Here is a 144,179-nt window from a genome sequence, read left to right on the forward strand (position 1 = left end):
GCTCCCGGGACTCCAAAGAAGAAATAGGTTGCGCTTAGTGCAAGGAGAGGGAAGCAGTGAGACAGTTGGAAGGCCTCACTGAGGAGGTGGCATTTGAGCTGGACTTTTGCGTAAGGAGTAAAGAGATTATGCATACAAGGAGGGGAATGCATTCTGATTAAGGAATAAGAAGATAACTTGGTGTGGGTGGAGATTTACTCAACAAATATTTATTTGGCAACTGCTAAGTGCTAGGCATTGTTCTAGGTGGTGGAATATGATCAACATAGGCATGGTTCTCATGGGTGAGACAAGTAAGTAAACACAGATAGTTGTAAATTGTGGTAAATGCTATCAAAGAATGAAATAGGTGGTTTTGATAGAGAATAGCGAAGAGATCTTCCCTTTGCATGAGATTGTCAGGGAAGGCATCTTTGAAGAGGTGATATTTGAGCTGAGGTCTCTAAGATAAGAAGCTCTGCATGAGAAGGGGAGCGAGAAGTCTGATCTAGGCAGAGGGAACAGCATGTGCAAGGGCCTAAAGGGTGGAAAGAAGCTTGTCCGACTTGAAGAACAGAAGGAAGATCAGGATGGTTGGAACCTAGTGAGACTGTGGAGAGCAATGGGATATGAGATTCAGAGGTCATTACAAGCGATCTGGGTTTCATTCCCAAGTGCAACCGGGAGCTGCACAAATCAGTTCTGTACAGATGATATGAGGCTAGAAAGGAAGATGCCTAGAATTAGGCCGGTACCCTGGTCTGACTGTGGGACATACCAGCATCTAGGGACTCTGGAAAGGATCCAGAAATGGATGACAAGAGAGCTGGGCCTGATCTTTCCATCAGGAGATGACCCAGCTGAATCGAGCTTGCCTGGAGAGCTATTCCAGGTTCAGTCACACAGGATGTGTGAGTCAGCCATTTCCCTGAAAAGTTCTGAGCAGACCCTTCTTGGCTCTGATCCTTAGCAACCCCACCCTGCTTCAGGAAATATGTGATGTCAGGGTCTGAAAGGAAAGGGCAGTTCCTCACTAGACAGCCTGTTAGAGGCTGGGTTTGGATTCCTTTTCAGGCAGGGTGGGGCAGATGTATGCGTGGGTCTCTTGGAAAGATTATTGTAGGATGGGAGTATGGAGTAATTTGAGAAAGCAAATACAAGCCTGGCTTGGGCCTTGTCTGAATGATATCCAAGTGCCCCAAACTTGAGGGTGTATTAAGCATGAGCTGGAACATGAACTTAAAAAAAATCCTGATGTGTGATTTCACTCATACGTGGAATATAAAAAAACAAAACAAATGAACAACAAAAAATAAAAACAAACTCAGAGAGATTAGATTAGTGGTTACCACCAGGGAAAGGGGGTGGGGGGTGAGTGAGTGAAATAGGTGAAGGGAGTCAACTGTGTGGTAACAGATGATGGTAACTAGGCTTATGGTTGTGATAACACTGTAGTGTACACAGATGTTGAATTATGATGCTTTACACCTGAAACTTAGATACATAATATTTAAAAAAATCCTGAGGCATCAAAACATTAAAGAGTTTCTATGTTGAATGTCCCAGGCCTACTGAAGAATTCCAGGCTCGTGGATTCAGTGGAGAAGGAAGGTTAGGTGAATAATATGTAAATTAACATGGGAATGTTTACTGATGTGTGAAGATGACAGAAGGCTTTTTCTTGCTGTGCGTGGTTTTTGTAATTGTTGCTCTTGACATTTGCCAGGAGAGGGCGCAGAAGGTCAGAGCACTGCAGGCCCAGCTTTCCAACACTTTGGCCACTGGGTGTCAGCCTCACAGTTTAGATTAAAACTCTTAATCACTAAGAGGCATATAGCTTCTAAGTAGACTTCTTAGCTAACGAAATATTTACATGAACAGGGCCTTGTTGAAAATGGTATTTACAGTGAATTGGGTAAATGAAGAATCATTTCCAGTAAGGAATGGAAAAGGGAGAGACTGAGGGTTAAGGGGGAAACGGCCCAAGAAGGGAATTGCTGCTCGAGAAGAAATTCAAATAGAAGGCAGAAATGGTAAATACCTGCCCCCACTAGGAGTGGATAGACAGAATTATTTTGTGCCATCTCAGCCCCGGATTCGAAGTGATGGTGGACCATAGCCCCCAGTATTGGACTGTCACCCTAAAGCTGCATCTGTATAGTGATATAGCATGAGGATTTGTTATTCATGTAGGTCTCAATGACCCTCCTAATTGGTCACCTTTGATAGTCGGCTAATAATACATACAATATATACACACAATTCTGCATTTGAGGTGTTTTTCTCAGCCTGGTGCTGTAAGTGATCTAAAAGTTAGACACAATTTGTCTTAAGGGAAAAATACTTGGGCTCAAATCTTTATTCTAACACACTGGCTGTGTGTCCTCTGGCATAGCTTCTCTGAGCTTCAATTTCCTTGTCTACAAAATGGGGAAAATAACTATCTCATAAGGCTCTTGCAGATTCAAGAGCTAATGCACGTAAAGCATCTAATACATTAGTAAGTGCTCAATAGATGATAGCTATTATTATGATCTTGAATTCACTTTAGGGCTGCTTGTCAGTTTGCACTGAGCAGGTTTGTGAGCGAGACTCAGGCTAGGAGGTAAGAAGCTAATGCTCTGCTCTTGTTCCCTCTTACTGATGCAGGCCCCTGGCACAAACAGACCCTGGACTTTCCTCTGAGACCAAACTCGGTAGCATACCAACTAGTCAGAGCCACTGTGGTTTACCGCCATCAACTTCACCTAGCTCACTCCCACCTCTCCTGCCATGTGGAGCCCTGGGTCCAGAAAAGCCCAACCGATCACTTTCCTTCTTCAGGAAGAGGCTCCTCAAAGCCTTCCCTGCTGCCCGAAGCTTGGACAGAGATGGATATCACGCAACATGTTGGGCAAAAACTCTGGAATCACAAGGGACGCAGGGTTCTACGACTCCGCTTCTTGTGTCAGCAGCCAAGAGGTAGTGAGGTTCTTGAGTTCCGGTGGCATGGCACTTCATCCTTGGACACTGCTTTCTTGTTACTCTATTTCAATGACACTCAGAGTGTTCAGAAGGCCAAACTTCTCCCAAGAGGCCTGGAAGAGTTTACGGAAAGAGATCCTTCTCTTCTCTTGCGAAGGGCTCGTCAAGCAGGCAGTATCGCATCTGAGGTTCCTGGCCTCTCCAGGGAGCGTGATGGGCCTGAAAGTAACCAGTGTTCCCTCCATCCTTTCCAAGTCAGCTTCCAGCAGCTGGGCTGGGATCACTGGATCATTGCTCCCCATCTCTATACTCCAAACTACTGTAAGGGAGTCTGCCCTCGGGTACTACATTATGGTCTCAATTCTCCCAATCATGCCATCATCCAGAACCTTGTCAATGAGCTGGTGGACCAGAGCGTCCCTCAGCCCTCCTGTGTCCCTTATAAGTATGTTCCCATTAGCATTCTTCTGATTGAAGCAAATGGGAGTATCCTGTACAAGGAATATGAGGATATGATTGCCCAGTCCTGCACGTGCAGGTGATAGCAAAAGTACAGCTAGCTCAGGTTTGCCTGAGAAATTAGAAAAGGGTTTAAAATAAAGTAATATTAATGTTAAAGCTGCAAGTGATGCTCTACCCAATCTATAGGTTCTATTCCTTGCCTTCAGTGTTGTTACTTAAGTCTCTTCCCCTACTTTACTGTATAAAAATAGTTCTGATATCAAACATCAGTATGTTTTGACCATTTGTCAGAGCCCTTAATGTTTAAGATCTTCCTTTGGAGAGGCCCTCTCTATTTTCTTGTCTCTTTTTTCTATTGTGACTTTGTCAAACGTCACCAGTCCATGATGGTAGAACTTTAGGAATTGTACCGCCAAGTCCTGGGAAAGGTGGAATCTTCCTAGAGTCCATCTTCTGAGGATCTAGAAGATTTGGGGTGAAGAAAGCAACTTGAGGTTTTATATTCCTCTTCCTTGCCTCCTGAACCCTAGAAACTAGTACCATATCGGAAAGACTGCCTGCTTCTGTGTTCGGGTTACCCTCTAAATTTAAAACCATTTCTCAGATGGACTAGAAAACTTTTAGGCAATAATCTCCATAAAACTCTTTTGAGGGGAACAGAAGGAAGGGAATCTTTTTCTAAGCCATCAGGGCTTTTCCTCTCAGGCTCTGAACCTGGTGGAAATACCTGGGTTTCCTTTATATACCCTAGGGTGAGGAGAGCAGTCTTTAATAAGGCCAGTAGGGAAATGTGTATGGAGCTGAGATGACAATCACTTCAAAATCGCCTGTATCTATAGCGAAGAGATGAAGAACTGTCATTGCTGATTAGGATTATGTATGGGGGAGTCATTTTAAACTTTCTATGGAGCAATAGATTTCACAGGGTATTTTCTCATTTTAGGTAACCCTTAACCCCCTGATAATGATCCCACAAAGAAAGCTCCCTGGTGGCTAGGAGGCTGGGACTTGGCCTGGTTGGAAGTGGAGGGGCTAGAAGGCTGCAGTTAGGAAGCTTAAAAGGGCTGTGGGGGAAGGGTGAAATGTGATGAGGCCTGGGGCCCACTTCATTCTGAGCTTGCCTGTTTGAGTGTTCAGCTGGGCTCCGGGCATGGGTCTCTGGGGGGAGATGGGCTTGCTCTATTGGGAGGCATGGAGCTCTGTCTTGGACTAAATGATACTTGCAGTGTGACTCTTTCCTACTCCTGTGCTGTATGGAAATGATGGGGACTGGGCTGTGTTGCAAATAAATCATTTTTTGTTGTTAAAGAAAATCTTGAATGTTTTGGGGATTGGGAGAGAGTGGGTGGAAGGGATTTATTTCATTTGTTCCCTTTAGCTATGGCCAGGAACTCAACCCTAATCCCCCAGGGTGGGGCTGGAGGCGCCAACGAAGTTCTCTCTTAAGGCAGCACTGCTAGCAATCAGCGCTCACCAAAGGGCCCCTCTGAGGAAGCCCAGTAAGGCATTTCCCCTGCCCAACTGTTCCTTGACTAGCCTTATGGTCCTTATCAGTGGAATGGTACTGATTTAGGGTGTCTTCATATATTTGCCAAATGTAAATCCCTATCTCTTTCTCCCCTATCCATTGTAGATTAACTCATTTTTACCACCTCCTTAAATTGGTTCCAGCTAGGCTAAACATCTTACATGTCTATAAATACACAAATTTTATTCTGCTGCCTGAGGAGCATCCTTTTATCCATCTATCTTCTTTACTGTATCTTTAGGAATGGGCTCAGGCATTTCTCTTCATCTCAACGCCCCCATAATACCCCAGACTCAGGTAGGATCTCCCTCTCTGTGCTCACAGCAGTATTTGCTTTCCTTTAACGCACTCTAGTGTAACTGTCTTTGTTGCCAAAAGATGGAGCTCCTTTTGAGAGTTTCAACTGTGTTTTATCCATTTCCATATTATTGGAGCCTGGCACATAGTAGGTCCTTGATGGATACAAACATAGGACAGTCACACTATTTTTTGGGGGAGGGACGCATCCTTCCTAACATGGACTATTTCAATGTTCACATCTCATTTTCCATTGGAATAAATGCAATACAAGATATACTTTGTATATAAAGTAAGGTGAATTCTTGTGCCCCATTATTTCAAAATCGTGGTTCAGATTACAATAGAATGTGACAGCTGTGTTCTTGAGTAAGGCAGTTCATGGAATTGTTATATATGTTGGGAGTTAAAATGGGAATGTAAATATGGGCTTCCAGGCCAGTCATTTCCCCAGCCTAGCTGGGGTAGGCACAAATACCTAACAGGCCTGAATACAGACCTTGGTCACCGGACCAGATTCTGAATTCAGCATCTCAGTGTTCTTTGGAATTTTCAGGAAAACATGGTCTCTTAGCCTTGAGTCCTGAATATGTCTGAAACTTAATCTGTTTATGGAGGGCTCAGGGTTAATTGGCCCCCTTATCCATTAAGCCCTGAGTTGTCAGAATACCCAAAGAAAACATTGGCAGGACAGAATCAGTTGTGGCTGATGTTACGGATTCTTTTCTTTTGAAATATTTCTTTCAGCTCAGCACTTTTTCTCAAGTCCAAAGTGAGAGATCTATACCTCAAACCTTTCTCTGGGAGGAAGGAGACATGCTTGCTAGTGAAGGAGTGTGTGTGTATGGGATTCTGCCCAGGTGGGTGGGGAGAAATAATTACTTGGTCCAGAAAGGGAAAGCAGAGTGCAAAGTCCACGTTGTCCCAGCTCCCCCAGTGAATAGGCCAGAACTCCATTCAATGTGTGGGTGCAAAAGGAGCAGGCGATTAAGCTTTCTTCTGACCCTGGAGCTCTGTTACATTTACCTAGGTAGTATATTTTGTCCAATTCTGGGCAAAGTTAGGAAGCAGGTGAAATTTATCTCCAGTTTCATCAAATATTTGGGTGCCTAATTTTGTAAGTTTTCAAATGTCTTCAGTTAATTCTCCCAACAGCACTATAAAGCAGGAGCTATTAGCCCCATTTAAAAAAAGAACGGTTTATTGAGATATAATTTGTATACTATAGAAGCCACCATTTTTATTTATTTATTTATTTATTTATTTTATTTTTAATTTTTTTTTGCAGTACACGGGCCTCTCACTGTTGTGGCCTCCCCCGTTGCGGAGCACAGGCTCCAGACACGCAGGCTCAGCGGCCATGGCTCACGGGCCCAGCCGCTCCACGGCATGTGGGATCTTCCCGGACCGGGGCACGAACCCGTGTCCCCTGCATCGGCAGGCGGACTCTCAACCACTGCGCCTCCAGGGAAGCCCTAGAAGCCACCATTTTTAAGTGTTCAATTCAGTGGTTTTTAGTATATTCAGAGTTGTGCAAAAAACACTACAACTGATTTCACCACAAAGAGAAACCCCATGCCCATTAGCAGCAGTTAATCTCCATTTCACTGACCCCAGCCCCTGGCAACTATTAATCCATTTTCTTTTTCTATAGATTATGGATATTCATACAAGTCAAATCATGCAATATTTGGCTTTTTGTGACTGTCTTCAAATTAGGATTATGCTTTCAAGGTTCATTTGTGTTGTTCATTCCTTTTTTTTCCTGAATAAAATTCCATTGTAGTATATACCACATTTTATTTATCCATTCATCAATTGATGGGCATTTGAGTTGTTTCTACTCCAGCTATTATGAATAATGCTGACAAGAATGTTCATGTGGAAGTTTCTGTGTGGACATATATTTTCAATCCTCTGGCATATATACTTAGGAGTGTTAAGGCTGAATCATATGGTATGTCCATGTTTAACATTTTGAGGGACTGTTAAACTGTTTTCCAAAGTGGCTGTACCATCTAACAATCCAGAAATGTCTGAGGGTTTCAATTTCTCTACATCCTCACCAACACTTCTTTTTTCTGCCTTTTTTTATTTTAGCCATACTAGTGGAGGTAAAGTGGTATTTTGTTGTGGTTTTGATTGCATTTCCCTGATGACTAAAGATGTTGAGCATCTTTTCATGTGCTTATTTGCAACTTGCATATCTTCTTAAGATAAATGACCATTCAAGTCATTTGCCCAGTTTTTAATTGGGTTTTCTCATATTGTTGAGTTGTAAAAGTTCTTTATATGTTCTGGATATTAGTCTCTTATCAGATGTATGATTTGCAAATATTTTCTCTGATTCTGTGGATTGTCTTTTAACTTTCTTGATGGTGTCCTCTGAAACACAGAAGTTTTTAATTTGGAAGAAATCCACTTTACCTGTTTTTATCTTTTGCTCTTACACTTGTGGTGTCATCTAAAAATCATTGAATAATTCAAGATCATGAGAATTTACACCTATGTCTTTTTCTAAGTGTTTTATAGTTTTTGCTGTAACGTTTAAATGTTTAATCCATTTTAGTTAATTTTTGCATATTATGTGAGGTAAAGATCTAACTTCATTAATTTGCATGTTGATGTCCAATAGTCACAGCATCATTTGTTGAAAAGACTAATTTTTTTCCCCATCGAATTATCTTGGCACTCTTGACGAAAATTGACCATCAGAGTTTATTTCTAGACTCTCAGTTGTGTTTCACTGATCCATATGTCTATTATGCCAAGACAGCACTGTCTTGATAACTGTAGCTTTGTGTAAGTTTTGAAATTGGGAAATGTGATTCCTCCAAATGTTTTCTTCTTTCCCAAGATTGTTTAGGCTATTCTGGGTCACTTGTATTTCCATATGAATTTTAGAATCAGCTTTTCAATTTCTAAAAAAATACTAGCTGAGTTTTTTTTTTTTTGATTATGGACTGAAATGAATCTATATATAAGTTTGGGGAGTATTGCCATCTTAATATTATTATCTTCTGGTCTGTAAAAATGAGATGTCTTTCCATTTATTTAGGACTTCTTTAATTTTTTCAACAGTTTTGTCATTTTTCAGTATATGTCTTACACTTTAAATCCATTCCTTAGTTTTTTTATTCTTTTTGATGTTATTATTAAAGGATTTTTTCTAAATTTTTCAGGCCATTAATTGCTAGTATATAGAAATACAATTTATTTTTGTATACTGAACTAGTACTCTGCAACCTTACTAAACTCATTTATTAGCTGTAATAGTTTGTATGGATTTCTTAGAATTTTCTATATACAAGATCATGTCATCTGTGAATATATATAGTTTTACTTCTTTCAATCTGGACTTCTTCTTTATTTCTTGCCTAATTACCCTATCTAGAACCTCCAATACAATGTTGAATAGAAGTAGTGAGAACAGACATTCTTTTTCCTGATCTTAGAGGGAAAACATTCAGTCTTTTACCAGTAAATTTGTTAACTGTGGTTTTTCATAGTTCCCCAACTTCAATACTTACTTTAAAGCTATACTGATCAACACAGTGTGCTATTTGTGAAAGAATAAACAAATAGATTAATGGAATGGAATAGAGAACCCCAAAATAGACCCACACAAATATAGTCAACTAATGTTTGACAAAGCTGCAAAGGCAATTAAATGGATAACAAATAATCTTTTCAACAAATGGTGCTAGAATAACTGGACAACCACATGCAAAACAATGAATCTGTACAAAGACATTATACCTGTTACAAAAATGAATTGGAAATGGAGCATAGACATAAATGTCAAACACAAACTATAAAACTTCTAGAAGATAATGTAGGTAAACTTTGCTTTGGTGATGACTTTTATTTCTTTCCTATATTTTACTTTTTGCTCTTTTAGGGCTTTTTATCATTTTATTTCATCTTGGCTTGAACAAGTATCATTTCACTTTACATTTGTGGAAACGAAGGTTTCTGGAGACTTGCCCAAAGTCATAAATCATAGCAAATGAGTGGGTAGTTGGATCCTAACCTGAATCTGTCTGATGCCCTGATGATAACTTTTTAGATGTAACAGCAAAAGTATGGTCTAAGAAGGAAAAAGCTGATAAGTTGGATTTCATTAAAGTTAAAAATTCTTCTCTGCAGAAGACACCGTTGAGAATGTAAAGATAAGCCACAGACTAGAAGGAAATATTTTCAAAACACATATTAGATAAAGGACTTGTATTCAAAACATGCAAAGAACTCTTAAAATTCAACAGTAAGAAAACAAACAACCAAATTATAAAATGGTCAAAATATATGAATAGAAACCTCATCAAAGAAGACATATACATGGCAAATAAGCATATGAAGACACGTTCCACATCATATGTCATTAAAACAACGAGATGCCACTGCACAACTATTAGAATGATTAAAACCCAAAACGCTGACAGCACCAATTGCTGGTAGGAATGCAAAATGGAACAGATGCTTTGGAAGACAGTCTGACAGTTCTTGCAAAGCTAAACATAGTCTCACCATACAATCCAGCAACTACACTCCTTGTTATTAAAATGAGTTGAAAAGTTATGTCCACACAAAAACCTGCACGTGAATGTTTACAGCAGCCTTATTCATAATTACCAAAACTTGGAAGCCACCAAGATGTCTTTTAATAGGTAAATGGGATAAACAAATTAGTCCATGTATACAATGCAATATTATTCAGCAATAAAAATAAATGAGCTATGATGCATATTGCTAAGTAAAGTCAGTCTGAAAAGGCTACATACTGTATGATTCCATTCATATGACATTCAGGAAAAGGCAAAACTATAGAGACAGTAAGAAAGATCAGTGATTGCCACTGGTTCAGAAGGAGGGAAATGGGGGATGAATACATGAAGGATAGGGGATCCTTAGGACAGTGAAATGCTTCTGTATGACACTGTAACAGTAGATACATGGCATACGTATTTGTCAAAATACCTATGCAATATACAACTGAAAGAGTGAACTTCCTGTAAACTATGGATTTTAGTTAATAATAATGTGTCAATATTGGTTCCTCAGCTGTAACAAGTGTACCACAATAATACAAGCTATTAATAATAGGGGAAAACTGTGGCAGGGGGAGAGGAAGGAAAGGTAGTATATGGAAACTCTCTGTACTTTCTTCTGTTTTTCTCTAAAACCAAAAATGCTCTTAAAAAAAGAAAGTCTATTAAAACAAAAAAAGGCTTTTTTGTGTGCAGTGAGCTCTGAGCCAGGGCAAATAATGATGAGTCATGTGAGTGGGTGTTTCCAAGAACTGCCAGACAGGTCAAATTGTGACAATTCTCTGGGAATGGGGCCTTTTGGGGACCTCAAACCCAGTCTGCCCCCTCCAGTGGCTTCTAGGCTACAGATTTTCACAACTACTGGTTGTTGTCAGGCTGTTATTTTTCAACGCTACTATGGAGTTGACGACATGGGGATTAGAATAGAACAAGTTAAAATGCCATACAGCTCAGTATTCTCATGGAGGTTCAGTCATATTCCTTGAATAATTGCTTTTTGGATTGTTGCAAGCCTTTGGTTAAATCCAGAATTCTGAAAAAGCTGATTTTTTTGGGGGGGGGGTATGAAGTGCCAAGGGATCTTAGTTCCCTGACCAGGGATGGAACTCGTGTGCCCTCGGCAGTGAAAGCACGGGGTCCTAACCACTGGACCACCAGGAAATTACCCCAAAGTTGATTTTTTAATATATATTTTTTGCCAATGTTCTTACTGATTTTATTGAGTGGATTTCTGGAGCTCCTTGCTGCACCATTGCTGAAGTGGTCTTCTATTAGCCCCATTTCACTGTGACTTTTGCCAGAGATCTATAGCTCCATGTCTTATCTACTCATTCATTTGTTCAACAGATACGAAATTCTCCAGATAATAGGCTATTTCATTTTTTAAAACATCTTTATTGGAGTATAATTGCTTTACAATGGTGTGTTAGTTTCTGCTTTATAACAAAGTGAATCAGCTATACATACACATATATCCCCATATCTCCTCCCGCTTGGGTCTCCCTCCCACCTTCCCTATCCCACCCCTCTAGGTGGACACAAAGCACTGAACTGATCTCCCTGTGCTATGCGGCTGCCTCGCACCTGCTATCTCTTTTACATTTGGTAGTGCACATAAGTCCATGGTACTCTCTCACTTCATCCCAGCTTACCCTTCCCCCTCCCTGTGTGTTCAAGTCCATTCGCTACATCGGCATCTTTATTCCTGTCCTGCCACTAGGTTCTTCAGAACTTTTTTAAAATATATATTCCATATATGTATGTTAGCAAACGGTATTGTTTTTCCCTTTCTGACTTACCTCACTCTGTATGACAGAATCTAGGTCCATCCACCTCACTACAAATAACTCAATTTCATTTTTTTCATGACTGATCAGTATTCCATTGTATATATGTGCCACATCTTCTTTATCCATTCATCTGTTGATGGACACTTAGGTTGCTTCCATGTCCTGGCTGTTGTAAATAGAGCTGCAATGAACATTGTGGTACATGACTCTTTCTGAATTATGGTTTTCTCAGGGTATGTGCCCAATAGTGGGGTTGCTGGGTAGTTTGGTAGTTCTTTTTTTAGCTTTTTAAGGAACCTCCATACTGTTCTCCATAGTGGCTGTATCAATTTACATTCCCACCAACAGTGCAAGAGGGTTCCCATTTCTCCACACTCTCTCCAGGATTTATTGTTTCTAGATTTTTTGATGATGGCCATTCTGACTGAAGTGAGGTGATAACTCATTGTAGTTTGATTTGCATTTCTCTAATGATTAGTGATGTTGAGCCTTCTTTCATGTGTTTATTGGCAATCTGCATGTCTTCTTTGGAGAAATGTCTATTTAGGTCTTCTGCCCATTTTTGGATTGGGTTGTTTGTTATTTTGATATTAAGCTGCCTGAGCTTCTTGTAAATTTTGGAGATTAATCCTTTGTCCGTTGCTTCATTTGCAAATAATTTCTCCCATTCTGAGGGTTGTCTTTTCATCTTGTTTATGGTTTCCTTTGTTGTGCAAAAGCTTTTAAGTTTCATTAGGTCCCATTTGTTTATTTTTGTTTTAATTTCCATTTCTCTAGGAGGTGGGTCAAAAAGGATCTTGCTGTGATTTATGTCATAGAGTGTTCTGCCTATGTTTTGCTCTAAGAGTCTTATAGTGTCCAGTCTTACATTTAGGTCTCTAATCCATTTTGAGTTTATTTTTGTGTATGGTGTTAGGGAGTGTTCTCATTTCATTCTTTTACATGTAGCTGTCCAGTTTTCCCAGCACCACTTATTGAAGAGACTGTGTTTTCTCCATTGTATAGCCTTGCCTCCTTTTTCATAGATTAGTTGACCATATGTGCATGGGCTTATGTCTGGGCTTTCTATCCTGTTCCATTGATCTATATTTCTGTTTTTGTGCCAGTACTATACGGTCTTGATTACTGTAGCTTTGTAGTATAGTCTGAAGCCAGGGAGTCTGATTCCTCCATCTCCATTTTTCTTTCCCAAGATTGCTTTGTCTGTTCGGGGTCTTTTTTCTCTCCATACAAATTTTAAGATTTTTTGTTCTAGTTCTGTAAAAACTGCCATTGCTAATCTGATAGGGATTGCACTGAACCTGTAGATTGCTTTGCATAGTATAGTCATTTTCACAATGTTGATTCTTCCAGTCCAAGAACATGGTATATCTCTCCATCTGTTTGTATCATCTTTAATTTCTTTCATCAGCTTCTTATAGTTTTCTGCATGCAGGTCTTTTGTCTTCTTATGTAGGTTTATCCCTAGGTGTTTTATTCTTTTTGTTGCAGTGGTAAATGGGAGTGTTTCCTTAATTTCTCTTTCAGGTTTTTCATCCTTAGTGTATAGGAATGCAAGAGATTTCTGTGCATTAATTTTGTATCCTGCTACTTTACCAAATTCATTGATTAGGTCTAGAAATTTTCTGGTAGAGTCTTTAGGATTCTCTATGTATAGTCTCATGTCATCTGCAAACAGTGACAGCTTTACTTCTTCTTTTCTGATTTGGATTCCTTTTATTTCTTTTTATTCTCTGATCACTGTGACAAAAACTTCCAAAACTATGTTGAATAACAGTGGTGAGAGTGTCCAACCTTGTCTTGTTCCTGATCTTAGTGGAAATGGTTTCAGTTTTTCACCATTGAGGACGATGTTGGCTGTGGCTTTCTCATATTTGGCCTTTATTATGTTGAGGTAAGTTCCCTCTAGGCTTACTTTCTGGAGGGTTCTTATCATAAATGGGTGTTGAATTTTGTTGAAAGCTTCTTCTGCATCTATTGAGATGATCATATGGTTTTTATTCTTCAGTTTGTTAATATGCTCTACCATATTGATTGATTTGCATATATTGAAGAATCCCTACATTCCTGGGATAAACCCCACTTGATCATGGTGTATGATCCTTTTAATGTGCTGTTGGATTCTGTTTGCTAGTATTTTGTTGAGGATTTTTGCATCTATATTTATCAGTGATATTGGCCTGTAGTTTTCTTTCTTTGTGACACCTTTGGTTTTGGTATCAGGGTTATGGTGGCCTTGTAGAATGAGTTTGGGAGTGTTCCTCCGTCTGCTATATTTTGGAAGAGTTTAAGAAGGATCGGTGTTAGCTCTCCTCTAAATGATTGAAAGAATTCACCTGTGAAGCCATCTGGTCCTGGGCTTTTGTTTGTTGGAAGATTTTTTTTTTTATAGTAGATGTTGGGGGTAGGAGTTTATTTATTTATTTATTTGTTTGTTTATTTATTTTTGCTGTGTTGGGTCTTCATTTCTGTGTGAGGGCTTTCTCTAGTTGTGGCATGCGGGGGGTCCCTCTTCATCATGGTGCATGGGCCTCTCACTATCACGGCCTCTGTTGTTGCGGAGTACAGGCTCCAGACGCACAGGCTCAGTAGTTTTGGTTCACGGGCCTAGTTGTTCCACGGCAAGTGGGGTCTTCCCAGACCGGGGCTCGAACCCATGTCCCCTGCCTTAGCAGGCAGATTCTCAACCACTGCGCCACCAGGGAAGCCCAGTTGGAAGATTTTTAATCACAGTCTCAAACTTCAGTGCTTGTGATTGGTCTGTTTATATTTTCTATTTCTTCCTGGTTCAGTCTCAGAAGGTTGTGCTTTTCCAAAATTTGTCCATTTCTTCCATGTTGTTCATTTTATTGGCATATGGTTACTTGTAGTAATCTCTCATCCCTTTGTGTATCTGCAGGGTCAGTTGTTACTTCTTTTTCATTTCTAATTCTATTGATTTGAGTCTTCGCCCTTTTTTTCTTGATGAGTCTGGCTAATGGTTTATCAATTTTGTTTATCTTCTCAGAGAACTAGCTTTTAGTTTTTGATGTCTGCTATTGTTTCCTTCATTTCTTTTTCATTTATTTCTGATCTGATATTTATGATTTCTTTCCTTCTGCTAAATTTGAGGGGTTTTTTGTTCTTCTTTCTCCAATTACTTTAGGTGTAAGGTTTAGGTTGTTTATTTGAGGTGTTTCTTGCCTCTTGAGGTAAGATTATGTTGCTATAAACTTCCCTCTTAGAACTGATTTTGCTGCATCCCATAGATTTTGGGTCGTCATGTGTTCATTGTCATTTTTTTCTAGGTATTTTTTGACTTTCTCTTTGATTTCTTGAGTGATCTCCCGGTTATTTAGTAGCATATTGTTTAGCCTCCATGTGTTTGTATTTTTTTACAGTTTCTTTCCTGTAATTGATATCTAGTATCATAGTGTTGTGGTCTGCAAAGATACTTGATATGATTTCAATTTTATTAGATTTACCAAGGCTTTATTTGTGACCCAAGATATGATCTATCCTGGAAAATGTTCCGTGAGCATTTGAGAAGAAAGTGTATTCTGTTGTTTTTGGATGGAATGTCCTATAAATATCAATTAAGTCCATCTTGTTTAATGTATCATTTAAAGCTTGTGTTGCCTTATTTATTTTCATTTTGGATGATCCACTGGTGAAAGTGGGGTGTTAAAGTCCCCTACTATTATTGTGTTACTGTCAATTTCCCCTTTTATGGCCATTAGCATTTGCCTTATGTATTAGGGTGTTCCTATGTTGGGTGCATAAATATTTACAATTGTTATACCTTTTTCTTGGATTGATCCCTTGATCATTATGTAGTGTCCTTCTTTGTCTCTTATAATAGTGTTTATTTTAAAGTCTATTTTGTCTGATATGAGAATTGCTACTCCAGCTTTCTTTTGATTTCCATTTGCATGGAATATCTTTTTCCATCCCCTCACTTTCAGTCTGTATGTGTCCCTAGGTCTGAAGTGGGTCTCTTGTAGAGAGCATATACACGGGTCTTGTTTTTGTATCCATTCAACCAGTCTATGTCTTTTGGTGGGAGCATTTAATCCATTTACATTTAAGGTAGTTATCGATATGTATGTTCCTATCACCATTTTCTTAATTGTTTTGTGTTTTTTATTGTAGATCTTTTCCTTCTCTTGTGTTTCCTGCCTAGAGAAGTTCCTTTACAACACATGGTTTAGCATTTGTTGTAAATCTGGTTTGGTGGTGCTGAATTCTCTTAGCTTTTGCTTGTCTGTAAAGTTTTTAATTTCTCCATTGAATCTGAATGAGATCCTTGCTGGGTAGAGTAATCTTGGTTGTAGATTTTTCCTTTTCATCACTTTAAATATGTCTTGCCACTCCCTTTGGCTTTCAGAGTTTCTGCTGAAAGATCAGCTGTTAACCTTATGGGGATTCTCTTGTATTTTATTTGTTGCTTTTCCCTTGCTGGTTTTAATATTTTTTCTTTGTATTTAATTTTTGATAGTTTGATTAATATGTGTCTTGGCATGTTTCTCCTTGGATTTATCCTGTATGGGACTCTCTACACTTCTGGACTTGTTTAACTATTTCCTTTCCCATATTAGGGCACTTTTAAATGATAATCTCTTCAAATATATTCTAAGTCCATTTTTTTTTCTCTTCTTCTTCTAGGACCCCTATAATTCAGCTATTTCTAATCATTCTCTAAGTTTCAAATAGACTTAGAAACCAGAGTGTTTATATACTTTTATGCTTTTCTGCATACCTACACATATACCCCATCTTCTACATATATAGATTTATTTATAGATAGATATAAATCTATATATGTCCATCTATCTATTCATCCATTCATCTATTCATTTATCCATCCATCTGTCCCATATGCAATCTCATTTGCAACTAGAGTTCATTGCTAGAATTCACTTGCAAGTAGAATTAATGTGGAGGAAGGTGGTGTCCCTACACACGGGAATCAGATGCTTTTATCACTTTCTCATCTTTGTGATTTTGAGTGCTTTTATGTTCAGCAAGCGGAAAATTGACCTTAAACCTTGTGCTTTTATCTGACCCTGGGAGTACCGACAGAAAAATATCAGAGAAAGAAGATGGGAGGTGTTTGGGTCAGAGAGGCAGAGGCATAGGGATTTCCATACTCAGAAGTGTATCAAATACTTGAACAGTGTCTGTTAGGTAGGAGGAGCAATCTCAAGAGTGGGTGTGGTGGGATGGGCTACGGAGCATAAGGAAGCTTAGTGTAACTGTACTACTTCTCACCAAAATAACAGAAACTCAGCTGAAATCTGCCAGGATTCTTTTCTGGCACTATGTGCATATTATACCTTACTGGAATCACGACATGTTTTGCTGCTACTACTGCTGCTGGCACCTCAGCTGGTAAGTCTGATAGAACTTCACAATGCTAAGCCTTGGGAGGTGGGTGAGATGGGATTGAGCACTAGATTGAATCTACTTTCTCCTTTTTCCCTTTTTTCAGACCCTTACTCAAACCCAACTGAAGATAACGTTTTTGAACCTGTAAATGAGGCTGTGGCAAAACCATTAGATGGCATGGGTCTACCAATCATCTCCAGGTGGCTAGGATGACTACATTCTATCGAATCCTTCATGGCAAGTATGTTGGGACTGCTTGCGCTAGACCATAGAATGTGAAACCAAATACTGCAAGTGAGAGCTAAGTGTCCATCAACAGATGAATGGATAAAAAAGATGTGGTACATATACACAATGGAATATTACTCAGCCATTAAAAAGAATGAAATAATGCCATTTGCAGCAACATGGATGGACCTAGAGATTATCATACGAAGTGAAGTAAGTCAGAAAGAGAAAGACAACTACCATATGTTCTCACTTATATGTGGAATCTAAAAACAAAACCAACCAACCAACAACAAAACTTAAGCTCATAGATACAGAGTACAGATTGGTGGTTGTCAGGTGGCAGGGGGAGATGGACAAAACAAGTGAATGGGGGGGGTCAAAAGCATAGTGACTATTGTTAAAAATACTGTATTGCATATTTGAAAGTTGCTAAGAGTAGGTCGAAAAAGCCCTCATCGTAAAAAAGAAAAAAGAAAAATACTAACTATGTATGCTGACAAATGTTAACTAGACTTATTATGGTCAGCACTTTGCAATGTACACAAATATTGAATTGTGTTGTACACCTGAACCTAATATAATGTTATATGTCAATTATACTTCAATGAAAAAAGAAAAGTAAATTTTAAAATTGTGAAAAACTCAACCAACTGTAAATATTAATCACATCTACAAAAACAGTGTTTAGTGTTTGACAAACAACTGGGCACCATAGTATAGCCAAATTAACACATAAAACTAACAATTATTGGGTGTTTGGGGGGAGTGGACATCTTTGGGACAGCATGGGCTTGATCCCCAAAGGCAAAATCTGCTACCACCTCTCCAAATTGCTTATCAGGATTGGAACCTCCAGACTCAATGACTGAGCCAGATTTAAAATACAGTGCCTATTATATTGGACCATGCTCTCTCTGTCCCTGGAAGGGAAATTACTGAGGTTAGAAGCAAGGAGAGAGATCAGAGTCCTGCCTACAAATGACCTAAAAAATAGGAGTTTTCCTACCTTTGTCATATATCTGTCATCTAACAGATGACATTCCTCATCTATAGAATGTAGATAACAATTGTGTTTACCTCTTAGGGGCTTTGGGAGGATGAAATCGAATTAAAGTTCTTAAACCAATACCTTGCACATCAATAATCATTATATAAATGTTAGCTGTATATCAGCTGGTTTTGTTGTTATTGTTGTTGCTATTATTATTATTATTACTATTATTATTATTAGCAGCAGCAGCAGCATCCTAGGTAGAGACCTCTGCAATAGTGTGAAGTCAGCAAATTTGTATTCAAGACCTCTTCTGATATTGGTCCGTTCTTGAGATCCAGTGACAGCAGGAAGCTTGGAGGGCTTTAGCCCCTCTCCTCCACATCAGCATTAGCTACCCCCAATGTATATATGAGTAAAAACAGTATGATGCCACATTAAAACAGAACAATCAAGCCCCCTAGCCTGTGCCCACCACTTTTGTTCTTTTCACCCCATTATCAACCTCTTACAGAGAAATTATAGAGACTCTAAAGCTGGTTACACAATAGCTCTACATTACCCACATAAACTGGCCCTCTCTTCTCCTTCCCTCTCCTAATCAAACCCTAAGAATTAAGTAACACCATCCTCAGGACACTGAAACACAAAGAGTTAAAGGGACTTTCCCAAAGCCACCCAGTTACTAACTGATATAGCAGGGTTTCAAACCCAGATATGTGGGACTTAAGCCTGGGTTTTGTCCACTCTGCCACACTAATGCATCCCAAGATACCCGTGGCTTCAAATGGCTTAACTCCTAGCTTAAACAGAGTTTGTATTTCAAACCAGGAGTCATGTAGCTGCAAAAAGCGTGAATCGAAAAGAGGGAATTTTAAAAGTTAAATTATAATTTCTTTAGGCTATGGAAGGAATCATGATGAAGATAGATTGTTTACATGGACAAAAAAGGATGCCTTCCAGAATTAAACAGTTATCTTTCTCCTTGTTATAAATAATTTTAGCATATGTTCTTGGTAATGTCATACAGGAATTAATTCATAGAGTTGGAATGTTTGGGCAGTGTGGCAAGATAGTGGGGGAGGGATTTGGAGGCAGGAGTTCTTTTAGGGATGTTCCCAAAGCATACCTTTATGTAAAGTCTAGACCTTAGACTTAAGACGGCCATCTTCCTGACAAGCCAATTCAGATGGAGGCAGAAGATTAAGGAAGTCTCCTTATAGCTATTAGCTTGGCAAAGGAATGACAGCAAAGACTGCTGGAGAGTCTAGTGTTAAGACTGGATCCCTGTAAAGTTCTCTCTTTCTAGACACGCACTCTGCCAGGCTGCAGAGAACTTGAAAATACTTGAATTACTTTGGGACTTGCCATATCTTAGCTAAGCTGTCAATGTGGAAAATCACAAAGTAATTATGAGTGCTTTCACTGTCCTTCTAAATTAGGCAGTAAATAGGATGAATCACTGAATGAGACATCAGTACTTTCCAAGCTCACTGCAGCATACTGAGAAAGATAATTATTGAGTGAAAAGCAAAGAGCTACCCAAGCTGAGGTAGCCTCAAGGAATATGTGTGAAAGGGAGGAGACTTAGAACACATAGTACCTTTATATTATTGGCATTTTTCCTATCATGAAACATAGCAAAATATTCTAAATTTGCAAACAAACACAGCTACAAACAAGTCCCTAATCCCTACTCTCTTCCACACCCCTCCCCCACCACCAAACACTGCTGCTGGGAAGCTTTTCCCAATACTGAAAGCCCCACAAAGAACCTACCTACTCTTCCCATTTACCTGACCAACAGCACCACCAAAATCAATAGCATGGAACTGTTGATTCTCCTTTGGCAATGAAAAACACACTCACACACAGACACCATTTTTTGAGACATCAGTGGTTTACAGGATGGGCGAGCTTACACACCTGAAGCAAGGTCTTGGAGAGACACCCCACCACGTGCGGCAGACGACAGGTAGGACATGGAGGCAGTCTTCGTTGCAAACACCACTTTTATAACACTGTCCCCCTGCTCAGAAATTTAAAATTATTTCCAGTGCCCACTATGTCAAGCCCAAGTTCTGAAATTCCCTGATTTTAGAAATGAGGTGTTTCATAATCGATTTCACCCCTATTTCCCAGCATATAAAGTTCTTTACAGGACTCATTGTCTTCGTATGGAGTGGAAACAACACTTTGGGATTTCACACTTGCAGTTTTAACTATATAAGTGCAATGCCAATGTTCAACTTCAGGTGAGAGTTTGCAGTTTTGCTGAAACACAGATTTGAATTAGCATTGCTGTGGAAGCTGGTATGTAGCACCCAGACCCTTAGCTAGTCACAGCATCTCACATGCCCTCTAGCATCCACGTCATGATACAGCACTACTGTTCTCTCTAAGAGTCAATGACATAGGTAGTACCATCCCTGTTTTACAAGTGAGGCAATTGAAGAAGTTAAATATGATGTATTCATTCAACCAACATTGATGGAGTGCCTGTTCTGGAAATTAGGGATAGAGCAGTGAACAAAACAGCAGTTCTGAAGCTTATATTGTTAAGGGGTAAGTATAAAAATAATCAAGTAATCTAATAAACAAGATGATGTCAGTGAAGAAATGCTTTGTGAAGAGACATCTAAAATCTTAAAAGGATGAGAAAATGACAAGATGAACAAAGACAAGATTATAATTCCAGTGCAAAGCAAATTAGATACCGGAGGAATGGCTGAATGCAGATTCTTATGCCACTTCATGCAAAAGCACCCAATGCAATGAAGCAGCTCTTGAGGTGATGTTGTTGAAATACATTTAATAAAACATTATTATGCCCTACTAAACATAGCCTTTACCAAAAATGTTTTACAATTTTAAAATGTATGCATAAAAGTAAGATACAAAAGATGTTCATTCACTGAACAAATTATTTTTATTTTTTTTACTTATTTTTTAAAATCTTTATTGGCGTATAATTGCTTTACAATGGTGGTTAGTTTCTGCTTTATAACAAAGTGAATCAGCTATACATATACATATATCCCCATATCTCCTCCCTCTTGCATCTCCCTCCCACCCTCCCTATCTCATCCCTCTAAGTGGTCACAAAACACCAAGCTAATCTCCCTGTGCTATGTGGCTACTTCCCACTAGCTATCTATTTTACATTTGTTAGCATATGTAAGTCCATGCCACTCTCTCACTTCGTCCCAGCTTACCCTTCCCCCTCCCTGTGTCCTCAAGTCCATTCTCTACATCTGCATCTTTATTCCTGTCCTGCCCCTAGGTTCTTCAGAACCTTTTTTTTTTTTTTTTAGATTCCACATATATGCGTTAGCATACAGTATTTGTTTTACTCTTTCTGACTTACTTCACTCTGTATGACAGACTCTAGGTCCATCCACCTCACTACAAATAACTCAATTTCATTTCTTTTTATGGCTGAGTTATATTCCATTGTTTATATGTGCCACATCTAGAATCTACTATATGTAAAATGCTGCTCTATATACTGAGGATACAGCAGTGAACAAGAAAGACTAAGAGAATTTCTGCCCTCTGAGAACTGAAATTTCCATGGAAAAAGGAGAATAAACAAGTCTACAAATACATGAATTAGATTCTTTTTTTTACATCTGAATATTTTATTGGATGCATATAATTAACTAGAGATCAATATTTTGCAGTTCCTTGTTTCTTTTGAGATAAAATTTATGTACAATAAGGTGTACACATTTTGTACTTTTTCTTTAAATTAGGGAACAACAATAGCTTTGGCAGGTGAAGGGGAAAAAGTAATGGCAGAAGAAAGGAGAAAAAAATAATGCTTTTTCCTTTATATAAAAATTATAGGTTCCATATACTCATATAAACATTGCACTCTGTATGACAGCCTCTGCAAATAGCACTATTTTGTTCCTTTTTATGGCTGAGTAATATTCCATTGTATATATGTACCACACCTTCTTTATCCATTCCTCTGCTGATGGACATTTAGGTTGTTTCCATGTCTTGGCTATTGTAAATAGTGCCACAATGAACATTGGGGTGTATGTATCTTTTTGAATTATGGTTTTCTCCAGGTATATGTCCAAGAGTGGGATTGCTGGGTCATACGGTAGTTCTATTTTTAGTTTTTTAAGAATGGATACCAGAATTAGAATCACCCTCTTAGCAGTAAGTTTACCATTTTTAACTTTTTTTTCCCTTTAGTATTCTGTAGTCTTAACACAGCCTGAAACACAGAAGTGGGCACAATGGCATAGACAAAGAGCTCCAGAAGTCCTCTATTACTGTCTTGAGGATCAGGAAAGGTAATTCGTAATGCTCGGAGGGTGTACGGAACTCACTCCCCCTTTTTAATCTTCCCACTAACAGTGCAAATCCTTGCCAACACCTGTTATTTCTTTTCTTTTTGATAACAGCCATTCTGACAGGTGTGAGGTGGTATCTCATTGTGGTTTTGATTTGCATTTCCCTGATGGTTAGTGATGTTGAGCATCTTTTTATATGCCTGTTGGCCATCTGTATGTCTTCTTTGAAAAAATGTTTATTCAGGTCCTGTGCTCATTCTTTAATTGATTGGTGGCTTTTTCTTTCTTTGGAAAAAATATTTATTCAGATCCTGTGCTCATTTTTTAATTGGATTGGTGTTTTTTTGTATTTTGCTATCAAGCTGTATGAGTTCTTTATATATTTTGGATCTTAACACCTTATCAGATATATGATTTGCAGATATTTTCTCCCATTTAGTTGGTTGCTTTTTTATTTTGTTGATGATTTCCTTTGCTGTGGAGAAGATTTTCTTTTTGATGCAGTCCCGCTTGTTTATTTTAGCTTTTGCTGCCTTTTCTTTTAGGGTCATATATTAAAAAAAAAGGCACCACCAAGACCAATGTCAAGGAGCTTACCACCTATGTTTTCTTCTAGGAGTTTTATGGTTTCACCCCTTCATTCAAATCTATAGACTTTTTTGAGTTAATTTTTGTGTACAGTGTAAAGTAGGGGTATAGTTTCATTCTTTTGCATGTAGCTGTCCAGTTTTCCCAACACCATTTATTGAAAAGACTGTCCTGTTCCCACTCTATATTCTTGGATCCTTTGTCATAAATTAATTGACCATATATGCATGGTTTATTTCTGGGTCATCTATTCTGTTCTATTGATCTGTGTGTTTGTTTTTATGCCAATACCATACTGTTTTGATTACTGTAGCTTTGTAATACAGTTTGAAATCAGGGAGCAAGTTGCCTAAAGCTTTTTTCTTCTTTCTCAAGTAAAATCAGTTAACTTTAAGTAAAAGAAATTACCCTTAAAAAAAAAAAGGAAATTACCCTTGATAATGTGCTTGGACCTGATCCAAGCCTTAAAAGCAAAAGCTGAGGTTTCCTGGGAAAGGAGGAATTCTGCCTCAAGACTGTAACATAGAAATCCTGCCTGAGTTTCTAGCCTGTTGGCCTATAGATTTTGAATTTGCCAGCCCCCGTAATCACATGAGCCAATTCCTTAAAATAAATCTCTGTATTTATATATTTCCTACTGGTCCTGTTTCTCTGGAGAACCCTGACTGATACACACTCTATGGTCTGCTATCATTGACAGTGACCACTTATTGCCATTGAAAAAAATGAGCATGCTATACTTTCACCTCCCCACCCTACCTGCTTAATATCTCTGCAAGCTATTGAGCTTCCTGGGACGTTAGTTCCTCAGATGAACATATTGACCTCTACCTTGCTGATTGTGCTCAGAATATTTAACAACTAGTATTGCATGTGTTCTGACCAATCAGAATGTACACTGCCCAAAAACCAACTAGTCAGCCATCTGATTAAAAAACAGCCCTAGCTCATGGCGAAGATCCACTGTGTGTGGGGACTTACTAAAAATTCATATTCTTATTCCAAATCAGCAGCTCTCAGTGGATTGTAGGAATCTGTGTCTTTAACAAGTTCTCTAGGTATTATGATTATCAAGCAAGCTTAGGAACTGCAGAAATAATGTCCAGGATCTAGTATATATAATAGGCTCTTGCATTTTAAACATCACTTCTTCCCATCAAAACCCTTTGGAAAAAGGTGTGAGTAATGGGTTATTCTATCTCTGGAACAGCAAGAACAAACCTCTAACTGATGACTTATTCAGATTCAGAGAAAATATATGAGGATTTCAGGTCATACTATAATGGCAAACATTTTATTCATGGGAGTCCTGGTCTATGGGAATGGGGAATTTTCCCATGGTGAGAAGAAACAGAGGGTCACATGATCTTGACCAGTGGCCTGTGATGCTTCATTCTCGAAGTTCAGAAACATGGGTTCAGTCTGACTCCCAGAAACTAGTTATGTGACTGTATGCAAGACCCAAAACCTCTCTGAACTTCCATTTTTCATTTATAAGATGGAGACAATGTTTGCCCAATTTCTTTCATAGGATGATGTGATAATCAAATGTGATCAGAAAAAGAAGAGCACTTAGAAATCCAACTCTATGTCTACTTCTTCACTGTATAGATGAAGAACCTGAGGCCCCAAGAGAAGGATATTTCTCATATTCTAAGCCACTCAGCTGGTATTAGGATGCCACTCCTATGAGTGGAATTATGATGTCATAATGCTACCACTGAAAATGTATGACTTTGAAGTCAGTCAAACCTGGGTTTGAGTCCCTGTTCTTGCACTTACCCTTTGATCTTAGACAAATTACTTCACATCTACATGCCTCAGTTTCTTGTGTGGAAAAATAGTACCCATCTCATAGGATTGTGGTGAATAGTAAATGGATGTGAAGGGTGTGGCAGACAGTAATGGCTCTGTAATGTCACTGCTTTTTCTTTGTTCATCCAGTGCTCTTTCTCTAATCTTACTATTACATTATGACACAGTTTCCAGATCTCATGGAGTCCTTGTGTTTGCTTGTGACAGACAACATGGTGAGTGTTTGAGTGAGATGGTAGCATAGGGGTGGGACAGTACCTTTTTTCTATAGATTAATCACTGTTTTCCTACAGACTGGACCTGAGCTCAGGTTTCCAAGTATGCTCTAAGGTCCTCTTGTCCATAAAAAGTCTCCTGGAGTCTAGAGAAGTTGTCAATACCCAAAATTTGGAACAACAGTATTTATGGTTCTTTTCATTTGCACTGGGTCCATTCTCATGAAAAAGAGGGTCTATTTTCCAAAGATGGCTTTCAAAACACATATTTTAGATCTGCTCTCAGCCCGGCCTTAAGTTCAAACTCTCATGTTAAATAGAGAAATGGTCGTTCCCTCCTCTAATTTTATCTTTTCAAGCTATGAACATTTTGCACAAACTAGGGTGCTAATTGTGGGCCACAGTGCCATAGGTTAAAGACCGAAGTACTACCTCCAGAATCATATGTTCCTAACTCTAGCTGAATGTCCATTTGGCTGGTACAGAGTTGGAAGAAAATTCCAACTATAATTTCTTGCTCAAAAGCCAATGTTCATGCACTTTTTATTCCAGCTTTATTGAGATATAATTTACATATAACATTGTGTAAGTTTAACATGTACAATACGATGATTTGTTATATGTATATATTGCAAAATGATTACCACAATAAGGTTAGTTAACACATCCATCATCTCACATAACTACAGATTTATTTTTGGTGTGTTGAGAACATTTAAGATCTAGTCTTTTAGCAACTTTCAAGTATATAATACAGTATTGTTAACTATAGTCATCATGCTGTATATTAGAGCCCCAGAACTTACATTTTATAACTGAAAATTTGTACCCTTTAACCAACATCTCCCCATTTTCTCCACCCCCAGCCCCTGGCAACCACCATTATACTCTTTGTTTCTATGAATTTGGCATTTTAAAGATTCCCTTTGAATACCTTACTACTAAGAATTGAGCCTAAGAGAATTATTTAAAATCCATTTGTTTGACAAATATTTATTGAGCATCTAGGATCTGGGATACATCAGTAAACAAATGAGGCAAAGGACCTTGCCCTTGTAGATTAACTTCAAAGTGGGAGGAACCAATAATAAGCAATAAGTATAATTGAGTAAATTAGATACTATGCATATATGGGTACAAGAAATAGCGGGGGTGGGGGCATAGAGCAGAATCCTTGCAGATAGGTATTTCCATGTTGGGGTTGTTATGTAACTTCACAAATTGTCTTGCATTCAGAGAATGAAAGAATCAAATATATTATAGCACATCACCTGGAAGAAATGCTATGTATTCACTAACAGTAAATGCAAAGACTATGGAGCAATTTAGATCAGTGTTTATGCAATAATGTTACATAGAAAAAATAGAACCAAATTGCATATATACTATGGTTAGAACTATGTAAAATAGTATGACAACACCAAAGGCATGGTCCATGAAATAAATAACTGATAAGCTAGACTTCATTGTTAGAATGGCCTAACTCCAGAACACTGACAACACCAAATGCTGCTGGCAAGGATGTGGAGCAAAAGGAACCCTTATTCATTGCTGGTGGGAGCACAAAATGATACAGCCACTTTGGAAGACATTTTGGCAGCTTCTTACAAAACTGAACATATGCTTACCACAGGATCCAGCAATCATACTCCTTGATATTTACCTGAAGGAGTTGAACGCCCTCACAAAAATCTGCATGCAAATGTTTACAGTGGCTTTATTCATAATTGCCAAAACTTGGAAACAACTAAGATGTCCTTCAGTAGGTGAATGAATAAATAACTGTAGTACATGCATGCAGACAGTTATTATTCAGTGCTAAAAATAGATGAGTTTTGAGCTATCAAGTCATGAAACAACATGGAGGAATACATATTACTACGTAAAAGAACTTGGAAAATCTACATACTATATGATTCCAACAAATGACATCCTGGAAAAGGCAAAACTATGGAGAAAGTAAAAAAAAGAATCAGTGGTTTCCAAGGATTGGGGGAGGGGGATGAATAGGTGGAGCACAGAGGATTTTTAGGGCAGTGTAAATACTCTGTGTGATATTATAATGATGGATATATGCAATTATACATTTGTCTAAACCTATAGAATGTACAACACCAAGAGTGAACCATAAAGTAAACTATAGAGTTTGGGTGATTGTGATGTGTCAGTTTTAACAAATGTACCACTCTTATGGGGGATGCTGATGATAATGGGGGAAGGTATGCATGTGTGGGGCAGGGAGTATGTGGGAAATCTCTGTACCTTTCCCTAAAACTTGCTGTGGACCTAAAACTGCTCTTAAAAGTTGTCTTAATTTTTTTAAAAGCATGTGTACATATGAACAAAAATTGGAAGGGGATCTAGAAATATAAAAGCAATTGTGTCCAGGGTGGAGGATTATGGGTAAACCTATTTACTGTATTAATTGTAAATTATTTAAATTGAAGGAAAAAATCTACTTGAATAGAAGGAATAAAAGATGGGGAGCACAATGCTTACCTGAATGCTGAGCTTAAGAACTGTATGGGGAAAATTAGCTTTTATACCCCTTCCTTGAAAGCTAGCTTCTTTCTGAATCCTTGGGAATGAACTTTGGTCAACCATAACCATCAGCTTCAGAATTCTTCTCCTAAGAGCCAGTGCTAAAGCTTAAGGCTGTGCATATTATACACTACAAAACTTCAGGGATACCATTCACATGGTAGTCTATATAATGGTGTTTCTTGGAATTGCAGAGTACACACTTTGAAAAAATCATACGTTGTAGCTCTGCTAAGAGCTAGGAATCCAGTATTACTAGCCATGGCTGGTTTGGGCATACCTAGTCCATCTAGCATATACCTGAATGGGTTTTTACTTGTAGAAGCTTTATTGACATATAATTCATATATGTTACAAAGTCACGGAAGTCGCTAAGAGTCTAGACATGTGAGAGGCCTGACAAATTGATTTTTGCAGGCACCTTGAGACTTAGTCAGAAACTTGCTTATTCTACAGATGCCCAGGGGTTCAGATAGCTGACAACTAGACCTGGAGAAGTTAGGCCTGTTCGAAATTCTTCAGAAATTTCAGCATGCTTGAAACCATATCAGAGCTCAGGACCTAACCATAGGATCACACTGACTTGCTTTCCATAAAGACCTAAGGACTACTGAGAAGGGCATCCGATTTGAGGTCAGTTTTTGAGATTAGAAGTCCTGAACTCTTGTCTTTTATGGAGACACCAATTTGCATTTTTCTCAATGATTTTTTTCTCCCAATAAAATCCCTGGGTCTGATTTTGATCCAAATCCATGGGGTTCATCCAGAAGCAAATGGCTCCTAGGATCATTGACTATGATTACACAACAAGTACATGGAGGGGGCCGGAGGAAGATGGCGGAAGAGTAAGACGCGGAGATCACCTTCCTCCCCACAGATACATCAGAAATTCATCTACACGTGGAACAACTCCAACAGAACACCTACTGAACGCTGACAGAAGACCTCAGACCCCCCCAAAAGGCAAGAAACTCCCCACATACCTGGGTAGGGCAAAAGAAAAAAAGAATAAACAGAGACAATAGGATATGGACGGGACCTGCACCAGTGGGAGGGAGCCGTGAAGGAGGGAAGGTTTCTACACACTACAAGCCCCTTCACGGGCGGAGACTGCAGGTGGCGGAGGGGGAAAGCTTCGGAGTAGCGGAGGAGAGCACAGCAACAGGGGTGCGGAGGGCAAAGCGGAGAGATTTTGGCACAGAGGATCGGTGCCCTCAGGCACACACCAGCCCGAGAGGCTTGTCTGCTCGGCAGCCGGGGCGGGCGGGGCTGGGAGCTGAGGCTCGGGTATCGGCTTTCAGTCGGAGCGCAGGGAGAGGACTGGGGCTGGCGGGAGGAAGAGAGCCTGAAGGGGTTAGTGCTAGCCCGGAGGGAGTCCGGGGAAAGGGTCTGGAGCTACCGGAGAGGCAAGAGACTTTTTTCCCTTTTGTTGCCTGGTGCGCGAGGAGAGGGCATTCCTCTCCCTCCCCTCTGCCTGAGTGAGCCAGAGCCCCCGAATCAGCGGCTCCTTTAAACCCGTCCTGTCTGAGCGAAGAACGGACACCCTCCGGACGCCCTCCGGCGACCTACGCGCAGAGGCGGGGCCAGGTCCAAGGCTGAGACCCGGGAGTTGTGAGAGCAGAGACAGGGAAATCTCTCTGTGCAGCCTCGGAGGCAGTGGATTAAAGCTCCACGGTCCATTTGATGTGCCCTGCGTCTATGGAGTGTATGAATGGACAGCGAATCATGCCAAATTGAGGAAGTGGACTTTGAGGACAAGATTTAAGACTTTCCCCCCTTTTTACAACGAATTATCCCAAATTAAGGAGGTGGACTTAGCAAGATTTCAGACTTCTCGCCCTTTTCCTCTTTTTACAACGAATTATCCCAAATCGAGGAGGTGGACTTGGAGAGCAAGATTTTTGATTTTTCCCCCTGCCCTCTTTTTGTGAATGTGTATGTGTAATCTTCTGTGTAAGATTCTCTCTGTATAGCTTTGCTTCCACCATATGTCCCTGGGTTCTATCGGTCCGTGTCTTTTTTTTTTCCAATAATTACTTTTTAATTTTAATAACGCTACTATATTTCATACTTTATTCTATTTTACTTTACCTGCTCTTTCTTTTTTTCCTACCTTCCCTTCCTCCCTCCCTCCCTCCGCTCCTCCTTTCCTTCTTTCTTTTTCTTTCCTCCCTCCCTCCCTCCCACCCTTCTTCTTTCCACTTTCTTTTACTTTCCTTCCTCCCTCCCTCCCTCCTGTCTTTCTTTCTTTCTTTCCTTCATCCCTCCCTCCCTCCCTTCTTCCATTCACTCTTCCTTTTGCTTTCATTCCTCCCTCCCTCCCTCCTTTCTTTCCTTCTTTCTTTCCATCCTTCCTCCCTCCCTCCATCCTTTCTTTCTTTCTTCCTTCTTTCTTTCCCTCTCTCTTTCTTTCTTCTACTAATTCTTTCTTTCTACTTTTTCTCACTGTTATTCTGAGCCGGGTGGATGAAAGGCTCTTGCTGCTGCAGACAGGAGTCAGTGCTGTGCCTCTGAAGTGGGAGAGCCAACCTCAGGACACGGGTCCACAAGAGACCTCCCAGCTCCACATAATATCAAGCAGCGAAAATCTCCCAGGGATCACCATCTCAACACCAGCACCCAGCTTCAGTCAACGACCAGCAAGCTACAGTGCTGGTCACCCTATGCCAAGCAACTAGCAAGGCAGGAACACAAACCCACCCATTAGCAGAGAGGCTACCTAAAAACATAATAAGGCCACAGGCACCCCAAAACACACCACCAGACGTGGACCTGTCCACCAGAAAGACAAGATCGAGCCTCAACCACCAGAACACAGGCATTAGTCGCCCCCACCAGGAAGCCTACACAACCTACTGAAACAACCTTAGCCACGGGGGACAGATACCAAAAACAACGGGAACTACGAATCTGCAGCCTGCAAAAAGGAGACCCCAAACACAGTAACATAAGCAAAATGAGAAAGCAGAAAAACACACAGCAGGTGAAGGAGCAAGATAAAAACCTACCAGACCTAACAAATGAAGATGTAATAGGCAGTCTACCTGAAAAAGAATTCAGAATAATGATAGTAAAGCTGATCCAGAATCTTGGAAATAGGATAGACAAAATGCAAGAAACAGTTAACAAGGACCTAGAAGAACTAAAGATGAATCAAGCATCGATTAAAAACACAATAAATGAAATGAAAAATACTCTAGATGGGATCAATAGCAGAATAACTGAGGCAGAAGAACGGATAAGTGAGGTGGAAGATAAAATAGTGGAAATAACTGATGCAGAGCAAAATAAAGAAAAAAGAAAGAAAAGAATAGAGGACAGTCTCAGAGACCTCTGGGACAACATTAAACACACCAACATTCGAATTATAGGGGTTCCAGAAGAAGAAGAGAAAAAGAAAGGGACTGAGAAAATATTTGAAGAGATTATAGTTGAAAACTTCCCTAATATGGGAAAGGAAATAGTTAATCAAGTCCAGGAGGCACAGAGAGTCCCATACAGAATAAATCCAAGGAGAAATACGCCAAGACACATATTAATCAAACTGTCAAAAATTAAACACAAAGAAATCATATTAAAAGCGGCAAGGGAAAAACAACAAATAACACACAAGGGAATCCCCATCAGGTTAACAGCTGATCTCTCAGCAGAAACTCTACAAGCCAGAAGGGAGTGGCAGGACATAATTAAAGTGATGAAGGAGAGAAACCTGCAACCAAGATTACTCTACCCAGCAAGGATCTCATTCAGATTTGATGGAGAAACTAAAACGTTTACAGACAAGCAAAAGCTGAGAGAGTTCAGCACCACCAAACCAGCTTTACAACAAATGCTAAAGGAACTTCTCTAGGCAAGAAACACAACAGAAGGAATATACCTACAATAACGAACCCAAAGCAATTAAGGAAATGGGAAAAGGAACATACATATCAATAATTATCTTAAATGTAAATGGACTAAATGCTCCCACCAAAAGACACAGAGTGGCTGAATGGATACAAAAACAAGACCAATATATATGCTGTCTACAAGAGACCCACTTCAGACCTAGAGACACATACAGATTGAAAGTAAGGGGATGGAAAAAGATATTCCATGCAAATGGAAATCAAAAGAAAGCTGGAGTAGCAATTCTTATATCAGACAAAATAGACTTTAAAATAAAGACTATTAGAAGAGACAAAGAAGGACACTACATAACGATAAAGGGATCGATCCAAGAAGAAGATATAACAATTATAAATATTTATGCACCCAACATAGGAGCACCTCAATACATAAGGCAAATATTAACAGCCATAAAAGGGGAAATCGACAGTAACACAATCATAGTAGGGGACTTTAACACCCCACTTTCACCAATGGACAGATCATCCAAAATGAAAATAAATAAGGAAACACAAGCTTTAAATGATACATTAAACAAGATGGACTTAGTTGATATTTATAGGACATTCCATCCAAAAACAACAGAATAAACATTTTTCTCAAGTGCTCATGGAACATTCTCCAGGATAGATCATATCTTGGGTCACAAATCAAGCCTTGGTAAATTTAAGAAAATTGAAATTGTATCAAGTATCTTTTCCGACCACAATGCTATGAGACTAGACATCAATTACAGGAAAAGATCTGTAAAAAATACAAACACATGGAGGCTAAACAATACACTACTCAATAACGAAGTGATCACTGAAGAAATCAAAGAGGAAATTTAAAAATACCTAGAAACAAATGACAATGGAGACACGACGACCCAAAACCTATGGGACGCAACAAAAGCAGTTCTAAGGGGGAAGTTTATAGCAATACAATCCCACCTTAAGAAACAGGAAACATTTCGAGTAAACAACCTGACCCTGCACCTAAAGCAGTTAGAGAAAGAAGAACAAAAAACCCCCAAAGTTAGCAGAAGGAAAGAAATCATAAAGATCAGATCAGAAATAAATGAAAAAGAAATGAAGGAAACAATAGCAAAGATCAACCAAACTAAAAGCTGGTTCTTTGAGAAGATAAACAAAATTGATAAACCATTAGCCAGACTCATCAAGAAAAGAAGGGAGAAGACTCAAATCAATAGAATTAGAAATGAAAAAGGAGAAGTAACAACTGACACTGCAGAAATACAAAAGATCATGAGAGATTACTACAAGCAACTCTATGCCAATAAAATGGACAACCTGGAAGAAATGGACAAATTCTTAGAAATGCACAACCTGCCAAGACTGAATCAGGAAGAAATAGAAAATATGAATAGACCAATCACAAGCACTGAAATTGAAACTGTGATTAAAAATCTTCCATCAAACAAAAGCCCAGGACCAGATGGCTTCACAGGCGAATTCTATCAAACATTTAGAGAAGAGCTAACACCCATCCTTCTCAAACTCTTCCAAACAATATCAGAGGAAGGAACACTCCCAAACTCATTCTACGAGGCCACCATCACCTTGATACCAAAACCAGGCAAGGATGTCACAAAGAAAGAAAACTACAGGCCAATATCACTGATGAACATAGATGCAAAAATCCTCAACAAAATACTAGCAAACAGAATCCAACAGCACATTAAAAGGATCATACACCATGATCAAGTGGGCTTTATTCCAGGAATGCAAGGATTCTTCAATATACGCAAATCACTCACTGTGATACACCATATTAACAAGTTGAAGGAGAAAAACCATATGATCATCTCAATAGATGCAGAGAAAGCTTTCGACAAAATTCAACACCCATTTATGATAAAAACCCTGCAGAAAGTAGGCATAGAGGGAACTTTCCTCAACATAATAAAGGCCATATATGACAAACCCACAGCCAACATTGTCCTCAATGGTGAAAAACTGAAACCATTTCCACTAAGATCAGGAACAAGACAAGGCTGCCCACTCTCACCACTCTTATTCAACCTAGTTTTGGAAGTTTTAGCCACAGCAATCAGAGAAGAAAAGGAAATAAAAGGAATCCAAATTGGAAAAGAAGAAGTAAAGCTGTCACTGTTTGCAGATGACATGAGACTATACATAGAGAATCCTAAAGATGCTACCGAAAAACTACTAGAGCTAATCAATGAATTTGGTAAAGTAGCAGGATACAAAATTAATGCACAGAAATCTCTGGCATTCCTGTACACTAATGATGAAAAATCTGAAAATGAAATCAAGAAAACACTCCCATTTACCATTGCAACAAAAAGAATAAAATATCTAGGAATAAACCTACCTAAGGAGACAAAAGACCTGTATGAAGAAAATTATAAGACACTGATGAAAGAAATTAAAGAGGACACAGATAGATGGAGAGATATACCATGCTCCTGGATTGGAAGAATCAATATTGTGAAAATGACTCTAGTACCCAAAGCAATCTACAGATTCAATGCAATCCCTATCAAACTACCACTGGCATTTTTCACAGAACTAGAACAAAAAATTTCAAAATTTGTTTGGAAAAACAAAAGACTCTGAATAGCCAAAGCAATCTTGAGAACGAAAAACGGAGCTGGAGGAATCAGGCTCCCTGACTTCAGACTATACTACAAAGCTATAGTAATTAAGACAGTGTGGTACTGGCATAAAAACAGAAAGATAGATCAGTGGATCAGGATAGAAAGCCCAGAGATAAACCCACGCACATGTGGTCAACTTATCTTTGATAAAGGAGGCAGGAATGTACAGTGGAGAAAGGACAGCCTCTTCAATAAGTGGTGCTGGGAAAACTGGAGAGGGACATGTAAAAGTATGAGATTAGATCATTCCCTAACATCATACACAAAAATAAGCTCAAAATGGATTAAAGACCTAAATGTAAGGCCAGAAACTATCAAACTCTTAGAGGAAAACATAGGTAGAACACTCTATGACATAAATCACAGCAAGATCCTTTTGGACCCACCTCCTAGAGAAATGGAACTAAAAACAAAGATAAACAAATGGGACCTAATGAAACTTCAAAGCTTTTGCACAGCAAAGGAAACCATAAAGAAGACCAAAAGACAACCCTCAGAATGGGAGAAAATATTTGCAAATGAAGCAACTGATAAAGGATTAATCTCCAAAATTTATAAACAGCTCATGCAGCTCAATAGCAAAAAAACAAACAACCCAATCCAAAAATGGGCAGAAGACTTAAATAGGCATTTCTCCAAAGAAGATATACAGACTGCCAACAAACACATGAAAGAATGCTCAACATCATTAATCATTAGAGAAATGCAAATCAAAACTACAATGAGATATCATCTCACACCAGTCAGAATGGCCATCAACAAGAAATCTAGAAACAATAAATGCTGGAGAGGGTGTGGAGAAAAGGGAACACTCTTGCACTGCTGGTGGGAATGTGAATTGGTACAGCCACTATGGAGAACAGTATGGAGGTTCCTTAAAAAACTAAAAATAGAACTACCATATGACCCAGCAATCCCACTAGTAGGCATATACCCGGAGAAAACCATAATTCAAAAAGAGACATGTACCAAAATGTTCATTGCAGCTCTATTCACAATAGCCCGGAGCTGGAAACAAACTAAGTGTCCATCATCGGATGAATGGATAAAGAAGATGTGGCACATATATACGATGGAATATTACTCAGCCATAAAAAGGAATGAAACTGAGCTATTTGTAATGAGGTGGATAGACCTAGAGTCTGTCATACAGAGTGAAGTAAGTCAGAAAGAGAAAGACAAATACCGTATGCTAACACATATATATGGAATTTAAAAAAAAATGTCATGAAGAACCTAGGGGTAAAACGGGAATAAAGACACAGACCTACTAGAGAACGGACTTGAGGATATGGGGAAGGTGAAGGGTAAGCTGTGACAAAGCGAAAGAGAGGCATGGACATATGTACACTACCAAACGTAAGGTAGATAGATAGTGGGAAGCAGCCGCAGAGCACAGGGAGATCAGCTCGGTGCTTTGTGACCGCCTGGAGGGGTGGGATAGGGAGGGTGGGAGGGAGGGAGGCGCAATAGGGAAGGGATGTGGGAACGGATGTGTATGTATGACTGATTCACTTTGTTATAAAGCAGAAACTAAAAAAAAAAAAAAAAAACAAGTACATGTTAAACTAAATCTTCACTTCAGCCAGCTTTGGATTTGGTCTTGCATAAAACTGGCAATAAAATAAGAAACATGTTTTAAACTTCACAAATATCTGCCAGGGAGCTAGTTTGGCTCAAATAATTTTCACCGATGAGTTAAAGATAAACCCATAGCAATTTGATTTCTCTGCTGGTGGGAGTAGGGTGGTTGATCAGAGAATCAGTATTATTTATATTTGCTTGATGGTATAAAACACATATACTTTGCTTTATGAGCTAGATGAATTCCCCAAATTTCCACCTGTAAGACTAAAACTGAAGAGCATTTAAACTGAATTCCATGGTCCCATTAGGAAATCAGAGATGGGGTTTCCATGGGGGAGAGTTCTCCAAAGAAACTGTTGAAAAATTTTGTGAAGAAAGATGCTAACATGGTGGTCATCTCTATGACCTATTAAGTAGTGTAAGGAAAGTTGCTGGACTTTTGGTGCTACCAAACATAAGCTGTACTTTAGTAGCTATCCATCTACCTTAAGAACTCTATTAGGGCCAAGCCAGTCCAGTTCAGGTCTTCTGAAGGACTTTTTTTTTTTTTTTTTTTTTTTTTTTTTGCGGTACGCGGGCCTCTCACTGTTGTGGCCTCTCCCGTTGTGGAGCACAGGCTCCAGATGCGCAGGCTCAGCGGCCATGGCTCACGGTCCTAGCCGCTCGGCGGCATGTGGCATCTTCCCAGACCGGGGCACAAACCCGTGTCCCCTGCATCGGCAGGAGGACTCTAAACCACTGCGCCACCAGGAAAGACCTCCTGAAGGACTTTTACACATAGCATCACTAAGAGACCTGATTACTTAATTAAGAAGGACCTACTGTATAGCACAGGGAGCTCTACTCAATACTCTGTAATGACCTATATGGGAAAAGAATCTAAAAATGAGTGGATATAGGGCTTCCCTGGTGGCGCAGTGGTTAAGAATCTGCCTGCCAATTCAGGGGACATGGGTTCGAGCCCTGATCTGGGAAGATCCCACATGCCGTGGAGCAACTAAGCCCGTGAGCCACAACTACTGAGCCTGCGCATCTGGAGCCTGTGCTTCGCAACCGGAGAGGCCGGGACAGTGAGAGGCCCGCACACTGCGATGAAGAGTGGCCTCCGCTCGCCGCAACTGGAGAAAGCCCTCACACAGAAATGAAGACCCAACACAGCCAAAAAAAAAAAAAAAGTTGAACCTTCAAAAAAAAAAAAAAGAGTGGATATATGTATATGTATAACTGATTCACTTTGCTGTATACCTGAAACTAACACAACATTGTAAATCAACTATACTCCAATAAAACATTTTAAAAAAGAAGGTCCTAAGTGGTGTTCCTGAAGTTAAAGTTTAGCAGGAAGGGCTTCAACACCATTTTTAGAAGGACTCCTTATTAAGCTACAGAAATTACAAAGCAGCAGTGCTCGAATTTCAGAGGGCATGTTGAAAATGCATATTCTTGGGCCCCATACTCAGAAATTCTGACTCAGTAGGACTGGGAGTGGATGCCCAGAAAGGTGCATTTAAAAGTAATCCTCAATAGGGATTCTGATGCAGGAGTTTCAGGGAGAAGACTTTGAGAACCATTACTATATCTGAAAGGAAGACGGTCCTAAATGTCAGGATTTGGGAAATACTTACAATGATAGACTCAGTCAAAGCTGGAGCTCCTGCAAGGTCTCTTATCATAGCTAACATTTTACAGATGAGGAAACTGAGGCACAGAGAGATTAAATAACGTGCCCTAAAGCCTAGAGTTAGTAAGTAGCAGATAGTTTTGCCCTTGAACCTACACATATAACCACTGTCATACTGCTGTAGCAGGCGTTCACATGTATTGTTTAGTACTCTTTGTGCTTGGCAAGTAGTGAAATAGGGGGAAAATGTTCCCAGGAGCAGAGAATGTTGAATCCCAAAGGGACCTATTCTAACTACCTCCTTTTACAGATGTGGAAACAAGCCCTTCTGAGTACCTAAGTATATGAGCTAAAGAGGCTTCACCTCTTCACTTTCTTGCATTCCCTTTGACAGTGGACTCTGATTTTCTCTCCTTTATTCCTTTGTGACTTGGTATCTGTGGCAAAATGGCTACATAGCACAGACATCATTGACCCTTCCACTACTTGCAAAACCCCTCCTAAACCATTCAAACTTGGAATTATCGTCTATTTCATTTAGAGTAAAATCTCTCTGATTGTGATTTACTTTTATTAAATCCATTTTGTTGATCTTGCTTAGCTCAATATTTCTAGATCATCTACCAGGAAATCACTGAGTAATTCTGATATAGCCCTAGAGATCAATACTGAGTGTCCCATTTACTTACCTAAGGAAAAATTGAGTACAAGAACAGCTCACATATCTGGCATACTAAGAGACTCTCCCAACTGTGCTACAAATTGGGAGTATGCTTCAGGCTGGGAAGAGACAAGTCATCTACGTAGTTAGTGGGAAGAAGCGACCCTACCCCCAAATAATCACTTGGAGAGGATTGCAATGTTTATTTCCTAATTCAAATTCCCAATGATTCAGCCACCTGAATTAGCTCCAAAGTTCCTTGGTAGTTTAAGAGTTTAAGCAGTCACTGAACCCTCCATTTAAACAATAATAATAATTCTTATAATATTGAGTGCTTACTATGTGCCAGGCACCATTCTAAGTGTTTTATATGTATTAACTCATTTGATCCTCAGAAACTCCCTTACGAAATATATACTGTTATTCTCTCCATTTTATAGATGACTAAGCTGAGGAACAAAAAGGTTAAGAGACATATTCAGAATCACAACTAGTCAATGGCAGAACCATGTAACCCTGGCTTCTCTGATCTCATTGGCCTTGCAGGATGATAGCAACAATAACAAGTATGAGTTATTATATGCTTGCAGGTATTTTGCCTCCTAATCATCACAACAGCCTTAGGAGGCATTTGACAGATGAGGAAATTAAGGTGCAACAAGGTAGGGTAACTTTCCCATGGTCATACAGCCAAGTAAGAAGCAAAACAATGATTCAAACCAGGCAGTGTAAGGCCAAAGCTAGTCTAAATAACAGACATTTTACTGCCCTATCAAGAGTGTAAGCAACAATCACAGTGGACTTTCACTCTTCAATAAAGATAATGGTACTGCTTTCCTTTGGTTTAATGAAAAATACATAGGTGTTGAAATCAGACCTCACTTCAAATTCTAGTTGTATCTTACTTGCTGTGTAACCACAGGCAAGTAACTTAACCTTTCTGAGCCTCAGATTCCTTGTCTGTAAAATGGAGATGAAAATAATACCCAACTCACCTAGTAGATGATAACATACATAAGAAGCCCAGCATAGTTTCTGGCAAAAATTAGGAGCTCACAGATTGTAAGCAGTTACTCCTTCCCTTTTTATTTTCTCCTTCTCTTGGCAGGTCGAGTATGATTTCCTGCTTGGAAAAGGAGAGGTTGTCTCATGCTACAGTATCCTTGTTATTGCTTGACATCATTCTTTTCCTTTTAAGAAAAGAGGTTTCACCTCTTTGGAAATTCAGTGTTTGAGGTAGACATTCCAGTCTTCCCATATGAAATATCCCCTCACCCAATCTTAATATTGAAATACAGCTCCTTTGAAACCTTACAAAAATTTAAATTGAATAGTCTAATAAAGCATCCTGGCTTTCTCTTTCGTCTCCAACAGGTATCAAGCCATTACTTCCTGTGGCAGAGCTAGAGGCAGTCTGTAAGCGGGCTTTCCTCTTTTCCTATGATCCTGTATTTCAACTTTGGCACCCTGAAGAGGACCCAAGCTCACTGGCACTTAGGAAAGATATTTACACTTTACATCCAGGTAGAAAGATGTCAGCTGCCTAGGGCGAGGAACGCTTGGTGGAGATACTCACTAGGGGTGTCTCTATTTAGGCATGAAAATTCCCTGGAGTCCCTCCAGGTGAGTCCAGGGGCATCTGGTGGTTATCTACCTGTTCCTCAGCTGCAGATAAAGTGCACAGACAGGAACAGAGATGGGGGCACGTGAGGGAAAAATTAGGCTTTGGACTTTATAACCACTGTTTTTCTTTCTTAGTTGATCTGTTTTTACTTTACCCTGGTATGTAAATTTATTCATATTTGCCTCATTATCTTTGGAGTATGCACCTTAGCTAATGTTTACCTACTCCTACCTTTCTTTTTCTTTCTGTAGTTCCCTAAATCAAATTTATTAAAGTTTATTTTGCCATGATCTTATTTGCTTTAAACCATCTTTGTCTTTGTAAAACAAACTCCTACCTAATATTTGTCTATTTATAAGACACCCTTTGTATGGATGTCCAGAAGGAAGCACCCTTCATGCTCTTAGCCAAGGGAGGGATGGTCAGTTACCTTTTTCTTTTGATTGCCAGACTCTGGCAGTAGGAAGCCTTTCTCCCTCCAACACCAAACCCTTGACCCTGAAACCCTAAAATTGAACAATCCCAGAACTCCATAAGCCATAATTCCTATCCCAAGATAACAGAAAGAATTGGATGAGTATTTCTATCCAAGGAGAGACTCTCAGTGGAACACCCCATTTTTCTTAAATACATAGTCATTGTAAAAAACTTGGGAAGTACATAAAACCAGATTTCATCTTAACTAGCAAGCAAGCGCCCTTGAACTATCCCAATAAAATTCCACGGGAGTACACTTTGCAGAGGACCCATAATTACACCATCAGTTTATTTTCTTGATCCCCTGTGTCTCCTTACATCCAGAGTACTTAAGGGGGGAATTCAATTTGTGTAAAATTTCCACATCTTTCACCCTTACCACTTTGCCCCCAAAGCTATGAATAAGTTGACTAGGGCCAGGGTTGGAAATCCCTCCAGTGGTGTTTATAGAATGGAGGTAACTGTAAGTAGAAACACCCTGTACCTTCGAGAGCTATAATAAAAAAAAAAAACACTCACACAGCTTACCAGTTACTTGAGAGTGGCTAAAATAAGGCATTTGTTTCATTTTCTGACCAGACACCTCAGCTTCTCATAAGTTATGCAGCTAAACAAACAGTAGCCACAGAACCAGATAATCCTAAAGCAAAGGGCATCCAGGACTCCACAGGCTCCTTGGAATACATATTCCAGTACCTAGAGGCTTTTTAAAAATTTTTTCTCGGAGTATAGTTGCTTTACAATTTTATTTAGTTTCTACTGTACATCAAAGTGAATCAGCTGTACATATACATATATCCCCTCTTTTTTGGATTTCCTTCCCATTTAGGTCACCACAGGGCATTGAGTAGAGTTCCCTGTGCTATACAGTAGGTTCTTATTAGTTATCTATTTTATACATAGTCATGTATATATGTCAATCCCAATCTCCCAATTCATCCCACCCTCCTTTCCCCCTTGGTATCCATCCATTTGTTCTCTACGTCTATGTCTCTATTTCTGCTTTGTAAATAAGATCGTCTATACCAATTTTTTTCAGGTTCCACATGTATGCGTTAATATACAATATTTGTTTTTCCTAGAGTCTCTTTAGAAATGTGGCAAGGTGGGATCCAACATATGCATAATAGCCTTATAAAACACTTACTAGATGTTGGGCAACATTTCTAAGCACATTACATATATATTAACTCATTTAATTCTCACAGCAAAACTTCCAAGGAGATACTATTATTGTCCCTATTTTATAGATGAGGAAACTGAGGTAAAGAGAGATTAAGTAACTAGCCTAGGGTCACACGGCCACTAAACTAATAGTACCAAGATTTGAACAAAAACACCTCGGAGTTTAGAAGCAATGCTCTTAATCAGTCTGCTGTGGGCTACACTGCTTCGTTTTTCCTAGGCCATTCTCTCTCCTAGCTGTTCCAGAATAAAAAAAATTGGCAGTGTAAAGAGTGGATTAGCAAGGTCAAACTCAGCTAATGTCAAAGGAATGCTCTCTGCACTGACTAGAATATAATTAGGACTAATTTCTCATGGTTTTGATCTGGGGCCTCAAAAATACAGACACTCTCTGCCTTAATATTTGCATTCTTCCAGCTAGGGTGCATGAAGATGATTTAGGTGTCTATTCTCAGTTTGAGTATTATACAGTCAACATAGGCTATGTATCCAAAGATTGACATAGGGTAGGTCATGCTGCTCCAGAGCTTCTTGCCATTCTCAGTGGGGATTGGGAAGAATATTTCCTTTGGGGACAGTTATGGGATTTCAAGAAGAAAACACCTGCCAGAGACATCGAGAAGTAAAACATAGTCTCATTAGCTTCCTATTAAAGGGATTTAAGGGAATCCTGCAATCTAGTGACCAGTTTTCATTCATTCAATCATTAAACACACATTTACTGAATACCTACTATGTGGAGGCACTAGAGATACAGTGGGGAAGAAGACAGACAAACCCTGCTATTGGGGACTTGCTCACTTAATGTTCAGCATGTCTTTGAGGACAGCTATTCTTAGATTTGAGGTCTTTGGTCATTGAAAATAATCACTTGTCTCTCAAAATATGACCCTCAAAATTGCCTCAGTTTCCCCACGTGTAAAACAAGGGTGGGATTGTGTTCCCCAGGGAAGCTGACTCTGAGTCAGAACTCAGTGTGCAGAAAGTTTTTTGGGATGTTCTCACAATTGACTTCTGTGGGGGGAAGGAAAGAAGCAGGATTGGGCAGAGGGAGATGCCGAACTATGATAAAACCTCAACAAAGGCTCCAGGTGATCCCACAGGAACTCTGGAATTGGGATGGCCCTCCTGAATTGGAGCCAGCAATAAGGTTTTTTACCTCCATATAACGCACTGAATACACGCAGCCTTGGGAATGCAGCTTTGGGCAAGGCAGCTCTTTTCAGTGAATGGCAATTCCCAAAGAGCTATCTTCAGGCACTGCTTCCAGCAGCTAGGAGAATAAATCCTTTAGTCCTGAAGGGGGATTTGGACAGTGCATTACAGCATCCACTACAGAAGGACTGGACTCTGATATATGAGGCCCTGTCCAGATGTCACAGCCTGTGATCTCATGCCTTCAGGGACTGGTAAAAGTCACTGCTGCCTGCTCTGTCAACCAGACATCCTTGGTGAGTACCCCAGTGGCAGTGCCGCCCTGCAATGCCATTTTCTGCATGGCTACCTACTACTCCAAATACATGAAAGACCTTGGCTGACAGGTCCAACTAGTCTCTCATCCTGCTTCAAGCTTTCACTTGTACCCAGTAGGCTCTGTGGGGTCTTGTAGCCCAGGTTCTTCAGAGTAGATGCCAGCACCTTGAGTTCCATCACAGGCTTCTGCAGACCTGGATGCAGTTACTCCTTGCCTAATCTTGGTGAGCAGGACATTGTGAATATTCTAGAGAGCTCAGCCTGGTTTCTGTATTACGTTAATTAAGAAAATCCTAATTTATGAGAGAGCTGTAGGCAAAGGGATGCAGTCTCTCTGGGATACACGATTTTATAACTTTGTGCTGCCACCTGGTGGCCACTCTGCTGATGCACAAAATAGAACCCAGGGATTTGATTAATAGAATACCCAGGAAAAGCCATCTTTAATGTGGGCTTTTTTCCCCGCCTTGGAAATGAAGAAAAAATTTTCTAAGTTTTTGCTTAAGCTATCTTGGACGGAATTATTCCTACCTTGGAAAGTCTTCTATAAATCTTTCATGCCCCAGCTCAGATGTCTCCTCTCTAAGAAGCCTTCCCAAACCAACCCAGCAATCAGTTCCTCCCTTCTCTGGGCTGCCCTAGGACAGTTTATGTGTTCCTCCAGCCACAGCCTGGATTGCACTTAAGTGAATTACTTAATTTAAGCCTTATAAAAATCCTGTGAGCTAGGTATTATTATCGTGCCTGTTTTAGAGTCCAGGAAACTAAGACACAGAAGGGTGAGGTAATTGCTTGAAAGGGGCAGGATTCAAACCTAAGTTGTAAGGATCCAGAGGTCATGCTTTCACTCACTAGGTTTCCTACCAACTGCTCATCGCTATTGGTCTCCAGCTACTTGCCCTGGTTAGTTTCTTCAGTTATTCTTGTAAATTCTACATTTTATAGCTATATGAACAAGTGATTAGTTAAGACCCCCAAATTCTACACCTTAAAACATGGTACCGATGATTTTGACCTGCAACTTTTTAAAGCAGGTGTTAGCAATTATCTATCACAACTATAGAAAAGACTCCATAATGCTTTCAGAGAACAACTGATTTGAGCTATGTTATTTCTATATGATACCACCAGGATGAAATAGCTGCAAAATATACCCAGGAAAAATGAAAAAAATGTACTACATGGTATCATTAAATATAAACTAGTTATATTTTGGAGGATCACTGCTCCTAAAATATTATTTTTCATTTTAGAAGAGTTCAACAATGTGTTAATTGATTAATTAACCCAGACACAGTGCTAGATGCTGGAGATTAAGAGACAAAACAGATACCGCCCTGGCCCTCACAGATGTCACATAAGTTGCTGACTGTAACTAGTTGAAATAATGGAGACACTTACAAAGCACCAAGATTGGCTTAAGAAAGTAAAAGAAGATGTCCTAGAGGAGGTGATAGTTGAACCAAGTCTGGCACCAAAGAGAGCATTTGCCAGGTGGACAAGGGCAGGGAGGAAGGAATTGTAGGAACAGAGAAGTGGGTATGCACATAAGTGTAAGAAAATATGATATGCTTCCTCCACCTGGTGCAGTCAGGGGACTATGAATAGTTCAGGTTTTCTGGAGTGAGGTATAAAGTGACAAAGCAGGGGGTATGCTGAGAGAATTGCACAAATAAAATTGTGGTGTTTTAAAAGCAAAAAAATGGGGGGGGTCAAAAGGTAAAAACTTCCTTATAAAGTTATAAAATAAATGCCGTGGGAATGTGTAAAGAAGGTAAAAGATAATAGTTTCCCAGCTTAAAAACACCCAAGTGCTTCCCACCAAACTTAGAATAAAATCAAAATCCTTTATACAGCTGTATGATCCTGACCATCTCCCTTTCTGACCTCATTTCCCTCTGCCTGCTCGCCTTCTCATTCTGCTCCAGCCACACTGATATCCCAGTCAGCCAACCGAATTCCTGAAACCCAGGGAACCTCCTCCAGTCTCTAGCAGCTTCACCATGGACCCAGCTATTTTTATGACCTTCAGGGTCTTCCTCCCAAGTACCTCCTTTCCTTTCTTGAAGCTTCCCTGTACCCTGTTCATCTCTAGACCACATAAGTATACTCTCTTTCCTCATTTCCAGATCAAAACCCAGCAAGCCAGTAATTTCATCCTCAATGTAAATTGCAAGGATCATTTAAAGGAGAAGAGTGTTCTACAACAAAATGCTTTGCAAGGTAATGAGCTTCCCATCACCAGATGTATTCAAGCAAAAGTTAAATGCCTACTCTAAAGAACTTGCAGAAGGAAAACACTCATTGGGTAGGATTGCATAGAGAACCTTTAAGGTCTTTTCTACCTCTTGAGATTTTATTCTAACTGCACACAAACACATATACCTATATTTTTAATTTTATTAAAAGAATGCATGTAGCCCATGATTAAGCAAAATATATAAAAATATAGATTTTTCAAATAAAGTGCAAGAGGCTATGGTTTATAAAAGAGATCAGGGCTTCCCTGGTGGCGCAGTGGTTGAGAGTCCGCCTGCCGATGCAGGGGACGCGGGTTCGTGCCCCGGTCTGGGAGGATCCCACGTGCCGCGGAGCGGCTTGGCCCGTGAGCCATGGCCATTGAGCCTGCGTGTCCGGAGCCTGTGCTCCGCAGCGGGAGAGGCCACAGCAGTGAGAGGCCCACATACCGCAAAAAAAAAAAAAAAAAAAAAAAAAAAAAAAGAGATCAATGCGGGTTTTTTTTAACAAGAGTCCTAAAATATTTGAGTTAAAAGGGACTTGGTCCACCTTCCCGCCCAAGACAAGAATCCTTTTCAGTCAATTTTCTTAGCACAATTATATGTACTTAGAATATGCCTTGAACAGTGTTGAATGAATGCATAACCAAAGGAACAGATGTAATTTATATAAATTTTTTCAAGAATACAGACTGTTCCAAGTAAAGCTTAACTCCATAGGTTAGGCTAGGACTCAGTTGGGGAGATTGCTGTTGACTTCAGATAACAATGTCTTGTTTTGTTTAATTTGGGTTTTGCTCTTTGGTCATTCCTGGGGAGCAAAAGGCAAATATTTTCTGGTGATGATCACACCCCTATTAAAAATTTGGATAACCAGTAAACCTCCTGAAAGAAAGTATCTTCCCATGTCCTTGAGTCATGTAACTTTCCAAAAAAGATGTGTGAGAGGAGGGATATTCTCTCACAGCCCCCTTATTTAGGATATTGTTGCCTCCCCTTACACATTTGACCTATTCTCCCTACCCCACCCCAAGTTTCTGGTCCACGTCACCTCCTGGTGGGTGGAGAGAGTGCCAGGCAAGGTAATTACAGTCCTCATATGGCCAGCCCAGACAGTAAATGACAGATCTATCTGAGGGATTCACATCTACACCAAACTCAACCTCTTGGTGAACAAACTTATCAAGAAAGAGGAGAGGAGTTTTTTTAACTCTTTTTTAAAAAATGAGTTATAATTAACACACAATGTTCTATTAGTTTCAGGTGTACAACATGCTGATTCAATATTTTTATACATTATGAAATGATCACCATAATAAATCCAATTACCGTTGGTCACCATACAAAATTTGTTACAATATTATTGACAACATTCCCTACGTGTACATTATACCCCTGTGACTTATACCTGGAAGTTTGCACCTCTTAATCCCCTTCAACTATTGTCTGTTCTCCCCTCCCCCTTGCAAACACCAATTTGGTCTCTATATCTATGAGTTTGTTTCTGTTTTGTTTTGTTTTGTTTCTTAGATTCCACATATTAGAGAAATCATATGGTATTTGTTTTCCTCTGACTTCTTTCACTTAGCAAAATAGCAGATCCATCGATTTTGCCACAAGTGGCAAGATTTCATTCTTTTTTATGGCTGAATAATATTCTCTGTGTGTGTGAAATATATATGTATATATATTATATACATATAACTATAACTATATATATGTATGTATATATATATGTGTGTCTATGTGTGTGTGTGTGTGTGTGTGTGTGTGTGTGTGTATATATATATACAAAATGTTACTGAACCAAAGTTGGGTCAGCTCACCCAAGCACAGTAAAGCCAACCTACTGACGTCAGGTTGTAGTGAAGGAAAGTGCAGCATTTATTGCAGGGTACCAAGCAAGGAGTCCAGGCAGCTAGCACTTCCCATTGGCTTTCAGGGAAAGTTTTTTTAAAGATAGGGTGAGGAAGAGGGTTGTGGGGTGTGTGAGCAGCTCATGGAAGGTCTGCTGACTGGTTGGTGGTGAGATAATGGGGAGTCAACATCATCAACCTTCTGGTTCCAACCAGTCTTGGGTCTAATGTGCTTGTGAGCAGCATACAGCTAACTTCTTCCACCTGGTGGTGGTTTCAATATCTGCAAAAAGGATCAAAGAATTTGGCTCAGAGTATTATCTATAGCCCTTGAGAAGGAATTAAATGTCCTTGAATTTGTTTAATGGCTAAACTGATATTATTTTGTCTTGCTTGACTGTTTTTCTTTGTTTCTGCATTTTCCCACTTCTCTGATTAAATTTATTCTTTGGAATTCAGGGAAGGCCTAGAGGTCTGTCCTAGGAAGGCCCCATAGGGTCCTGCTTGGTTTTGAATATTTATAAAACATCTTCTTTATACATTCATTGATGGACACAGGTGGCTTCTATATCTTGGCTTTTGTAAATAGTGCTGCAATGAACCCAAGTGTACATATATCTTTTTGATTTAGTGTTTTCATTGTCTTCATGTAAATAAACAGAAGTGGAAATGCTGGATTGTATGGTAGTTCTATTTTCAGCTTTCTGAGGAACCTCCATACTGTCTTCCATAGTGGCTGCACCAATATGCATGCCCACAAACATGTACAAGGGTTTCCTTTTCTCCATGACGTCTCAAACAATTGTTATTTGTTGTCTTTTTGATAATAGCCATTTTGAAAGGTGTGAGGTGATATCTCATTTTGGTTTTGATTTTCATATCACTGATAATTAGTGATATTGAGCATATTTTCATATGTCTGTTGGCCATCTGTATATCTTCCTTGGAAAAATGTCTATTCAGGTCCTATGCCCATTATTTAATCAGACAGTTTTTTGTTTTGAGGGATTTTTAAATACTCAGTTGTATGAGTTCTTTGTATATTTTGGATGTTAACCCCTTATGGGATCTATCATTTGCAAATATCTTTTCCCATTCAGTAGGGTGCCTTTTCATTTTGTTCATGGTTTCCTTTGCTGTGCAAAAAAACTTTAGTTTGATGTCGTCCCATGGGTTTCTTGTTGCTTTTATTGCCCTTAACTGAGGAGAGAGATCTAAAAAGATATTGCTAAGAAACCAATGTCAAAGATTTACTGCTTAAGAATTTTATGGTTTTCTTCTAGGTATTTTATGGTTACATTTAACTCTTTTTTTAACATCTTTATTGGAGTATAATTGCTTTACAATGGTGTGATAGTTTCTGCTTTATAACAAAGTGAATCAGTTATACATATATATATGTCCCCATATCTCTTCCCTCTTGCATCTCCTTCCCTCCCACAATCCCTATCCCACCCCTCTAGGTGGTCACAAAGCACCAAGCTGATCTCCCTGTGCTATGCGGTTGCTTCCCACTAGCTATCTATTTTACATTTGGTAGTGTATATATGTCCATGCCACTCTCTCACTTTGTCCCAGCTTACCCTTCCCCCTCCCCATATCCTCAAGTCCATTCTCTAGTAGGTCTGCATCTTTATCCCCGTCTTGCCCCTAGGTTCTTCTGAACAATTTTTTTCTTTTTTTTTATATTCCATATATATGTGTTAGCATATGGTATTTGTTTTTCTCTTTCTGACTTAGTTCACTCAGTATGACAGTCTAGAGGTCCATCCACCTCACTACAAATAACTGAGTTTCGTTCCTTTTTATGGCTGAGTAATATTCCATTGTATATATGTGCCCCATCTTCTTTATCCATTCATCTGTTGATGGACACTTAGGTTGCTTCCATGTCCTGGCTATTGTAAATAGAGCTGTAATGAATATTTTGGTACATGACTCTTTTGGAATTATGATTTTCTCAGGGTATATGCCCAGTAGTGGGATTACTGGGTCGTATGGTAGTTCTATTTGTAGTTTTTTGAGGAACCTCCATACTGTTCTCCATAGTGGCTGTATCACTTTATATTCTCACCAACAGTGCAGGAGGGTACCCTTTTCTCCACACCCTCTCCAGCATTTATTGTTTCTGGATTTTCTGATGATGGCCATTCTGACTGGTGTGAGATGATATCTCATTGTAGTTTTGATTTGCATTTCTCTAATGATTAATGATGTTGAGCATTCTTTCATGTGTTTCTTGGCAATCTGCATATCTATTTTGGAGAAATGTCTATTTAGGTCTTCTGCCCATTTTTGGATTGGGTTGTTTGTTATTTTGATATTGAGATGCATGAGTTGCTTGTATGTTTTGGAGACTAATCCTTTGTCAGTTGCTTCATTTGCAAATATATTCTCCAATTCTGAGGGTTGTCTTTTGGTCTTGTTTATGGTTTCCTTTGCTGTGCAAAAGTTTTTAACTTCCATTAGGTCCCATTTGTTTATTTTTGTTTTTAATTTCCATTTCTCTAGGAGGTGGGTCAAAAAGGATCTTGTCGTGATTTATGTCATAGAGTGTTCTGCCTATGTTTTCCTCTAAGAGTTTGATGGTGTCTGGCCTTATATTTAGGTCTTTAATCCACTTTGAGTTTATTTTTGTGTATGGTGTTAGGGAGTGTTCTAATTTCATTATTTTACATGTACTTGTCCAGTTTTCCCAGCACCACTTATTGAAGAGGCTATCTTTTCTCCACTGTATATTCTTGCCTCCTTTATCAAACATAAGGTGACCATATGTGCATGGGTTTATCTCTGGGCTTTCTATTCTTTTCCATTGATCTATATTTCTGTTTTTGTGCCAGTACCATACTCTCTTGATTACTGTAGCTTTGTAGTATATTCTGAAGTCAGGGAGCCTGATTCCTCTGGCTCAGTTTTTCTTTCTCTAGATTGCTTTGGTTATTCAGGGTCTTTTGTGTTTCCATACAAACTGTGAAATATTTTGTTCTCTTTCTGTGAAAAATGCCAGTGGTAGTTTGATAGGTATTGCATTGAATCCGTAGATTGCTTTGAGTAGTAGAGTCACTTTCACAATGTTGATTCTTCCAATCCAGGAACATGGTATATCTCTCCATCTATTTGTATCATCTTTAATTTCTTTTATCAGTGTCTTATAATTTTCTGCATACAGGGTTTTGTCTCCTTAGGTAAGATTATTCCTAGATATTTTATCCTTTTTGTTGCAATAGTAAATGGGAGTGTTTTCTTAATTTCACTTTCAGATATTTCATCATTAGTGTATAGGAGTGCAAGAGATTTCTGTGCATTAATTTTGTATCCTGCTACTTTACCAAATTCATTGATTAGCTCTAGTAGTTTTCTGGTAGCATCTTTAGGATTCTCTATGTAAAGTATCATGTCATCTGCAAACAGTGACAGCTTTACTTCTTCTTTTCCAATTTGTATTCCTTTATTTCTCTTTCTTCTCTGATTGCTGTGGCTAAAACTTCTAAAACTATGTTGAATAATACCAGTGAGAGTGGGCAACCTTGTCTTGTTTCTGATCTTAGTGGAAATGGTTTCAGGTTTTCACCACTGAGGATGATGTTGGCTGTGGGTTTCTCATATATGGCCTTTATTATGTTGAGGAAAGTTCCCTCTATGCCTATTTTCTGGAGGGTTTTTATCATAAATGGGTGTTGAATTTTGTTGAAAGCTTTCTCTGTGACTATTGAAATGATCATATGGTTTTTCTCCTTCAATTTGTTAATATGGTGTATAACGTTGATAGATTTGCATATACTGAAGAAGCCTTGCATCCCTGGGATAAACCCCACTTGATCATAGTGTATGATCCTTTTAATGTGCTGTCGGATTCTGTTTGGTAGTATTTTGTTGAGGATTTTTGCACCTATGTTCATCAGTGATATTGCCTGTAGTTTTCTTTCTTTGTGACATCTTTGTCTACTTTTGGTATCAGAGTGATGGTGGCCTCGTAGAATGAGTTTGGAAGTGTTCCTCCCTCTGCTATATTTTGGAAGAGTTTGAGAAGGATAGGTGTTAGCTCTTCTCTAAATGTTTGATATAATTCACTTGTGAAGCCATCTGGTCCTGTGCTTTTGCTTGTTGGAAGATTTTTAATCACAGTTTCAATTTCAGTGCTTGTGATTGGTCTGTTCATATTTTCTATTTCTTCCTGGTTCAGTCTTGGAAGGTTGTGTGTATGTATGAATTTGATCATTTCTTCCAGGTTGTCCATTTTATTGGCATATATTTGCTTGTAGTAATCTCTCATGATCCTTTGTATTTCTGCAGTGTCAGTTTTTACTTCTCCTTTTTCATTTCTAATTCTATTGATTTGAGTCTTCTCCCTTTTTTTCTTGATAAGTCTGGCTAATGGCTTATCAATTTTGTTTATCATCTCAAAGAACCAGCTTTTAGTTTTATTGACCTTTGCTATCATTTCCTTCATTTCTTTTTCATTTATTTCTGATCTGAGCTTTATGATTTCATTCCTTCTGCTAACTTTGGGGTTTTTTGGTTCTTCTTTCTCTAATTGCTTTAGGTGTAAGGTTATGTTGTTTATTTGAGATGTTTCTTGTTTTTTTGAGGTAGGATTGTATTGCTATAAACTTCTCTCTTAGCACAGCTTTTGGTGCATCCCATAGGTTTTGGGCCATCATGTTTTCATTGTCATTTGTTTCTGGGTAATTTTTGCTTTCCTCTTTGATTTCTTCAGTGATCTCTTGGTTAGTAAGTAGTGTGTTGTTTAGCATCCATGTGTTTGTATTTCTTACAGATTTTTTGCTGTAACTGATATCTAGTCTCGGAGTGTTGTGGGCAGAAAAGACACTTGATACAATTGCAATTTTGTTAAATTTACTGAGGCTTGATCTGTGACCCAAGATATGATCTATCCTGGAGAATGTTCCATCAACACTTGAGAAGAATATGTATTCTGTTGTTTTTGGATGGATTTTCCTATAAATATCAATTAAGTCCATCTTGTTTAATGTATAATTTGAAGCTTGTGTTTCCTTATTTATTTTCATTTTGGATGATCTGTCCATTGGTGAAAGTGGGGTGTTAAAGTCCCCTCCTATGATTGTGTTACTGTCGATTTCCCCTTTTATGGCTGTTAGTATTTGCCTTATGTGTTGAGGTGCTCCTATATTTGGTGCCTAAATATTTACAATTGTTTTATCTTCTTCTTGGACTGATCCCTTGATCATTATGTAGTGTCCTTCTTTGTCTGTTGTAATAGTCTTTTTTGTAAAGTCTATTTTGTCTGATATGAGAATTGCTATTCCAGCTTTCTTTTCATTTCCAGTTGCATGGAATATCTTTTTCCATCCCCTCACTTTCAGTCTGTATGTGTCCCTAGGTCTGAAGTGGGTCTCTTGTAGAGAGCATATACACAGGTCTTGTTATTGTATCCATTCAGCCAGTCTATGTCTTTTGGTGGGAGCATTTAATCCATTTACATTTAAGGTAATTATTGATATGTATGTTCCTATTGCCATTGTATTAATTGTTTTGGGTTTGTTCTTGTAGGTCTTTCCCTTGTCTTTTGTTTCCTGCCTAGAGAAGTTCCTTTAGCATTTGTTGTAAAGCTGGTGTTGTGGTGCTGAATTCTCTTAGCTTTTGCTTGTCTGTAAAGCGTTTAGTTTCTCCATCAAATCTGAATGATATCCTCGCTGGGTAGAGTAATCTTGGTTGTAGGTTTTTCTCCTTCATCACTTTAAACATGTCCTGCCACTCCCTTCTGGCTTGCAGAGTTTCTGCTGTAAGATCAGCTGTTAAGCTTATAGCAATTTCATTATGTGTTGTTTTTCCCTTGCTGCTTTTAATATTTAATAAAAATTAAATAATTTTTTATAGTTTGATTAATATATGTCTTGGCGTGTTTCTCCTTGGATTTATCCTGTATGGGACTCTCTGTGCTTCCTGGACTTGATTAACTATTTCCTTTCCCATATTAGGGAAGTTTTGCACTATAATCTCTTCAAATATTTTCTCAGTCCCTTTCTTTATCTTGTCTTCTTCTGGGACCGCTATAATTCGAATGTTGGTTCGTTTATTGTTGTCCCAAAAGTTTCTGAGACTGTCCTCAATTCTTTTCATTCTTTTTTCTTTATTCTGCTCTGCAGTAGTTATTTCCACTATTTTATCTTCCATGTCACTTATCCGTTCTTCTTCCTCAGTTATTCTGCTATTGATCCATTCTAGACAATTTTTAATTTCATTTATTGTGTTTATCATCACTGCTATTTTGCTCTTTAGTTCTTCTAGGTCCTTGTTAAACGTCTCTTGTATTTTCTGCATTGTATTTCCAAGATTTTGGATCATCTTTACTATCATTATTCTGAATTCTTTTTCAGGTAGACTGCCTACTTCCTCTTTATTTGTTAGGTCTGGTGGGTTTTTATCTTGCTCCTTCTCCTGCTGTGTGTTTTTCTGTCTTCTCATTTTGCTTAACTTACTGTGTTTGGGGTCTCCTTTTCACAGGCTGCAGGTTCTTTGTTGCCATTGGTTTTGGTGTCTGTCCCCAGTGGCTAAGGTTGGTTCAGTGGGTTGTGTAGGCTTCCTGGTGGAGGGGACTAGTGTCTGTGTTCTGGTGGATGAGGCTGGATCTTGTCTTTCTGGTGGGCAGTTCCGCATCTGGTGGTGTGTTTTGGGGTGTCTGTGGCCTTATTATGATTTTAGGCAGCCTCTCTGCTAATGGGTGTCATTGTGTTCCTGCCTTGCTAGTTGTTTGGCATATGGTGTCCAGCACTGTAGCTTCCTGGTCGTTGAGTGAAGCTGAGCCTTGGCATTGAGATGGAGATCTCTGAGAGATTTTCGCCATTTGATATTACATGGAGCTGGGCAGTCTCTTGTGGACCAGTGTCCTGAACTTGGCTCTCCCACCTCAGAGGCACAGTCCTTACGCCTGGCTGGAGCACCAAGAACGTGTCCTCCACACAGCTCAGAATAAAGGGAGAAACTAAAGAAAGAAAGAAAGAGGAAGATAAGATAAAGTAAAGTAAAATAAAATAAAATAAAGTTATTAAAGTAAAAAATAATTATTATGGAAAAAAAATTTTAATAAAAAAAAGAACAACAACAACAAAAACGGACAGACAGAACCCTAGGACAAATGGTAAACGCAAAACTATACAGACAAAATCACACACAGAAGCATACACATACACACTCACAAAAAGTGAAAAGGAGAAAAAAAATATGTCATTGATCCCAAAGTCCACCTCCTCAATTTGGGATGATTCGTTGTCTATTCAGGTATTCCACAGATGCAGGTACATCAAGTTGATCGTGGAGATTTAATCCTCTGCTCCTGAGGCTGCTGGGAGAAATTTCCCTTTCTCTCCTTTGTTTGCACAGCCCCTGGGGTTCAGCCTTGGATTTGGACCCACCTCCGTGTGTAGGTCACCTGAGGGCGTCTGCTCTTTGCTCAGGCAGGACGGGGTTAAAGGAGCAGCTGATTGGGGGATCTGACTCTCTCAGGCCAGGGGGAGGGAGGGGTACGGAGTGCGGGGCGAGCCTGCGGCGGCTGAGGACAGCGTGACGTTGCACCAGCCTGAGGCACTCTGTGCATTCTCCCAGGGAAGTTGTCCCTGGATCACGGGACCCTGGCAGTAGCAGGCTGCACAGGCTCCCAGGAGGGGAGGTGTGGATAGTGGCCTGTGCTTGCTCACAGGCTTCTTGGTGGCTGCAGTAGCAGCCTTAGCATCTCACGTCCGTCTCTGGGGTCTGCGCTGATAGCCACGGCTCGTGCCCATCTCTGGGGCTCCTTTAAGTGGTGCTCTGAATCCCCTCTCCTCGTGCACCAGGAAACAAAGAGGCAAGAAAATGTCTCTTGTCTTTCGGCAACTCCAGACATTTTCCCGGTCTCCCTCCCGGCTAGCTGTGGCGCACTGGCCCCCTTCAGGCTGTGTTCATGCAGCCTAACCCAGTCCTCTCCCTGGGATCCGACTGAAGCCCGAGCCTCAGCTCCCAGACCCCACCCGTCCCAGCGGGTGAGCAGACAAGCCTCTAGGGCTGGTGAGTGCGGGTCGGCACAGATCCTCTGTGCGGGAATCTCTCCGCTTTGCCCTCCGCACCCCTGTTGCTGCACTCTCCTCCATGGCTCCGAAGCTTCCCCCGTCCGCCACCCGCAGCCTCTGCCCGCGAAGGGGCTTCCTAGTGTGTGGAAACCTTTCCTCCTTCACGGCTCCCTCCCACTGGTGCAGGTCCCGTCCCTATTCTTTTTTCTCTGTTTTTTCTTTTTCCTTTTGCCCTACCCAGGTACGTGGGGAGTTTCTTGCCTTTTGGGATGTCTGAGGTCTTCTGCCAGCATTCAGTAGGTGTTCTGTAGGAGTTGTTACACATGTAGATGTATTTCTGATGTATTTGTGGGGAGGAAGGTGATCTCCGTGTCTTACTCTTCCACCATCTTGAAGCTCCTCCTCTACATTTAAGTCTTTAATCCATTTTGAGTTTATATGGTGTAAGGAAGTGGTCCAGTTTCATTATTTTGCTTGTAGGTGTCCAGTTGTCCCAACATCATTTATTAAAGAGGCTGTTTTTCCCCACTGTATATTCTTTCCTCCTTTGTCATAGATTAATTAATCATATAAGTGTGGGTTTATTTCTGGGCTCTGTATTCTGTTCCACAGATCTATATGTTTGTTTATGTGCCAGTACCATACTGTTCTGATTACTATAGCTTTTCAGTATAGTTTGAAATCAGGGAGCATGATACCTCTCCAACTTTGTTCTTCTTTCTCAAGATTGCTTTGGCTATTGGGGGTCTCTTTGGTTCCATAAGAATTTTAAGATTTTTTGTTCTAGTTCTTTGAAAAATGCAACTGGTATTTTTTTTTGATAGGGATTGCATGGGATCTGTAGATTGTTTTAGTTAGTATGGATATTTTAACAATATTGATTCTTCCAATCCATGAACACGTTATATATTTCCATTTATTTTTGTTATCTTCAATTTCGTTCCTCAATATCTTAGAGTTCAGATTACTGGACTTTCACCTCCTTGGTTAAATTTGTTCCTAGGTATTTTATTCTATTTGTTGCAATTGTAAATGGGATTGTTTTCTTCATTTCTCTTTGTCACAGTTCATTGTTAGTGCATCAAAATGCAACAGATTTCTGTATATTAATTTTGTATCCTGCAACTTCACTGAATTCAATCATTAGTCCTAATAGTTTTTTTGGTGGAGTCTTCATGGTTTTCTGTATATAGTACCATGTCATCTGCAAATAGTGACAGTTTTAGTTTTCCCTTTCCAATTTGGATTCCTTATATTTCTTCATTTTGATTGTTGTGGCTAGGGCTTCCAATACTATGTTGGTTAAAAATGGAGAAAGTGGGCATCCTTGTCTTACTGCTGATCTTAGAAGAAAAGCTTTCAGCATTTCTCCATTGAATATGATGTTATGTGTGGGTTTATCATATATGGCCTTTATTATGTTGAGGTATATTCCCTCTATATCCACTTTGTTGAGAGTTTTTATCAAAAACAGATATTGGATTTTTCCAATGCTTTTTCTGTACCTACTGAGATGATAATGAGATTTTTATCTTTTGTCTTGTTAATGTGGTATATCCTGTTGATTGATTTGGGGATCACATTGATTGAACTACCCTTGGATCCCTGGGATAAATCCTACTTGATCATGGTGTGTGATCCTTTTAATTTATTTTGTATTTGGTTTGCTAGTATTTTGTTGAAGATTTGCATCTATGTTCATCAGGGATATTGGCCTGTAAATTCCTTTTTTGGTAGTGTTTTTTTCTGGTTTTGGTATCAGGGTAATGTTGGCCTCATAAACAAATTAGGGAGTGCTCTTTCCTCTCCATTATTTTGGAATAGCTTCAGGAGGATAGGTATTAACTCTTCTTTAAATGTTTTGTAGAATTCACCTGTGAAGCCATCTGTTCCTGGACGTTTGTTGGGAGTTTATTATTATTATTATTATTACTGATTCAATTACACTACTAGAGATCAGTCTGTTCAGATTTTCTGTTTCTTCCTGATTCAGTCTTATAACTGTGTACGTTTTCTATGTAATTATACACTTCTTCTAGGTTGTCCAATTTGTTGGCATATAATTGTTCATAGTAATCTCTTATGATCCTTTGTATTTCTGTTGTGTTGGTTGTAACTTCTTTTTCTTTTCCAATTTTAGTTATTTGAGCCCTCTTTTTTTCTTGATGCGTCTGGTTAAAGGGCAATCAATTATGCTTATCTTTTCAGAGAACCAACTCTTAGTTTCACTGACCTTTTAATTTTTTTTAAGTCTCTATTTCATTTATTTTCACTCTGATCTTTATTATGTCCTTACTTCTACTCACGTTGGGCTTTGTTTTTTCTTCTTTTTCTAGTTCTTTTGTGTATAATGTTAGGTTGCTTGTTTGAGGTTTTTCTTGTTTCTTGAGGTAAGTCCGTATCACCATAAATTTCCCTCTTAGAACTGCTTTTGCAGTGTCCTGTAGATTTTGTGACATTTTGTTTCCATTCATTTGTGTCAAAGTATTTTTTTATTTCCTTTTTTATTTCTTTGTTGATCAATTGGTTGTTTGTTTAGTACCATGTTGTTTAGCATCCAGTGTTTGTGTGTTTTCCAGTTTTCTTCTTGTAATTGATTTCTAGTTGCATACCATTGTGGTCGGAAAAGATACTTGATATGATTTCAATCTTTTTAAAGTTACTGAGACTTTTTTGTGGCCTAGCATATGATGTATCTTGGAGATTGTTTCATGTGCACTTGAAAAGAATGTGTATCCTGCTGCTTTCAGATGGAATGTTCTGTAGGTATCTATTAAGTGCATCTGGTCTAAAGTATCATTTAAAACCAATGTTTCCACATTGATTTTCTATCTGGATGATCTAACCATTGATGCAAGCAGGGTGTTAAAGTCTCCTACTATTATTGTGTTACTGTCTATTTCTTCCTTTATGTCTGTCAATATTTGCTCTATGTATTTAAATGTCCCTATGTTGGGAGCATAGATATTTACAAATGTTATATCCTCTTGTTGGATTGATCCCTTTATCATTATGTAATGTTCTTCTTACTATCTTCTTGTAGATTTTTTAAAAATCTATTTTGTCTAGGCATTGCTATATCAGACAAAATTTTCCTTTTTGTTTCCACTTGTATGGAATATCTTTTTCCATCTCTTCATTTTCAGTCTATGTGTGTGTCTTTAGATCTGAGGTGAGTCTCTTGTAGGCAGCATATAAATGGGTCTTATTATTTTTAATCCCTCAGCCACCCTATGTATTTTGATTGGAGCATTTAATCCATTTACTTTAAAAAATATTGATAAGTATGTACTTATTGCCATTTTGTTAATTATTTTCTGGTTGTTTTTGTAGTTCTTCTCTGTTTCTTTCCTCTTCTCTTGCTCTCCTTCCTTGTAATTTGATGACTATTTTTAGTGTTATGTTTGCATTTCTTTTTCTTTATTTTTTGTGTTTCTATTATAGATTTTTGGTTTGTGATTAACATGAGGCTCATATGTCACAACCTGTGTATATAACTGAGCATTTTAAGTTGATGATCTCTTAAGTCCAATGCATTCTAAGTCTTACATTTTTAATCCCCCCATGTTTTATGTTTTTGATGTCATATTTTACAATTTTTTATCCCTTAACTGCTTATTGTAGATACAGATGATTTTACTACTTTTGTCTTTTAACCTTCCTACTAATTTTATAAGTGGTTGATCTACTACCTTTATTGTATATTTGCCTTTGCCAATGAGATTTTGCCTTTCATAATTTTCATATTTCTTGTTATGGCCTTTTCTCTTCCTCTTAAAGAAGTCCTTTTAACATTTTTTGTAAGACAGGTTTAGTGTTGATAAACTCATTTAGCTTTTTTTTTTTTTTTTTTTTTTTTTTTTTTTGTGGTATGCGGGCCTCTCACTGTTGTGGCCTCTCCCGTTGCGGAGCACAGGCTCCGGACGCGCAGGCTCAGCAGCCATGGCTCACGGGCCCAGCCGCTCCGCGGCATATGGGATCCTCCCAGACCGGGGCACGAACCCGTATCCCCTGCATCGGCAGGCGGACTCTCAACCACTGCGCCACCAGGGAGGCCCTCATTTAGCTTTTGCTTGCCTGTAAAACTCTTTATCTTGCTTTCAATTCTGTATGACAACCTTGCCAAGTAGAGTAGTCTTGGTTGTAGGATTTTTCCTTTTTACCACTTTGAATAAGTCATGCTATGCCCTTCTGGCCTGTAAAGTTTCTAATGAAAAGTTGGCTGATGGTCTTCTCAGAGTTGCCTTGTATGTAACTAGTTGTTTTTCTCTTGCTGCTTTTAAGAGTCTCTCTTCATCTTTAATTTCTTGACATTTTAATTATAATTTGTCACATTATGAACCTCTTTGGGTTCATCTTGTTTAAGACTCTCTGTGCTTCCTGGACCTAGATGTCTGTTTCTTTCTCCAGATCAGAGAAATTTTCAGCTGTTAATTCTTCAACTAAGTTTTCTGCTCCCTTTTCTCTCTTCTCCTTCTGGGACCCCTGCAATGCAAATATTAGTATGCTTGTTGTTGTTCCAAAAGTCCCTCAAACTATCTTCATTTTTCCTAATTCTTTTTTTTTTCTTTTCAGCTCGGGTAATTTCACTACTCTATCTTCCAGATCACTGATCTCTATATCATCTAATCTACTGTTGATTCCCTATAGTGTATTTTTCATTTCAGGTATTGTATTCTTCAACTCTGATTGGTTTCTTTTTGTATATTCTACTTCTTTGTTAAAGTTCTCTCTGTGCTCATCCGTTCTTCTCCCAAGTTTGGTGAGTGTCTTTATGATCATACCCTACAACTCTATATTGGGTACATTGCTTATCTCCATTTCATTTAGCTCTTTTTCTGAGGTTTTGTCCTATTTTTTAATTTGGAACATATTCCTCTATCTCCTCATTTTGCCTAGTTCTCTGTGTTTATTTCTTTGTTAGGTAGTTTCATTACATCTCCTGATCTTGGATAAGTGACCTTTTGTAGGAGATGTCCTATGGAGCCTAGCAGCATGGTCCTCTCTGGCCACCAGAGCCAAATACTTCAAGAGTATTCCCTATGTGTGTTGTGTGTGCCTTTCTGTTGTGACAAGGCTGACTGCTGTGCACACACTGGTGGGCAAGGCAGGCCCCCAGCACAGCTGTCCATTAGATCCACCAGCATGCTACAGCTGGATAGGCCCCCACTGCAGCTGGCTGTGAGTCTTGGCAGCATGCGACTCCTCCAGGCACATGGGTGTGTAGGGCAGACCCCCATCATGGCTGGCTGTGCAGCCAGTGTCATGCTACTACTGCTGGCATGGTGGCAGGCTAGGCAGGCCTCTGGGCAGCTGGCTGTGATACCCAATGGTGTGCAACTGCTATGGGTGCACTATTTGGTGGGGCAGGCCCCCAGTGCAGCAGGCTGTGAGGCCCCGCAGCATGCAACTCCTGTGGGGACAGCTGACTGTGTGGCCCAGTGGTACACAACTGCTGTAGACATGCTGCTAGGTGTGGCATGCCCCCAGGACTAATAACCTAGAAGGAGGATTCCAAAATGGGATCCACCAGCACCAGTGTCAGCACAGTAGAATGAGATCACAAAAATGGGCAATGCCAGCATCTATGTCCCCAAGGGGAGTACCAGCTGCCCCCTGTGCCTTTTTAGAGGCTCTCCAAGATCAGCAAGTAGGTCTGACCCTGGCACCTTTCAAACTGCTATCTCTGCACTGTGATTCAGAGTGAGTGAGTTTTTGTGCATGCCGTTTAAGAGTAGAGCCTTAGTTTCCTATAACTTCCGACCCTCCTGAACATAAGTCCTGTTGGTTTTAAAAGCCAGACGTTTTGAGGGCTCATCTTCCTTATGCAGGTCCCCTGGGCTTGGGAGCAAGATGTGGGGATCAGATTCCTTGCTCCTTGGGGAGGACTTCCATGGTTGTGATTTTCCTCCTCCTTGTGGGTTGCTGCACTGGGGTGTGATTCCTGGCTAGAACACATCTGCACCACTCATACCCATTTTGTTGTGGTTCCTTCTTTGTGTTTTTAATTGTGAAAAATCATTTCTGCTCTTCTTCAGGTCATTCTCAGAGACAGTTGTTCTGTAAGTAGTTGTAATATTGGTATGCCTGTGGGAGGAGGTTAGCTCAAGATCTTCCTACTCCTCCTTATTGGCCCAGACCCCACAAGGAAAAGCAAATTTAAACCACAATGAGAAAACCATCTATCTGCTCAAAATGAAAATATCTCACAATACTAAGTGTTGTCACCAATGTGGAGAACCAAGAAATTTTACATATCGCTGGCAGGAGTGTAAAAGGATACAACCACTTTTAAAAATATTTTGGCATTTTCTAGCAGAGTCGAGGTTATGACTCACTATCACTCTCCTATGACTCACTAATTTCATTTCTAGGTATGTACCTAACAGAAAAGTATGCATCTATGCAGAAGGATACATAGACGTGAATATTAATAGCAGCATTTTCCATGATAGCTAAAAACTGGAAAATCCCAAATGTCCATTAACAGTGGGCTGCACAAATACATTTTGGTATGTTAATATAATGGAACATTATGCAGCAATAACATGAATGTTTTTCACAAATATAATGTTGGGTAAGTTGAGCCAAACACAAATTACACATACATTCTGATTTCTTTTATATAAATCTAAGAAACATGGAAAATGAAATATATTGTTTCAGAGATATGTATATGTAGGAAAATTACAAAGCAAAGCAAAGAAGTAATTTCTAAAAAAGAATAGTGGATACTTCAAGGAGTTAAGGTGATGCGTGTAGCAAGGAAGAGGCACATGGGGATTTCAAGAATGTTGGCAATGTTTTATTTCTTGACCTTGGTGGTAATCTATAGGTGTTCATTTTTATACACATATCTATATTTCATTCACATTTTGTATATGTGTGATATATCAAAATAAAAACTTAAAAATAATGAGAAAATATGCAAAATTTTATGACAACCTACTTGAAAATTTAAATCAATTAATAAATATTTGAGGGACTTCCTGGTGGTCCAGTGGCTAATACTCCACACTCCCAGTGCAGGGGGCCCGGGTTCGATCCCTGGTCAGAGAACTAGATCCCAGAGTTCGCATGCTGCAACTAAACATCCCGCATGCTGCAACAAAGATCCTGAACCAGCAACGAAGGTCCCGTGTGCCACAACTAAGACCTGGAGCAGCCAAATAAATAAATAAAGATTTTTTTTAATTTGAAAAATATAACTTAACAAACTTGATTCAAGAAGATACAGAAATCATGAATAGACTATAGCCATTAAAACAAATATTTTAAAAAAATCTTTCCAAAATAATTCAAGCAAAAATAAAATATTCTAGCCTTACCAAATATTAAAGGAGAAAGTAATCCCAGTCTTCTACAAAGCCTTCCAAGGAACATAGGAGAGGTAAGAATTATAACATAGGTAAGAATTATCTTTACCCCAATTCATATCGTGGGGTAAGAATAATTTTCATAGTAAATATGACAATGGACATATTATAAGTAAAGGAGAGTAAGTGATGAATTACATTCATGAAAATAGCTGAAAATCATCAAGAAAATATTAGCAAATAAATTCAGCAAGTATAAACAAAGTGATACGTCAAGACCAAGGTTGGAAATAAATTATTGTAATCCACCATATTAACAGAATAGAGCATGGAAATCATATACATGTAGTAAAAAATATGTCTGACAAAAGTCAAGCTTCATTCATAATATCTTTTTCAGATATTTAAAAATAGAAAAGAACTTTCTTAACCCAATAAAGTTTATCTTAAAAATCCCTACAACATCCTTGTAAATGGTGAAATATTAAAAGTTTTCCTTTTGAGATTGAGAAATAGTTCCTCTTGACAATGCTATTGGAGATCTTAATTCTTTCAGTAAGGCAAAAATAATAAAAAGTATAAGGGTTATAAATGGAGAGATAAATCTGTCATTACGCATAGGTGACGTGATTATGAACTAGAAAACTCAAAATAATCTATAGACTAACTATGGATATTGGAATATATATATATATATATATATATATATATATATATATATAATTTGCAGCCCTATACATCTGCAAATGAGAGATAGAAAATGAATAAAATTGAAATGTAGGAACAACAATTTCATCAGAAATATGAAGTACTATGTCAGTATGGGTCTAATCAGGAAAGACACATCACACAACAGAAGAAAGTGGATAAATTTGATACAAATTATTATTAGCTGTGAAAAAAGAAGTAACTATAAGATATTAAGAAACTCTATATGATACCCTAGGGCCAAGAGTCCAGTCCTCTATATAGCAGAGAAGTTGGCTGGTTTAACCAGGCTGCTACTGGTCTACAGTCTCTGGACAAGTAGAAGGCAATACAACCCTCTGGAGTGTAGGCAGGGAGAAGGTGATCAGTAAACTGGTCACTTGGATGTACAGTGGGTGGATAGAGAGGATGGGACCCCTTCCGGCCACAGGCAGGCTTGTGCTGTGGCCTGCAGAAGAATCAGAGCACTGGTGTGGGTGAGTGGCCTTTGGGGACACAGGCACAGGAGGGAGGCCTTTGAGTAAACATGCTGGTAAGAAAGCTAGTGGGAACCTGCTGTATAGCACAGGGAGCTTAGCTCGGTGCTCTGTGATGACCTAGATGGGTGGGATGGTGGGGGGAGAGAGGTCCAAGAGGGAGGGGATATATGTATACATATAGCTGATTCACTTTATTGTTCAGCAGAAACTAACACAACATTGTAAAGCAATTATACTCCAGTTAAAATAAATAAAAATAAATAAAAATGTTACATGATTAAAAAAATAAATAAATTTAAAAACATTAAAAAAAGAAACATTTTGGCATAGAGTCAGGTGTTCCCGTTTCTGTGTTGAGAGGTTCCATGGACAGATTATTGCTAGACAGAAGCTGCAAGGTCATTGAGGGATCCTGAGTTCTGGGCCTGTGGCTGGGGCAAAAGTCTACTAGCTGACCTCACACTTACACAGTGGACTCACCCTGCCTCAGCTGGAACTTGAAGGAAAGCCTCTCTTTCAATGTCCCTCTATTGCCATCTACTGGGAAAGCTTAACACTGTGCTTACTTAAAAGGAGAAATGCTTAATGGAATTATTAATATATTTTTTATCACAGAGCATATATTAAAGTATCATTCCAAGCTGAGAGGCAATAAATTGATAACTGACACAAATACCAGAGAATAAATCTAAGAAAGTAAAGACCTATGTGGAAAAATTATAAAACTTTATTCAGAGATGCTGCTGTAGGTTGAATTGTGCCCCTCACCACCGCTCCAAATTCATATGTTGAAATCTTAACCCCCAGTACCTCAGAATGAGAACTTATTTGAAAATAGGGTCATTGCAGTTGTAATTAGTTAGGATAAAGTTATTAGGGTGTACCCTAATCCAGTATGAGTGGTGTCCTTATAAAAAGGGGAAATCTGGAAAAAGAAACATACATAGAAGAAAGACCATGCGAAGACACACAAGGAGAAGACAAGCAAAAGAGCAAAAGAGAGAGGCATAGGACAGATTCGCCCTCACAGCCCTCAGAAAGAACCAACCCTGCTGATACCTTGATTTTGGACTTCTAGCCTCCAGAATCATGAGACAATCAAGTCCTGTTATTTAAACAATCCAGTTTGTGATACTTTGTTACTGCAAACTAAACTGCAAACTAATAGATAGGAAAGCAATACAAATAATAATGGTTCAACAAATAGAGAAATTTACTATGTTCACTGACTGAGAAACTCAATATTGTAAAGATATCAGTTCTCTCTGTATTATTTTAAAGATTCAATGTAATCACAAACAAAAATCCCAACAATCATTGTATGTGACATTTGACAAGGTGATTTTAAATATTATGCAGTAGTTCAGTAGGTCAAGAATACCAAAGAGGAAGAAAAAGTTATGAAGATATTCAATAGCACGGGCAGTCTTTGCTTTGCGTGGTAGTTGAAGACCATTCAAGCTGAAGCTATGCAGAGCAATTGTAATAATCAGTAGGAAAAATTATGATTGTTCTGTGAACATTAAACATTTTTGTCAAAAGTTAAAAATCTCTTACTTTTGGTTATACATGTATAAGAATTTTTTAAATAGTAAAGCTGTCATTTAAGACATTAGAAATACTGAGAACTAAAGTGTCAAATATCTGAGAGTTCTTTTAATGTGAAGTTACTTTATGCTATTCGTAGCATCATTATTTGTAATACTCCCAAACTGGAAACAACACAAATGTTCCTCATTATTAGAACTGGTGCATATATTTTGGAATGTTCATAGAATGAAATTTATGCAACAATAACAAATGAGGAAATTATAGCTACTAGCATCAAGATAAACAACTTTTATTAGAGTGAGCAAAATTAGTAAGTCAAAAGGAGTAAACATAGAGTATGATTGCATGTTAAAAGGTTTAAGAACGGACAAAACTATTGTGTTTAGGGGTGTATGTGAAGATGGTACAAATACCAATAAATGCAAGGTAAAGATTTTTACAAAGGCCAGGAAAGGGGTACCTTTAGTTTTGATGGAGTAGGGATGTATTTGAGAAGGGGCACACTAAGGGTTTATAAATTACATGACCTGATCTTTAAGTTAGGTCATAGTTACACAAGTGTATGCTTTGTAATTATTATTTGAGTGCACACATATGTTTTATATCATATATTGCCATTTACTGATACATATTTAATGCTATCCTTAAAAATGAAGACTTAGTGAGTGGGAAAGAAACACAGGAAACATCTGGGAGGCTCTAATGACTATTTCTTGATATATACAGACATGTATGTGTATATTTATAATATTATATCTCACAATAAAAATAATCTCATATCCATATAATAAGTGTTTTTGTATATTTTCTTTTACAAACCATAATAGGCTACTAGATATTTGAAAAACAACAGGCTTTAGCTCAATTAAATGCAATGGAAGTATTTCCAACATCGTCTCTTCAGTTTGGGGCTTTGTTGTTGTTACCATTCTGCTCAGCAAAGCTGAAACACAACTTTGAGTCTGGAAATTTCAGACAAGGCCAGGAGGCCCAGCAAAAAGAAAAAAACTAGAGAAAGAATGATGAGGAGATCTGAACCACACATCAGAAATATATCAACTTTTGATCAAGATCCTTTCTGCAGTCTAAGGGTGGGCCAAGGCAGATCATTGCAAGGTATAGACCACTCACTACTTTTTTTCTGCACAGTGAGCAACTCAAATGGTGGCTGCCAGGGATTACTTCTAGACTTCCCTGCTCATCACCTCTTCCTGAAGCATGACGTACAACTGGTGATTTTGCTGCTTGCCTTCCCATATGGTAAGTCTGAATTGCTTTTCACTTTCTCTAGGATGAAAGATCTCATTTAATTACCCTAAGTTCTTCGTTGGTGTGGCGGGCTCCATGCAGAACTTGCCATTTGAGGGAGCAAACAATGTTTCGAATAGCAGAGGCTACTGAGCCTGGCACTGAGAGTCCAGCCAAAGGTTGGGAGACACTGCCAAGACTCTGGTCATGACCACAGACCAGGGAAGAGGGGCAGGTCTCACAAAACCAAGGGACAAGCTGCTAGGCCTTGATATTAATGCGACTCTCTTCCATAGTACAAGCACCTGTTAAAAGTTTCAGATGGCAAAAATGAGTGTAAAATGAGGATGATCTCCCTCATATTCTCCTGACCCCCAACACCACTGCCGGAGGTAACAACTATGAATGCTCGAGCCTATACTCCCTGCAGAGCTAGATATTTAGATGTGTAAATATAGACACATATCAACATTTTTTTTCATTTTCCTTGTATGGAGTTATATTCTACCCTATACCTAAAAGAAGGCCTGTAGTAGGCCCCTCCCATATTAGGAAAATTCATAGTGTCTCTGCAAAGTCTGTCCCAAATAGACCCTTGCTGCTCAGAACAGAGGCCTTCTGTGCAGCCTGCGCTCAGCTGTGGCCAAGAATGGCCCTGGCTATATTTCAGACCTCTGCTCATCCCCATACAGTGCTGAGCTCGGAACTTGAGGGTAACCCCACAAAGCTCGTAGTGGGACATACGACACTTCCCTTCCTCCACAGAAAGTATTCAAGTCAGTCACCTCACCAGTTATCAAAAAGGACATGCAGCACTTGCTTCATTCCCTGACGATCTCATTTATAATGCTCTCTTATGGGAAAGCAGAAATCATTTTGACCTGGAAGACTGGATTCCCGGAAATGCTAACCTCTAACCTTGAAAATACCAGCAGACATATGGGTTTGCTCTCCTCTCCCTCTGCATGGGCCTGAGAATGGCCAGGGAAGGAAATACATTGGCCTGTTAACCAGGCACATGATACTCGGGAACTAGTGCCCCTGTTCTCTTCCAAAGGACTGTGGAAAACCATGGGCTTTTCTGGGGCTGCTTATCTCCATAGGACTCTGCTGAAATGATCCTCTCTTGGAAATGGCCTGGAAAATTCAAGCCCTGTGACCTGCTTCAAAGGCTCAGTACACCATCTTGGGCACCTGGGATGGAGTGATATACAGATGCCCACCTAGGCTTTAATTCACAAAAATGGATCTTGCCATTTCCCAGACTGTGAAAGTGAAGGAAGCAATTGAATAATCTTAAGCAAGGGAGTAACAGAGTGGAATAACATCCTTTAGATGCAAGGCTACTGGGTAGCTGTAGAATTCCCACACACTCCACAAAACAATAATCCATAATAAAGAGCCAGGCCTCTTACCCTAGTGTACTTTATTTACCTATGGAATAAATAGCTTTTTCCCCCTGATTATAATTAGTACATGTGAATTATTTTAAAAATTCAAACAACTCAGGAATGCATGTGAGTAAAAGTAAAAATCATTTCAAAGTATTTCTCCACTTTGAAATTTCTCTACTTTGAAGTGATAGCAATTAATAGTTTGCTGACTATGAGAGGCACAAGTTTGGCCCCCATAATCAATCTTCACTCCTTAGTGTTATTCATTCCCATGCATATGTTGTATCACATAACAAAATGTACTTTGCAGATGTAATTAAAGTTACTGGTCAGTTGACCTTAAGATAGAGTGATTATCCTGGATTTTTAAGGTGATCTTGCTGTAATCACATGAGCCCTTAAAAGTACATGGTGGAAACAGAAAAGGAAGTCAGAAAAATCTGAAGCACGAGGACTCAATAGGCTGTTGCTTCTTTGAGGATGGAGTCATGTGAGAAGGAATGCAGGCAGTCTGAAGTTCCTGGGAGGAAGGACCCTGGCTGACAGCTAGTGAGAAATGGGAGCCTCAGTCCTACAACCACAAGAAATTAAATTCTGCCAAAAATCTGAATGAGATTAGAAGCAGATTCTTCCCCCAGAGCCTCCAGAAAGGAATGTGGCCCTGCCTGCTCTTTGATCTCAGCCTTTTGAGACCCTAAGCAGAGAACCCATTTAAGCCATACTGTTCCCAGATTTCTGACCATGAAAACTGTGAGATAATAAATGGGTTTTGTTTTAAGACACTAAGTTTGTAGTAGTTTGTAATGACAGCAATAGCAAATATAGTGACAATCCTTTAATGTACCTCTTTTTCTATATATACACACACTCATACAAATATGTGTGTAATTAACTTGCACCCTTGGGATTTTTTGTGAACAATTAAAGCAGTTTGCCCTACTTCCTCTTACCTTCTTCCTACACTATCCCCTTTAACCAATATTAGTAATTTGAGGCTTACAATTTCCTACCTTTGTCTTCGGTGATATATTATATATACTTATACCTCCAGCACTTAGCAAATTCACTTACACATAGCAGATATTCAATCAGTGTTTGATGAATAAATGATAAAATGGGCATTATATTTATCAGGTTTTATTTTCTCCATATTTTTGAGTACTTAAGCAAATCCATGTGTATATCAATTTTGAAAAACAACAAACTAAAAGAGAAGGGGAAAGCCAGGATATAATCATATTTATATTTTTATCCCCTATTCTCAACTATTTACTGGTGAATTTCTTGCACAAGAAGCATCCTTTTTCAATACCATGTAATTTGTTCCATATCACAGAATATGGTAGAAACTTTTCCAAAATAGCAAAACTTTTACTCAATATCTGGGAAAGAACAATAGAATGTTTGACCCATTCCATACATAAACCTACAGATTCTGAAGTGAATTGAACATTCTCTTTCGACAATACGCTAAAAGATACAGATAAACAACAGATAAATCACTAATTTACCCAAGTGTAATAGGAATACTTTATTAATCTGATTAAGCTGTCATAACAAAATACCATGGTAGCTTAAACAACAGAAATTTATTTTCTCACAGTTCTGAAGGCTGGTAGCTGGATCAGGGTGACAGTATGGTCAGTTTCTGGTAAGAACTCTCTTCCTAACTTGCAGACAGCTGCGTTCTCGCTGTGTCTTCACATGGCCTTTCCTCAGTGCATGCACATGGGGAAAGAGAGAAATCTCTGGTGTCTCTTCTTATAAGGGAACTAATCCTATTGGATTAGGGCCCACCCTTATGACCTCATTTAATCTTAATTATCTCCTTAGGGATTCTATCTATAAATACAGTCACAGTGGGGTTAGGACTTCAACATATGAATTGGTGGGGGTGGGGGCCTAATTCAGTCCATAGCAAATACCAATGGAATATACTATCTTCCCCTCACACACTCAAGTCTTCATGACTTCTCAGTGTAGCATATTTGATTGTCCACTCCAAAGAATGTGCCTCCGCCTTCACTTGTGTCTGCTGCTGGCCATAGAACTGGCATTAGCTACACCACTGACAATGGCCCTGGCCCCAGAACTGGCCGTGGTATCAGTACCAATATTGCCTTAAATTCTGGCTTGGACTTTTTCCTCCTCCTCTCTCAAGGCCTCTTCATACTGTGACCTTCAGACATCAACATTATTAATCTCATCCACAAACTCCAAAACTTTCATCTTGCTGGTTTCAGTATAGGTACAAGTGCCCCACAGGAATTGGTAGCTTATAAGATCACTGTTGTGTATATGTCTCAGATTTTGCTGCACAAAATCTTCTTATGGGTCTTCTGGGCTCCCCAAAGATAATGTTCTTCCTCCCAGGATGTAACATCAACTTGCTTAGCATGTTCCAGATGACCTCTTCAGAAGCAGTTACCCTTCATGAAGATCAAGTCCAGGATGGATGGCAGTTTTGAGCAAGTCCTGGTCATTATTCAGTCCCTCAGCACAGGTGAGGGTCCATTTTGTTGATGAGGATGTCACATTGCTCCCTGGCACCTCTGTGCACTTCCTTCAACTTAAGGCCAAAGAGTAACTCCAGGCTCTCAGAGATTCTCCTCAGGATCTCAGGGAAGCAATTCTTGTACTGTTGGGTGATATCCTTGTACTGTTGGGTCATGGGCTCTTTCATCTGGTTTTTGAGCAGCAGGAACACCTCTAAGTCAGCCATCTTATTGTTCAAAAGGTTCCTGGGCCTGAACTCAGTAACTAGTGAGGCCAATGACGTGCATAGGCTCTCGTTTTCCTTTTGGCTGCTGGATCCCTCATCTGAGTTGCTCCATGAGGTGGCTAAGGCAGCAGTGGAGGTGAAATGGGGGTTCTAAAGGTGCTGAGAAGCACACAGTGTCCCATCAGCAGGTTCCCCCTTTAAGAGACCTATGATATGATAATAGGAGGGTGGGGAGAAGACCCACTCCTAGGCCTCAGAAGCCTGATTCTCACCTGAGGCCTGGCAGCATTTCTTGTGGGCTCTGCATCAACTCTTCTGACCTTGAAACAGGCCTCTTGTAGGGGCCTTGAGAAGAATGTGGGTAGCAGGGCTGGAGATGGGGACCCAGAGGAAGGGTGGAAAGGGAAACAGGAGGATGAAGTGAAGGAGGTGTGAGTGGCCTCAGCAAGGAATCTCCACCATGACTTAGAAGAAGGCCATCCCTGCTTTTTGTAATTCAGAATACTGATCTAGACCTCAGCCAGGCTCTGGTCCTTCTGATCATCCTGTCCCCTGAGACTCTTAAAGAGAAAGTAAAGAAGCTTCTCAGGCTTCACACTACCAGTCCTGTCCCGTGCTTCCCAGCCTTAACAGAAGTAGTTGCAGATGGTGGGGCACTCAGTCCACATTCAGGGGTCATTACCTTGGCTCCTGTTAGGGCCTGTCTCCCTCAACTGAGGCTGTTTCCATTTAAACCACCACCCTCCCCACTCTCCACAGAGAAAGCTCAAGTCTGCTCCTCAACCCCAAACCCCCATATGTCTATAGCAGAATTGGAGAGAAGTTTAAATGATCTCTCCCCATTCCTGTGGAGGTGTGAGAATATATGGAAGGACTGGGATAAATTTAGCCTTCTTGTGTGCATGTTAGTCTCATGGGTCATGGCTGCCTACCTTGTCCCTCATACTCCTGGACACCAAGACTTTACTTGGCAGGGTTAGTGAAGAGCTTGAGCTCTATTTCCTGGGCTCTGAAGGTGTTCACAGCCAGAAATATCCTGTTTTATTTGTTGGCCCATCTCCTGATACTCCAAGGAGGAGGTGAAGAGATACCTCAGGTTAAAGGAAGTAATTCCCAGGATCTCCCAGGGCTCAGGGCTGAAAACAGTGATGGGGTTCTATTGGGCCAACTGTGTTATGGGCTGGGTAGTCCCCTCAGTCCTCATTCAGGATCTTCACCTTAACGCCAGGCAGAAACTGCACCCGCTGCCATCTGCTGACCTGAGACCTGCCCCCTCAGACCAAGGCTCTCACTTCCTGGATACCTCTGAAAAGGAAGCAGCAGGGAGGCACTCCCAGAGTGGACAACAGGTACTATGTTATGTGGGCTCTTGCCTGATCTGGGGTGAGCAGTCCCCTAAGTCCTCAATCAAGGTCCTTACCTTGACTCAAGGCAGGGCCTGAGCTCCATCCAATCTTCTGACCTGTGGCCAGCTCCCTCAAACGAAGGCATCACCTCCATGAGACTCCAGAAGAGGAAGTGAGGGGGGTCCTCCACTAGGCAGCTGTGCCCAGGGTCTCCCAGGAATGACAGCATTGGTGGGGCTCTGTGGGGACCCCTCTGGTCAGGGATGGGTGGTTCCCTTCATCCTTCTGTGGGTACTGTGGTGTGGTAAAGAATTAACCTTGCCCAAAGAAAGGTCTGAACTTTGCCTGTGGCTCCTGGGAGGTAATCCCTAAGCCCTTGGAATGTCCTGCCTGAGAAAAGTGTCTTTGTTTATTTGGGGGCCTTGGGCCATATGAGTAGTCTATGCTGGCAATGCTTTATGGTGGGCAGGGGCACATGGCATGAGTCCCATCTCAAGAGGAGCTGAAGGAAAAGTTAGCTACATGGGTGGTCAACCACATCTACATGACTGAGCTCCAGTAAAAACTCAGGACACAAAGGCTCAATTGATCTTCTCTGGTTAGCAATGCTCCATGTATATTTCACACATTGCGGTCAGCAGAAATTAGCACTGTCCACGACTCCATGAGGAGAGGACAACTGGAAGCTCTGTATGTGGAATGTGTATAACTCTCCTGGACTCTGCCCCATGCATCTCTTCTCTTGGCTGATTTTAGTCTGTATCTTTTCAATAAACCATAACTGTGAGTATAACAGCTTTCAGTGGATTCTTTTAGTCCTAGTGAATTATCAAACCTGGGGATGGTCTTGAGGACTCTCAAACTTGCAGTTGGTGTCAGATGTGAGGATGCTTAGGAACTGCTGAATTTGGCAAATCTTCACCTTGACCCCTAACAGGACCTGAGATTCCTTCCTCTGTTGACCTGATGCTTCTCCTCTCAGACAAAGGCCCCACCTCACAAAAAAAGTAGAAAATAATCATGTATGTCTTCCAGTCACCTCTACTCTAGGCCTCTGAGTGCAGATATCAGGAATGAGGATCTGTGCACCTTCCCCCACACCCATTTCCCTTCTGGTTTGGATGGTCTTCTCAATCCCCTCTCAAGTCCCTTACCTAGATTCTTGGCAGGATCTAGGACTCTTCCCTCTGCTGACTTGAGGCTGACCCCTCAGACCAAGTCCAAGCTTCACAAAGGCCCCTGAGGAGGAAGTGAGGGGAAGTTTCAGAAGGGCAGCACTGCTTGGGGCCTCCCATGGCTGATAGCAGGGATCAGACTCTGTGGGACACCCTCTGTTCTGGAGTGGGTTGTCCCTTTCATTCCCACTCAGCATCCCCATCTTGGCTCCTGGCAGGGAATGAGTTCCTTCCCATCTGCTGACCTGAACATCCCCACCTCTCTAACCAAGGCTTCACCTCCCTAAGATCTCTGCAAGGAAGTAAAAAAAGAAAACACTTCATTCTGCTACCCCTGCCAGGGGCCTTCTGGGGATGACAGCAGGGGTGGGATTGTGTGATATCCTCACTGTTCCAGAGTCGGTGGTCCCCTGAGTCTTCCACTTGAGTCCTGGAATAGAATGGGCTTCTTCTTCTCTGCTGACCTGAGGCCTGCCTCCTCAGACCTTAGCTCTCACCTCCAGGAGACCTCTGAGGAGGAAGTTGGGGAGTTTCATCCTGACAGTCCTTCCTGGGACCTCCCAGGGGTGATAGCAGGGACCAACCAGACTCTATAGGGTCCAATATATATGGTGTTAGTATGGCCTTTGTCCTCATGTTAGGGTCATCCCCTTAGCTACAGTCAGGGCTTAGGATCCTTTGCTGGTCTGAGGCCTCCCCATCTCAAACCAAGGTCCTTATCTCCCAGTCACCTGAGAAAGAATAAGGAAATGCCACTGGATTCAGTTGGCCAACCCTCCCTGGGATCTTCCAGAGCTGATAGCCAGGGTGCAGGTGATGTTGCTCTATAGGGCTTCATCTGTTTCAGAGATAAGAAAATTTCCTGCAGAAATTAATTCTGTTGCTTCTCTAGAATGCAGATGATCTCTTCCAGTTTCTTTTTCTTTTCCTTCCCCTATGGCATATATATGACTTTTTCATGTACACCTGGATTGATTTCTGGACCCGCTATTCTTTTTCATTAATTAATTTGCCAATTCTTATGCCAGAATCACATTGCTTAATTGCTGCATTGAGTTTACTATTACTGAGGACAATTTCACACTTATTGTTTTCTTTTCTTCAGTACTGTCTTGGTTATGTATCTCTTATATAGCCATGCATATGCATCTAAATCACATTTAAGGTCAATTATAAAATTTAAAATTTTCTCATATGTCATGCAGGTCTTATTAGAATATGATATATCTATATGTTCAGATTTTTCTTGACCTTCAGTAAAATTTTGTATGTTCTTTTGTCTAGCAATGGAACACTTTTCGTAAGTTTATTGTTAGACATAATTCATAATTGTTTTATACGCACTCTTTTTTTTACTATTTTCCATTTTGTGATTGATCACATATTACAAAACTATAGAATTTCATATATTTATTTGACATAATTCCAACTAAATAAGTGCTGTTTTTAAACTTTTGGTATTTTTCTATTGCTTCACCTACATTTCACTTCTCTTGGTGGACAATCAAATTTTTGGAGCATCATGATAAAATTTTGCTCTTCCTATTTTTTGGGCAATTTAAAAAATAAAATTGTATCTATTTAAAGTGCACAATGTAATGACAATATACATATACAAAGTGAAATGATTACTACAGTCAAACTAATTAACGTATCATATCCTCACAAAGTTACCACTTATTTGTGTGTGATGAGAGTATCTGAAATCTACTGTCTTAATAAATTTCCATCATTCAATACAGTATTATTTACTACAGTCTTCATACTGTACATTCAATCTCTTTATTATATTTATTTTTGTTTTTGTTCCTTTTTAATTGAATTGAATAGGACCTCCAGTGCAATCTTTACCAAAATGGTGCTATCAGGCATCCAGGTTGCCTTACCTTAGCTGGAATTATCCTAGTGTTTCACCATCTTATATACTGTTTTTTCTCATTTATATGCTTATCAAGTTAAGGATGTATATCTTCTGTTCATAGTTTACTGAGAGGTTTTATTAAGATGGAATGTTAAAATTTTTAAATGTCTTTTTTTTCTTTGATCCAAGTGATATTTTTCCTCCTGAAGGTGGTTCCTGTTGCAAATAAGGTGATAAAACTCAAACCATGTAGGAAGTGACAAACTATTGGAAGATAATTCTCCATGGACCTGGTGTTTCTGCACATCTGAGTGAATGGCATTGACAGTTTTTATCAATGATGTTTGCAGAGCTGCTCCCATTCAAGGAGCATATTTGCTTACATTCCAGGGTAATAATGTCTGACTTCCCTTCTCAGACATTCCAGAGAGACAAAGTTAATGTCTCTCTCTGAGTCAGAGGACAGATTTATCTCCTAACCAGAATAATAATGATAATGTATTCCTCTAGGGCACAGTATGGGCAATTTGCTAGCAGTATCCTTATAAGGTTGGGGGATTCCTAAATTCAGAGTTCCTCAGCTGTGACACAAGACACCATGAGGGACGCGGGAACCAGCGGGAACCAATGTGAACGTGAAGCTCATGCTCATGCTGCCTGCTGTGTAATAAACTGCCTAAACCCTCTTGGGCTCCTTCTCCTTACTAGCCAATCTACGGAAGTGTAGTAAGGCAGCCTGGCAGGTACTGTGGTCATCACTGTTGCTTAGAAATTGCTTGACCACTTGACCCAAGCATTTAAAGATGTTAGACTTTGGGAGAGAATAACAGCTTTGTAAAAATTGTCACTGATAGATCATTTAAGAAAGGTTAGGAAAGAATTATGTGAAAACCAGAGATCAGCAGCTCTTGCTTTTTGGAAAATGAGATAAATTATTGAGGCATGATGAATATATTTAGTAATAAAAGCAATCTTTGAGACTGCTGTAAATCAGAGACAGGAACAAAACTAGCTCAACAGCAACTGCTTATGAGGTACAAAGATGGTGGACATGGTTGGGGTGTAAAGGCCAGAGGAAAGGGTTCAATTCAGATTATGGTACTATTGCTGGGTAACATATTATCCAGGTTTCTGGGTAAGAAACTTCCAATATATATTTCCACCTCTAATATCCCACTCCAACCCAGTTTAGTTTCCAGATGGGGGAATATTTCCAAAGATTGGAGGATGATAACCTTCCATGGGACAGTTGTACCATACTCTCCCCTCCATGGAATTTGTTAATATTCACTCCCTTCTCCCATTCTCAGAAAACTGTTGACATCAGCAAGGAAAGTTCATTTCTGCCCTTTCTCAGTTCATAGCCCTTATAGAGTGGGCATGCCACTCGTTGCCCACGCCCAGAATCAGGATCTGCAAGTCAGCTTTAGCAGTGGGATACAGGCAGAAGGGTGGAGAAAGGATAAGGCTTACAATAAAAAATCAGCAAGTACCTTGGGGATTGTACTTACATCATGCTGGCACCATCTGGCACTTTTACAAGCTCAGGATTGGCTAGTCTCCTTAATCCACTCAGGGATGCCAAGTTCCCTCACAAAGATAGGGTTTCTCCACTTCCACAGATGGCCTCAGACATCCTAGACAGTAAATAGCATTAATCAGTGTATATGTCATGGGGGTCTAATGTTTCAAAGGTCAGCTGCAAGCCTACCCTAGTGAGAGGAGCAGAGAACACAAGAGTGCTCCAGGCAGCCCAAGGTCAACCTCAAGGAACTCTCTGATTCCCAGCAGCTGTACAGCAGGTACTTCTGAATACTCAGTGCCCATCATGCTGAAATTGAGTAAGCCACTCATGTGAAGGGCAACAGGACACATAGATGTTCCCATGTGGATGAAGAACAGGTGAGATTGTAAGAGCAGTATTGCAGGGAGGATGGCATGAGAGAAGGATGTGTTCAGAAAGAGGAATGCATTATAGACTTCACAATCCATGTCCTTTCCAGTGAATGAACTTGAAATATCTGTGGAAAATGGAAGAGGCACAAGGAATTATCTGAGCCCTATGAGGGCAGCTCTCAAGGTTGGGGACTTTGATAGGAAACCATGGGATTTAATGAGCAGTGTGGCCTGGAAAGATCAAATATTCAAAGTTCCTTTTGCATGGAACCACAGAACTTTCCCTACAATAGAAATAATAAGTATAGGATTTACGTGGATTTTGCTCTTTTGGTTTTTGTTTTAGTACTATTTTAAAGCAATACAAATTTAATTGTGGAAAACCAACAAAATAAACTTTAACCAAGCAACTTGTTTGATAAGGAGAGCAGAAATAGTTGATCAGTGTCTCTGTGATACAGTTTATCCATTCCACTGTTGCTGGAGATTTGAGTTGTTGCCAGTTTATGATCATTATAAATAATGCTGCTATGATCACCCCTTTACATGTTCTTTCATGGACATATATACAAATTTCTGTGGGATATATACCAGGAGTTCAATGGCTGAGTCATAGGACATGCATTTATTCAGCTTAGTTAACATAGGGAAATGGTTTTCTTAAGTGGTTGTACCAACTTCCACTCTCACTGGCAGTATAAGAGAATACTTATTGCTCTATATCTTCACCAGAAAAGAAAAGGTATTTTTCTTTTATTTCATTTTAGCAATTCTGGTATTTGTGTAAAAGCATGTGAGTGAAAAAGTGTTGCCTGCCATATCAGTAAACAAAAGATGTTGCAGCCATCAAGCCATCACATTACAGCCTCCCCAATAGTGAGCCCTGAGGCAACTCAGGATAGAAACAGGATTGCCTGCCATCAAGCCATCAGCCACTGCATCCACCCACCAACAGTGCATCCTCAGGAGACTCAGGATGAGATAGCACTCGATACTGGCCCCAGATAACTGAGGTATGTATCAAAGGAATGATTTCAATGAGCCCTGAAGTTTGCATCTTCCCATACATAGAAAGGTGCTAAATTCCTTACCTTGAGATATCTGATTTTCTTTACAGTAATTTTTTGATGTTCTGACTGCCTGGTCTTTGTTGCAAAAACTCCTATATATCCTGGCTCCTCCCTTACGTCTTCAGAGCTGTCCCTCAGAGCTATCTGAGAAGCTGTGTCCCGGGCTTACGTCCTCAGTTTTGTCTGCCAAATAAAACATAATTCTCAACTTTTAAGTTGTGCATTTTTTCAGTTGACAGGTATCACCTTGTGGTTTTTACAGTTTCCCTAATGATTAATGAAGATTAATGTATTTCCATATGTTTATTTTCTATTCTACTGTGTTAGAGTTTAATGTTAAATTCAGAATACTACTGAATTCTGATCTTCACTTGTACTATGAACCCTGGAACTGGTATTAGACAATCATAGACCCAGTAATTTGGCCACCTGATGTGCTCAGAGACAAATAGCTTAGAGTCTAATGCTCTTCCCACATTAGTATACAAGGTGCTTGGAATGCTACAGTTAAGGTAATTATATTCTCCAAATCCAAAATCAGAAAGACAATTAGGTAGTCATACCTCACGTTATAATTCATCCTTCCATGACTGAGGCACCCTGCCTCTTTCTGTGCCCCCAAAACACCTGTCATCCCCTGTTTTCCTTCACTTACTCTCCCACCATACACACTGAAGTTTCATTGTCTAGGCATCCTATCTTGTCTGCTCTATCTATTTGTTATCTGAAGATAAGGCCTCCTTCCACACTGGCCTTTTTAGCCCAAGGCCAAAAAAAAAAAAAAAAGAAGAAGAAAACACTCATTTCCCATAAAAAAAAAGAAAACACTCCTCTACTCCCTGTCCTCACTCTTTAAGCAGCTGACAGCTTTGCAAAATATCTAAAAGGTTCTCATGCTATCCTGATTAGAGATGTGGTGGGTAAACTTGGGTCTATGGTCCTTTGAGGCCAGTACTCTTATATAAAAATGGCATACGGTTGTTTCCAAGTTTTTATTAGTATAATCCCTTTATCCACCTGAATAATTTCCCTCGAATAGGCTAGCAATAATTTCACTGTGCATCATCCCCAGTCCATGAAAACAAGGATGGCAGAGCAGTTGTAATTGAAGTGATGGCCGTGAACCTAGGCTCTTGCCCAGCCAGCACCTCTTCTTCCTTCTCAGTTTAGTGATCCCTGACACCCGCAGAATGCTAGGGCTCCCTTATGAACTCTTTGGGAAGCCCTGTGTTGGGCGAGCCTTCTTCAGATGCAGGCCATCCATCGTGCTTCTGTACAGGTATCTGCCTGCATGGACTCTAATTTTGTGCTTGGCTTTCAAGCACTGCCAACAACACATGCCCTCCTGCATCCTTGGTATATCTGACAATCATTTTTCTTATTTCATCAATTTACCTATCACTAACCGTCACTTCCCATATACAGATACACACTCTGTTCCAACTCCCCATTTCTCTCAGGATTTTTCACAAGCCTTGGCTTCCTACTCTCTGCTAATCCACATCTCTTCCCTGCTTTCTGGCCCAGCTCCCAACTCCCTTCTAGGAAAGAGACCTCTGCTACTGCCTTTAATGGAAAGCTTCTCAATACCTCAGAACACAACAGGTTATCTATCTCAACACCTGTGCTTTCCCTTCTTTGAAAATGTTCTCAGACTAGGGTCTTCCTCATGACTGGGTTTTATTCTTTCAATAATCAGACTATCGACTTGGGTAGGGAGCTTGGTGCCTCTTACTTTCATATTTTTGCTTCCCTGACCTAATATACCATCTTCAGGAGTTGTTTTCACTATCTTCTGCTTTGGATTGAACCCAGAGGAAGATAAAGCAAAGGAACCTGGGAAATTTTTCTCATAAATCCGGCTGAAGTCTGGTGACAGGACCTTCTAAAGACATACAGCTCAGTTACCCTTCAGCATGTAAGCTTAAGTGGAAACGATTAGTGATCCTGCTTAAATGACCAGAGAAGAATGATGAGTGACTGCTGTTCACAGCACTCCTGCTATGTCCACTGTGATTACTCTGGAAATGATGGCTTCTTTCTTCAACACTGGGTACATGCTGGCTCCTCCAGTCACTCCTCAATCACTTATGCAGTGTCCAGGCAATGTGCAAGGACCTCAGGTACAAAGAAAACTGAGGTCCCTTCCTAGGCAGCCTTATCACTCACACACCCACACACACACACGCACACCTCTATTTTTTCCATCTCAGTGGGATAAGGGCCAGTGGGTATTAGCAGCTGAAGGAGGTCACAAGGTGGTGGCCGTGAGATAGAAACCCATGCATCTCATAGACAGGATACCCATTTGAGGATATGTAGGCCATGGTGTCATGCAGAGGTCAGGTTCAGTGTGAGGAACACCTACAAGCCCCCGTGGCTCTCAGTTGGCATTTCTGAAGTCTTCGATGACAATTAAGGCAGTGATATCCACCCCACAAGGATGCTGATTTTGAAATAGTATTTCTTGGAGGAGGTTGTGTGATACCTTCTACTTAATCTGAGTCAGTTGTCAGTGGAGAGTGGGCATCTGCACATCTGGACGGGGAAGACTTGGAACATGTTAGGGGCTGAGTTAATGACCTTTTCTGGAAGGCCTTTCTGATGATGTGAGGGAATGAAGGGAGGCCCATTTTGGAGCAAGGGGCTGCCTTCCTGGTGACCCGCAGAAGAGGATAACTCCAGAGCTCTTTTGCACAACCCCATAAGGCCCTTTCTCTTGAAAAGGGCTTTCCCCTTCATGAGCTAGTTGCCAGGCTATAGTCTTTGAGACAAAGTGCCCCCACATTGTGTACTGATACTTCCATGAACCCAGATGATGATGATAAATTTTAAGCTTTAGGGGATAATCCTATCTCACTGGGGCACTTTGAAATCCCTATCTTCTATTTTGTAACCTGTTTGTGCATTCTAAGATAACAGACTCTTCTCCTCTTCCCCCTCCTCTTCCACTGGAATTGCTGAGTCATAGGTTACACATATGTTCAGCTTTAGTAGAGCCTGCCTAAAAGTTTTCCCAAATGTTTTTTAAATCACCCATTTTATTTATTTATTTATTAGTTGTGCATTGCAGCTTGCAGGGTCTTAATTCCCTGGCCAGGGATTGAACCCGTGCCCCCTGAAATGGAAGCGCTGAGTCTTAACCAATGGACCACCAGGGAGTTCCCTCCAAAGTATTTTACTTCACAAATTTTTACAAATGTACCCTCCCACCAGCAATGTACTGCTTCACAGCAACCAGCAGGGTTGCTTCACATTCTCCCCAGCCTGAGTTATGTACTACCATTCTGGTGGTGTGAGTAGTGGTTTTAATTTTCATTCCCCTGATGATTAATGAAGTTGACCGCATCTTTGTAAGAATACCATGCTGGCTCAATGACAATAGCCCTGTAAAAGTTCATGACATCTGGTAGTGTAAGTGCTCCAGCTTTATTCATATTTTTCAATATTGCTTTACCTACTCTTTATGTTTTGAATTTCTATATCAATTTTAGAAACATGTCAAATTCCACAAATTAGGTCCAAAAAGTTATCGGATTTTGAATAGGATTATATTCAATCTTTAGATTAATGTAGAGAGAATTTATATTTTTGCAATGTTGACACTTGTAATCCATGATTATAGTATACATCTCCATTTGTTTAGAATACTTGGTAGCCCCTAGTAAGTAAGCTCATCATAATTGGAACAGAATAGTCCTATGATGCAAAAACTATAGTGATATCACTAACATTTAGATAAATCAGAGTCTTTATGATATGTAATTCTCATTGTCTTGAGATTTGGTATTCATTCTTTAAAGCAGTAGTTCTCACACTTGAACACTCATTGGAATGCATGCTCTATGTAGAGGGCTTATTAAAACACAGGTATCCGGGCTCCAACTCCCAGAGTTTCTGATGCAGTATGTCAGGTCTGGGCCGAAGGATCTGCATCTCTCTAACAAGTTCTGAGGCAAGGTTAGTGTCACTAGTTAGGGGACCATACTTAAAGAACCACTGCTTTAAAGAAAGGCAGAGAAAATACATTGTTCCAGAGCCTGTACTGGGTGCTGAAGACGCAGAATGGTGTAATCATAGTCTCCTTACTCCAGAGTCTCTCAGGCTACTGTGGGAGACAACCCCCAAAACAGATGACTATAGTGCATCATAGGAAATGCCCTGTGAGTAGTTTTTACCTGTGAACTTGGGAGCTCAGGGAGGTTGGTTTTTTCCTAGGCAAATAAAAACAAAAAGAATAATGGTTAGCTGGATGAGTAAATCCCTATTGGGTAAATTTCAGGAAATTTTAAATGTGTGGCTGTGTTCATAGTGGGGAGAGATGAATATTTCAGTGTGAATATAAAGAGAAATTGTTGTGAAATAAACTTTTGGCTTCCTTTTTCATCTGCTCCTTCATGGGAATTTAAACAATTCAAACCATACGAGTGTGTCAGTGGTTTTTTATGACAGCCATATTTCTATTGTTGACATTATAAAACAAACATCATGGCTGTTTCAATTCAAAATGCTATTAGGAACTGAGTCTTCATTAAGTAGAGGATAAGTAGCTAAATGTTGGAGATATTCTCTTAAATTTGTGTATATGTGTATGCTTTGCAGAAATGAGGCCACTTTCACTTTGATGTAGTAACTGGGTAATGATGGAATACCTGAAATTTTGTTTTATACCATTTTAAAGAGATTTCATGCTTCATTAGGTAATCCTTCCCTTTCTTTCTTACAAGCAGTAAAAATTCTCCTGTCCCCTGCAACATTTCAGGATGAGGGATGGGATGATTTGTCACTCACCATTAATCCTGACTCCTACACAGCAGTGGGCAGATATAGGCTGAAGGTTTGCTGGTCCCAGACTTGGCTGCCGACCAACACGGGTATCTTATCTCCTGGTATTTAAAAGCACTTGGGGGCTAATTTCTAATGGGAATTTCTTAGTTTCAAGAGAGGATTTTTCAGAAGAGAGAAAAGCTATGAGCACCTATGGAGAGCTGCAAAAATGCCACAGTGAGGAAGTTGCTCAATAAAGTGAACATAAAACTGCAATTAGGTACTCTTGTTAATTTTGTTAGTTTTGTTGTTGAAGATTATTATCACAGTGAAATTTTATGCATTTTGTGGTAGTTGTACGTACCAGCATCACAGAATGTAAAATTAGGCAGTTGAGCAAATGATGGTTTTTTTTTTCCCCATTGGGGTATTTGCATATAAACTGTAGTAGTACTTTTTGAGATATATTAACAGAATGGCTCTGGGTAATTTCTTGTGTTTCCTGTTTTTGCTTTAATTGGAAAAGATATTGAGATACAAAAGTGATGACTGAGAGTCTCATCCACCAGGGGGCAGTCAGCAGAAGCAAGAAGAATGATAATCCTGCAGCCTGTGGAACAAAAACCACATTCACAGAAAGATAGACAAAATGAAAAGGCAGAGGGCTATGTACCAGATAAAGAAACAAGATAAAACCCCAGAAAAACAATTAAATGAAGTGGAGATAGACAACCTTCCAGGAAAAGAATTCACAATAGTGATAGTGAAGATGATCCAGGACCTCGGAAAAAAATGGAGGCAACGATCGAGAAGATGCAAGAAATGTTTAACAAAGACCTAGAAGAATTAAAGAAAAAACACCTAGAAGAATTAAAGAACAAATGAACAGAGATTAACAATGCAATAACTGAAATGAAAAATACACTAGAAGGGGGGACCCGGAGAAAGATGGCGGAAGAGTAAGACGCGGAGATCACCTTCCTCCCCACAGATACATCAGAAATTCATCTACACGTGGAACAACTCCTACAGAACACCTACTGAACGCTGACAGAAGACCTCAGACCCCCCCAAAAGGCAAGAAACTCCCCACATACCTGGGTAGGGCAAAAGAAAAAAAGAATAAACAGAGACAATAGGATAGGGACGGGACCTGCACCAGTGGGAGGGAGCCGTGAAGGAGGGAAGGTTTCTACACACTACAAGCCCCTTCGCGGGCGGAGACTGCAGGTGGCGGAGGGGGAAAGCTTCGGAGTAGCGGAGGAGAGCACAGCAACAGGGGTGCGGAGGGCAAAGCGGAGAGATTCTGGCACAGAGGATCGGTGCCCTCAGGCAAACACCAGCCCGAGAGGCTTGTCTGCTCGGCTGCCGGGGCGGGCGGGGCTGGGAGCTGAGGCTCGGGTATCGGCTTTCAGTCGGAGCGCAGGGAGAGGACTGGGGCTGGCGGCAGGAAGAGAGCCTGAAGGGGTTAGTGCACCACGGCTAGCATGGAGGGAGTCCGGGGAAAGGGTCTGGAGCTACCGAAGAGGCAAGAGACTTTTTTCCCTTTTGTTTCCTGGTGCGCGAGGAGAGGGCATTAAGAGGGCTGCTTGGGGAAGCGCCGGAGACAGGCGCGAGCCGCGGGTAAGGCGCGGACCTCGGAGACGGGCGTGGGACGCTGGGGCTGCTGCTGCCGCCGCCGCCGCCGCCGCCGCTGCCGCCGCCACGGGGCCTGTGTGCGAGCGCCGGTCACTGTCCGCCCCGCCTTCCGGGGGGCCTGTGTACCCCGCCACTGCCGGGGTCCCGGGACCCAGGGACGGCTTTCCCGGGAAAGCGCAAGGAGCGCCACGGGCTGCTGCAATGTCACGCCGGCCTCTGCCGCCGCAGGCCCGCCCCACACTGCGCGCCCCTCCCTCCCCTCTGCCTGAGTGAGCCAGAGCCCCCGAATCAGCGGCTCCTTTAAACCCGTCCTGTCCGAGCGAAGAACGGACGCCCTCCGGCGACCTACACGCAGAGGCGGGGCCAGGTCCAAGGCTGAGACCCGGGAGTTGTGAGAGCAGAGACAGGGAAATCTCTCTGTGCAGCCTTGGAGGCAGCGGATTAAAGCTCCACGGTCCATTTGATGTGCCCTGCGTCTGTGGAGTGCACGAATGGACAGCGAATCATCCCAAATTGAGGAAGTGGACTTTGAGGACAAGATTTAAGACTTTCCCCCCTTTTTCCTCTTTTTACAACGAATTATCCCAAATTAAGGAGGTGGACTTAGCAAGATTTCAGACTTCTCGCCCTTTTCCTCTTTTTACAACGAAGTATCGCAAATTGAGGAGGTGGACTTGGAGAGCAAGATTTTTGATTTTTCCCCCTGCTCTCTTTTTGTGAATGTGTATGTGTAATCTTCTGTGTAAGATTCTCTCTGTATAGCTTTGCTTCCACCATATGTCCCAGGGTTCTATCAGTCCATGTTTTTTTTTCAATAATTACTTTTTACTTTTAATAATGCTACTATATTTCATACTTTATTCTATTTTACTTTACCTGCTCTTTCTTTTTTTCCTACCTTCCCTTCCTCCCTCCGCTCCTCCTTTCCTTCTTTCTTTTTCTTTCCTCCCTCCCTCCCTCCCACCCTTCTTCTTTCCACTTTCTTTTTCTTTCCTTCCTCCCTCCCTCCCTCCCTCCTGTCTTTCTTTCTTTCTTTCTTTCTTTCTTTCTTTCTTTCTTTGTTTCCTTCCTCCCTCCCTCGCTCCCTTCTTCCATTCACTCTTCCTCTTGCTTTCATTCCTCCCTCCCTCCCTCCTTTCTTTCTTTCTTCCTTCCTTCCTTCCTTCCTTTCTTCCCTTCTTCCTTTCTTTCCCTCTCTTTCTTTCTTCTACTAATTCTTTCTTTCTACTTTTTCTCCCTGTTATTCTGAGCCGGGTGGATGAAAGGCTCTTGGTGCTGCAGCCAGGAGTCAGTGCTGTGCCTCTGAAGTGGGAGAGCCAACTTCAGGACACGGGTCCACAAGAGACCTCCCAGCTCCACATAATATCAAGCAGCGAAAATCTCCCAGAGATCTCCATCTCAACACCAGCACCCAGCTTCAGTCAACGACCAGCAAGCTACAGTGCTGGTCACCCTATGCCAAGCAACTAGCAAGGCAGGAACACAACCCCACCCATTAGCAGAGAGGCTACCTAAAAACATAATAAGGCCACAGGCACCCCAAAACACACCACCAGACGTGGACCTGTCCACCAGAAAGACAAGATCGAGCCTCAACCACCAGAACACAGGCATTAGTCCCCCCCACCAGGAAGCCTATACAACCTACTGAAACAACCTTAGCCACTGGGGACAGACACCAAAAACAACGGGAACTACGAATCTGCAGCCTGCAAAAAGGAGACCCCAAACACAGTAACATAAGCAAAATGAGAAAGCAGAAAAACACACAGCAGGTGAAGGAGCAAGATAAAAACCTACCAGACCTAACAAATGAAGAGGTAATAGGCAGTCTACCTGAAAATGAATTCAGAATAATGATAGTAAAGCTGATCCAAGATTCTATTTCCAAGATCCATAATCTTGGAAATAGAATAGACAAAATGCAAGAAACAGGTAACAAGGACCTAGAAGAACTAAAGATGAATCAAGCATCGATTAAAAACACAATAAATGAAATGAAAAATACTCTAGATGGGATCAATAGCAGAATAACTGAGGCAGAAGAACGGATAAGTGAGGTGGAAGATAAAATAGTGGAAATAACTGATGCTGAGCAAAATAAAGAAAAAAGAATGAAAAGAACAGAGGACAGTCTCAGAGACCTCTGGGACAACATTAAACGCACCAACATTCGAATTATAGGGGTTCCAGAAGAAGAAGAGAAAAAGAAAGGGACTGAGAAAATATTTGAAGAGATTATAGTTGAAAACTTCCCTAATATGGGAAAGGAAATAGTTAATCAAGTCCAGGAGGCACAGAGAGTCCCATACAGAATAAATCCAAGGAGAAATACGCCAAGACACATATTAATCAAACTGTCAAAAATTAAACACAAAGAAATCATATTAAAAGCAGCAAGGGAAAAACAACAAATAACACACAAGGGAATCCCCATCAGGTTAACAGCTGATCTCTCAGCAGAAACTCTACAAGCCAGAAGGGAGTGGCAGGACATAATTAAAGTGATGAAGGAGAGAAACCTGCAACCAAGATTACTCTACCCAGCAAGGATCTCATTCAGCTTTGAGAAATTAAAACGTTTACAGACAAGCAAAAGCTGAGAGAGTTCAGCACCACCAAACCAGCTTTACAACAAATGCTAAAGGAACTTCTCTAGGCAAGAAACACAACAGAAGGAATATACCTACAATAACGAACCCAAAGCAATTAAGGAAATGGGAATAGGAACATACATATCAATAATTACCTTAAATGTAAATGGACTAAATGCTCCCACCAAAAGACACAGATTGGCTGAATGGATACAAAAACAAGACCCATATATATGCTGTCTACAAGAGACCCACTTCAGACCTAGAGACACATATAGATTGAAAGTAAGGGGATGGAAAAAGATATTCCATGCAAATGGAAATCAAAAGAAAGCTGGAGTAGCAATTCTTATATCAGACAAAATAGACTTTAAAATAAAGACTATTAGAAGAGACAAAGAAGGACACTACATAACGATAAAGGGATCGATCCAAGAAGAAGATATAACAATTGTAAATATTTATGCACCCAACATAGGAGCACCTCAATACATAAGGCAAATACTAACAGTCATAAAAGGGGAAATCGACAGTAACACAATCATAGTAGGGGACTTTAACACCCCACTTTCACCAATGGACAGATCATCCAAAATGAAAATAAATAAGGAAACACAAGCTTTAAATGATACATTAAACAAGATGGACTTAGTTGATATTTATAGGACATTCCATCCAAAAACAACAGAATACACATTTTTCTCAAGTGCTCATGGAACATTCTCCAGGATAGATCATATGTTGGGTCACAAATCAAGCCTTGGTAAATTTAAGAAAATTGAAATTGTATCAAGTATCTTTTCCGAGCACAATGCTATGAGAGTAGACATCAATTACAGGAAAAGATGTGTAAAAAATACAAACACATGGAGGCTAAACAATACACTACTCAATAACGAGGTGATCACTGAAGAAATCAAAGAAGAAATTAAAAAATACCTAGAAACAAATGACAATGGAGACACGATGACCCAAAATCTATGGGACGCAGCAAAAGCAGTTCTAAGGGGGAAGTTTATAGCAATACAATCCCACCTTAAGAAACAGGAAACATTTCGAGTAAACAACCTGACCCTGCACCTAAAGCAATTAGAGACAGAAGAACAAAAAACCCACAAAGTTAGCAGAAGGAAAGAAATCATAAAGATCAGATCAGAAATAAATGAAAAAGAAAGGAAGGAAATGATAGCAAAGATCAACCAAACTAAAAGCTGGTTCTTTGAGAAGATAAACAAAATTGACAAACCATTAGCCAGACTCATCAAGAAAAGAAGGGAGAAGACTCAAATCAATAGAATTAGAAATGAAAAAGGAGAAGTAACAACTGACACTGCAGAAATACAAAAGATCATGGGAGATTACTACAAGCAACTCTATGCCAATAAAATGGACAACCTGGAAGAAATGGACAAATTCGTAGAAATGCACAACCTGCCAAGACTGACTCAGGAAGAAATAGAAAATATGAATAGACCAATCACAAGCACTGAAATTGAAACTGTGATTAAAAATCTTCCATCAAACAAAAGCCCAGGACCAGATGGCTTCACAGGCGAATTCTATCAAACATTTAGAGAAGAGCTAACACCCATCCTTCTCAAACTCTTCCAACAATATCAGAGGAAGGAACACTCCCAAACTCATTCTACGAGGCCACCATCACCTTGATACCAAAACCAGGCAAGGATGTCACAAAGAAAGAAAACTACAGGCCAATATCATTGATGAACATAGATGCAAAAATCCTCAACAAAATACTAGCAAACAGAATCCAACAGCACATTAAAAGGATCATACACCATGATCAAGTGGGGTTTATTCCAGGAATGCAAGGATTCTTCAATATACGCAAATCAATCAATGTGATACACCATATTAGCAAGTTGAAGGAGAAAAACCATATGATCATCTCAATAGATGCAGAGAAAGCTTTCGACAAAATTCAACACCCATTTATGATAAAAACCCTGCAGAAAGTAGTCATAGAGGGAACTTTCCTCAACATAATAAAGGCCATATATGACAAACCCACAGCCAACATTGTCCTCAATGGTGAAAAACTGAAACCATTTCCACTAAGATCAGGAACAAGACAAGGCTGCCCACTCTCACCACTCTTATTCAACCTAGTTTTGGAAGTTTTAGCCACAGCAATGAGAGAAGAAAAGGAAATAAAAGGAATCCAAATTGGAAAAGAAGAAGTAAAGCTGTCACTGTTTGCAGATGACATGAGACTATACATAGAGAATCCTAAAGATGCTACCGAAAAACTACTAGAGCTAATCAATGAATTTGGTAAAGTAGCAGGATACAAAATTAATGCACAGAAATCTCTGGCATTCCTGTACACTAATGATGAAAAATCTGAAAATGAAATCAAGAAAACACTCCCATTTACCATTGCAACAAAAAGAATAAAATATCTAGGAATAAACCTACCTAAGGAGGCAAAAGACCTGTATGCAGAAAATTATAAGACACTGATGAAAGAAATTAAAGAGGATACAAATAGATGGAGAGATATACCATGCTCCTGGATTGGAAGAATCAATATTGTGAAAATGACTCTACTACCCAAAGCAATCTACAGATTCAATGCAATCCCTATCAAACTACCACTGGCATTTTTCACAGAACTAGAACAAAAAATTTCAAAATTTTTGGAAAAACAAAAGACCCCGAATAGCCAAAGCAATGTTGAGAACGAAAAACGGAGCTGGAGGAATCAGGCTCCCTGGCTTCAGACTATACTACAAAGCTACAGTAATTAAGACAGTGTGGTACTGGCATAAAAAGTGAAAGATAGATCAGTGGATCAGGATAGAAAGCCCAGAGATAAACCCACGCACATATGGCCAATTTATCTTTGATAAAGGAGGCAAGAATGTAGAGTGGAGAAAGGACAGCCTCTTCAATAAGTGGTGCTGGGAAAACTGGACAGGGACATGTAAAAGTTTGAGATTAGATCATTCCCTAACACCATACACAAAAATAAGCTCAAAATGGATTAAAGACCTAAATGTACAGCCAGAAACTATCAAACTCTTAGAGGAAAACATAGGTAGAACACTCTATGACATAAATCACAGCAAGATCCTTTTGGACCCACCTCCTAGAGAAATGGAACTAAAAACAAAGATAAACAAATGGGACCTAATGAAACTTCAAAGCTTTTGCACAGCAAAGGAAACCATAAACAAGGCCAAAAGACAACCCTCAGAATGGGAGAAAATATTTGCAAATGAAGCAACTGACAAAGGATTAATCTCCAAAATTTATAAACAGCTCATGCAGCTCAATAGCAAAAAAACAAACAACCCAATCCAAAAATGGGCAGAAGACTTAAATAGGAATTTCTCCAAAGAAGATATACAGACTGCCAACAAACACATGAAAGAATGCTCAACATCATTAATCATTAGAGAAATGCAAATCAAAACTACAATGAGATATCATCTCACACCAGTCAGAATGGCCATCATCAAGAAATCTAGAAACAATAAATGCTGGAGAGGGTGTGGAGAAAAGGGAACACTCTTGCACTGCTGGTGGGAATGTGAATTGGTACAGCCACTATGGAGAACAGTATGGAGGTTCCTTAAAAAACTAAAAATAGAACTACCATATGACCCAGCAATCCCACTACTAGGCATATACCCTGAGAAAACCATAATTCAAAAAGAGACATGTAACAAAATGTTCATTGCAGCTCTATTCACAATAGCCCGGAGCTGGAAACAACCTAAGTGTCCATCATCGGATGAATGGATAAAGAAGATGTGGCACATATATACAATGGAATATTACTCAGCCATAAAAAGAAACGAAACTGAGCTATTTGTAATGAGGTGGATAGACCTAGAGTCTGTCATACAGAGTGAAGTAAGTCAGAAAGAGAAAGACAAATACCGTATGCTAACACATATATATGGAATTAAAAAAAAAAAGTCATGAAGAACCTAGGGATAAAACGGGAATAAAGACACAGACCTACTTGAGAATGGACTTGAGGATATGGGGAGGGGGAAGGGTAAGCTGTGACAAAGCGAAAGAGAGGCATGGACATATATACACTACCAAACGTAAGGTAGATAGATAGTGGGAAGCAGCCGCAGAGCACAGGGAGATCAGCTCGGTGCTTTGTGACCGCCTGGAGGGGTGGGATAGGGATGGTGGGAGGGAGGGAGATGCAAGAGGGAAGTGTTGTGGGAACAGATGTATATGTATGACTGATTCACTTTGTTATAAAGCAGAAACTAATAAAAATAAATACACTAGAAGGAATCGATAGCAGAATAACCGAGGCAGTAGAATGGATAAGTGACCTGGAAGACAGAATGGTGGAATTCACTGCTGCAAAGCAGAATAAGAAGAAAGAATGAAGAGAAATGAAGACAGCCTAAGAGAAATCTGGGACAACATTAAACGTACCAACATTCACATTATAGGGGTCCCAGAAGGAGAAGAGAGGGAGAAAAGATCCGAGAAAATATTTGAAGATATTATAGTCAAAAACTATTCTAACATGGGAAAGGAAATAGCCACCCAAGTCTAGGAAACACAGCGAGTCCCATACAGGATAAACCCGAGGAGAAACACACCGAGACACAAAGTAATCAAATTGGCAAAAAGTAAAGACAAAGAAAATTATTAAAAGCAACAAGGGAAAAATGACATATAACATACAAGAGAACACCTATAAGGTTAGCAGGTGATTTCTCAACAGAAACTCTACAAGCCAAAAGGGAGTGGTATGATATATTTAAAGTGATGAAAGGGAAGAACCTACAACCAAGATTATTCTACTCAGCAAGGATCTCATTCAGATTCAATAGAGAAATCAAAAGCTTTACAGACAAGTAAAAGCTAAGAGAATTCAGCACCACCAAACCAGCTCTACAACAAATGCTAAAGGAATTTTCTAAGTGGAGACACAAGAGAAGAAAAGGATCTACCAAAACAAACACAAAACAATTAAGAAAATGGTAATAGGAACATACAAATCAATAATTACCTTAAATGTAAATGGATTAAATGCTCCAACCAAAAGACATAGACTGGCTGAATGGATACAGAAACAAGACCCATCTATATGCTGTGTACAGGATTCCCACTTCAGACCTAGGGACACATATAGACTGAAACTGAGGGGATGGAAAAACATATTCCATGCAAATGGAAATCAAAAGAAAGCTGGAGTAGCAATACTCATATAAGATAAAGTATACTTTAAAATAAAGAATATTACAAGAGACAAGGAAGGACACTACATAATGAGCAAGGGATCAATCCAAGAAGAAGGTATAACAATTATAAATATATATGCACCCATCATAGGAGCACCTCAATACATAAGGCAAATGCTAACAGCTATAAAAGAGGAAATTGACAGTAACACAATAATAGTGGGGGAATTTAACACTCCACATTCACCAATGGACAGATCATCCAGGAAGAAAATTAATAAGGAAACACAAGCTTCAAATGACACAATAAGCCAGATAGATTTAATTGATATTTATAGGACGTTCCATCCGAAAACAGCACATTACACTTTCTTCTCAAATGCACACAGAACATTCTCCAGGATAATCACATCTTGGGTCACAAATCAAACCTTGGTAAATTTAAGAAAATTGAAATCATATCAAGCATCTTTTCTGACCACAACGTTATGAGATTAGAAATAAATTACAGGGAAAAAAACATAAAAACCATAAATACATGGAGGCTAAACAATACCTTACTAAATAACCAAGAGATCACTGAAGAAATCAAAGAGGAAATCACAAAATACCTAGAGACAAATGACAATGAAAACACGACAATCCAAAACCTATGGGATGTAGTAAAAGCAGTTCTAAGAGGAAAGTTTATAGCAATACAATCCTACCTCAAGAAACAAGAAAAAGCTCAAACAATCTAACCTTACACCTAAAGGAACTACAGAAAGAAGAACAAACAAAAACCAAAGTTAGTAGAAGGAAAGAAATCATAAAGATCAGAGCAGAAATAAATGAAATAGAAACAAAGAAAACAAGAGCAAAGATCAATAAAACTAAAAGCTGGTTCTTTGGAAGATAAACAAAATTGATAAACCTTTAGCCAGACTCATCAAGAAAAAGGGAGAGGACTCAAATCAATAAAATTAGAAATGAAAAAGGAGAAGTTACAACAGACACCACAGAAATACAAAGCATCCTAAGAGACTACTAGACGCAACTCTATGCCAATAAAATGGACAAACTTAATAAAATGGACAAATTCTTAGAAAGGTGAAACCTTCCAAGGCTGAACCAGGACGAAATAGAAAGTATGAACAGACCAATCACAAGTAACGAAATTGAAACTGTGATTAAAAATCTTCCAACAGACAAAAGTCCAGGACCAGATGTTTCACAGGTGAATTCTATCAAACATTCAGAGAAGAGCTAACACCCATCCTTATCAAACTCTTGCAAAAAATTGCAGAGGAAGGAACACTCCCAAACTCATTGTATGAGGCCACCATCACCCTGATACCAAAACCAGACAAAGATACTACAAAGAAAAGAAAATTACAGAAAAATATCACTGATGAATATAGATGCAAAAATCCTCAACAAAGTACTAGCAAACAGAATCCAACAACACATTAAAATGATCATACACCATGATCAAGTGGGATTTATCCCAGGAACGCAAGGATTCCTCAATACATGCAAATCAAGCAATGTGATACACCATATTAACAAACTGAAGAATAAAAACTATATGATCATCTCAATAGATGCAGAAAAAGCTTTTGACAAAATTCAACACCCATTTATGTATGATAAAAACTCTCCAGAAAGTGGGCATAGAGGGAACCTACCTCAACATAATAAAGACCACATACAACAAACCCACAGCAAACATCATTCTCACTGGTGAAAACCTGGAAGTATCCTAAGATCAGGAACAAGACAAGGATGTCCACTCTGGCCACTACTATTCAACATAGTTTTGGAAGTCCTAGCCATGGCAATCAGAGAAGAAAAAGAAATAAAAGGAATACAAATTGGAAAAGAAGAAGTAAAACTGTCACTGTTTGCAGATGACAGGATACTATACATAGATAATCCTAAAGATGCCACCAGAAAACTGCTAGAGCTAATCATTGAATTTGGTAAAGTTGCAGGATATAAAATTAATGCACAGAAATTTCTTGCATTCCTATATACTAACAGCAAAAGATCAGAAAGAGAAATTAAGAAAACAATCCCATTCACCATTACAACAAAAAGAATAAAATACCTAGGAATAAACCTACCTAAGGAGGTAAAAGACCTGTACTCAGAAAACTATAAGACACTGATGAAAGAAATCAAACATGACACAAACAGATGGAGAGATATACCATGTTCTTGGATTGGAAGAATCAATATTGTGAAAATGACCATAGTACCCAAAGCAATCTACAGATTCAATGCAATCCTTATCAAATTACCAATGGCATTTTTTACAGAACTAGAATAAAAAGCCTTAAAATTTGTATGGAGACACAAAAGACCCCAAATAGCCAAAGCAATCTTGAGAAAGAAAAATGGAGCTGGAGGAATCAGACTCCCTGGCTTCAGACTATACTACAAAGCTACAGTAATCAAGACAGTATGGTACTGGCACAAAAACAGAAATATAGATCAATGGAATAGGACAGAAAGCCCAGAGATAAACCCACGCACATATGGTCAACTAATCTCTGACAAAGGAGGCAAGGACATACAGTGAAGAAAAGACAGTCTCTTCAATAAGTGGTTCTGGGAAAACTGGACAGCTACATATAAAAGAATGAAATTAGAACACTCCCTAACACCATACACAAAAGTAAACTCAAAATGAATTAAAGACTTAAATGTAAGACCAGACACTATAAAACTCTTAGAGGAAATCATAGAAAGAACACTCTTTGACATAAATCACAGCATGATCTTTTTGACCCACATCCTAGAGTAAGGGAAATAAAGGCAAAAATAAACAAATGGGACCTAATGAAACTTAAAAGCTTTTTCACAGCAAAGGAAACTACAAAGAAGATGAAAAGACAACCCTCAGAATGGGAGAAAATATTTGCAAACGAGTCAATGGACAAATGATTAATCTCCAAAATATGTAAACAGCTCATGCAGCTCAATATTAAAAAAACAAACAACCCAATCAAAAAATGGGCAGAAGACCTAAGTAGCTATTACTCCAAAGAAGACATACAGATGGCCAAGAGGCACATGAAAAGCTGCTCAACATCACTAATTATTAGAGAAATGCAAATCAAATCTACAATGAGGTATCACTTCACACCAGTTAGAATGGGCATCATCAGAAAATCTACAAACAATAAATGCTGGAGAGGGTGTGGAGAAAAGGGAACCCTCTTGCCCTATTGGTGGGAATGTAAATTGATACAGCCACTATGAAGAACAGTATGGAGGTGCCTTAAGAAACTAAAAGTAGAATTACCATATGACCCAGCAATCCCACTCCTGGGCATACACCTGGAGAAAACCATAATTCAAAAAGACACATGCACCCCAATGTTCATTGCAGCACTATTTACAATAGCCAGGTCATGGAAGCAACCTAAATGCCCATCAACAGATGAATGGATAAAGAAAATGAGGTACATATGTACAATGGAATATTACTCAGCCATAAAAAAGGAACAAAATTGAGTTCTTTTGTAGAGATGTGGATGGACCTAGAGACTGTCATACAGAGTGAAGTAAGTCAGAAAAAGAAAAAACAAATATCGTATATTAATGCATATATGTGGAATCTAGAAAAATGGTACAGATGATCCTGTTTGCAAGGCAGAAATAGAGACAAAGACGTAGAGAACAAATGTATGGACACCAAGGGGGGAAAGCTGGTGGGGGGTTGGTGGGATGAATTGGGAGTTTGGGGTTGACATATATATACTAATACGTATAAAATTGATAACTAATAAGAACCTGCTGTATAAAAAAATAAAATTAAAAAAAATAAAGAACAGATTGAAAAGAATAAATATTATTGGGTAAGGCATGTTTTGGATAAGGCACAAGCAACAACAAACAGTGATTATTGAGAATTCATTTGAACAGAGTCAGAGCAAGGTGAGGGTGGACCATTTTGAGTTTTGCAGCAATCCTTTTGGTTATTGTTCTGTGGAGGGGATGGAATTTTCAGTTTGGATGTTAAATTATTATTGGTGATCTCTTTTGTTATAATACTAATTATTACTGTTTTATTTAAGGAACTATAGACCCGCATGGAGAAGGCCCACATTAAATTACATGAGGATGAGAACCAAGATTACAGGTCCAAAGGAAATTGTTAAATTGTTAAGAAGCTCTATGTCAAGGAATGGAGCAAATATATTTTAGTAAGTGTAGGCTTGAAGACACAGGAGTAAACAACAAGACCAAGTCTCTGCCCTCATTGAGCTTTTAGTCTATCTGGGAAAGCAGCCATTAAAGTAGTCATAGGGAGTGGTTAAAACTGAGATTAACATATATGTTAAAAGTACAGGGAACTATGAGAGAATATCACAGGTCTTGCCCTAGTGTAGGAGGATCAAGGAGAGCTTGTTTGAATCAGTGGCAATTAAACTGAAAGTGGAAAGGTGAATATGAGAGTCAGGCAAAGAAGAGTGGAAAAAGCAGTTGGCAGGTGCCCCTCAAGCTGAGAGCATAGTTCTTTGGAAGCTTTTGAGCCAGGAAGGGCCCCTGGGCCTATAGGAGCTAGAATAAAAAACAATATTTTCATGGGTATGAAATGTACAGTGTGGGGAATATAGTCAATAACTATGTAACATCTTTGTATGGTGACATATAGTAAGTAGACAAATCATGGTGATCAGTTTGAAATGTAAAGAAATATCAAATCACTATGCTGTGTAACTGGAGCTAACATAGTGTTGTAGGTCAATTATATTTCAAAAACAAAAACAAACAAAAATAGTAAAAGAGATCAGATTTGTGGTTACAGGAAATTGGATGAAGTCAGTCAAGAGGTACAAACTTCCAGTTATAAGATAAATAGATAAATAAGTACTAGGGATGTAATGTACAACGTGATAAATACAATTAACTCTGCTGTAGGTTATATATGAAAGTTGTTATGAGAGTAAATCCTAAGAGTTCTTATCCCAAGAAAAAATTTTTTCCTTTTTTTTTCCTATTTAACTTTGTACCTATATGAGATGATGGATGTTCACTAAACTTGTGATAATCAGTTAATGATGTATGTAACTCAAATAATTATGCTGTATACCTTAAACTTATACATTGCTGTGTGTCAGTTTTATCTCAATAAAACTGGAAGGAAAAAAGCAATACTTTCAGTATGATTAGAGCATAGTGAGTAGGAGGGAGAGTGGTAATAGATAACACGGGAGAGACAGGCCAGGCATGATCCTTCAAAACCATGTTGGATATGTCAAGAGTTTGAGACTTCATCCCGAGATCAGTGGGTAGGCACAGGAGTGCCATGGTTAGATTCATATTGTTGGAAGATCACTCTGGCTTCTGTGTGAAGAATGGATTGATAGGATGCAAAAATGGATTCAAGAAGCCCAGCTGGAATACTATTGTAATCATTCAGGAAACAGATAATAGTGACTTGGCGAGGGTAGTGATAAGGGAGGTGTAAAGAGGTGGATAGGGGCAAGAAATCTTTAGGAGGAATAGCTGATAAGACATGATGTGGTAGACATGGAGATGTGTGTCCCAGATCTCCTTTCAAGGAAGGACTTAATGCCCAGCCACAGGAAGTGTTTTCAGTAGACAGCATCCACATATCTGTTTCTTCAGAGTCTGGCTCAGCTGCAGAAAGCCACCATGCCTGAGATCACACCTTTCCCCTGGTAGCCCACATCTGACTGAGCAAGAAAGAGGTATAAAGGTCTGCTTATTTGGGTCCAACAAGGGGCACTCTGATGGACTATATTTGCCCAAGGCTTTGTTGGACTTGCACCACAGTTTAACTTATCCCTCTACCCAATCCTACTTTCTTCCCTTTACCTTCACAGGGAATGATCTATGATAAACATAGATCTTCAACTCAATCTTGCATCTTCAACGCAATCTCAAGCTCCATTTCCAGTAAGCCCAAGCTATGACTGTTGGAACTAGAAGTGGAGTGCTCTGATAAAGCAAGTGATGAGATGGGATTTGGAGCTGGATCACTCACCACCTAGCTTGCAATGAAAACCCCATCATTGATGACAGGTGGAGCACAGCCACCTTCTGGAACAAGGTGGAGGTCCAGTTATTAAAACGTTCATTGGTAGTAAACTAGGAGTGTATACCAATGGAAGGGGATGTGGTGGCAGGCATATTAGTTGTTTGAGACTTAGGGATATAATAGTAATTTTAAAGATAAAGGGATGAGATGGCTATTGGTAAGCATCATTGGTAACCATCAGAAAGATAATGAGCAATTGAGAGTAACAGGCAACTTTAAGCCAAACGTGAAAACCAGAAGCATCTTTGGTATAAACTCTCATCGTTTGTAGTGATAGGCAGAGAAAGCCAAGTAGAACAAGCCCAGGACTTAATAGTCAGAGTGGCTAAACCTCAAAGACAGTAAAACTCCAACTAAGGCAGGACTGAGACTCTGACCCGTGGGATAGGCACCTCTGCTCCTGATCACTAGACTTATAACTAGAGTTAAGACATTGCATAACCCATCTGGAGCATAATCTAATTTACTAGGAAGGAAAGGGAATATACCCCAAATGGACTGCAAAACCTAGCCTGTATATACTGAAAGGAGTTGGGGGAGTATGGATAGGACCATATTACAAGGGTGCTTGATCAAGGGGCCATAACTTAAACTTGTATAAGCAAGGGTTTGTTCACTTGGGAGTGTTCTCCTACAAGACTTACTGCTAATGACACCAGTAGACAGTGCAAACTCATTAGTAGGATGGCTCCCAGAAACATTGAAAACATAATGACTCTTGCTAAGTGAAACTGAAATGTCAGAATTGTTGTGGGATATAATGAAGGAAGGGATTAAAGGGCTCAGGGATATGGACATGCTCCTTCCAATGATTACATTCCATGCAAAAACTCAGAGGACACACCATTTACTGAGGCCATAAAAATACACTGCTGAGAGAGGTAGTGGAATCACTAATAAGTTTCATAGTGACTCTCTTCTGTTGACATAGATGACTGTAGGAGATTCTGTTAAAGAGATTGTCTTGTTGATAACATTGGAAATATAAGACCCTGAAACAACAGAGGCAAGGTAGCAACCCTTAGCTGCCAGAAGTCAAGAGTTCACATTACCATAATGTGGTCACAAAGGCATTATGGTCACAAAGGCATCCAGGGAGCTCTAACATGTAAAGAGTTATGGAGATGATTAATAGAACATGATCTCCTTAAGGGAAAATAGATGGAGAGCTGACAAGGTTACTACTCAGCTTTTGCCAGCAGAATAAATCAAGCATGGATAACCAGGACGCTGACGGCATTCACTCAAATAAAAAAGGCAACACTTGGCCAGTTTCTACACCTAAGTCAGTTTTTAGACCCTTAAACACACTGACTAAAGAGGACATCATGTCCCTACAACAACATGGCAAGTATACACAGTAAGGACTCTTCCGGTCTTTCCCCAAAGGGACCTATGGTCATCTATTCAGATACCTGTTCACTGAGAAAAGAGGAATACTCAGACAGTTAAAGGATTATTGGACACAGAGTCTGTGTTGACATTGATACCTGGAGATCTGCAGTGTCATCACAGCCCCGCTGTTAGAGTGGGGCATAAAGGAACTAATAAATGGAGTCCTAGCCGAGGTGTAGTTTCAGTGGGTACTTGGATCTGAAGATTCACACAGTGGTAGTCTCCCAGATCCCAAATGTAAAACTGGGATAGATATACTTGACATTTGTCATTATCTCCACATTGGGTCCTTGTCTATGTGGAAGGCCAAATGTAAGCCTCTGAAACTGCGCCCTTACCCTAGCCAGGATAGTAAATCAAACATTATCACATCCCTGGGAAACAGTGGAGAATGTGAAATCCTTAAGACTCTCAGGAATATAGGGGTGATGGATCCTATCATATTTTTAATTTAATTCACCAGGCTGTCCGCTACAAAACCAGATGGATCCTGGAGGATGATTGTAGTCTACTGTAAACTCAGTCTTATGTCATAGCCTGGATAACAGCCATCTTGCTGGACATAGTATCATCGTTAGAGCAGATGAATGTGCACATGGCATGCAGCCACTGAGGTGGTAAAAAAAAATCTTTTATATTCCAATAAGAAAAGAGATCATAAAAATTGCAATCTCATGGAAAGGACAACAATATTTGTGCCAGCTGAGTTCTTCAAGAAGCAGATACTGAAATGGAATTAGAAGTGCAAAAGATTTATGAGAAGGTGCACTGGTGAAAGTAAATTGAGCAAAGGATGTCTTTAGACCATAATGGAGGACTAAGAAAGTCTCTGCTAACCCAACAGGGAGATAGGAAGCAAAGTTACTTATTATATTAGTCTCCTGCTGTGCAACAAGACCATGCTGTAGTGCAAGCAGTTCTGCTACTTTGGCCATATGATTCAGTAGACTCTATGGTGTTTAAGGTGTAAGAAGTGGGAAAATATGCAGTTTGGAGCTTATGGTAAGCCCCAGTGAAGAACCACAAGACAGGTCCCTGGGATTCTGAGTCAGCAGCATGCCATAGGCAATGGAGAATTATTTGCCTTTTAAGAAACAACTCGTGGTGTGTTACTGGGCCCCGGTAGAGATGAAAGACTTGACCATGGGCTACCAAGTGACAATGTGGCCAGAAATGCCCATCACTAGCTAAGTTCTATTAGAATCACGAAGTCTTAAGGTCAGGAAGGTCTAGAAGCAATCTGTCATAAATTGGAAATGGTATATCTAGGATTGAGCTCAAGCAAGACCAGTATGTTTCATAAGCAGGTGACCCAGAACCTCATTTCACCATACTTGCAACAGTGCTCCTTTCTAGGCTCACATCTATGCTCACATGGGCAGCCCTGTATCAACAGCTGAAGAAGGAGGCACAATCCTGAGCTTGGTTTATAGGTGGGTTGGATTAGTATGTGGTATGTGAGTGCACACTAAAAATGGATGGGAGATGCATAACAGTCACTTTCAGGAGTGTCCTAAGAAGAAAGAAGAGAGGTAAAATCCAACCAGTGGGCAGAGCTTCAGGGAGTATACCTGACCATCCACTTTGTGTGGAAAGAGAAGTAGCCTGAGGTTAGAATATATTGACACATGACAGTAGCGAATGTTCTAGTTGGCTGGTCAGGGTTCTGAAAATAAAAAGATTGGAAGATTGGTGACAAGGAATTCTGGGGTTTGAGGAATGTGGATGGATATAGGGAAATGTACATGAAATGTACAACTCTTGGTATCACAGGTTAACACAAACCACAGAGCATCCACCATACAAGAGGCACTAAACAACCAAGTGGACAAAAGACATCAGCTAGCCTCTTTCATCAGCCATCCCAGTGCCTGTACAATGGACATATGAATACAGTGGCCATGATGGCAGGGATGGAGGCTATTAATGGCCTCTAATCTATCAATGCTTATCTAGCTAATGTCACCTCTGAATATCCAACTGGCCAGTAAGACTCCAGTGTCATACAGAGGCCAACAGGCACATGAAAACATGCTCAACATCACTAATTATTAGAGAAACGCAAATCAAAACTACAGTGAGGTACCACCTCTCACTGGTCAGAATGGCCATCATTTAAAAATCTACAAGTAACAAATGCTAGAAAGGGTGTGGAGAAAAGGGAACCCTCCTACACTGTTGGTGGGAATGTACATTGGTGCAGCCACTATGGAAAACAGTATAGAAGTTCCTCAAAAAACTAAAAATAGAGTTACCATATGATCCCACAATCCCACTCCTGGGTATACATCCAGACAAAACTATAATTCAAAAAGATACACACACACCTGTGTTCATAGCAGCACTATTCACAATAGCCAAGACATGGAAGCAACCTAAATGTACATCCACAGATGAATGGATAAAGAAGTTGTGGTACATATATACAATGGACAACTACTCAGTTATAAAAAAGAATGAAGTAATGCCATTTGCAGCAACATGGATGGACCTAGAGATTAACATACTAAGCGAAGTAAGTCAGACAGAGAAAGACAAATACCATATGATATCACTTATATGTGGAATCTAAAATATGACACACATGAACTTATGTACAAAACAGAAACAGACTCACACACATAAAGAAGAGATGTGTGGTTGCCAAGGGGGAGGGCTGTGGGGGAGGGATAGATTGGGAGTTTGGGATTAGCAGATGCAAGCTATTATACATAGAATGGATAAAAAACAAGGTCCTACTGTATAGCACAGGGAACTATATTAAATATCCTTGATAAACTATAATGGAAAAGAATATGAAAAAGAATGTGTCTGTGTGTGTGTGTATAATTGAATCACTTTGCTGTACAGCAGAAATTAACACACTGTAAATCAACTATACTTCAATAAAATATATTTTTAAAAAAGAGACTCCAATGTCAAACCCCCAATATAGCACCATTCTTTAAGGAAATCAAATGGTCATTTGGTGGCAAATTGGCTACATTGGTTCCCTTCCATCCTGGAAGGGCCAATAGTTCACTCTCATATGAAAAAATACATATTCTGGGAATGGGTTTAAATTTCCTGCCCAAAGGGCTTTAGTCAGCACTTAATAGTACTTATTGAGCTTAATAGAGCATTTAATCAATGAGTGTGGCATCTCAGTAATCCTAACATCTGACTAGGATGAGGTATGTGTACTGAGTGCATAATGTAAACTCATAGACATATATTTATTTAGTAATAGAAAACATGGGAGCTTTTGATCATCCATGGAGTGCAAACTGAAGAGAGAAGAGGAGTCAGATCCATCTTCTGCAGTTAAATGTTGGTTAGGGGAAGCAGAGCTGTAAAATGAGAGGAGAAATATTAGTCAGAAGTAGAATTATATCTAGGTGTATGGAAATCAAGCAACTGAATATTTGTAGAAGGAGGGAGTGGTCGATACAGTTGAGATGGGCAAAGCAAAGCTTGGCCCTGAAAGGTGTCCAGTTGATTTAACAACATAGAGGTCAGTAAGGACCTTGGTAAGTACAATTTCAGTGGAGTCCTGAAGCTAAAACTTATTTTGTCATGGATTGAAGAGGATTAGGAGGTGAGAAAATAGAAATAGTGTGGGTAACAATCTCAATAGTTACAGAACTTTGAATATTTATTATGGATAAATAACTTTTGGAAGAGAATGTTCTTAACTATATAAAAAATTGAATGTATCAAAAGATATACCAACCACTGTACTTAATACCCAAAATAATTGTGACCACAATTGCCATTACCATTCATTAGTATTGGACATCTTAGCAATTAATAAGTCTCTATATAAAAGATATGAATTTATTTTCTATGTAGGTGATCCAAATGAAGCCAGCAATAAACTTTTAGAGCTACTAAGGAAATTAAACAACCTAGGAAGACTACTGTATCATAATACAAATAGCAAGTGTTGTTCTATACACTTGTAACAGTCAAAAATCCATAAATTATCTTTAAACAATCATATAGGAAATATGCCATAACAACAAGAAGAAAAGCATAAAACATTACTGAAGGCTGTAAAAAAAGATACATACATACATGATATATATATATATATATATATAATAGATTGAGAAATATACCATGTCTCTTGAGATGGATTGATATTTCAAATTAATCTATTAATTCAAGACAATCCTAAACAATATACCAACAATTAAAAAAATAACTTTAAAAAAGAAACCTAAGAAGACAATTAAAAATTTTTTCTGTCATAAAAAACAGACAAGAAGAGAAGACAATCTGAAAAAAAAGTTAAATACTGTGGGTAGTTTGACAACAAGGGATCAAAGCTCTAGTAATTCTAAAAACAGTACAGTAATGGTCTGTTAATAGAAAATTGCATCAATGGGAGAAAAGAGAGAAGCAGACCCATTAGATATGGAAATTTGTTTTCGAGAAACATGGCATTTTAACTCAATGGGGAAAAGTAGGAATATTTTATTGTAATGGGAAAATAGGTTATTCACTTGGGGAAAAAAGTGTGCTTATCTCTCATATAATTCACAAAAATAAAACCAAGATAGGTTAAATACCTAAATGTAAAATCAAAACTATAAACATTTTTAAGAAAATAAATAAGAGGCTAATTTTATGACCTAGAGATAGAGAAGGATTCCTTCAAGAAGATAAAAGTCTTCATAAAGGAGAAGACTGATCAATCTGAAAACATAAACCTTTTTTTTAGAAATCTTACAACTAAAAAAGTAAAGATAATAGACAAATTGGAAAGAAATATTTGAAATGTATAAAAATGCCAAAGATAAACATATGAAATATATAATGATTTTATGCAAACTATTTAGTAAATACAAAATAACCAATAGTGAAATGCTTAAGGATAAACACAGAATATTCTCAGAAGCATTCATTATAATTATAAATGGTTGTATAAGGAAATAATGCAACCACAAACAACAATAATGAATTATACTTTTTCACAGATCAGATGACAAAATAAAAAAATTTGCAATATTAGTCTGGGCTAGAGAAAATGTATTCCTGTGGTGAGTGGTAATATGTATTAGTGTTGCTTCTTTCGTTTGGGAGGGATTTTATGTTTTCCCCCGGCTTTATTGAGATATAATTGCCCTATATATTGTGTAAGTTTAAGGTGTCCAATGTAATGATTTGTTACACATGTATGTTGCAAAATGTTTACCACAATCAGGTTAGTTAGCACATCCTTCCCCTCATGTAATTATCGTTTTGTTGTTGGTGTTATGGTAAAAATATTTAAGATCTCCTCTCATAGTACCTTTCAAGTTTACAATACAGTATTGTTAACTATACTCACCCTGTTGTACATGAGTTCTCTGGAATTTATTCATCTTATAACTGAAAGTTTGTACACTTTGACCAACATCTCCCTATTTCCCCTACACCCAGCCCCTTGTAACCATCAGTCTACTCTCTGTTTCTATGAGCTTGATGTTTTTAGATTCCACATATAAGTGAGATCATATAGTATTTGTTTCTCTCTGTCTGACTTTCTCATGTAGCATATTGCCCTCAAGGTCAATCCACGTTGACACAGATGGCAGAATTTACTCATTTCTCCTGGCTGAATAATATTCTGTTGTATGTATATACCACATCTTCTTTACCCGTTCATCCACTGATGGACACTAAGGCTGTTTCTATATCTTGGCTATTGTGAATAATGCTGCAATAAAATGGGAGTGTTGATATCTATTCAACATCTTGTTTTCATTTCCTTTGGAAATATACAAAGAAGTGGGATTGCTGGATCATATGATAGTCCTATTTTTAATTTTTTTTTTTTTTTTTTTTTTTTTTTTTTTTTTTTTTTTGCATTACGTGGGCTTCTCACTGCTGTGGCCTCTCCCGTTGCGGAGCACAGGCTCCGGACATGCAGGCCCAGCAGCCATGGCTCACGGGCCCAGCCGCTCCGCGGCATGTGGGATCCTCCCAGACCGGGGCACGAACCCGTGTCCCCTGCATCGGCAGGCGGACTCTCAACCACTGCGCCACCAGGGAAGCCCCTATTTTTAATTTTTGAGGAAGCTCCATACTGTATTTTTAGTGGCTGCACCAATTTACATTCCCACCAACAGTGCACAAGGACTCCCTTTTCTCCACATCCTTGCCAACACTTGTTATCTCTTGTCATCTTGATGATAGCCATTCTAACAGGTGGAAGGTGACATCTCATTGTAGCTTTGATTTGCATTTCCTTGATAATTAGCGATGTTGAACATCTGTTCATGTACCTGTTGGCCATTTGTATGTCCTCTTTGGGAAAAAAATGTCTATTCAGGTCCTCTGCCCATTTTAAAATTACATTATTTGCTTTTTTGCTATTGAGTTGTATGAGTTCCTTATACATTTTGGATATAAAACCCTTATCTTTTTGGTTTGCAAATATTTTCTCCCATTCCACAGCTTGCCTCTTTATTCTGTCAATTGTTTCTTATGCTGAGCAGAAGCTTTTTATTTTGATGTAGATCCACTTGTATATTTTTTATTTTCTTGCTTGCACTTTTGGTATCATACCCCAAAAGTCAGTATATTATACGCCTGTAACATATAATGTTGTACAGCAACTATACTTCAATTAAAAAATTTTAAAAGAGCTAAGATTATAAAACTTCTAAAAAAATAGAAGATCTTAGTGACCTTGGATTTCACAAAAATTTCTTGATTACAGCACAAAAAAACAAACTACGAAAGAAAAAATTCAATAAATTGAACTTCAAAATTAAAACATTTTGCTCTTCCAAAGACACTGTTAAGAAAATGAAGAGGTAAGTGAGAGCCTGGGAAAAAATAATTTGCAAAACACATACCCAACAAATGACTTGTAACTAGAATATATAAGCAGCTCTGACAACCTAATAAAAGGAAGATCAACAGTGCTCATTTCAGTGATACAGAGAAGATTAGCATGGCCCCTGCTATAACATACAAATTCGTGAAGCATTCCATATTTTTCAGTTATAAGGTAAGTAAGTACTAGGGAGGTAATGTACAGCATGATAAATATAATTATCATTGCTGTATGTTATATGTGAAAGTTGTTAAGAGAACAAATCTTGAGTTCTCTTCACAAATACAATTTTTTTTCTTTTTCTTTTATTTTGTATCTGTATGAGATAATGGATGTTCACTAAACTTATTGGGGTAACCATTTCATGAAGTATGTAAGTCAAATCATTATACTGTACATCTTAAACTTATACAGTGCTGTATATTAATTGTATTTCCATAAAACTAGAAGGAAAAAATTTTAATAGAAAAAAGCTCACAAAAAAGAAATCTCCAGGCTCAGATGGTTTCACTGAAGAATTTACCCAATATTCAGAAAATAACACCAGTTTTACATAATGCCTTCCAGAAAATGGAAGAGGAGGAAACATTACTTATTTTTAGACTAATATTACCCTGATACTTCTCTTTGAGTATCATTATATCTAATACATTTTCACTTTTTTGGTATTACACATCTATTATGGCTGAAGACAACCTGAGTAGGTCTGTCTCTTAGAACTGGCTTTATATACTGTAATTGCTGAACAAACACCCCCTGGGTGAAGACACAATAGGAGTGGCTCTATGCCTCCCCACCTGGCTTTTGCAGAAGTGACCCAACCATAATGACTTATGTATGTATCTCTGAAAACTGAAACTATGTGAAGCAAGCTGAAGAGGGACTAGCCTCAGCTTTGACCCTTTATCTCTGCACCATGTTGGGAGGGAGAAGAGGAAGACTGCTAGAGAGTCCTGTGGCTGGAACTTTTGCACTCAGGAGGGCAGTTTCTGAGGGTCTGGACACAATGTGGGTAAGGATTCCACATGACTGTAGACCACATGACGTGCTGGATGCCCCCCAGAGAGAATTCCTTTTGACTTTGGTAAACCCTTGCCCCACTTTCCTCAGCCCCGCACCAAGTGATATTCCAGCTTCTGGAAGGGGCTGCACCTTTACTCTTGGACAGCCTACCCTCGGCTCTGCGTCAGAGATTTGCCTTCTGAGGAAATAACTGGCCTGAATTATCCATGGCCTGATAAGGTCCCATTGGCAATCGGCCGGCACTTCTGGTTGAAAGAGGTATTCTGTTTGGAAGACAGTGCCTGCTTGGGGGGCAGTGGTGACCAGACGTAAAAGACACCATTGCCCATGGCCTGCCTGAGACGATTTTAAAAGAGAATCTTGTGCTTAAGTTGTCCCAAACCACAAGTATCTACGCCTGGCACTCTTTTTTTTTTTTTTTTTTTTTTTTGCAGATGAGAGCATTTATTGAGCTAAGCCCCCTTCTTAGGACTTTGCCTGTACTGTCCGTTTCTTCAAGGGCCCTATGAGTTAGGTGCTCCCATTGCCCCATTTTGCAGATGAGGAAACTGAGGCACAGAGAGGTGTGTCACTGGCTCAAGGTAGAGTGGGGAACAGGTTACTGCTCTGAGTCAGGAAGTCACCTACTCTATGGGAAGTGGTGGGGTTGGGCTCCAAGCCCACCCTGCTGTCGGCCGAGGCCTGGAGTGTGGTGTAAACCTGGGCTTCTTCCTGCGGGAGCTGGAAGGATGTGCCTGGGTGCAGTGCTGGGGCCTGGGAAGCTCCCAGATTTGAGCCAAGATCACCCAGGCTATGCCCTCCCTGCAGGCCTCAGCCTACCTGAAACAGAACAAGTATCAGCAGGCGGAGGAACTGTACAAAGAAATCCTCAGCAGGGAGGCCCTGCCCGCCCCTCTTGGTGAGCCCTCAGCCCCTCCCCTCTCCCCCAGGGGGCTCCTCAGCATCCCCACCACAATGGCCCCATCTGTTCCCCAGGAGCCCCCAACACAGGCACAGCTGGTGACGCAGAACAGCAGGTGAGGACATACGCCTGGCACTCTTACTCTCCATCTTCCTCACACCAGATAACCTGCCGCTTGCCGAGACCAACTACTAGTTCTTCTTGCTCCTGGGCTTCTGCTATTAACAAAGGACTGGAAGTACACTGCGCAGGCTTGGGCTTCAGAGCACCCACCCCTTGCGTGGTGTTGGTCCAATCACCAGCAGAGGGGACGGAAAGGCAAGCGAGAGGACCTTCAGAAAAAAACGCTGGATCGTGGCGGGAACTTCAGGAATGTCCAAATTGGGGGCTCCATGAGCAATGGACTGTACTGAGCAGGTTAAGGTTAAGGAGAGTGGGGGGCCACGGAGGACCTCCCTCTAGTGACAAGTTTGGGAGGTGGGCAAGGAAAAAGAGTCCGGACCTCATACGGGGGTGCAGAGACAAGCTTAGGCATGAAGGATGTAGTTAAAGAAGGAAGCTTTCTCTGGATAAAATACTAATACTATGAAAAATGAATTTTAAAATAATGGCATATTAAGCTATTTATTATGAAAAGTGAAGAGAATAAACTAATAGAAACCAAAATAATAACAACCTAGATTATTTTAAATAACTATATTGGAGTATAGTTGACATACAATAAGTTGCATTTAAAGCCTATGATTTGGGGCTTCCCTGGTGGTGCAGTGGTTGAGAGTCCGCCTGCCGATGCAGGGGACACGGGGTCGTGCCCTGGTCCGGGAGGATCCCGCATGCCGCGGAGCGGCTGGGCCCGCGAGCCATGGCCGCTGAGCCTGCGGGTCCGGAGCCTGTGCTCCGCAGCGGGAGAGGCCACAACAGTGAGAGGCCCGCGTAGCACAAAAAAAAAAGCCTATGATTTGATAAATTCTGACGTATGTATACACCTAAAAATCATGAGCAAAACAAGGAATACACTCATATTGTTCGTTTTTTAAAAAAATTAATTAATTTATTTATTTTTGGCTGCGTTGGGTCTTCGTTGCTGCGTGTGGGCGTGGGCTTTCTCTGGTTGCGGTGAGCCGGGGGCTACTCTTTGTTGCAGTGTGCAGATTTCTCATTGCAGTGGCCTCTCTTGTTGCAGAGCACAGGCTCTAGGCGCATGGGCTTTGGTAGCTGTGGCACGTGGGCTCAGTAGTTGTGGCTTGCAGGTTCCAGAGCACAGGCTCAGTAGTTGTGGCACACGGGCTTTGTTGCTCCGCAGCATGTGGGATCTTCCCGGACTAAGGCTCAAACCCGTGTTTCCTAATTGGCAGGGGGACTCCCAACCACTGCGCCACCAGGGAAGCCCACATTGTTTGTTTTTGTAGTTCACCCTTCTCTCTATCCACCATCCACAGCTACTGATCAGCTTTCTGTCACTGTAGATCAGTTTGAAATTTTGACATTTTTTAAATAAGTGGAACAATGAGATATGCATTTTTTGGTCTGGCTTCTTTCACCAGCATTAATCATTTTGAAATTCATTCATGGTCATATCAATAGCTCATTCCATTTTACTCCCGAGTAGTAAGCCATTGTATAATATACAACAATTTGTTCAGGTGTTCTTTTTGTTTTTTTAACATCTTTATTGGAGAATAATTGCTTTACAATGGTGTGTTAGTTTCTGCTTTATAACAAAGTGAATCAGTTATACATATACATATCTTTATTGATAAAATTGGATAATGCCTATACCTAAACTAATAGGGACCTTGCTTTGATCATTAAATTAATTAATATGATTAAAGCATTCAGAAAAGTTATCTCATAAGCATTCAATAAACATTAGCTATCACTGTGCCACTGGAGAACATGTCTCAAATCTGTCATATTTCAGAGAACTCAATTTTGCAGTAGAATCTCCATGCCTCTTGGGATTTATGTGACAAGTGACCACTAGTTCATTCAGACCTTACACTTGTTATCTGAAGCCAGAATTATCCCATGGGAAAGAGCTCCTTACATGAATAGGTACCGATATAGAAGCCTGAGAGAAAAACCCAGAATGTAAAAGCTTTCCAATGGGTGTTCATGGGGGGTGGTGGCAACATTGAGACTCCAGGTAAATATATTTGTTCTCTAAGTTTGAACTACAAAACCAGGGAAGATATTTGCAAAGAGTCTTTAAAAACTTAAGCATAAAACCATTCAAATGGGGCTTCCCTGGTGGCGCAGTGGTTGAGAGTCCGCCTGCCGATGCAGGGGACACGGGTTCGTGCCCCGGTCCGGGAGGATCCCACATGCCGCGGAGCGGCTGGGTCCGTGCGCCAGGGCCGCTGAGCCTGCGCATCCGGAGCCTGTGCTCCGCAACGGGAGAGGCCACAGCAGTGAGAAGCCCGCGTACCACAGAAAAAAAAAAAAAAAAAAAAAAACCATTCAAATGTTATAATAGTTACAGAAAAAAATGATCAATCAGAAGGTAAATATTTGGTCAGCCATGGAAACAATCATAGTGCCTGCTCCAGCACTGTCCAGGGTAGAAAAAGTCTTACCCAGGGGATTATGCATATGTCAGATCCCATTTGCAAAGCTTTAACAATTACTAGATAGATACAGTGGGCTATCTTAGCCTGATGCCATTAAACAGGTAAAATTATATGCAAATTTCATGTTGGCTGTCCCCTATTCCTTGAAATCTGTAAACTATCAGACTATCTTCACTCTGCACCATCTTGATGGACCCAGGAATGAGCCATTCATTGGGCGTGGACACATACATACACATGCACAACTGCATCCTTCCTGCCCCTAGACACCTGCATACACACACACCTCTTTTACAAGAACTTCCTTACATTTGATTTATATTGTGCGTGTGGCCCAGCGCTGGGCAATGCTCCCTGAGGGGAAGTCTGCTGAGGTGATTCTTGGATACACTTCTCTGTTCTTAAAAAAGAGCATATGAGGTGAGAGACCAAATCTTTCAGCCTTTGCATATTGCCCTGTCTGGATTTGAGGACGAGGAATGCTGTAGTCAAGCCCTAGTCCCATGTAGCTCAACAGCACAAATGAAAATCATCATGGCAAGAGAGTTACAGGAAGCAACATTTTACTTTATTATAACAGAGATCAGTATCAACAACGTTAGCATATAAGTAGTTTACAGGCATACCTCGGAGATATTGGGGGTTCAATTCCAGACAACCACAATAAAGCAGACATCACAACAAAGTGAGTCACACGAATTTTTTTGGTTTCCCAGTGTACATAAAAGTTATGTTTACATTATGCTGTAGTCTATTGTGTGCAATAGCATTATGTCTAAAAAAGTAATGTACATACCTTAATTAAAAATACTTTATTGCTAAAAATGCACTATCATCTGAGCCTTCAGCAAGTCATAGAAATAACATCAAAGATCACTGATTACCAATCACCATAACAAATATAATAATAATGAAAAAGTTTGAAATATTGCAAGAATTACCAAAATGTGACACCGAGACATGAAACCAACAAATGATGGAAAATGGCACTGAGAGACTTGGCTCGATGCAGGCTTGCCACAAACCTTCAATTTGTAGAAAACGCAGTATCTGCGAAGTGCAATAAAACAGGGGGGTGTGCCTGTATACAGAACTGTAAAAAATCAAGAGTTGAAATGCTCAGTTGTTTTACAGATGTAAAGACTGAGGCCTGGTCAGCTGTGCTCCACAAACATTCACTGACACTTTATTTTAAACCTTGTGCTAGGAGTCTGAAGGACACAGAGATGACTCACACAGGGGCCATACCTCGAGGAGCTCAACAATATAAAAGAACAACATAAACATATCATTTCTGTGATAACCTATATTGAATATCAACTGCATACTCAACTCTTTACACTTGTTATTTTTCAAAGACCTGTGAGAAATATATTATTATTCCACTTCTACAGTTGAAGAAATAGGCTATGAGTTAGGTAAATTAGGTAGTTAAGTGGTAGAACTCGGATTCACATCCAGGCCTGCTGAACTCCAAAAGTGGGCCTTTCTCCATTCACCACGGAAACCCTGCTTATGTTACAGTTGCTGAGATGTAGATGTCGTTCCCAACAACAAAGTCATATTCCTGCCAACACAGGAGGACACTTGGAAAATCCAGGAACTCACAAGGTTGTAGCATCCTTCAAAAGCCTAGGTCAAAGTTCAGAGATCTATGCTGAAACCAACCAGCCTGGGGTCCAACTACCTGACATTTTTATACATCAGAAAGGGTTAGGTGGTTTGGACAATGACAGAAGCCCCCCTAAGGGCCATCTCTGAGGACAATTTTAAAAGGTTGGGAGCTGGAGCTGTCCCTTTTATCATTACTCCTTAAATGACTATGAGAAAGCAGTTCCCCTGGAACAGTTATTACTTAGGAAAAGGAGGGTGAAAGGCCTTCCTTAGATCCCTGTACCACTCACAGATGGGCAGAGCTTTATTTCCAGAATTCTTCTCTGGGGAACCACCAAGAAAATACAGAGAGGTGTCCAGCAATGTTTTCTTGGAAGCTGCCTCCTGATCCAAGTCTATTAACTTATTGTGCATATTTTAATAATTTATGGGCAAGCAGAGCCAGGGGAAGTGAGATAAGTAAAAATGGAGATCATAAGAGAACAATTGCATGGGACCATAGACTGAACTAGAGCAGACAATTTATTACTACCACTACTAGTTCTGTGACCTTCAGTAACTTATCCTTTAAGACCTATATGATTGCTTCTTTCACTAAGATGTTTGATCTTTGAAAGGTAGGGCCTTGAGTGATTGGTCTTTGCATATCCAGCAAAGTACACTTCTTGAAATCTAGTAGACATCAATAGATGTTTAATTGAAAAATTAATTTATGGTAATAACACTCGATAGAGAAATAGCCCTCTTTCCAATTAAGAGTCAGTACAGTAGATCCTATCTGCCATATGTAACTATATGTGAGATCTTTGTGTACCAGGGAATGTGGAATTCTCACATATTTTTCTACATCAACCTACACACACACTAGCAAATTTGCCCATATACACCATAACTTGAACAACATTTTTTTATACCTCATTCTTATACTACCCCTAGGGTTTCTGTCAGTTACACAGCTCATTTAATTATATGCCTAATATTTTTATGTAAGATTAATTGACATAAAGATATAATTACAATGAAAACAAAACATAGGAAGATTTTGGAAACTTAAATTATAAGAAATGCAGGGGATTTTAAATTTAATTGTCTCATATAAGCTATTTAAATTGCTCTTCTCATTGTTTTCTCAATGCATGTATTATTATTCCCTAATATACCTGGGACAGAGCCAGAATTCAATCCTATGACTATTTTATTCTAAAGTCCCAGTGACCCGTAATTTAGGAAATCCCCAATCGACTAATGATCTGGCAATTCCCACTCTTTCCTTTGCCTTTCCTCTCTGTTACAGCTCTTCACAACTTTCATCCTATCTCTTAACAGTTTCAGATGCTCCTCATTCCTGCACCTTCCCTCCAGATCCAGTGGCTAAATGCTGTGCACACCCAACACTGACTTCTTTTTTCACCCTCTGTGATATATTACAATACTGTACATGGATTTTCTACCTGTTGGGAAAAGCAGTCCACCATGGGCCCTGAGTGTCTGCACATCCAAACTGCAGTGCCTAATCATCCCTTAACACTGAGCAGTTTCTGTAGCTGGTCATATAGGCAATTAAATAGGTCAAGGTGACCTTACCTTAACTACTATGTGACTGCTTACTCCTTGGGAAATAGAACTTACCTGCTTGCTGCTTGCTACAAAAGGTGCAGAGCCCTTGCTCTTTGGTTCCTCAGCCGTGGTGCAACCCACTGTGTGTGAAGCCACCTTCTGGGCCCTGTGGGACTTGTGAACAGGGAAACCAGTGCTACCATATTGATGTTCCTGCTATTGCTGTGCTGTAATAAACTGTCTTGCTCTGATTCATTGTCTCATTATCTACTCAGCACGTACCAGCTTTTGGCAAGCCAATCTGATTGCTTGCTTAGTTATCTCTTTTGGAATCTTGTTACTCCATGTCATCTTCTACAGGGTTAAGTATCTTCCCTGAAGCTAACCCTTTGTAACAAACAGCTTTGCTTTTAAGTATTTTTGAGATGAAGAGATAATTGGTATTTATATTTTTCTGATATTCACTAAGAATTGTGGTTTATGAGGAGAATTTGTGGTGCAAAGCTGATAACTTAGTGAGAAAATATAAATAAGAGCTGAGAAACCATATTGTCACCTTTATGAAACAATATGAGGGATGATGGCTAGAGGCAGGAGGCTGGAGAGGCGACTGGAGTTAGAGCAGGTGGCCAGCAGGCAATGGAGCTTTGGACCCAGTATGATGTGGTATACAAGGGAAGATCTTTATGGAAGAGATTGACTTGTCTATTAAAGTTTTTAAAAGTATATTTGTATGGTGTTTACCATATGTCAAGCACTTATCTAAGAACTTTAAGTCATTTAGTCCTAATTATAATCTAACATCTTAGCTCCTATTATCACCTTCATTATATAGATGAGGAAACTGAGGCAGAGAGCAGTTAGTAAAATGAAGAATACACATTTAGTAAGTAGTGGGGAAAGAAGAGAGACTTACAAATGTTGTGTGTAGAGGTGGAGTACCAGAGCATGTAGGATTTTAATTGGGCAACTGTTGCCCCATGAGGAACATCTGAAAAGGAAGTGTCATATTTAGAGGGGATTTAAGGAAGTTTGCCCCTTAGCTTACACCCTGGAAATACTCTTATTCATTTCCGATAAAGGCCTGAGTCGGTTAAATCTTATTTTTAAAATCATAAACAAATATATTATAATTAAACAACAAACACAACAACTTTGTCCATGTACCAGTAATGACCGGTTGGGGACCATCCATGGCTTGCATGCCACATTTGAGGCAGCACTGACTTTGTGAAAAGACCATGATCTTTGATTTTAGGCAGAGCTGCACTGGAATTTCAAGTCTGCCACCTAATGCTATCCAATTCTGTAATATCTACAAAAATGCTCACTCAGGCTAATAGTGAAGATTCAGTGAAGGAAATGCACATAAATCAACTAGCATATTGCCCAACATGCATTAAATGTTTGTCATTCCTATTGTCTCCACTCTCCCTTATTTCCCATCTCACCCCAACCTTTCTTTTTCTCCCTTCAGCTATATTGAACTACTTTGTAGGATTCTTAAATCAGATACACTCTCTTTTATTTCTTCATCTTTGTACATGCTATTCTTTCATCTCAGAACTCCTTCTTGCTCTCTGCGGCTTCTTTGCTTGCCAATATCCCATTCACCTTGCAGATCCTAATTTTTATCTCCATGGAAGATTCCCTCAAGCAGCTTGAGGCGACTCTCATCTGTGCACTCATCCCTATGTTTCTCAAATGTTTCTTCTTTGGGTAGGGACCTCCGCCCTAGTTATTTTACCCACCACTCAACCTGTCCAAATTCCCTTTCTAGACATGTGGAACTGTAACTGGGCTAGGGTATCGGAAGGTACAGTTGAGCCTGGGAAGGATTAGACAGATTTTGGAAATTGTAACACCAGTTGCAGAGCATGAATATCGGGAGAATCTGAAGTGCTTTGCTCAACAGCAATGCTGTGTTGGTGTCAAACAGTTCTGCCAATGACCCATTTGAAAGGTGAGGTCATTGAGGCGAGAGAATTGAGATTGAGGGCCATGATAGGCTAAATGGACTCCCAAAGAGATCCACATTCTGGTTCCCAGAACCTGTGAATATATTTTCTTACAAGACAACATGGACTTTGCAGGTGTGGTTAAGGATCTTAGGATGGGGAGATTATCCTGGATTATCTAGACAGGCCCAATGTCATCACAAGAGGGAGGCAGAAGGGTCAAATCCAAGGTCAGAAAAGGAGATCACGGAAGCAGGGGTCGTGGAAGAGAGGGACTTGAAGATGCTACTATGCTGGCTTTGAAGATGGAGGAAGGGGCCATGAGCCAAGGAACACAGGCAGCTCTAGAAGCTGGAAAAGGCAAAAGAACGAATTCTCTCTCAGAGCCTCCAGAAGGAACACATCCCTGCTGATCCTTTGATTTTTAGCCCAGTAAGACCATTTCTGACTCCTGACCTCCCAAAAATGTAACAGAATAAATTTGTAGGATTTTTAAGCCACTAAGTTTGTGGAAATTCATTACAGCAGCACTAGGAAACTAATTGAGGAACAATTGGGCATAGAATACAGGGTCTAAGAGTTAAAAGTAGAGTCTGGGACGGGTCTCTGAAATACTGTAAATAGTGAAGTAGCTGCAGAAGTTTGTGTACTACAATTTGGAAAATTGGCCCAGTGCCCATTGGCCCATTCAGAGTCACCTGAATGGAGGAAATGAGGGTATACACACAGACACACAGAGCATATGAAAACCATGGGAAAAGCCATTATGTAATAATTGTAATGTATATTCTAAATCCAAGTATAGGTTCTAGCACCACACATATGGAAAATTTTATTATATAGGTATCTGTGGAATCCCTATGTATGATAGAGGAGTGATATAATAGAACTTAAATAAAAAAGGAACACATATGTGACAGAGATTAATGATGGAACTGAACTATAACACTGCAATGTAGTGGTGTTGAAGAGTGAGGTGTGGGTAAGAATGGCTAGAAGCCTACCTACAAGGAAGAGAACCTCCATGGTAAGAGCAGGAACATGTAGAGTATCCCACCTAATGTGATGAGAAGACCCTGGTATAGGCAGGGCTGAGCAGATGGTAGTCTTTATGGAAAGAAGGATTTTGTTGTATCGCTGTTTGGGTTATATGGTGGTTGGTATTGGGTAAGATGGTGCATACACAGTGGCTTCAAATAACCACTGTTTTATTACCTCTTAGATTATATGCTGGTTGTTTCTTCTGCTCCACTTGATATTGGCTGGGTCAGCAGTCATCCAAGGGCTTGACAAATCTGGAAAATCTATGACAGTTTATGTAGATATATCTGGATCCTTGGTAGGGGATAGTTGGAAAGTCGGACTCAACTGAGACTGCTAGGCCTCCCTCTCTCTCTTCACGTAGTCTCAGAGCCTCTCCCTCACTATACTAGCTTTTTAATTGTTCCTTACAAGAAGACAGCAGATCTTCTTACAGGGTATATCAGGACTCCCTGCGGTGTGAAATGGGAAGCTGTCAGGCTCTCTTAAAGTTTAGGCCTGGAAATGGCATATCATCACTTCTTTATTCTTTAGTCACAGAGCTAGCCCATATTCAGTGTGGAAAATGACTATACAAAGTCGTGAATACTGAGTCATCATTCATCAGAAGCCATCTTTGGAAACTCATTAGCACAAATAGAGGACTGAGAACAAAGAGAAACTTGGTACATGAAAGAAGATGAGTTCATTTATATTCTCACTGAACTTGAGTCTAGCAGTCAATTGGATATATGGGGTTGGAGTTGGTGAGAACAATTTTGCTGCTCAGTCTTCATCAAGGAATACTGAAGAATAGTGGCCTGAGACAGAATTTAAAAATAAGGAAGTGGAAAATGTCACCAGGTGTCAATGATTGCAGACTTTAACTAAGATGAGATGAGGACTAATCAACACCCATTGGGATGTTCACATTGGAGGTGACTGGTGGTGACCAAACACAGTAGGTCAGAAACCATCTGATTGGGCAGGGGGTATGGAATGACTACCAGAAATGTGGGTGGAGGCAGGTAGGGTAACCTGCTATCTCAATCTTGAAGGAGATATAGAAGAGCAGCTAGGAGGAAGGTCAGGAGAGGATTCTTAAGATTATGCACTTCTCTCCTGTCTGTCCCCACTATTAAACTATCAGCTCTATGACAGCACGGGCTGTTTTTTTCCTTATTATTTTTAGGGTATCCAGTGCTGACTGAGACACAGTAGGTGCTTAATAGATATGTGCTGAATCAATTAATACCCTCAAAAGCTAAATGGTTCATTAATTGTGCCACACTGTGGAATGTTCTACTATGAAGGAATTAAACAGAATGAAGTAGTTCTATTTGTATTTGAGACTAATAAAACCCTAAACCTCACTGTTAAAAAAAAAAAAGCAAACTGCAGAAACTTAAGTAAAGTGTGACTTCTGAAACAAAAACTCTCATCTTCTGCCCCTAAATTTTTAAGAGTTCTTTAAATATTAGGGATTTTGGCCTTTTGTCTGTTATTTATGTTGCAAACATATTCTCCCAATTTGCTAGTTGAATTTTGATTTTATTTATGATGTGGGGGATTTTTTGGCCATGCAGAAGCTATCTTTTAAAATTTTTATGCAGTCAAATTTCTCAACCTTTTCTTTCATTGCATCTGGATTTTGAGTCATAGTTTAAAAACTTTTTCCTATACCCAGGCTAAAGAGGAATTCACCCATATTTGCTTCTAGCACTTTTATGGTATTTTTAATATTTAGATTCCTGATCTATTTGAAGTTTACTCTCTATATGGTGTGAAGTGTGTATCTAATTTTATCTTATTTTTTCCCAAACTGCTATCCAGTTGTCCAAGTACCATTTATTTTAAAAGTCCATTTTTGTCCCAATGTATTGAGATCCCACCTTTATCATATATCAAAATTCTATTCCATTTTTATTTGGGTCTACCTCTGGATTTTCGATTCTTTTTGTTTTTTCCTACAGTGTAAACATAACATTTTATTATTTTTAAAAATTTCTATTGGAGTGTACTTATTTACAATATTGTGTTAGTTTCTGCTGTACAGCAAAGTGAATCAGTTATACATATACATATATCCATTCTTTTCTTCCCATATAGGTCATTACAGAGTATTGAGTAGCGTTCCCTGTCCTGTACAGTAGATCCTTATTAGTTATCTATTTTATATATATATATAGTAGTGTGTATATGTCAATTCCAGTCTCCCAATTTATCCTGCCTCCCCTTCCCCCCAGTAACCATGTTTGTTTTCTACATCTGTGACTCTATTTCTGTTTTGTAAATGAGTTCATTTGTACCATTTTTTAAGATTCCACATATAAGCAATATCATATGGTATTTGTCTTTGTCTGACTTACTTCACTCAGTATGACAATCTATAGGTCCATTCATGTTGCTGCAAATGATATTACTTCATTCTTTTTTATAGCTGAGTAATATTGCATTGTATATATGTACCACATCTTCTTTATCTGGATTTTTTGTGTGTGTGTGTGGTACGTGGGCCTCCCACTGTTGTGGCCTCTCCCGTTGCGGAGCACAGGCTCCGGACGCACAGGCTCAGCGGCCATGGCTCACGGGCCCAGCCACTCCGCGGCATGTGGGATCTTCCTGGACCGGGGCACGAACCTGCGTCCCCTGCATCGGCAGGCGGACTCTCAACCACTGCACCACTAGGGAAGCCCTGGATTTTTTTATTCTATTCCACTGGTATGTCTATTCATAAGCCAGTTCCACACTGTTTTAATTACAGAGGCTCTATAGTGTGTTTTAATGTATGGTAGGGATAGTCCCCCCTCCCCTTGTAGCTTTTCTTCTTTAGTGTTTTCCTGGAGATTCTTGAATGATTATTTTTCCATATGAAGTTTAGTTATCAACTTGTCTAGTTCCATAAAGATGTACGTTGGTATTTTTATTGAGATTGCATCAAATTACAATTAATTTAGGAAGAACTGACATCTTTATGATGTTGAGTCTTCCTGTCATAAACAAGGGATATCTTTTTTTTTTTTTTTTTTTGTGGTACGCAGGCCTCTCACTGCTGTGGCCTCTCCCGTTGCAGAGCACAGGCTCTGGACGCACAGGCTTAGCGGCCATGGCTCATGGGCCTAGCCGCTCCGTGGCATGTGGGATCTTCCCAGACTGGGGCATGAACCCGTGTCCCCTGCATCGGCAGGCGGACTCTCAACCACTGCGCCACCAGGGAAGCCCAACAAGGGATATCTTGCCATTTGTTAGAGTCTGTGTTTTTGCCTTTTATGAGGATTTGAAAGTTTATCTCATATAAGTTTTTCATATTTTTTGGTTAAATGTATTCCTAAGTATTTTATCCTCTTTGTTGTTATGGTTAATGGGGTTTTTTCTACCATCGTGTCCTCTAATTGGTTACTATTTATTTGTGTAAATGAAGACTATTGATTTATGTCAATTTTATAGCCTGCTCCTCTAATAAAATATTTTATTATTTGAGTTATTTTTACCATTGATTCTCTAAGTTTTCCGGGTACACTTTCATGTAATATGCAAATAGAGATAATAGTGTATCCTCTTTTGCAATTCCTATGCCATAAATGAACTTCTCTTGTCATTGCATTGGCTAATACTTCTGGTAAAATGTTAAATAACAGTGGAGAGAGTAGACAACTTTAACTAGTTCCTGATATTAGTGGAAGTGCCTCTAGTGTTTCTTCCATTAAAAAACTATCAATTTCTACTGTATTAAGAATGAGTGTTCACTTTTTTCAAAGGTCTTTTATAGCTATCTAAAGAAAGAATCATATGAGTTTTCTCTTTAGAACTATCGGTATTATATATTTTCTTTATGGAATTAATAATATTCAACCAACTCTGAATTATTAGCATACAATCTTCCTGGTCAGGGACTATTATTTTCTTAATATGCTGGATCTGTTTGCTAATATATTAATAAGTGATCATATTCTATGCTTTTATTCTTCATACTGTTTTTATAAGGTTTATGTTAAAAACTTATATTTGCTTTACCTAAAAAATTAAGTAGTTTTCCTTGCTTTTCAATACTGTAAAACAATTTACAGATCAATGGAACAATCAGGTCTTTGAAAGTTTGGTAGAATTCCCCTGTGAAGTCATCTGGGCCTTGAGCTTTTCTGGTAGATTAGTTGATAACCTTTTCTCTTTCTTTTAGGAAAATTGGTCTATTTAGGCTTTCTAACTCTAATAGTATCAATTTTGGTAACAAATATTTCCTTAGGAAATTATTCATCTCATAAAGTTTTAAAATTTACTTTGATAGAAGCCTGTGAACTAGGTTGAATGATTTTCTGACATTTCTTCAGATTCAATAGTTCTTTTCCCCCAGTCCAAAAATGGGCAGAAGACCTAAATAGACATTTCTCCAAAGAAGACATACAGATGGCCATTAAGCACATGAAAAGCTGCTCAACATCACTAATTATTATAGAAATGCAAATCAAAACTACAATGAGGTATCACCTCACATCAGTTAGAATGGGCATCATCAGAAAATCTACAAACAACAAATGCTGGAGAGGGTGTGGAGAAAAGGGAACCCTCTTACACTCTTGGTGGGAATGTAAATTGATACAGCCACTATGGAGAACAGTATGAAGGTTCCTTAAAAAAACTAAAAATAGAATTACCATATGATCCAGCAATCCCACTACTGGGCATATACCCAGAGAAAACCATAATTCAAAAAGACACATGCACCCCAATGTTCACTGCAGCACTATTTACAATAGCCAGATCATGGAAGCAACCTAAATGCCCATCAACAGACGAATGGATCAAGAAGATGTGGTACATATATACAATGGAATATTACTCAGCCACAAAGAGGAACGAAATTGGGTCATTTGTTGAGATGTGGATGGATCTAGAGACTGTCATACAGAATGAAGTAAGTCAGAAAGAGAAAAACATATATCGTATATTAACGTATATATGTGGAACCTAGAAAAACGGTACAGATGAACCACTTTGCAGGGCAGAAATTGAGACACGGATGTAGAGAACAAACGTATGGACACCAACCGGGGAAAGCGGCAGGGTGGTGGGGGTGGTGGTGTGATGAATTGGGCAATTGGGATTGACATGTATACACTGATGTGTATAAAATTGATGACTAATAAGAACCTGCTGTATAAAAAAAAATTAAATTAAATTAAGAAATTTAAAAAAATAGTTCTTTTCCCTTATAATTTCTTATTTTGTATTGTATGTCTTTGCTTTCTCCTTTTTTTCCTGATTATGTTAGCTAGTGGTATGTCTATTAATATTTTTCAAGAAACCAAGAAAGAATATGTTTTTCTCTTTTCTACATCATTACTACATTCTACTTGCTAATTTTATACTTAGTATGTCCTTCTTCATACTTCCTTTTGACTTACCTTGTTTGTTTAACTGTTTGAATGATAAATTTAATTCATTTTTATTATTTTTAGTTGTTATTTATAATTTTAAATTATTTAAAATGTTATTTAATTGATAAAAAGTGTAAGACTTTGAATTTTCCTCTAACCGTGCTTTTCATGTATAACAAAGATCCTGATATATACTAATTTCACTATCTTTTTAAAAAATTCCATAATTATCATTTCTATTTATTCTCTCATTCAAGTGTTGTTTAATAGGTGGTCAATTAATTTTCAGAAAGGTCACTTAAAAATGAACAGAGGGACTTCCCTGGTGGTACAGTGGTAAAGAATATGCCTTCCAATGCAGGGAACAGGGGATCGATCCCTGGTGGGGGGTAACTAAGATCCCGCATGCCATGGGGCAACTAAGCCCACATGCCACAACTACTGAGCTCGCGCGCCTCAGCGAGAGAACCCGAGTGCCGCAAACTACAGAGCCCACACACCCTGGAGCCCACGAGGCACAACTAGAGAGAGAAAACCCACATGCCACAACTAGAGGGAAAGCCTGCATGCCACAACTAGAGAGAAGCCCAAGCGCCACAACAAACAGCCCGTGCGCCGCTACAAAAGATCCCGCATGCCACAACTAAGACCCGACACAGCCAAAAAGATAAAGAAAATAAATAAAGTAAATAAATATAAAAAATATTTAAAAATGAACAGAGACTCAGATATAATATCAAAGGCCTAACATTTGTGTCAACTGAGTCTCAGAAATAGAGAAAAAGGAGCCTAGTGTTAAAACATTATTAGATATATCAATTGCTAAAAGCTTCTTCAAATTGGTAACAATCACAAACCAACCAATTTAAGATCAGGAAACCTCAAACAAAATACCTCATAGGAATACATGCCCACACTCAACATAATCAAACTGCTGAAAAACAATACAAATAAAAAACATTGAAGCAGACAGAACAAAAAATGACACATTACCAATAGGAGAACAACAATTTGAATAGCTGTGTATTTCTCATCAGAAACCACAGTGGCTAAAAGGAAGCAAAAATCTTTTCAAGTGTTAAAGAACTGTCAACCCCAAATTCTATATCCAGAAAAAATATCTTTAATGAATGAGCAATAAATATAGACATTCCATGAAGAAGGAAAACTAAGAGGATTCACTGCCAATAGACATCCTCTGAAAGAAATATTAAAGGAAGTTTAGACTGAAGAGAAATAAAACCAAAAGGCAACTTGGAATATTGAAAATAAAGAAAGAACAAGAGAAATGCTAAGTATTTGGGTAAATAAAATGAACTAATCTTCTCATCTACTATTCTTTAAAATATGTTTGATGGTTGAAAGAAAAAATTGTAATGTTGTTCAAAGGGATTTTCAGCGTATGCATATGTGAAATATAAGACTGATATAACAAAGGGAGAAATAAATGGATTCATAAGGTGTTAAAGACTCTATACTCCACTTGAAATGAAAAATATGGATTATAAGTAGATTGTAAAAAGTTAAGTATCTATACGGAAAACCCTAGAACAATCACTGAAATATTTATACAAAGATATAAAGTAAAAAACATAACAGGTAAATTAAATGGAATTTAAATGGAATTTAAATTAATTAAATTTAATTAATTAAATGGATTAAATGAATTAAAATGGAATACTAATAAATGTTTAAACAAAAGAAGGCAATATGAGGAAACAGAGGAATATAGATCGGGGGAAGAAAGAGAAAACGTTTAAATTTAGACCTAAATCCAAACATATTAATAAAGACACAGACATAGAGAATGGACTTGAGGACACAGGGAGGGGGAAGGGTAAGCTGGGATGAAGTGAGAGAGTGTCATGGACTTATATACACTACCAAATGTAAAATAGCTAGCTAGTGGGAAGCAGCTGCATAGCACAAGGAGATCAGCTTGGTGCTCTGTGACCACCTAGAGGGGTGGGATAGGGAGAGAGGGAGGGAGATGCAAGAGGGAGGAGATATGGGAATATATGTATACGTATAGCTGATTCACTTTGTTATAAAGCAGAAACTAACACACCATTGTAAAGCAATTATACTCCAATAAAGATGTTTAAAAAATGTTTGGAAAGTCACTAAATAAATGAATGATTTCAGCCTTCAGCAATCATAAATAGAAAACCTTGGGGAAAGAGGAGAATCTGACTTCAACACTTACTACATCATATTATTCATATGTTAAGTTTTCAACAAAAACCCACAAGGTATAAAAAAACAAACAAACAAACAAACAAAAAACCCAGAAAACTATGGCCCATTCACAGGAAAAAAAAAAAACTAAATTGAAAGAAACAATCCCTGAGAAATTCCAGACTTTTGAATTACTAAAAAAAAAAATACTTCATATCAACTGTATTAAATATGATCAAAGAGTTAAAGGAAACCATAGACAATGAACTAAAGGAAATCAGGAAAACAATATATGAACAAAATGAGAAAATCTATGAAGAGACAGAAATTGTAAAAAGGAAACAAATAGAAATTCAGGAGCTGAAAGGTACAGCAGTGGATTCATGAAAATATTCACTAGAGCAATTCAACAGTAGATCTGAGCAGGCAGAATAAAGAATCAGCAAATTTGAAGATAGAACAATTCAAATTATCCAGTCTAAAAGAAGAGTGAAAAATAATGAAGAACAGTGAAGAGAGCCTAAGGAACCTGTGGGATATTATGAAGCATAGCAACATACACATTATAGGGGTCCAAGGAGGAAGAGGGAGAGAAAAGGACAGAAAGAATATTTGAAAAAATACTAGGCCAAAAACTTAAGAAGTTTAATGGAATATATGAATCTACGTATTAAAAAGCTCAAAAAACTCCCAGTAGGATATACTCAGAGATCCACACTGAAATACATTTTAAGCAAACTGTCAAAAGACAAATATGAACAAAGAATTGTGAGTGTAGCAAGAGAGATACGACTCTTCACATAAAGGATATTTTCAATAAGATAAATTTATGATTTCTCATCAGAAGTCATGGAGGACAGAAGGCAATGGGATGGCAATTAAAATGCTAAACGAAAAAAACTGACAAAAATTCTACATCCAGCAAAACTATCCTTCAAACATGAAGGAGAAATTATGACACTCCCAGATACACAAGTGCTGAAGGAGTTGGTTATGTGTAGACCTGCCCTACAAAAAATGTAAAAGGGGGTCTATCAAATTGAAATGAAAGGACACTAGATAGTAACTCAAAGCCATTTATGAAGAAATAAAGTTCTTTATTAAAGGTAAATACATGAGCAAATATGAAGGACAGTAGTACTGTAATTTGTTTTTTATGTACAGTTTTAATATCCTATAGGATGTAGAAGGGAAATGCATAAAATAATTATAAATTGATGTTAATGGTTACACACTAAATAATGATGTAATTTGTGACATCAATAACATAAATTGCGGGAGGTGGAGCTGTAAAGGAGTAGTGTTTTTGTATGTGATTAAAGAGGAGTTTATATTAATTTTTAAAAGACTTATAATTTTAGGATGGGATGTTATATGAAATCCCATGGGAACCTCAAAGAAAATATCTATAGAAATACACAAAAATAAATGAGAAGGGATCAAATATGTCACTACTAAAAATTAACTAAACAAAAAAGAAGACAGTAATGGAAGAAATGAGGGACAAAAGGAGTTCTCCTTTTTATATCTTAGATCAATACACAAAAAGACACTTTAGCTATAAGGACACCTATCAGTTGAAAATTAAAGGATGAGAAAAGATATTACATATAAAGAGTAAACAAAAGAGCAGAGAGTTTATACTAATATTAGACAAGATAGACTCTAAGTTAAAAATTTAAAACTGTTACAACAGGCAAAGATGGACATTATGCACAGATAAAAGGGTCAATTTTGCCAGATGTAACAATTATAAACATATATGCACCAAACATCAGAGTCCCCAGATAGGCAAAGTAAACATAGACAGAATTGAAGAAAGAAATAGAGAGCTCTGAAAAAGTAGCAGGAGACTTTAATACCCCACTTTCAATAATGGATAGAACACCCAGACAGAAAATCAACAAGGAAATAGAAGACTTGAGCAACACTGTAAATTAATTGAACCTACAAACATATGAAGGCTACACCACCCAACAGCATAATAAAAATTTTTATCAAGTGTACATGGAATATTCTCCATAATAGATGCATATGTTAGGACACAAAACAAATCTTAATAAATTTAAAAGATTAAAATCGTACAAAGTACCTTTTCTGATCACAATAGAATGAAAGTAGAAATCAGAAGCAGAAGGAAAACTGGAAAATTCACATATGAGGAAATTAAACACCACACTCTTAAACAACCATGGGTTGAAGAAGAAAACACAAGTGAAATTATAAAATATTTTGAGACAAATGAAAATAAAAACACAACCCCCAAACTTACAGCATGTAGTGAAAGCAGTGCTAACAGGGAAGTTTATAACTGTAAATGCTTACCTTAAAAAGAAGAAAGATCTCTAATCAACAACCTAACTTTACACCATAAGGAATTTAAAAAGAACACACTAAATCCAAAGCTAGCAGAGGATGGAAATAACAAAGACTAGAGCATTGATAAATAAGACAGAAATAGGAGAACAATAGAGAAAATTAATGAAACCAATAGTTGATCTGTCCAAATATCAACAAAATTGATGAAGTTTTAGCTATACTAAGAAAAAAGAGGAAAGACTGAAATAAATAAAGCTGAAATGAAAGTGGAGCTATTACTACAAATTTTACAGAAATAAAAATAATTATAACATAATAAAGGCCACATATGAAAAGCCCACAAATACATCATATTCAATGATGAAAAGCTGAAAGCTTTCCTCTAAGATCAGGAAAAAGACAAGGATGCCCAATCTTACCACTTTTATTAAATATAGTAGCAGAAGTCCTAGTCAGAGAAATTAGGGAACAAAAAGAAAGAAAAGCCATCCAAATTGGAAAGGAAGAGGTAAAACTGTCACTATTTGCAGATGGCATGATATTATATATAGAAAGCCCTAAAGACTCTACAAAAAACTGATAGAACTAACAAATTATTTCAGTGAAGCTATAGGATACAAAATCAATATACAAGCATCACTTGCATTTCTATACAGTAGTAGCAAACTATCAGAAAGAGAAATTAAGAAAACAATCCCATTCACAATGGCTTCAAAAGGACTAAAACACTTAGGAATAAATTTAAATAAAATACTTGGGAATAAATTTTTACACTGAATACTATAAGACTTTGATGAAAAAAAACTGAAGACACAAATAAATTGAAATATATTCAATGCTCATGGACAGAAGAATTAAAATCCACACCACGCAAAGCAATCTACAGATTCAATGTGATCTCTATTAAACATCCAACGACATTTTTCACAAATATAGAAAAAAAAAATCCGAAAATTTGTATGGAATCACAAAAGATCCCAAATAGCCAAAGCAATCTTGAGAAAGAACAACAAAGCTGGAGGCATCACAGTTCCTAATTTGAAACTATATTAAAAGAGCATAGTATTCAAAACAGTATGGTATCATCTTAAAAACAGACACATAGATCAATGGAACAGAATAGAAAGCCCAGAAATAAACCCATGTATACATGGTCAATTAATCTACTACAAAGAAACCTGGAATATGTAATGAAGAAAGGAAAGCATAGTTTCTTTAAAAAACAGTGCTGGGATTGAAATCATATCAAGTATCTTTTCCGACCACAACGCTATGAGACTAGATATCAATTACAGGAAATGATCTGTAAAAAATACAAACATATGGAGGCTAAACAATACACTACTTAATAACCAAGTGATCACTGAAGAAATCAAAGAGGAAATTAAAAAATACCTAGAAACAAATGACAATGGAGACACGACGACCCAAAACCTATGGGATGCACCAAAAGCAGTTCGAAGAGGGAAGTTTATAGAAAAAAAAACCTACCTTAAGAAACAGAAAACATCTCAAATAAACAACCTAACTTTGCACCCAAAGCAATTAGAGAAAGAAGAACAAAACCCCCCAAAGTTAGCAGAAGGAAAGAAATCATAAAGATCAGATCAGAAATAAATGAAAAAGAAATAAAGGCAACAATAGCAAACATCAATAAAACTAAAAGCTGCTTCTTTGAGAAGATAAACAAAATTGATAAACCATTAGCCAGACTCATCAAGAAAAAAAGGGAGAAGACTCAAATCAACAGAATTACAAATGAAAAAGGAGAAGTAACAACTGACACTGCAGAAATACAAAGGATCATGAGAGATTACTACAAGCAACTCTATGCCAATAAAATGGACAACCTGGAAGAAATGGACAAATTCTTAGAAATGCACAACCTGCCGAGACTGAACCAGAAAGAAACAGGAAATATGAAGAGACCAATCACAAGCACTGAAATTGAAACTGTGATTAAAAATCTTCCAACAAACAAAAACCCAGGACCAGATGGCTTCACAGGCGAATTCTATCAAACTTTTAGAGATGCGCTAACACCTATCCTTCTCAAACTCTTCCAAAATATAGCAGAGGGAGGAACACTCCCAAACTCATTCTATGAGGCCACCATCATCTTGATACCAAAACCAGACAAGGATGTCACAAAGAAAGAAAACTACAGGCCAATATCACTGATGAACATAGATGCAAAAATCCTCAACAAAATACTAGCAAACAGAATCCAACAGCACATTACAAGGATCATACACCATGATCAAGTGGGGTTTATTCCAGGAATGCAAGGATTCTTCAATATACGCAAATCAATCAATGTGATACACCATATTAACAAATTGAAGGAGAAAAACCATATGATCATCTCAATAGATGCAGAGAAAGCTTTCGACAAAATTCAACACCCATTTATGATAAAAACCCTCCAGAAAGTAGGCATAGAGGGAACTTTCCTCAACATAATGACATATATGACAAACCCACAGCCAACATCGTCCGCAATGGTGAAAAACTGAAAGCATTTCCACTAAGATCAGGAACAATACAAGGTTGCCCACTCTCACCTCTCTTATTCAACATAGTTTTGTAAGTTTTAGCCACAGCAATCAGAGAAAAAAAGGAAATAAAAGGAATCCAAATCGGAAAAGAAGAAGTAAAGCTGTCACTGTTTGCAGGTGACATGATACTATACATAGAGAATCCTAAAGATGCTACCAGAAAACTACTAGAGCTAATCAATGAATTTGGTAAAGTAGCAGGATACAAAGTTATTTCACAGAAATATCTGGCATTCCTATACACTAATGATGAAAAATCTGAAAGTGAAATCAAGAAAACACTCCCATTTACCACTGCAAGAAAAAGAATAAAATATCTAGGAATCGGGCTTCCCTGGTGGTGCAGTGGTTGAGAGTCCGCCTGCCGATGCAGGGGACACGGGTTCGTGCCCCGGTCCGGGAGGATCCCGCATGCCATGGAGTGGGTGGGCCCATGGCCCATGGCCGCTGGCCTGCGTGTCCGGAGCCTGTGCTCCACGGCGGGAGAGGCCACAGTGGTGAACAGCCCACATACCGCAGGAACAACAACAACAACAAAATATCTAGGAATAAACCTACCTAAGGAGAAAAAAGACCTGTATGCAGAAAATTATAAGACACTCATGAAGAAATTAAAGATGATACAAATAGATGGAGAGATATATCATGTTCTTGGATTGGAAGTTCCAAATCAACATTGTGAAAATGACTCTACTACCCAAAGCAATCTACAGATTCAATGCAATCCCTATCAAACTACCACTGGCATTTTTCACAGAACTAGAACAAAAAATTTCACAATTTGTATGGAAACACAAAAGACCCCAAATAGCCAAAGCAATGTTGAGAACGAAAAACGGAGCTGGAGGAATCAGGCTCCCTGTCTTCAGACTATACTACAAAGCTACAGTAATCAACACAGTATGGTACTGGCACAAAAACAGAAATATAGATCAATGGAACAGGATAGAAAGCCCAAAGATAAACCCATGCACATATGGTCACCTTATCTTTGATAAAGAAGGCAGGTATGTACAGTGGAGAAAGGACAGCCTCTTCAATAAGTGGTGCTGGGAAAACAGGACAGGTACATGTAAAAATATGAGATTAGATCACTCCCTAACACCATACACAAAAATAAGCACAAAATGGATTAAAGACCTAAATGTAAGGCCAGAAACTATCAAACTCTTAGAGGAAAATATAGGCGGAACACTCTACGACATAAATCACAGCAAGATCCTTTTTGACCCACCTCCTAGAGAAATGGAAATAAATACAAAAATAAACAAATGGGACCTAATGAAACTTCAAAGCTTTTTCACAGCAAAGGAAACCATAAAGAAGACAAAAAGACAACCCTCAGAATGGGAGAAAATATTTGCAAATGAAGCAGCTGACAACGGATTAATCTCCAAAATTTACAAGCAGCTCATGCAGCTCAATAACAAAACAAACAAACATCCCAATCCAAAAATGGGCAGAAGACCTAAAAAGACATTTCTCCAAAGAAGATATACAGATTGCCAATAAACACATGAAAGAATGCTCAACATCATTAATCATTAGAGAAATTCAAATCAAAACTACAATGAGATATCATCTCACACCTGTCAGAATGGCCATCATCATAAAACCTAGAAACAATAAATGCTGGAGAGGGTGTGGAGAAAAGGGAACACTCTTGCACTGTTGGTGGGAATGTAAATTGATACAGCCACTACGGAAAACAGTATGGAGTTTCCTTCAAAAACTAAAAATAGAACTACCATACGACCCAGTAATCCCACTACTGGGCATATACCCTGAGAAAACCATAATTCAAAAAGAGTCATGTACCAAAATGTTCATTGCAGCTCTGTTTACAATAGCCAGGAGATGGAAGCAACCTAAGTGTCCATCATCAGATGAATGGAGAAAGAAGATGTAGCACATATATACAATGGAATATTACTCAGCCATAAAAGGAAATGAAATTGAGTTATTTGTAGTGAGATGGATGGACCTAGAGTCTGTCATACAGAGTGAAGTAAGTCAGAAAGAGAAAAACAAATACCGTATGCTAACACATATATATGGAATCTAAGAAATAAAAAAAGGTCATGAAGAACCTAGCGGCAAGACGGGAATAAAGACACAGACCTACTAGAGAATGGACTTGAGGATATGGGGAGGGGGAAGGGTAAGCTGTGACAAAGTGAGAGAGTGGCATGGACATATATACACTACCAAACGTATAATAGATAGCTAGTGGGAAGCAGCCACATAGCACAGGGAGATTAGCTCGATGCTTTGTGACCACCTAGAGGGGTGGGATAGGGAGGGTGGGAGGGAGGGAGATGCAAGAGGGAAGAGATATGGGAACAGATGTATATATATAACGGATTCACTTTGTTATAAAGCAGAAACTAACACACCATTGTAGAGCAATTATTCTCCAATGAAGATGTTAAAAAAAAGAGAAAAAACATGGTGCTGGGAAAACTGGAAGCCACTGGAAATGTTCCTCAAAAAGTTAAAAATAGAACTACCATATATTCCAGCAATCCCACTTATGGTTATATACCTGAGGACATGAAAACACTACCTTGAAGAGATATCTGCATTCTGTGTTCATTGCAGCATTATTTACCATAACCAAGACATAAAAACAACCTACATGTTAACTGATGACTGCGTGGGTAAAGAAAATGTGGTATATATTTACAATGGAATATTATACAGCCATAAAACAGAAGGTAATCCTGCCATTTGCAACAACATAGATGGAACTTGAGTTTGTTATTCTAAGTGAAATAAGTCAGACAGAGAAAGACCAATAATGAATGACCTCATTCATATGTGGGATCTGAAAACAAAAACAGAAACAACTGAACTCATGGAAAGAGAGAACAGATTGGTGGTTGCCAGAGGTGGGGAGTGAGGAGCGGGGGAAGTGTGTGAAGGTGATCAAAATGTTCAAACTTCTAGTTATAAGATAAATAAGTCCTGGGGCTGAAATTACAGCATGGTGACTATAGTTAGCAATCTTGTACTGTGTATTTGAATATTACTAAGAGATTAGATGTTAAAAGTCCTCATCACAAGACTCTGATATCACTTTGATATACACAAGTATTTATTTTTAGGCTCTCTATACTATTCTATTGGTCTATATGTCTGTCTTTATGCCAGTACTATACTGTTTTAATTTCTGTAGCCTTGTTGTAAGTTTTGAAATTGGCAAATGTGAGACCTCCAACTTTGTCCTTGTTTTTCAAGGTTGTTTTGGCAATTTGAAGTCCCTTGAGATTCCACATGAATTTTTAGATTTATTTTTCTATTTCTACAAAAAATATTGGGATTTTGATAGGAATTGCATTGAATCTGTCAATCACACTTGGCAGTATTGATTTCTAACAATATTAAGTCTTCTAATCCATGAACACAGGATGTCTTTCCATTTATTTGTGTCTTTAATTTCTTTCAGTGATGTTTTACAGTTTTCAGTGAGCAAGCCTTTCACCTGCTTGGTTAAGTTTATTCCTAAGTATTTTGTTGTTTTTGATTCTACTGTAAATGGAACTGTCTTCTTAATTTACTTTTAGGATTGTTTATTCTTAGTATATACAAATACAACTGATATTTGTGTGTTGAATTTGTATCCTGTAACTTTGCTGAATTTATTAGTCCTAACAGATTTTTTTTGTAGAATCTTTTGGTTTAATAGCATTATGTTGTCTGTATATCATCAAATTATTCTTGACAAGTGTGCCAAGACCATTGAATACAGAGAGAACAGCCTTTTCTACCATTGGTGTTGGGAAAACTGGATATCCACAAGCAAAAGAATGAACCCTTACTTTGGACCCTTACTTTACACTATATCCATCAAAATGGATCACAGACCTAAACATAAGAGCTGCAACTGTAAAACTCTTAGAAGCAAATATAAGGGGACAGCTTCATATCATTGGATTTGGTAATTTTTTTTTTTTGGATATGACACCAAACGCACAGGCAACAAAAGAACAAAAACCAGATAAATTGGACTTCATGAAAATTAAAACCTTTTGTGCATGAAAGGACGCTATCTACAGAATGAAAAGGGAACCCACAGAACGGAAGAAAATACTTACAAATGTATCTAATAAGGGATTAATAGAATATGTAACAATCTCCTACAACTCAACAGCAAAAACAAAAACAACTAAAAATAGGCCAAGGACTTGAATAGACACTTATCCTGAGAAGATGGATTAATGGCCAATAAGCACATGAAAAGATGCTCAGCATCACTAATCATTAAGGAAATGCAAATGAATTCCACAATGAGATAGCAGTTAACATTCATTAGGATGGCTAGTACCAAAAAAAATGGAGAATGAAACACTTCCTTTGTCTCTCCCCTTCAATCTACAACCAGTAAATCATCCATAATTCAACAAAGGTTCCTCTGTCCAACACACCAGAAGCCAGAAAGTTCTATACATCTGTAGATCTAAAGGTGGGTGGACTAGAATACATAGAGGAGGTGGAACCAGGGTGAACAGTGGAGGCTGTGCCTGCAAGCCCAGCCCCTCAGGCATGGTGATGGGCCCCCCAGTCCCAGAGCACCTGGTAGCAGCAGCGGAGACAGCACACATGACTCTAGCCTCCCAGTGACAGCAGCGCTCTCTAACACAGGAACCAAACAGCAGTGGCAGCAGAGCCTGCAACCCCATCCTTCTAGCCACAGAGGCACCTGCCTCTCCAGCCCCCCAGCCCACAGTGGCTGCACCTTCAAACTTGAAAACTCCAGATGTGGCAGAGGCATGCCCCCGAACCTCCCCCTCTCCCTGAGGCAGTGGAGCCTGCAACCCAGGCAAGCGAAACACAGCAGAAGCACCCACCAACCCAGTGCCCCAGGTGTCAATGCCATCAATAGCAGTGACACTGGCAGCAACAAGGCACCAGCAACCCCAGAGGCACAAGCAGTGACAAAGAGGGCATCAGATGACACCTCTATCAGAGGTAGTAGAGTGTAGAAAGTGTAGATTCTCAAATATACCCAGAGGCAGCTCAGGTAGGAGAAACAAAAAACTTGTGCTTTAACGCCACCTACTGAAAAACAAAAGAAAGGCCTCTGATCACTAATGTCTTGAATTGTTAGAATCAAGTAAAAAAAAAAAAAAAGAACTTTATGTAAAGAAGATAGGTGTTTGTTATTTTAAATGTACCAGTAGAGGAACCACTCATCAAACACCATGAAAAACCACAGTAACATAGTATCACTAAAAAAAGACAAAACTCCAGAAACCAAACTTAGTATCATGTAATATTGCCATCTAACTGAGAGAGAATTCAAAATAGCTGTCATGAAGAAACTCAATGAGCTACAACAAAACTCAGAAAGGCAGGTCAATGAGCTAAGGAGTAAAATTAAAAAACAGAATGAATACCTTACCAAAGAGATTGAAACTAAAAAGAACCAAATAGAAATTCTGGAGCTGAAGAACTCAATAAATGAAATGAAGACTGCACTAGAAATCATTGGAAATAATGCCAATAATATGGAAGAGAGAATTAGTGAGCTTGAAGACAGAAATCTAGAAATTTTACAGGTATAAAAGGAGAAAGAACTAAGAACTAAAAAAAGAAGAAAGAAAGAAAGAAAGAAAGAAAGAAAGAAAGAAAGAAAGAAAGAAAAAAAAGAAAGAAAAAGAAAGAAAGAAAGAAAGAAAGAAAGAAAGAAAAATTCTATGAGACTTTCTGACTTCATTAGAAAGGTCAACATAGGATAATTGGTATCCCAGAAGGAGAAGAGAGGGAGAAGGGAACAAAGAGATTATTTAAAGAAATAATAGCTGAGAACTTTCCAAGCCTGGGGAAGGAATTGGGTATTCGAGCCCATGAAGCTAACAGAATACTTAATTATCACAACACAAACAGACCTTCTCCAAGACACATTATTTTAAAACTGTCAGAAGTCAATGACAAAGAAAGAATTTTAAAGACAGCCAGCAAAAAAAGAAAGGTAATCTACAAAGGAACCACCATTAGGCTACCAGCAGGTTTCTCAGAAACTCTACAGGCCAGGAGAGAGTGGAATGACATATTCAAAATACAGAAGGATAAAAGTTGTCACCCAAGAATACTCTATCTGGCAAAGTTATCCAGATATGAAAGAGAAATAAAGGCTTTCCCAGACAACCAAAATGGAGGGAGTTCATAACCACTAGACCTGCTTTACAAGAACTGTTGAAAGGAGTTCTTCTACCTGAAATAAAGGGCAAGAGTACACAAAATTTTGAGTAAAATGATAAATAGAATCAGAAAGTTGCAACTCTATATAAAAGTATGTTCTTAAACAATTATAGCATAAAGTTTAAAGGAGAAAAAGCAATAAAAATAACTATACCTAATTCAATTTGGCAACTAACTCACAACATAAAAAGAGATAATTTGAGGCAACAGAAATATAAAAGGGAAAGAGGAAAAATGAAGGAAGCCTCATAGGCAAGTGAAAATAAGATGCTATCAGCAGAAAAACGACTATTTTATCTATGATATGTTTTATACAAACCTCATGGTAACCATGAAACATAAATTTTAATGGAGAAAACAAATTTGGTAAGAATGTGGAGAAAATGCAACCCTTGAGCATTGCTTGTGGGACCATAAAATGGTGCAGCTGCTGCGGAAAACAGTTTGACTGTTCCTCAAAAAATTAAAAATAGAATTAGTGTATGATCCACTAATTCCACTTCTGAGTATTTACCAAAAAGAACTGAAAGGAAGGGCTTGAACAGATTTTTGTACACTCATGAACATAGCAGCATTATTCACAATGGCCAAAAGGTTGATGTAACCCTCAGTGTTGTCTATCAACATATGAATGGATAAATAAAAGGTGGTATATACAGACAATGGAATATTATTCAGCCTTAAAAAGATAGAAAATTCTGACACATGCTACAACATGGATAAATCTTGAAGACATTACGCTAAGTGAAAGAACTAGTCAGAAAATGACATTTTGTATGTTTACACTTATATGATTTACTAGTGTAGTCAGATTCATAGAAACAGAAAGTAGAATGGTGGTTTTCAGGGGCTGAGGGAGAGGGGAATACATAGTTGTTTAACGAATACAGAATTTCAGTTTGGGAAGATGAAAAATTTCTGGAGATGGATGGTGGTGATGTTTGCACAACAATGTTAATGAACTTAATGCCGCTGAACTGTACATTTACAACTAGTTAGAATGGTTAATTTTATCTTATGTTACCACAATTTTAAGAAATAAGTCACATTGTCCCAAAATACAAAAGTCAAAAAAAAAGAAAAGCTCTTTCTCCCTAACTTTTGAGACGCTTGTGGATCTCATGGTCAGAGAATTTTCCCCATGCAATAGTCTCTTTCCCCCCTCTTGGAAAAATCCTTACCTATAAAAAATAGTAATCAACTATGTAAAACAAAGATCATAATAACATATTTTAGGTTTTATGTCACATGTAGAACATAGCAATATTAGCATAAAGTTGGAGGCAAAATAAATGAAAGTAGAATACTGCATGGTTTTTATTTCATACATGAAGCAATACAGCATTATTTAAAGGTTGATTATGATAAGTAACATTTTTTAAAAAACCTTCCAAGAAAGAACTCTTTCAGCTCAGATCACTTTACTGGGGAATTCTACCAAATATTTAAAGAAGAAATAATACCAATTTTTTACAAGCTTTTCTAGAAACTTGAAGAGGAGGTAATACTTCCCTACTCATTCTCTGAGGCCAGCAATACAATGGTACCAAAACCAAGCAATGATGTTTCAAGAAAAGAAAACTACAGACCAAATATTTCATGAATACAGATGCAAGCATTCTTATATATAAATATGATAATACATCATGTTCATGCACTATTTTAAGCACTTTAACTACTCAGAATAATCCTTATATGGTAGGTACTATTATTGGCTACATTTTATAGGTAACAACATCCAGCTACAAGAAATTCAAATAACTTGCCCAAGGTCACAGTCTGAGAGCCTGGACAGACAAGAAATATTAGCCTTTCTAGTCTGCCCTCATCTGACTCCATGACAAGTACTGAAAAGTTCATGTTAACAGAAACCAACATCTTCCAAAACCTCCCCTCCCCAGGCTGTCCACTGAATATGTATTTTGCTACCACTGGGGACAACTTACTTATCTATCTAAGTAGCAACTCTTCATCCAACTATCAATAGCTGCTAAGATATACATAGAACATGCATTGAGTCTTTGCCATGGACATTGTTTTACATATTTAAAAACAAGTACATGATAAATTTAAATAGTTGTATTTTTAAAATTTATATAGTTATAAATGGCTATATTTATAGTAGCAGGTTAGATTATAGGTGAAGTATATATAGAGTGAATTCCTGCATATAAACCAACACAAATTTTACTTTTCCTTGAAAAAAAATAAAAAATAAATAAATGGCTTAACTAGCCTATCACACTAAGCATCCATGCTAGGATCAAAGGGAAGTCTAGTCTTCTTGGGGTCTTAACACCCCTCGTTGTAAAGACAGGGATTTTAACAGGACGTGTGTGTGGCTTTAAAATAAACTTGCTTTCATGGGTAGAACTGCAAAATTTTCAGTGATATGCAGTTTATCAAGACATAACCAAAGAATGTTCCAAGAGCATGCTAGTTGAGGTTAACTGTTGAATATACACTACCAAACGTAAGGTAGATAGATAGTGGGAAGCAGCCGCAGAGCACAGGGAGATCAGCTCGGTGCTTTGTGACCGCCTGGAGGGGTGGGATGGGGAGGATGGGAGGGAGGGAGATGCATGAGGGAAGGGATGTGGGAACAGATGTATATGTATGACTGATTCACTTTGTTATAAAGCAGAAACTAATTAAAAAAAAAGACAAAAAAAAAAAGAAAAATGGCAGTATTTCTATATAAAAATGTGTATGTAACTTTTTTCATTTAAAGTGAAAATTTTGTTTTCTATGTAATGAAATATGAGCCAGAGACTATTTTGAGGTATGTATAAATCATTTGTGTGCTGAATGAGTTAAAGCATTCTCAACAATTTCAGATCTTTTTTTGCTCATAATGCTGAATTTTTAAATTTTTAACATATATTTGTACCTCTAGTTCTGGCCAAAATGCAATAGCTCCATTACTTCCTGGTTCTACCTCTTACAAATAAAAATCCAAAGATAAAACAAGCATAGGAAGATTCTGAAAGATGGAAATAAGAAAGCAGACTGCCTCAGAAACTCAGGACTTCAGGTACAAGACAGTGGTGAGGTCCCTGGGTTTTACTTTTGCATGCCATATATCCCAGACAGAGTGCTGGAGAAACCTGCCATCTGGAAATGCCAACAGTTGCAGATAAAAATTTTTATTACAAAATTTAAAACAATGGTAAAAGGGAGTGTTTCCTTAATTTCTCTTTCTGATTTTTCATTGTTAGTATATAGGAATACAAGAGATTTCTGGGCATTAATTTTGTATACTGCTACTTAACCAAATTCATTGATTAGCTCTAGTAGTTTTCTGGTGGCATCTTTAGGATTCTCTATATATAGTATCGTGTCATCTGTAAACAGTGACAGTTTTACTAAATTCTTTTCCGATTTGGATTCCATTTATTTCTTTTTCTTCTCTGATTGCCGTGGCTAAAACTTCCAAAACTATGTTGAATAATAGTGGTGAGAGTGGGCACCTTTGCCTTGTCCCTGATATTAGAGGAAATGGTTTCAGTTTTTCACCATTGAGAACGATGTTGGCTGTGAGTCTGTCATACATGGCCTTTATTATCTTGAGTTAGGTTCCCTCTATGCCCACTTTCTGGAGAGTTTTTATCATAAATCGCTGTTGAATTTTGTCAAAAGCTTTTCCTGCATCTATTGAGATGATCATATGGTTTTTCTCCTTCAATTTGTTAATATGGTGTATCACATTGATTGATTTGCATATATTGAAGAAGCCTTGCATTCCTGGGATAAACTCCACTTGATCATGGTGTATGATCATTTTAATGTGCTGTTGGATTCTGTTTGCTGGTATTTTGTTGAGAATATTTGCATCTATGTTCATCAGTGATACTGGCCTGTAGTATTCTTTTCTGGTGACATCTTTGTCTGGTTTTGCTGTCAGGGTGATGGTGACCTCACAGAATGAGTTTGGGAGTGTTCCTCTCTCTGCTATATTTTGGAAGAGTTTCAGAAGAAGAGGTGTTAGATCTTCTCTAAATGTTCGATAAAATTTACCATTGCAACAAAAAGAATAAAATACATAGGAATAAACCTACCTAAAGAGACAAAAGACCTGTATGCAGAAAACTATAAGACAGTGATGAAAGAAGTTAAAGATGATACAAATACATGGAGAGATATACCATGTTTTAGGATTGGAAGAATGAACACTGTGAAAATGACTATACTACCCAAAGCAATCTACAGATTCAATGAAATCCCTATCAAACTACCAATGGCATTTTTCACAGAACTAGAACAAACAATTTTACAATTTGTATGGAAACACAAAAGATCCTGAATAGCCAAAGCACACTTGAGAAAGAAAAACAGAGCTGGAGGAATCAGGCTCCCTAACTTCAGACTACACTACAGTGCTATGGTAATCAAGACCGTATGGTACTGGCACAAAAATGGAAATATAGATCAATGGAACAGGATAGAAAGCCCAGAGAGAAACCCACGCACATATGGTCACCTTATCTTTGACAAAGGAGGCAAGAATGTACAATGGAGAAAGGACAGTCTCTTCAATAAGTGGTGCTGGGAAAACTGGACAGCTACGTGTAAAAGAATGTAATTAGAACACTTCCTAACACCATACACAAAAATAAACTCAAAATGGATTAAAGACCTAAATATAGGAAAACATAGGCAGAACACTCTTAGACAAAAATCACAGCAAGATCCTTTTTGACCCACCTCCTAGAGTAATGCAAATAAAAACAAAAATAAACAAATGGGACCTAATGAAACTTAAAAGCTTTTGCACAGCAAAGGAAACCATAAACAAGACCAAAAGACAACCCTCAGAATGCGAGAAAATATTTGCAAATGAAGCAACTGACAAAGGATTAATCTCCAAAATATACAAGCAGCTCATGCAGCTCAATATCAAAAAAACAAACAGCCCAATCCAAAAATGGGAGGTAGACCTAAATAGACATTTCTCCAAAGAAGACATACAGATTGCCAACAAACCCATGAAACCCAACATCACTAATCATTAGAGAAATGCAAATCAAAACAACAATGTGGTATCACCTCACACTGGTCAGAATGGCCACCATTAAAAATCTACAAACAATAAATGCTGGAGAGGGTGTGGCGAGAAGGGAACCCTCCTGCCCTGTTCGTGGGAATGTACATTGGTACAGCCACTATGCAGAACAGTACAGAGGTTGCTTAAAAAACTAAAAATAGAACTACCATATGACCCAGTAATCCCACTACTGGGCATATACCCTGAGAAAACCATAATTCAAAAAGAGACCTGTACCACAATGTTCATTGCAGCACTATTTACAATAGCCAGGACATGGAAGCAACCTAAGTGTCCATCGACAGATGAATGGATAAAGAAGATGTGCCACATATATACAATGGAATATTACTCAGCCATAAAAAGAAACAAAATTGAGTTATTTGTAGTGAGGTGGATGGACCCAGAGTCTGTCATACAGAGTGAAGTAAGTCAGAAAGAGAAAAACAAATACTGTATGCTAACACATATATATGGAATCTAAGAAAAAAATGGTTCTGATGAACCTAGGGGCAGGACAGGAATAAAGACGCAGACATAGAGAATGGACTTGAGGACACGGGGAGGGGGAAGGGTAAGCTAGGATGAAGTGAGAGTGTAGCATTGACATATATACACTACCAATCGTAAAATAGATAGCTAGTGCGAAGCAGCTGCATAGCGCAGGGAGATCAGCTTGGTGCTTTGTGACCACCTAGAGGGGTGGGATAGGGAAGGTGAGAGGGAGGCTCAAGAGGGAGAGGGTATGGGGATATATGTATACATATAGCTGATTCACTTTGTTATATAGCAGAAACTAACACAACATTGGAAAGCAATTATACTCCAATAAAGGTGTTAAAAAAATTTAAAAAAATAAAAACATACAAACAAGAAGATGTTTAAATAAGCCCTTTAGCCAAAGGTATTGGAATAGGGCAACCTAGCAAAACAGAAAACTTTTGACAATACCTGCGCTACTCCAAGCCAGCACCAATGGTACAATTATCTCGACTGATGTCAGGAAGGCCAAGAGGGGAGCTTAACTACCCTACTCTAACTAGGTGAATGAGGTAAAACGTAGCAGTGTAAAATGAATCCCAAGCAATCAGAAGAAAGGAAATAACTAAGATAAAACCAGGCATCAATAAAATTGAAAACCTATTATCAATAAAGCCAAAAGCTCTTTCTTTGAAAATAGCAATAAAATTGACAAACCTTTAATGAGTTTGACAGAAAATAACATGAAAGAAAACAAAAATTACTAATATCAAGTTTGAACTGGGGAATATAATTATAGATCCTTTAAAAGGATACTTAGGGATGATTATAAACAATTGTACAAATACAAATTTGACAATGTAAATAAAATAGAACAATTCCTTTTTTTAAATTTATTTTTTTAGTGAAGTATAGTTGATTTACAATGTTGTGCCAATCTCTGCTGTACAGCAAAGTAACTCAGTTATATATAGACATTCTTTTTTTAAATATTCTTTCCCTTACGGTTTGTCACAGGATATTGAATACAGTTCCCTGTGCTATACAGTAGGACCTTGTTTATCCATCATATATATTATAGTTCACATTTGCTAATCCCAAACTCCCAGTCCTTCCCTCCCCCCTCCACTCTCCCTTGGCAACCACAAGTCTGGAACAATTCCTTTAAAACCACATATTACCATAACTCACCCCATATGAAACAGATAATACTGAGTCCTATATCTATAAGATAAATTGAATCTGTAATTTAAAAGCTTCAAAAAATCATCTAGACCCAGAAGTTTTTCACTAGAGAATTCTACCAAAATTTTAAAGAAGAATTAACACCAATTCTGCAAATCTCTTCTGCAATATAGGAGAGTACAATTCCCAACTACTTTTATGAGACCTGTGTTATACCAAAAACAGATAAAGACAGTACAACAAAAGAAAACTAAAAACCAATATCTCTCATGAGCATAAAAGCAAAAACCCTAAAAAATACTAGCAAATTTTATTTAGTAATATATCAAAATAATTATATACTATGACCAAGTGGGGTTTATTCCAAGAATACAAGGCTGGTTCAATATTTTAAAATAAAAACTGTAACAATAGGGCTTCCCTGGTGGCGCAGTGGTTGAGAGTCCGCCTGCCGATGCAGGGGACACGGGTTCGTGCCCCGGTCCGGGAAGATCCCACATGCCGCGGAGCGGCTGGGCCCGTGAGCCATGGCCGCTGGGCCTGCGCGTCCGGAGCCTGTGCTCCGCAAGGGGAGAGGCCACAACAGTGAGAGGCCTGCGTAACGCAAAAAAACAAAAAAAAACAAAAACAAAAAAAAACTGTAACAATAGGTTAAAGAAGAAAAATCCTATCAATTGATAAAGAAAAAGCATTTGAAAAAATTCAACACCCAAGCAGGATAAAAAAAAGAGAGACTCTCAGCAAATTAGTAAGAGAGGGGGACTTCCTCAACTTGAAAAAGAACATCTAGAAACACCCTAGAGCTAAGATCATTCTTAGTGGTGAAAGAGTGAATGCTTTTTGTTTAAGATTAGAAACATGGAATGTATGTCCAGTCCCACCACTCTTATTCAACATATTACTGGATGTCTTAGCAAGTATTGATACAGTAAGGCCAGAAAAAGAAATAAAAGGGATACAGATTGGAAAGGAAAAAATAAATTATCCTTAATGGTAGATAACATTGTTGTCTATGTACAAAGCCCCAAGGAGTCTACAAAAAAAAAACACACACACAAAACTTCTAGAACTAATAAGAGAATTCAGCAACATTACAGGCTACAAGATCATCAGCCAAAAACCAACCTTATTTCTCTATATTAGCAAAGAATATGTGGAAACAAATCAAAAACTAAATACTATTTACAATCACTCCTGAAAAAGAAATACTAGGTGTAATTTTAATAGTAAGACTTGTAAAGCATCTGTACGTTGATCTCTTACATGAAGATGAGCAAGAGGTCCTGATATCACAGCTTCTGATGTCAATGGAGATCCCTTCCATGTCTCCCTTGATCTATTCCAAACCACATAGCTGGCAAGATGTCTGTGAAGATCAATGGATGAAACACTGTCAGGGGCAATTTCACCATCTATGACTGCAGCCAATTAAAGTGCTGATTAAATAAATAAAACAAGAACTAAATAAATGAAGATACAGAACATTTCCATGGACTGGAAGAATGAAAACAGAAAATATGTCAATTTTCTCACATTGATCTATAGGTTTAACACAATTCTCATCAAAAATTCCAGCAAGATTATTTATAGATACAGACAAGTTAGTACTAAAATTTATACAGTAAGTCCCCTACATACAAACCTTCAAACTTCAAACTTTCAAAGATGTGAACATACCTTCACATGTCCAATCATGTAAGTTAGTTCGCATGTCTGGTATACACTGTCACGTGCATGCATCCTCTACAAGTGGCTGTGCTTTTGTGTACTTTACTGTACAGTACCGTTGCTGTGCAACACGAGGAGCTTACTAATGAAGACCTGATGGAGTTGGACGCCCAGAGAAAGGATGAAGAGAGACATGAGGAAGAAGTAACTGAAGAACCGAAGATATTCATGACACAGGAAATGGCAAGGGGATTCTCTTTATTTGAGGAGGCACTGTTAGTTTTTGAGGCTCAGGACCTTAACATAGAACGGTACATGATGGTTGCAGCAGCCGTTCAGAATGCAACCCACTGCTACTGTGTCATCTATGACGAGAAAAAAGAGCTACTACCCAGACATCACTGGATCCTTTTTTCAAGAGGGTAGATAGAATTG

At 39.0% G+C, this 144,179-nt stretch overlaps 1 protein-coding gene across 1 annotated transcript in view; it reads left to right on the top strand.

Moving 5' to 3' along the window:
• BMP15 (bone morphogenetic protein 15) overlaps positions 1–3,485 on the top strand; it is a gene marked incomplete at both ends in the record, with an annotated part of 5,209 nt that extends 1,724 nt beyond the window's left edge. The window contains one exon of the mRNA XM_079727880.1: positions 2,629–3,485. Coding sequence (XP_079584006.1) covers positions 2,629–3,485 — 857 coding nt within the window. The remainder of the gene's footprint in view (positions 1–2,628) is intronic.
• Between the last annotated feature and the right edge of the window lie 140,694 nt (positions 3,486–144,179).

The sequence above is a fragment of the Hyperoodon ampullatus genome (genome assembly GCF_949752795.1).
Source record: "Hyperoodon ampullatus genome assembly, chromosome: X".
Taxonomy (NCBI): Eukaryota; Metazoa; Chordata; class Mammalia; order Artiodactyla; family Ziphiidae; genus Hyperoodon; species Hyperoodon ampullatus.